Source organism: Hemicordylus capensis, chromosome 3, assembly GCF_027244095.1.
Source record: "Hemicordylus capensis ecotype Gifberg chromosome 3, rHemCap1.1.pri, whole genome shotgun sequence".
Lineage (NCBI taxonomy): Eukaryota > Metazoa > Chordata > Lepidosauria > Squamata > Cordylidae > Hemicordylus > Hemicordylus capensis.
The window spans coordinates 5,617,506-5,755,418 of NC_069659.1; the positions used below are offsets into that span (position 1 = coordinate 5,617,506).

General features: G+C 48.4%; 3 protein-coding genes and 1 long non-coding RNA gene across 8 annotated transcripts; 2 read left to right on the forward strand and 2 right to left on the reverse strand.

The window, feature by feature from the left end:
- Positions 1 to 11,042: 11,042 nt before the first annotated feature.
- PLEKHB1 (pleckstrin homology domain containing B1) lies at positions 11,043 to 59,961 on the reverse strand. Of its 3 annotated transcripts, none has more exons than XM_053310004.1 (7): positions 59,628 to 59,961; positions 59,095 to 59,198; positions 52,047 to 52,199; positions 38,016 to 38,118; positions 29,871 to 29,910; positions 19,369 to 19,471; positions 11,043 to 16,043 (listed from the first exon to the last, which is right to left on the reverse strand). In XM_053310004.1, exons 2-7 carry the CDS (start codon positions 59,129 to 59,131, stop codon positions 15,907 to 15,909), a joined length of 573 nt encoding a protein of 190 aa, XP_053165979.1. In that variant the 5' UTR covers positions 59,132 to 59,198; positions 59,628 to 59,961; the 3' UTR covers positions 11,043 to 15,906. The 3 variants fall into 3 exon arrangements, with proteins under 3 accessions (XP_053165979.1, XP_053165980.1, XP_053165978.1); XM_053310005.1 differs by having other exon boundaries at positions 59,095 to 59,286; XM_053310003.1 differs by lacking the exon at positions 59,628 to 59,961 and having other exon boundaries at positions 59,095 to 59,599.
- Positions 59,962 to 67,377: 7,416 nt separating this feature from the next.
- On the reverse strand, positions 67,378 to 82,035 carry LOC128348828 (cystatin-A5-like). 3 transcript variants are annotated; one of them, XM_053304510.1, is made up of 3 exons: positions 81,868 to 82,035; positions 72,052 to 72,159; positions 67,378 to 67,532 (listed from the first exon to the last, which is right to left on the reverse strand). In XM_053304510.1, exons 1-3 carry the CDS (start codon positions 81,943 to 81,945, stop codon positions 67,398 to 67,400), a joined length of 321 nt encoding a protein of 106 aa, XP_053160485.1. In that variant the 5' UTR covers positions 81,946 to 82,035; the 3' UTR covers positions 67,378 to 67,397. The 3 variants fall into 3 exon arrangements, with proteins under 3 accessions (XP_053160485.1, XP_053160486.1, XP_053160487.1); XM_053304511.1 differs by lacking the exon at positions 81,868 to 82,035 and adding an exon at positions 78,053 to 78,165; XM_053304512.1 differs by lacking the exon at positions 81,868 to 82,035 and adding an exon at positions 72,485 to 72,678.
- LOC128348829 (uncharacterized) lies at positions 77,760 to 80,480 on the forward strand. Its single transcript, XR_008318361.1, has 2 exons — positions 77,760 to 77,892; positions 78,502 to 80,480. It is a non-coding gene; the product is annotated as an uncharacterized LOC128348829 (long non-coding RNA).
- A 29,743-nt stretch (positions 82,036 to 111,778) lies between the features above and the next one.
- Positions 111,779 to 137,072, forward strand: LOC128349570 (zinc finger and SCAN domain-containing protein 32-like). The gene is made up of 8 exons (XM_053306095.1): positions 111,779 to 111,941; positions 112,917 to 113,272; positions 113,646 to 113,751; positions 116,260 to 116,342; positions 124,758 to 124,878; positions 134,546 to 134,692; positions 134,923 to 135,138; positions 137,056 to 137,072. The coding sequence occupies exons 2-8, from the start codon at positions 112,958 to 112,960 to the stop codon at positions 137,070 to 137,072; spliced, it is 1,005 nt and encodes a 334-aa protein (XP_053162070.1). The 5' UTR covers positions 111,779 to 111,941; positions 112,917 to 112,957.
- The last annotated feature ends 841 nt before the right edge of the window (positions 137,073 to 137,913 follow it).

Here is a 137,913-nt window from a genome sequence, read left to right on the forward strand (position 1 = left end):
TGAATATACAGACAGTGTTTAGCAGTGATTCAATTTCTGACTGGGACTTTCCATACAACTTCAGATCGTCCATTTACAGCAGATAGTTTATTTTACTTGATGTTTTAGATGTTTGGTATCCGAGGCCTGTTTTGTTTAGTATTTGTGAAAGTGGGGTCATGGCGATTACAAACAACAGAGGAGATAGTGAGTCCCCTTGGAAAATGCCTCTTCTAATGCTAACCTATCCAAGTGTCTCGCCATTGATTGTTAACTGTGTATTCCACATGCTCATTGCTTTTTAAAATAAATATCTGAATGTTTTTGCTGACACCAGTTGTTTCTAAACATTTTAGTATCCATGTGTGAGGCAATGAATCGAAGGCTTTCTTGTAGTCAATCCATTCAACACTTAGATTTGTTTTTCTTCTCTTGCAATTTTCTAAAATCATTTTGTCAATCAGCAGCTGGTCTTTTGTGCCTCTGGTGTTTGGGCAATTTCCTTTCTGTTCAACTGGAAGCTGTTTGTTAGTTAATAAGTGTTGCATGACTTCATCTGCTATTATTCCAGTTAATAATTTCAACGTGGTTGGCAGGCAGGTTATCGGTCTATAATTACTTGGAAGTGCACCTTTTGCCGGGTCTTTCATTATGAGATGAGTTTTCCCAGTTGTTAGCCATTGTTCAATATCACCTCCTTGCAAAATGTGATTGAACTGTTTTGATAGTTGTTTATGGAGGCTTGTTAGGTGTGTTTAAGCCAAAAGCCATGCAGTTCATCGTCTCCTGGAGCAGTCCAAATTTTTATTTTAATTATTTATTATTATTATTATTATTAATAATAATAATCATACTAGCCCTTTGGGGACAGGGATCCATCTTATTTATTTATTATTTCTCTGTGTAAACAGCCCTGAGCCATTTTTGGAAGGGAGGTATAGAAATCGAATAAAATAATAAATAAAATAAATAGTAGTTGCTTGCAGTTAGCATGCATTCCTCCTGCACTACAAAAGGATCATGCACTCTCCTTTCACTCGTTGGTAGGTGATGTGCAGAATTATTTATGTGTTTAGAACAATGTGTTTATATCTTCAGCACTTAAGCTTTCTTGTGTTTTTTGATTTCTTAAGTGGTTTTCATGCAAATCCAACATGGATTGAAATGCAATAGTCAAAATATTGACTCCTGGTGACCACAGAACCATGTGTTTTTCTTGGTAGAATACAGGAGAGGTTTACCATTGTCTTCTCCCACACAGTATGAGATGATGCCTTTCAGCATCTTCCAATATCGCTACTGCCCAATATAGGAGTTTCCCATATTCTGGGAAACACACCAGCGGGGATTCGAACCAACAGCCTCCTGCTCTCTAGGCAAGTTGTTTCCCTGCTGCACCATTAGGTGGCCAAGTGACACCCAAGTCACTTTGTGTATATCGATATATGTTGCAGCTAGGCGGCTGAAGCAGATTGGTAGTAGCTGGCTGGGTGGCCACCTCATCATAGGTTCTCAGCTGAGTGAGGATTTGAAGTGGGTCTTGTAGCTCATGCTACAACCGCCTTGGGGCTATCTTTTAACGAAAGGCGGTATAAAAATGCAAAAAAATAAAAAAAATAAAAAATAAATAAATGCTCTTCATTAGGTTGTACAAGCTATCCTGAGCATTTTGAGTTATAATCCTGTTCTTCAAAACCTGCAGTGCCTCCCACATTAGGGTCCTCTGCAAACCACATTACTCTTTGAATATAGCTTCAACATGTTGTGCATCTCTCTTGCAGAAGCAGCATCCCAAACCCCTTCCCCCCCCCAGGAGTTAGTTGTGTGACCATGTCAAACACCTTAGCATCTAGGCCACTGGTTCCCAACCTGGGTTCCTCCAGATGTTGATTGTCTACAACTTCCATCATCCTACAATTTATTGTGGCTGGGGGTGATGGGAATTATAGTTCAGCAACATCTGGAGGAACCCAGGTTGGGAACCACTGGTCTCGGCATATCCCGCCATACCCAACAGGTCTTAATTTGCATGAAGACTCTGTTCTAGAGCCAATTCTCCACGCCTGAGCATGACCCCTGTCAAACAATAACGCCTAAGCAATGCCTTGAGCACGTGCAGAGTGCTTTGCCTTAATTTCCATGGTATCTCTCCACAAAACTGGGTTCAAATGAGTGGCTTTCATATAGACTGAGCCCTGACACCAAAGAAAAGCATTCACGACTGCAGAGGTGAATACAAGCTGTAACTTGGGGGTAGGCATCTGCTTTGCATGCAGAAGATCCCAGCTGCAGCCCCTTGTATCTCCAGGTAGGGCTGGGAAAGGCCCCTGCCCCTGCCAGTCAGGGTAGACCATGCTGAGTGAGCTGGACCAATGGTCTGACTTGGCAGGAGAAGGCACCTTCCTATGTTCTAAGCTCCCGCTGCGACAATGCTGGTTTTTCAGAGTAGCTGGCTTTGCCTTGCTGCACAGACCAGTTCATCATATCAGTTCTTCATCTGAGCACACCTCATTTGCTCTCTGTGGACAAAGGCGAGTTCTTCATTTGCGTCAGAGATGGCCTGCATGTGTGTTGCTGCTGAGTCAAGGACGGCTCCATTCTGCTGCAGCCCTTTCTCACAAATCAATCAGAACGCCTGAGTAGTTTTTCCAGCAGGCTTCTCCTGCTGATATTGGAACAACCCAGACCCAAGGTGGGTTGGTGGCAGGGTTCACAGTACATACAGCTAAAAACCGTTGAGGACTCTGGTGGAGAACTGCTTTGCAAGAAGAGTAAAGGGAGAGCCTGTATCCTCCAGGGCATGGCAGGAATCTGCATCCCTGGAGTTCTTTTGCCTGGCGCATCTTAAGAGCTTGTAACAATTTTTCTGTAAGGCTGTTTGCTCAAGTGAAAGGAGCTGTGGGTAGGCAAAGTGTATTTCATGTATCTGTGTCTGGAATAATAAAATTTCAGGAACCCTATTCACACATTACGTTTCATGCATGTGCAATCTGTGTACAATGTACAGATGTGCAGATCTGAATGCATGTACAGTTATTCATGCGTTACGTTCAACACATTTATAGCAGTATACTCCTTAAACCATACATTGCATTTAAGGGGGCCTGTACCCAGATTCATTTTTTAAATGAATGCATGTGCAGTTATTCACACAGAAACGTGTGTGTAGAGGCACCTGAATGCATGTATAGAGTAATGTCTGAATGGTGGCTGGGTGGGGGGGAGAACACTCATAAACACACACACACACACACAGAGGGAACTTTCACCACAACCCCTGTAAGTCTTCCACTGTCAATCTGCTCAGATAAATGCACCCCCATGGGGTGGAATTGCAACCCCACTAGATAGAGTTACAGTACAAAACAAGGGGGTTGCAAGATTGGAAGTGAGCCCTGGGAGAAAAAGTAAAGATGGGTCCCTGGGCCTCTTGCCTTCTCCTCCTCACCCCACCCCACCCCACCCACCCCACCCCTCTGTCTTTGCTGCAGAAGAATGGTAAGGAAATGGTGAAAAAACAAACATTCTTGGTGCACCCTTTATCACATTTATCCAAATAATATCACAGGTTCCCCATGCATGCAGACACATTTTAACACAAACTTGTACCTTCCCCATCTGAGAAATATTTTAAACAGATATACCTACTACATCACCTCATATATTCATTGATCGACAATACTATCTTTCTTATTCACCCATTCATTCTCTACACACACACACACACACACACACACACACACACACGCAAGGGCGTAGCTAGGGGAGAGGGGGCCCATGTTAGCTCTTCTCTTCCCTGATACTCCTCACCGCTTGAGTCTTCTTATCAGAAGTCAACAGTGTGCCCGGTAGCTCAAAAACAGTTACCACCTCAACCTGCCCTGGTCCCTGAAGCAGCCTAGCTGCTGTGCCCAGCCCTGCTGGGGTCCACAGAGCACGCTTACACACCTACCTCACCCTTTCTGTCCTCCTCCCCCCCCCCACCTATGATGAGGTAATATGGAGCAGCATTTACCTCATGCAGCAGATTTTGAGTGCCAGCAAAGCTATTTAAAAAAAAGAAAGGGAAGGGAAGGAAAAAAGACACCTCTGATCCAGGGGATGACCTCCATCTGGAAGGTCTCGTGCACTAACTTTAGATTGTTGGATATAAGCTGCATTCATTGGAGTGAAAGCCACTGCGGGATGCATCTGGGACATCAGAGTTCAAACCCCTGTTCAATCACAAAGTTGGCTGGATTATCTTGACCCAGGCACCATGTCTCAGTCCTACGTCACAGAGTGATTGTGAAGATACGAACATAAGAACAGTCTTGCTGGATCAGGCACAAGGGCCATCTAGTCCAGCATCCTGTTTCACACAGTGGCCCGCCAGATGCCTCTGGGGAGCCCACAGGCAAGAGGTATGTGCCTGCCCTCTCTCCTGCTGCTGCTCCCCTGCAACTGGTATTGAGAGGCATCGTGTCTCTGAGGCTGGAGGTGGCCCACAGCCACCAAACTAGTAGCCATTGATAGACCTGTCCTCCATGAAGCCCCTTTGAAAGCCATCCAAGCTGGTGGCCATCACCACAGATCCCATGGCAAGGAATTCCATTGATTCATTATGTGCTGTGTGAAAAGGTACTTCCTCTTTTTGGTCCTAAATTTTTCAACCTTCAGTTTCATGGGATGACCCCTGGTTCTAGTGTTGTGAGAGCAGGAGAAAAATTTCTCTCTGTCCGCCCTCTCCACTACATTCATAATTTTATACACCTTGATCATGTCTCCCCGCAGTCACCTCTTTTCCAAGGTAAAGAGCCCCAAATGCTGTAGCCTAGCCTCATAAGGAAGGTGCTCCAGGCCCCTGATCATCTTGGCTGCCCTTTTTTTGCACCTTTTCCAGTTCTAACATATCCTTCTTAAGATACGGTGACCAAAGCTGTACACAGTACTCCAGATGTGGCTGCACCATAGATTTGTATAAGGGCTTTATAATATTAGCATTTTTATTTTCAGTCCCCCTCCTAATGATTCCTAGCATGGAATCATTTTTTTCCACAGCTGCCGCATACTGAGACGACACTTTCAATGAGCTGTTCAGTACAACCCCAACATCTCTCTCAGATGATCAGTCACTGACAGCTCAGATCCCAAGAGCGCATATGTGAAGTTGGTGGTTTTTGCCCCCATGTGCATCACTTTACACTTGCTTACATTGAACCACATTTGCCATTTGGTTGCCCACTCCACCAGTTTGGAGAGATCTTTTTGGAGTTCCTCACAATCCATTGTGGATTTCACTATCCTAAATAGTTTAGTGTCATCTGAAAATTTGGCCACTTCGCTGGTCACCTCAACTTCTAGATCGTTTATGAACAAGTTAAAGAGCACCAGTCCCAGTATAGATCCTTGGGGGACCCCACTTCCTACCTACCTCCATTGTGAAAACTGTCCATTTATTCCTACTCTCTGTTTTCTGTCCTTCAACCAGTTACTGATCCACACATGAACCTGCCCCCTTATTCCATGACTTCTAAGTTTACTCAAGAGCCTTTGGTGGGGAAGATAAAAAGGGAAGGACCATGTACACCCTGGACATGGATGGTCCTTTTGCACAGGGGGAATTTCCTGGTGCAAATGTGCCAGGAAAGTCCAGTGTGCCCCTTGCAGGGGCGGCCCTTTCATGAGGCAAGGTGAGGCAGTCACCTCAGGCAACAGATTAAGCAGCAATGCCCCTGCCGCCACCACAGGGACAACTATTTGGGAGCAATTCTGACCCTTGAAAGCTTTGCAAGGAGTGCTTCTCCTCACATGCCTTGCAAGAATCATGTGGAGAGGAGGGGAGTGGCTGGCAACCTCTTTTCCTCCCTACCCTCCACACACCATTTTTAAAGCTTGCAAGGGTGGATTTGGGAAGGGGGCTCGCCCTCACCAGGGCACTTTCCAGATTAAACCTGATTGATTGATTGAGTGCCATCAAGTCCATGTTGACTCTTAGCAACCACATAGATAGATTCTCTCCAGGATGATCTGTCTTCAACTTGGCCTTTAAGGTCTCTCAGTGGTGCATTCATTGCTGTCGTCATTGAGTCCATCCACCTTGCTGCTGGTCGTCCTCCTCTTTTCTTTCCTTCAACTTTCCCCAGCATTATGGAACTTCTCAGGGTAGCTGGGCCTTCGCATAATGTGTCCAGAGTAGGATAGTTTGAGCCTGGTCATTTGTGCCTAGAGTGAAAATACTGGATTGATTTGTTCTATGATCCATGTGTTTGTTTTCCTGGCTGTCCCTGGTCTCCTCAAAAGTCTTCTCCATCACCCAAGTTCAAAAGCACCAATGCTTTTTCTATCTTGCTTCTTCAAAGTCCAGCTTTTGCATCCATAGAGTGTCATGGGGAAAAACCATTGTCTGAATGATTCTAATCTTTGTAGGTGTAGACACATCACAGCATCTAAATCTCCTTTCCAAGGCCTTCATTGCAACCCTACCAAGTGCTAGTCTGTGGCATATTTCTTGACTGCCGGATCCTTTACTGTTGGCAGTTAATCCTAAAAGGCAGAAGCTATCCACCACTTCAGTGTCTTCATTGTCAATTCTGAGGCTGGTTGCTGTATCCCTTGTCATTAGTTTAGTCTTCTTTACATTTACCTTATAACAGGGGTGAAATGCTTCGGATCATATTGAAAACAATCCCCAGAATCTCTAACTCCTAGAATGGGAAAATACAGCTACTTTTTTTTTGCGACGCACATGCAATGTTGTAGCACTATATCGCAAAGATAAAATCTGAAAGAAGGCATCGGAAATGTGAACGGCACCTTGCTGCCAGGTGGTGTCACAACACAGGAAGTATGGAAGCACACTTCACAGATCTGTAGTTTAATCTGAAAAGTGTCGAGGGCCATGGGGCAAGAAGGCAGCATTTGGTGTCCTGCCTCAGGCGCCATAATATTTGGCATGTGCTTGTGGATGCCATCTGGATTCTCCAACTCTAGCCACCCTCGAATGGCTGTGTGCTAGCTCTGGAGCCACCCCACAGGATACCTTTGCCATCACCCCACTTCTGCTCAAGCACAATTGTTTTCCTGAGACACCGTTCACGCATTTTGTGGACAATCATCCAGTGCTGAGTGGTCATGATATGAATCAGACACTCAGCATCCACCAATCATGTCTGCCTGGTCCTTTAAATATTTGATGTGTCTGTGTTTTATAGCTGCTTCCCTCATAAGCACAGAGTAATCTTAGGTAACCAAGATTTAACGAAGGATTTGTTCAGACACAACTCCATTTCCTCCTCCTCCTTTCCCTCCCAGACTCCACTCCTCACATTCTCTACAGCAGGGCTGCACAACTTTGGACCTCCAGCTGTTTCTGGACTACAACTCCCATCGTCCCCAGCCACCGTGGCCAATAGTTGGGGATGATGGAAGCTGTAATCCAACATCTGCAGGAGGGCCAAGGTTGTGCAGCCTTGTCTGCAGGATCCCCACTGGAACAAACGTCTCAACAACAAAACATAAAAGATTATGAGATAGACTACAACAGTCTGCTAGCCCTGACGAAGAAGAGGAGTGAAGGAAAGAAGTGATATGCTGCAATTCTGCAGTCCTCTGGGACGTGAGCATCTTTAATGAATAGAGAATCGCTGGCTGTGAAACAGAGACTCCTTGGCAATTGGCGCTCTGTAAACAGAGGAACAGACAGAGGCAGGGAACAGTAATGATTTGGGTTCTCTTTTGAACTTGTTAATTCTAATACTGCCGTTCAGTATTCTGACCCCTGAATCAGGAAATGACAACGTCCAATTCTGTGCACTAGTTTAGAAAGCAAATTTATCTCATAAGTCGTAAGATGTTCAGACTTATGTATTTAACGTATTTCTATACTGCCCCAAACTTGCGTCTCTAGGCGGTTTACAATTAAAATCATTTAAATATTAAAATGAATTAAACAATCAAAATTACTTAAACAAACATTAAAATCAGTTAAAACCCAATTAAAAATATTAAAATTATAAATCTAATTAAAAGCCTGGGTGAATAAATATGTCTTCAGTGCCTTGTTAAAAGATGCCAGAGATGGGGAGCTCTTAATTCAACAGGGAGCACATTCCAAAGCCCAGGGGCAGCAGTGGAGAAGGCCTGTCCCCGAGTAGCCACCAGGTAAGCTGGTGGCAACTGCAGACAAACCTCTCCAGACAGGTTCACAGTGAAGAAGGCATTCTCTTAAATACCCAGAGACCAACCTGGCTGCTGCATCCTGGACGAACTGCAGTTTCCAGACTACATACAAAGGCAGCCCCACATAGAGCACATTGCAGTAGTCCAGCCTGGAGGTTACCAGCATACGTACCACTGTTCTGAGGTCATTTATTTCAATAAATAGACGCAGCTGGCATATCAGCTAAAGCTGATAAAAAGCACCTCTGGCCACCGCCTTAACCTGCAGCACCAGGGAGAGGGTCAGATCCAGAAGTGCACCCAGACTGCGTAGCTGTTCTTTCCAGCAGAGTGTGACCCCATCCAGAACTGGCAGATCCAAGTCATCTCCTGAGTTCTGACCCCGCACAATTAAGTACCTCCGTCTTATCTGGATTCAGCCTCAGTTTGTTATCCCTCATCCAGCCCATCACTGACTCCAGGCAGGCATTTAGGGAGGTTGTGCCTTCTCCCAGATAAATGGGGTGTTCCACCCTCCCTGCACATTAGTTCAGTACTGCCTGTGCTGGAGTCTTTGTTGGAATCTGACTGCACTTCCTTCTCCTCACACACCCACTATTTAATAGAGCCAGTGTGGTGCAGTGGTTAGAGTGCTGGACTAGGACCGGGGAGACCCGAGTTCAAATCCCCATTCAGCCATGAAACTAGCTGGGTGACTCTGGGCCAGTCACTTCTCTCTCAGCCTAACCTACTTTACAGGGTTGTTGTGAAAGAGAAACTCAAGTATGTAGTACACCGCTCTGGGCTCCTTGGAGGAAGAGTGGGATATAAATGTGATGATGATGATGATGATGATGTAGTAGTAGTAGTAGTAGTAGTAGTAGACCGCTCTGGGCTCCTTGGAGGAAGAGCGGGATATAAAATGTGAATAAATAAATAAATAATAATAAAGTGGCGGTGCTGGTAGTTGGGATCAGTGTTCCCTGTAACAGGGATTCCCAGTTGATGCTGACTACAACTCCCATCATCCCCAGCCAGCTGGGGATGATGGGAGTTGTTGTCAGCATTATCTGGGAATCCCTGTTACAGGAAACACTCTCTATGGTCACGGGCTAGATCATCTAGAAAGCACTACCACCACCTCTGGTGGGCTTGGATCAGGCCCCTGGACCTCGGCATGCTTATCCCTGTTTTATTAGGGGAAAGGACAGTTAGAACCCCTCGATCCTTTTGATACTATAGGAGATACAACTTGGCATTAAGCAGACTAGGTTAACAAGGTGTGGAGGGGTTTATGGGAAACTTGAGCAGGGTGACTGAAAATAGAGGGATTTTGTTTTGTTCACAGAGGGAGTTTGTTTGCAGCTGCTGCTCGAGCGGCAGCAGGTTCACGGCTCACTTTCTGACCAGGCCGGGTGTGTATGTGTGTGTGTCTGCTGTTCTGCTCCAGAGGTCCTCAGCAAGTGCTTCCAGCCATAACTAACACTGTGCAGTGGGTGGCTGCATTGGACCGAAAACAATTTCCACCAGATTGGCTGGCAACAGAAGCACGGAGATTGCTGGACTGGATTTGACTTAATTACCTGAGGGGGAAGCAGAGGAGAGGAGCAGGAAGCCGGGCTGATTTGACAGGTTGATTTGACAGAAGCAGCTGTGCGGGAGGGCAAAGGCACCTCGTGGCATCAAGTAAAGTGTGTCTTGATTACTGTGGCATTACTAATCCGGAATTAATATCACCTTCTATTCCCATAATTACTAGTACAAATGAGAACTTGTGAGTTCTTCTCAGAGTTCAAGAGAAAGCAAGTATGACCGGTCCCCTTAGCTAAGCAGGGTCTGCCCTGGTTGCATATGAATGGGGGACTAGAAGTGTGAGCACTGGAAGAGATTCCTCTATGGGAAGAGCAGAAGGTTCCAAGTTCCCTCCCTGGCAGCATCTCCAAGATAGGACTGAGAGACATGCCTGCCTGCAACCTTGGAGAAGCCGCTGCCAGTCTGTGAAGACAATCCTGAGCTAGATGGACCAAGGGTCTGACTCAGTATATGGCAGCTTCCTATGTTCACTGAGTGCTGGTTATACTTAATGCAAAGTTTCTCAAGCCTGAGTCCACATGTGCTGTTGGATTACACAACTACTTTAATCCTCAGCCACAATGGCCTCTGGTGATGATGGGAGTTGTAGTCCATCAAGTCCCAAGTTTGAGAACTCCTGCCTTAATGCATTTTAAGTCACCTTGGGGCCAAGCAGAGATAATTAGACTGATTTAAATAGTACAGCCATCCCTTGCTAACCGCAGTTTTGAGTATCCACGAATGGGAAATTGTGTCCATGACCCGAGTACCCACAGTTGGTGAGGGGTTTTTTTTAGTGATTTGGGGAGGTTCAATCCGCTCATTTCTCTTGCTGACCCTTGCCCACTCCTCATGATTTAAAGTGCCTTTGAGTGATTTGGGGGTGCGGGGAGTTCAAAAGATTTCCACAGGTTCAATCTGTTCATTCCTCTGGATGACTCTTGGCAATATTAAGGGATCTGGGGGATTTTTGCTGATTTTGGGGGGTGTTTCCTTTATGTTTTGGTCTTTTCGCACTCTCTGCTCCCCCAACCCCATTTCCCATTCATTTCAATGGCTCGCCAAACAAATCTGGCAACCATGGGGTTTTGCTGGTGCTGTTTTGTGGTTTCCCCTGGCAGGGCTCCTGTACCTTTTACTAACTACAGGCAGAAATTCAACAAGTGCTGCTTTCCCTATCCCTGGGATGTTGTTGTTATGGTGAAAGCTCATCTATCTAACCTCTGCCTCCCATGTAGCTGTCCAAGGTTCAGGAGCCTGGCCAGATAAAGATGAGACAACTGCCCAATCTAGTCCCCTCAGCTGAAGATTGCTCACCGGCCTGACCCAATTCAGCCATCACTTCCACACAATGCAGTGAAGAGCAACTTTTATTATTCTTAAATAGCATTTTTTTCTTCCAAAATATACATAGTTATTAGTGCTTTAAATAACAACATCGACAGAACTAAACTCTGCAAATCGACACACAAAACCCTGAAACGGAAATGCAGTGAAAGCAGCGAACCAAAGCAAGACCCTCGTTTGTGCTGCAGGTACCAAAGGAGGGAGCAACTCCCGTGCTCCGTTCAGCTTGAACCTACAGCGGCCAAGTGACATCCTGCAGGTCTGAAGCGATTCTTCTCCAGTTCATCAGCTGATCAGCTAGCACAGGCAGCCATCCGCTCAGTGACAGAGATATCTGGATGCCCAGTTGCAGTGCACAGTACATACACGACGTGGCCGCATCTAAACATGTAATGTGGGCAGTTTCCCCTTTTAGAAAATGCATAGCCTGCATGTCCTCTGCTGTCCCGCCAGAATACAAAAATACCTTAAACCCATTTAGCTAACAGGGCAGAGCCCAAGCTGACACTGCTAAGCCACGTTTTTAGAGGATTTTATTTTTTGCCTTTTAAAAAATACAGTACAGCCACTGGGTGCACACTTTGAAGCACGGTGACAGGAGAATCTACATCCTCACACCTCCCAAGGGCTAAAAGCAGTTGCAGAGAGGAGGAAGAGGTTGATTTTCAGCCAAAAAACTGCACGAGGGGAAAGCCCCTGCCCAACCCATTGGCCTTCCACGTCAAACTGCTGCTTCAGCAGCTACACTTTGTCTGTGTTTAAGAAGCCTGGAGAAAGAATCCCAGAACACATACCGTAGTTCTGCCCCAGAGTGTGGAAACATCCTCAAGCTAACTGGAAACAACTTCAGCACTTGGCTGGTCAGAATCCATATGGTTGGTCGTGATGGGAGGGAGTGTGCACGCACACACACACACACACACACACACACACACACACACACACACACACACTCCCTCCTCCCAGAGGGGAGGGTAAAGCAGAAGCACAAGTGAGACTTGCAAATGTCCTTTTTCTCTGTCTTCTGGCATTGATCAGCCTTGGTACTGGCGAGGTGATTTAAGGGCTCTTCTGGCCTGTAGTTTATTCGAACACCAGTGCAAATTCCAACATGAAACCCAACAAACCACGTGACGGTCATGTGAGTCGCAAAGGTTCTTAGAGCCACCCGCTGCCTATCTGTGAAACAGCCCTGTCTTTTTCCAGTTAGAATAATAGTAGTATTGAAAAGACAACTTTTTTCATGGATTAGCAGCAGATGGTGCTAATGCAACGTATTTGAATGTCATATGGATGGTGTGTTGCATCTCCCATCAGAATTTGTGCTGAAGTTAGAATAAATCATGGTCTGGAAGAGCACTCTAGCTTCTGCTGAATCTGCAAGTGGGCAGAGGTTGTGGGACAGTGAACTGCCCTCTCCCTCCTGTTTGTGCTGTTATAACCACAGTGCTACAACCAACCTTAGGGTTATAGTTCTCAATTTTGTACATTGCTCTGGGGAGTCTTGAGGGTAACTGGTCCATGCATTTAAAAATCTAATAAATAAGAAAACTGCCCCCGAAAGAGAGGGATGTGTGTGCTAGTAGGCATGGAGAGGGTTTGGTCACATAATTCCCCACCTTACGTCCTGCTTCGGCCTTTTGTCCGCACTGTTTTATTTTCTCACCTGCCAGCTATGCTGCTAGCTTGCCTATAACTAAGCTCCATGTCTGAGTAGATAACTGATATTTCTACCTATAATGCAGTTGCTGAATGTAAGGGAACCTTATCAAGAAGAAAAGGTGGTTATGTCTCAGCATCCATTAGTTGCCTGAGTACTCTGGTGCTATCTGCCTGACAAGGCTGGGAAATTATTTGCAATTCTTGGATGCCAGAATCCAAGTTGCAGGATTTCCCCCCGCTTTTCGAGCTTGATGCCCAATTTAAAGTGTGGCTTGGATTTTGCTAGCTAATTGAGAGGGGACTGACAGCACAGAGAATTCTGCCCCAGAGCAGGGTGGAGGCTCCATCTGATGCATATACAGTTCTAGATTTTAGAATGTATATACCATTATACATTTTAAACTTTTTAATTGGTGTTTAATAGTTGGTTTTATTCTACTGTATTTATTTTTGTGGACTGCCCAGAGCCTTTGGAGCCAGGCGGTTATAAATAACCATCATAAATAAATAAATAATAAATGAAGAGGCAAGGGGCAGATTGCGAAGTGAGTGACCAGACTGGTTGACCAATTTGGTTGAGTTTTCTAGCAATCTAGCCTCCAAGTTTAGAGCCACACAGGTGCTCCTTGCAAACCAGATGGGCAATAGTTCACAGTAGTGCAGGCTCCAATCATAATGACAGAACTGTATTACAAGAACAAGGCAGGCGCTTACTCACCTCCGAGAGCAGAGAAACATCCCTCTCTTGGCCCAGGGATCCCTTTTAAAATACTCTCCCTGCTGCTGTTGCTCACTCCTCCTGCCCTGCGAATTTCTGCCTCCAAAAGGAACAGTGTTTGTAGGTGAGCCATTCCTCTGCAGACCCAGAAGAGATGAAAGGACAGTGCGTGCTGGGGACTAGCTACTATTCACTTGAGAGTTTAGCAAGCTCTAGCACCCTCTACAGGTGCTTCATTAGCTTCAAGGGTCTGCAGCAAAACAATCAAACAGATTGTGTTACATGCCCACCAGATACAGCTATGCATGTCACCAAATCAGCATCATTTTTGCTATGAAACAGACAGTGCAGAGAAGCCACACTCTCAGGATAAGGGTCCGACGCTTTGGTTTGTCACTGATTAAAATGGTACTTGGCAACCCATAATTCACCATTCAGTCTTTAAAGACGGATTCCCTAATGTGGTGACAATGGCCACCTGTAGGCCCTCAAAGCAATTTAGCTCTGGCTGCCCTATCGAATTGGAGTCAAGATGTAACAAAAGGTTTGTCCACTATTTCACTTGTAAGGAAAAGGTAAATGTTTTCAAGTTGCATGGGACAGAAATCCTCCACCCTTCAATGGTACCCCTCTCTTTATGAATTGTAAATAGAATGCCTTGCCCCAGAATGGTGAAACCTTAACTGCTAGGAGGCAGCAGCTTTATTATGGAGCCTGACATCAAGAGGGGACTGTTTGCATTGCGAAATATATAAATCTAGACCAGAGAAAGGAGCCATTGATGAATAGCTTTGCAGGTTGCAGGTTCAGCCCCTAGCAGCTCCAAAAAGAGTGTCAGCTAGCAAGTGATGGAAATATCCACGAGTGAGACCCTGGAGAACCACTATCAGTCAAAGCAAAAAATTATGGGATAACCTGACTAATGGCCTTCCTCAGTACAAGGAAGCTTAATGTGCTCAACCCAGGTGTGTCTGTCTGCTGGAAAGGAGTGCTTCCCCATCAGAGTTCTACATTAATTCAATTTCTGTTGATGGGCATACAGTAATAGAATAGCCAGACCAGTCCACAGTCAAAGCAGGTAATAGATTATGTGGAAAAGATGTGAACCTCAGCCTACTAGGTATGGCCTGAATCCAGTCCAATTTCTATAGAACGTCTGCATGTCTAGAATCCCACAGTGTTGTTAAATCGGCAAAATTAATGCTGTTTGCTACAGGTTAGTTCTTAAATGTAATACTATATAATGAAGTAAACCACGCATACAAGCTCACCTGTTGGCCCCATAAAATGGTGCACAGGATGGGGCTGTCAGTGGTATAAAGACTTCAGAGAGTCAGGGCAGTAATCTGTAATTACAATTCACAGACATCAAGAACAATTTCTAGAGAGACCCTTGGTTTAAAATGTCCGTATGTCTGGAGGGCAGAATGGTTCCTGAGAGTTCAGAAGCTCTGGTCTAAGCAGGGGCTTCCAATTTTGGGTCCCCAGATCAGATGTTGTTGGACTACAACATCTGAGGATCCTTCAGCCATTGTGCCTGGGGATGATAAGAACTGCACTCCAACAACATTTGGGACTGAGAACCACTGCTTAGAACAACCATTCTAGAAAAGCCCATCACTTTGAGCAGCACATCCTTGGGCAGTGAATCTGCTAAGGCTGGTCCTATTGGTCAGATAGTGCAAGTTTCCAGACTTCACAGAACTCCCACCCAACCCATCCAAAGGAAGAATTCTGAACAAGTTGAACAGTCTTCCACAATTTCAGCCAGAAAATTAAGCCCAATGGAAGGAACCACTTTCTATGCCTGGTAGTTTTCCATGTGCTGCAAGATGGAATATTTATACTCTACATCACAGATGTGGATAAACTCCGATATAGAAAAAAGATACGTGGCTTAAGTTGTTCAGAGAATGCCAAAGCTAAAGCTAAAGCCAGCCTAATGGGTAGACTGCAGATTACCACTACCAGAACCACACACAGACAGAACAGGAGATCCTGTGAGCAAATTAGGTAGACAAAGCCAGAGCACAGGGGCCAGCGATCACGAGGCCTAAGTCAACCTAACGCGGCCGAGTCCTGCAGTTCCTTGGAACAGGTTCCAGGGGTGGGAGGGAAGGTTTCGATGTAGGAGTGGGAGCGGAAGAGGCTGGATGGAATAAAGCTTTCCCAGCCCCTGTCGTCTCTCAGTCCATTTGCAGAACAGGGCTGGGGGGAAAGGGGTGCCCGGCTCTGTTCTGTGTGGCTGGAGACTGAAACTGACCACTCTCCTCAAGAGCCCACAAAGACCAGTTTTATGCTGTAAATACATCTAGTCAGGAGAGGCCAAGGGAAGGGCAAGAATGGCCAGGGAGGGGCTCTGGGAGTGTGCAGAAGGGAACAGTACAAGAGTCTACGATACAGAGCAGGTCCCCTTCAGCTCTCCCGGGAAAGGACGGAGGCTCTAGTTGAGCAGCTGGGCTTGGGTGCAGGTTGCCGCAGGGCGAGTCTCAGAACCAGCAGGGCATCCACATGAAGGACCCCAGTGCAGCTCCAGAGGCGGCTCCTGCCAACAGGCCCAAGGCCATTTGGTCTCCAGACACACGGTACGGGTCTTCACGGAAAATGACGTGGGTCATCCCAGGTGCTGTGGAGGGAACAACAAACAGAGCAAATGCTGAGGGGGGAGGAAACGCCATCAGAGCCTGTGCCCACCTCCTACACGGTCACTTCCCCCCCACCTAGGTTTTTGCTGACAGATGGCCAAAACATTGGGAGGGCACACAGCTCTCAAAGCTGGGTAGGACACTCTTCCTACCCAGTTTAACACCACGAGAACCAGTCAAATATAAATAGGAACATAGGAAGCTGCCATATACTGAGTCAGACAATGGTCTGTTAGCTCACAGACTGGCAGAGGCTTCTCCAAGGTTGCAGGCAGGAACCTCTCTCAGCCCTATTTTGGAGATGTTGCCAGGAAGGGAACTTGGAACCTCCTGCTCTTCCCAGAGAGGGGCTCCATCCCCTGAGGGGGAATATCTTACAGTGCTCACATGTGGTCTCCCATTCAAATGCAACCAGGGTGGACCTTGCTTAGCTAAAGGGACAAGTCATGCTTGCTACCACCAGACCAGCTCTCCTCGACAAGACCAGTTGCCTTGAGCTCTTTCAAGGACAGGTGGGACGTAGACTTAATACCATGAACAAACATGGCTGGCAGTCAAATTGATTCTTCCTTCTTCATCCCAAGCTCTTCGCAGCTGTAGACCAAATTCTAGGAATTGTTTGGCTGGTGCAAAAAATGTGGAAGTGCCTTAATGGGGCATGGAAGGCTGGATGTGTGAGAAAGAGGGAGGATGGAGGAGTTAGAAAGAGCCGGAGGCAGGTAGGCTCTTGGAACCCATGTTGCCAGACATTTCCTAAAGAAAGAGACTACTATTTCCAGCCACTGAAATCTAGGGTTGGTGCCACCAGATGGCACCCTATCCTGGAGGATGCTACCTAAGTCAATAATGGTGGCAGGAATGGAGGCCTTGGAATTCTGTCTGTCTGTCTGTCCCAGCTGCTCAAGCTTGCAGAAAGGCAGCCTTTGAATGCTGGACCGTCTGTGCCTCATCCTGATTATGGGGACTGATCAAGAACAGCCTCTTAATTTGAGCATTCAAACAGCAAGAGATGCAGGGAGTCCTTTTCAGTGGCCACACCACAAACCATGGGGTTTCCTTGTCTCTGGAGGTTTGCAAAGTCAAAAAGAAGAAGCAGAAGCAGCCGCCTAAGCTTTTGCCGATGAAAGGAAGCATAACCTTGCTGAGTGTCCCTGCTCCTGTTGTTTTCCCTTATGGCTGTTCCTCCAGAGACAGAAATTCCCAACACAGGAACTGGCATCCTTCTCCTTCCATATTTGTAAAAAAGTACTTCTACTGAAATCAAATGAAATTAGTTTTTCAGCATATAGTGATTTTTGTATAAAACCCACTGCCACCCCATTATTGGATAACCCCCGCTAACTGGGCAAAGAGGCACCTTTTAACATGGCGATTCTCTTTATTGAGCAGGGAAAGAGTAACTGGCCCTATCTATCCCCAGCACAGTACCTCCAGTGACTGTTGCTGGTGTCTATCTTATGTTTCTTTTTAGATTGTGAGCCCTTTGGGGACAGGCAGCCATCTTATTTATTTATTTATTATTTCTCTGTGTAAACCACCCTGAACCATTTTTGGAAGGGCGGTATAGAAATCAAATCAAATCAAATCAAAGTGTTGCATCTTGCCATTTATTTACCTTGGTATTTTGTTTCTATTATGTATGACACTTAACACTTTGAGCGAAATGCCCATGGGGCCAGTGATGGGGCCAGGTGAGCCTCCCTCAGAGGGTGTCCTGTCACCACAAAAGGCCCTGTCCCCCAAGCCCACCCTGGATATACAACAGGTACAGCTCTTCCAAGTGTGGCAATACAGCAACGCTGTCACACTTGGTGTATTTCTGCCTGGCAAGCAGCTGTTAGACACAAAAGGTTAGAACATTCTTGGAGCCACAGGCCTGATGGCAGCAGGAGTAAGCTTGGGCAATAATCATCCCCAACTCAAATGAAGACCTGCCTAAGATCCCCCATTTCTCAGCCCCAGCCAGACAGTAGCCCCAAGCCAAGCAATGGCCCTTCTCTGCAGTTTCTTCCCGACCATCCAGTAGACAACCTCAGCTCATAGAGGTTCCATTTAGCGAGCCTAGCTACTGGCCTGTCCTCCTCGAGCATCTGGGATCAACCATGGAATACATGAAGTTATGCTACAGGCAACAGAGAACATGGAGTCCCTTCTGCCCGCCACTAAAGAACTCACTCTTGCCCTCTTCAAAAGTCTGACACGGGGAGAAAAGCATTACGGTCAAAAGGTGCAGGGGTGTGGCTAGGGGGAAAGGGGGCCCGTTTCTGCCCCTCTCCCCAGCGGCCCCCAGGAGTGAGGAAGATAATGAAGAAAATAGGGAGGGGTGGAGGTGGGCCGGGGGGCTCAGGAGCTCAGGGGGCCCAAGTTCTTTGAACCCATCCACTCAATTATAGCTACACCCCTGGAAAGCCAGTGTGGTGTAGTGGTTAGAGTGCTGGACTAGGACCGGAGAGACCCGAGTTCAAATCCCCATTCAGCCATGAGACTTGCTGGGTGACTCTGGGCCAGTCACTTCTCTGTCTAGCCCACTTCACAGGGTTGTTGTGAAAGAGGAACTCCAGTATGTAGTACACTGCTCTGGGCTCCTTGGAGGAAGAGCGGGATATAAAATGTAAAATAAATAAACAAAATAAATAAAAGATGGGCTGTCCAGGCTCCCTTGAGCCCCAACCGTTATTTGCTCCTGACTGTCTAGAGTCAGCCGTTATTTGCTCCTGACTGTCTAGAGGTGGGGCCCAGCCCCTGCTATTGCCCCAGCATGACAAGCAGGGGCAGAGCTGAAACAGGGCGCATGGGCCCCCCAAGAACCTGTGCCTCTGAGGCGCCACCTCACCCATTTCTGGGGCAGTAATTTGTTGGCCCCTTCTCCCCACAGCACCAAGGGGCGGACTCCCTGACTCAGCAGTCCATGGGGAGGCTGCCTTGCCCACCCTGCACCACAGGCCTCTGCGCATGCGCAGTGGCCATTCCAGAGGTCGACATGCTGCTTGGATGCCATGCCAACCACTCAAATGGCCTCTGTGCATGCACAGAGGCCTGCTGAGCAGCAGGGGCAAGGCAGCATCCTCGCGGGCTGCTGGGTCAGGGAACCCGCTGCCCCTGCCCGAGTGAGGAGGGTGACTGTGGGAATGTGGGCTGCCTATGACCTCCCCACACCACTGATGACAAGAGATCTCTCTTGCTTCTGGCCTGGCCTGCCCTGCAGCCAATGTTTGGGGAGTTCTTTGCCAACACAGCCGAACCAAGTTGTAGCGCCCCAGGAAGGGGCTCGAGGACAGAGGGTGGCTCACACGGACACCCACATACCTCCATACTGGTTGCCGTAGTAGTCGGAACTGATGTACATGGCCTGGTGGGAGTCCAGGGGCACCGTCTGATAGTAGTCGTCGTAAGGGTCATACATGTGAACCTGGAAGAAGGGCAAGAGAGCAAAGACACTAAACAGTAACCATGGAAACCGCTTTGAGGACTTGGGGTTGAAAAGCAGGATGTAAATCTAAATATTCCAAAAATAAATAAATAAATAAATAAATAAAAAGATAATCCAGATTAGAGCCACCCAAGCGTGTACTGAAAGAAAGGGAGGGAAATCCCTTCTGTTCCAAATGGGTGTAGGCCAGCATCTGCAGGAGGGCCGAAGTTGCCTGGTGGTGGTTTAGTCCCCTGCTAACTGAGCAAAGAGACACCTTTTAAAAGCAGTGATTCTCTTGTATTGAGCAGGGGGAGAGCAACTGGCCCTCTCCAACCCCAGCACAGCATCCCTCCAGTGGCTGTTGCTGCTGTCTCTTATGTTTTTTTTTTAGATTATGAGCTCCTTGGAGACAGGCCACCATCTTATTTATGCATTTCCCTAGGTAAACCACTTTGAGAACTTTATTTGAAGAGCAGAATATACATATTCATAGTAGTAGTAGTGAAACGGGACAATGAAAAGATATTCAGCATAACTAATCCAGAGGAAGGGATTGTGTGTGTGTGTGTGTGTGTGTGTGTGTGTGTGTGTGAGAGCGCGCACGCATGCCCTGAGGGAGGAGTCTCACTGCAGCATCCCCTGAGCGTTTCTCATGTGGCGCATAGGTGTGGTTTCCCTGAGATTGAAATCTCAAGGCCTTTCAAGGAGGCTGGGTCAGGCTCCATCTATGCAAGAGGCTGATGGAGCGAGCCAGCCAGCCAGCTCCCTCCCTCCCTCGCTCAAGATGCTAAGGCAGTTTACGGGGCAAAATTTGACATCTGGAGGCTCAACAAGAACAGGCATTTCTGCTGACCCTTCTCCCTGCTGCCTCTCACACACCCTTCTGCTCTAGTAGTGATCCAGAGCTAAGTCACCCTCGGACAGGGCTATCTGTCGACTGGCTCCATCTTCTGTGTTATTCAAGGAACAAAATTATTGTCCTGCAGAAAGAAAATAGCATTCTGCTTTCTATAAACATGATGTGATCTGCATGTATTTGCATAAATCATGTGTATATATTTTATGTAATGTATCCTGCTAGTTTTGGCAAGAGGGGTGGTGTAACAGAGGGCATTATAGTCTCTCATTCTGACCAGTGGAAATCTTGCTTAGAAGCAGACCATACCTCTGGCTTCTGAGATTCTATAGACATCATCATCATCTATTTATTTATTCGATTTCTATGCACATTCGATTATGCACGCACATTATTTATTTATTTTACTTATTCATCATATTTATATACTGCCTGATATGTATACCTCTAGGCAGTGTACACAATTTAAAACACAACAAACATAAAACAGAGTAAAAGCAGTTAAAAAAATTCACAGTATAAAAAGGTTAAAACAATCTCATGAGAGAAAAACAAATTAAACAGTTTAAAAGGCTGAGAAAACAGGTGTCTCTTGAGGGTCTTCCTAAAAGCAAACAGAGAAGGAGATGCTCTTATTTTAACAGGGAACATATTCCAAAGCTCTGGGGAAGCCACAAAGAAGGCCTGGTCCTGAGTTGCCAAACGAACCAGCGGCAACCGTAACCAGACCTCTCCAGATGATCTTAGTGGGCAACAGGGTTCATGACGGAGAAGGTGCTCTCTTAAGTACCCTGAACCCAAGCCATTGGAGGCTTTATAGGTAATAACCAGCACTTTGTATTTTGCTCAGAAACATATCGGCAGCCAGTGCAGTTCTTTTAAAATCAGTGTTATATGGTCCCTTTGGGTTGTCCAAGAGGCCAGTGTGGCTGCTGCATTCTGTACCAATTGTAGTTTCCGGACTACTTACAAAGGCAGCCCCACATAGAGTGCATTACAGTAGACAAGCCTAGAGATTACCAGCATATGCACCACTGTTACGGGTAATTTACCTCCATTAATGGAAGTAGCTGACGTATCAGCCGAAGCTGATAAAAAGCACTCCTGGCCACTGCCTCAACATGTGAAACCAGAGAGAGTTTTGGATTCAGGAGCACTCCCAAGCTACATACCTGATCTTTCAGGGGGAGTGTAACCCCATCCAGAACAGGCAGATCTAAACCATCTCTCGGGTCCTGACACCCCCCTCCCCCAGTCAGTACCTCCGTCTTATTTGGATTCAACTTCAGTTTGTTATCCCTCATCCAGCCCATTACTACCTCCAGGCAGGCATTCAGGGAAGTTATGCCATTTCCTAAAGAGGTCGATACGGAGAAATAATCTGGGTGCCATCAGCATATTGATAACACGCTTTACCAAACCTCCTGATGATCTCTTCCAGTGGTTTCATGCAGATGTTAAAGAGCATTAGAGACAGTATGGAGTCTTGTGGAACTCCATAATTTAGTCCTTGCTTTGCAGAGCAGCAGACTCCATGCAACACCATCTGGAATCTACCAGAGAGTTAGGAACGGAACCACTGTAAAACAGTGCCACCCAATCCCACCTGCTTCGGGCAACTCAGGAAGATACCATGGCCAATTGAAAGCTGCCGAGAGATCCAAAAGGATCAACAGGATCACACTCACTCTGTCAATAGCTAATTGCAGATTATCCATCAGGCCGGCCAAGGCAGTCTCAACCCCACAGTCTGCTTGAAAGCTGGTATGAAATGGGTCTAGATAATCTATCATCCAAAACTGCCTGGAGCTGAGAGGCCACCACCTGCTCAACCACCTTGCCCAATCAGAGAAGATTGGAAATAGGTCAGTAATTAGCTAACTCCGAGGGATCTTATGCTGGTTTCTCCAAACATGGTCTAATAATAGCCTCCTCAAGCCAAGGAGGCATCCTGCCCTCCCTCAGAGAAGCATTGCCTGCCCTCCCACAGGCAAGAGCTGAGGGCATGCCTTCTCTCCTGCTGTCGCTCCCCTGCAACTAGTATTCAGAGGCATCGTGCCTCTAGGGCTGGCCTATAGCCACCAGACTAGCAGCCATTGATAGACGTGTCCTCCATGAATTTATCTAAACCCTGTCAGGCTGTTGGCTGTGACCACATCTTATGACGGAGAATTCCATAGGTTAATTATGCATTGTGTGGAAAAGTATGGCCCTTTATTTCTTGGCAATCAGTTTCATGAGCCTCTGAGCATGCATGTGTGTGCACAAATGTACACACACAGCCTAGAAGAGGCAATGCTCCTGTCATGTGTATAATAAGAATAAACCCCTGCTAACTTGGCAAAGAGGCACCTTTTAACGTGGCAATTCTCTTTTGTTTAGCAGGGGGAGAGTAACTGGCCCTCTCCACCCCCAGCTCAATATCTCCAGTGACTGCTGCTGGGGTGTCTATCTTATTTTTCTTTTTAGACTGTGAGCCCTTTGGGGACAGGGATCCATCTTATTTATTTATTATTTCTCTGTGTAAACAGCCCTGAGCCATTTTTGGAAGGGTGGTATAGAAATCAATCAAATACATAAATAAATAAATGTACATGCACACTGGATTTCTCCAGCAGATGCAAAGTATTACCATTGGAACTAACGCCAATGCAACTTTTTCAAAATCCAATAACTGCCAAGTGGAGGAAGATACATTCCGCTTGTCAGCGATCACAAAAATCTGAGGACATCAGCAGGGCAGGAAGCAGGAATCGGATCCAATCAATGCTTCTCCACACACCGCATGGGGAGATGAGTTGAGCAGACTTCAAGGGGAGCAGGAAATAATCAGAGGAGAACCACGGTCGAGGAGCAGACCTAAGAGATGCCTGCTGCTGCTGCCTCCAGCTCCCACCCGAGTCAGGCACAGAGATTTTAAAACGAAACCTTGGTGAATAATTCAACAAAGGGAAATTTTAATTGAAGCCTTCATGGTTTCAGACCAGAGGCAAATATTTGTACTATTTGGCAAAAGCTCATCTTGCCAAACCCCTAGGATTCCTCCCCCCATCTCTGTGCCTCCTGCAAGATGGTTGTTTAGATCAGTGTTTCTCAACCACCGGTCCCTGGACCGCTGCCGGTCCCCGAAGGGTTGAGTGCCGGTCCCTGACTGGGAGTCAACCCCCCCCCCCAACTGAAATCAAGGCACTCACTTCCTCAATTTTGCACATGGCATGGAAGAGGAAGAGTATCACGGAGGCATGGGACCCTTCTTGTGCCTTGCCTCCACGTGCTGCTGAGATCTTCCTACAGCTATCATATTCCCTATCTTTACAGCTTCAAACTGTATGCGATGCGGGGGCATGGAGGAAAAAGTATGGCAGTGGGCGCCACTTCAAGGGCTACTGGTTCTTGCATGCTCATTGTTTGCAGCCAAAGGTTGGTTGATTGAAACCCAGCTGCCTGTTGTGATCGAGGCGCCTTGAGCGGGAACGCTGTTTCCCTCTTGCATCAGTGGGGCTTGCTTGTATGTTGTTTTCATTGGCCCCATGTAGCTTTTGAATTTTTCTAATGGCCCAACATCCCCTCTCCACTGAGTAATCACAAGCACCTCCACTCCAGACATACTGGAGACAAATTTGTTCACCCAGGCTTTTAGATTCAGGGGTTCTCAACCTTGGGTACCCAGACGTTGGTGGACTTCTACTCCCATAATCCCCAGCCATAATGGCCAAATGCCATTGTTGCTGGGGGTTATGGGAGTTTAACTGAGGGACCCAAGGTTAAGAACCCCTAATATTCCATGTTTGCAAAAGATTCCAAATTTAATTATTTTAATGCTTATATTATTTTCATTCTAAACTGCCCAGAGATGCAAGTTTTGGGCAGTATAGAAGTCTGATAGATAGACAGACAGACAGACAGACAGATAGATAGATAGATAGATAGATAGATAGATAGACAGACAGACTTGAAACCCCTTTACTAACTGCTGGTCCGGGAAACTGGACATGAAGAATGTAGCGGTCCTTGAAACTCTGCACGAAGAATTTAGCGGTCCTTGACTCCAAAAAGTTTGAGAAACACTGGTTTAGATGAAGGCAAGGAAGGAAGGAGGTGCGGGAAAGAGGAAATGCAACAGATAACTATGAAATGTATCTCTGAACCCCAGCTGCTGAGGGTCAGGCAGCAAGAGAGGGCTGTGGGCATTTGGCTCAGTCCTCGCCTCTTGGTGAGCTACAAAAACCTATTTGCTTTCACGCAGGAGTTCCCAACCTCCTGGGCGCCCTTAAGCGATCCCTAGTAGTACCAGTACCCCATGCTGGGAATCCCTGCTTTCGCTGATGTTTGGCTCCAGAATGAACATGTTTCTGGTCTAGCCCTGCTCAGACATTACACCTTATGTGCATACCGATGTCTGGACACACAGACACATTTTTGTGTGCATAACTATACAAGCCTTATTTAAAAAAGGAATCTGGGTACAGGCTTCTTCAAATGCAGGGTAGAGATAAGAAGTATTCTACTGTACGTGAATTGAGCCAGCATGGTGTAGTGCTGGACTAGGACCAGGGAGACCCAGGTTCAACTCCCCATTCAGCCATGAGACTTGCTGGGTGACTCTGGGCCAGTCACCTCTCTCTCAGCCTAACCTACTTCACAGGGTTGTTGTGAACAGAAACTAAGTACTATTATTATTATTATTATTATTACATTTATATCCCGTTCTTCCTCCAAGGAGCCCAGAGCGGTGTACTACATACTTGAGTTTCTCTTTCACAACAACCCTGTGAAGTAGGTTAGGCTGAGAGAGAAATGACTGGCCCAGAGTCACCCAGCTAGTTTTCATGGCTGAATGGGGATTTGAACTCGGGTCTCCCCGGTCCTGGTCCAGCACTCTAACCACTACACCACGCTGGCTCAAGTATGTAGTACACAGCTCCGGGCTCCTTAGAGGAAGAACGGGATATAAAAAATGTTAATTTTTTAAAAAAAGGAATTTAATCTGTGAAGTTGTTTCTTCTTTATTTTAACTGCTCCTTTAGAGTTTCTTCCTCCAGCACAGTACTAGAACCTGGCCTCATCCCATGAAACCATGTGGCAGGAGATTCAGGAAAAACTACAGGAACCCTTTCTCCAGATCATGCAAAATTAATTAATGGAATCGATTGCCCCAAGACATGCTGAAGGCCATTAACTTAGATGGCTTTACAAGATTTGGCAGATTCATAGAGGAGGTCTAACTGGCTTATTAGTTATCGCTGCCTAGAGATAAACATATCAGGTGGTATAAATGTATGATAGATAAATAAATAACCACTCAATGGAACCTCTCTGTCCAGAAACACTCTACCACTGAGGAACAATAGCTCAGAAGAGCCCAAGGGAAGTGAGCCCCCCCCACCCCCAATAATGGCTTTTGGCTGGAGAGAGGCTGACCCTGCTAGCCCCTATTTTAGCCCAAGAGCGATCACAAGGTGTTGTGACTGTCTTCAGCACACAGGATGAGTGGAGCCAGCTGCAATCTTTTCCGGAACCCAAGACACTACAGGCTTTCTGATGGGTTGAGGGAAGGACAGAGGAGGTCCTGAACCCACCGCAGTGGTTTGTGTTGGATTGAAGGGAAGCAAGCATTCCATTCAGTGGCCTCAACAGCCAGCTCTGCTCAGCTGAGCCGTGTGCAACTTTTATTCACACCAGGGTGGGGACAGCAGGACCAGCATTGCCTCTAACAGGAAATTCCAGATGTTGTATGTTTACAACTCCCAGCATACCCAGCTGTGATGGCCTTTGGCTGGGAATTATGGGAGTTGTAGTCAACAACATCTAGGATTCCATGTTAGAAGGAACACTCTGCAAGACATGGAGGATTCATTATAACCTCCTCTTACTTTTCTGTGAAAGTGGAGTTCTCTACCAACTGTAGAGACACCTACCTACCCTACAAAATCTCCCAGTGGGCTCTGAGCATATGATACAGCCAAGTACCATAGGTCACTCATGTGTGAGCACAACCTTCCCAACCACCCTGAGAGCCATTGGCTGAGCTGCTCTTGTGTCACAGAATGTTCAAACACACTCTTGGGAGAGGAGGGGTTCAGTCCCAGAAAGTGGACAAATCAGGGCAACTGCTGAGAGGGAAGAATAACATCAGTTTGGGGGAAAGTTCAATGTTGTAAGCACAGCTGCATGATGCTGAGAAGGCAGGAGAGATTCGGGATAAAGATCACACAGTGCCCAATGATATGAAGAGCTGTGTGCTGTTGATGATGGGATGGCGTGCAGAAAACTGGGGAGGGTTGCATTTCCTGCACCCATTCAAAAGACCCAGTCAAGTATTTGACTTCAGGTCTTTGGTTTTTTTGTATCACCACCAATACTCGAGGCACTTTGGCTACATCTGAGTGATCAATCTGCAGCCAGATTGCATTTATTGATCTGTAACTGCCAGGCCCGGAAATTGGAAAGAGGCTTCGTTAAAAATAGAACAGCATCTAGAGGGAAACGAGTTGGCCGATTCTCGACTAAAGCCTCACAGACATGATGTTGGGGGCTTGGCCCTCTAGTCTGACACACACAGAACCGCCCACCTCGCCCCTTCAGGCCGCATTAAAAGGCACCCCAAGAATCTTCTTAGGGCACAGCTAGGCACGGGAATTCCATGACAAGACCTCAGAGTAGCTTTTTCAAAAAGCAATACCACAAGGAAAAGATCTGGATCCGGGCCTGAGGGAGGGGAGCTAATTCTCTGCCCCCTCACCAATTCCCTGACTTAAACCCACCCAACCCCCACCAATCTACTAGTTGCTGAGAAGGAAACGGAGAAAATCTTGAGGCACAAGGGCATTGAAAGGTTGGAGTGGGCCCTGGGAGAAAAGGTTAAGATGGACCTCCTTCCTCTGCTTCTTCAGAGGGGTGCAAGGGGGGAAGCAAAGAGCCAGTTGTCACCCAGCTGGCAGCCCACCCCCCACCGTCTCAGGAGGCCAGGGGCATTTATCCCCCTTTGTTCAATGGTAGCTACACCCCAGGGTTTCCTATGGAATGATGGGAGCTGTAGTCCAATAACATCTGGCAACACAGGTTAGAGAACCCCGTGACCTTGGCAATTTGCTCTCTGTGGCAAATAGCAGCTTGGGATGCCTATTTTTGATAAGGGGTGGAAATACTGGAGGGAAACAAAGGACTTAAAGGATACTAGCTGAACCGGGTGCACCGCTAGTTCGCCAATGCCACCCCCCCACCGCCATCTTCTCCCCCCCCGCCAGCCAGGCAGCCTCTGCTGCCATTCCCCCCCCGCCAGTGCTTCCCTCGCCTGCCCATTGCTGCCACCCACCCAGCCCTCTTCCTCCACCCACTGGCCAGCCAGATGCCACCGTTCGCCACCATTTTGTTTCCTTGCCGGCCGGCCTGCCACTACCACCACCATTTCCCATCCATCCCCGTTGCTCTCCATCATGAGCAACTGCTCGTGAACTCTCGCGAGAGATGCCACATATGGGATTAACAGCGGGGATGCCTAAGAGCCAGTGTGGTATAGTGGTTAGAGTGCTGGACTAGGACCGGGGAGACCCGAGTTCAAATCCCCATTCAGCCATGATACTAGCTGGGTGACTCTGGGCCAGTCACTTCTCTCTCAGCCTAACCTACTTCACAAGGTTGTTGTGAAAGAGAAACTTAAGTATGTAGTACACAGCTCTGGGCTCCTTGGAGGAAGAGCAAGATATAAATGTAATAATAATAATAATAATAATAATAATAATAATAATAATGGCAACTTGAAGAAAGAAATAGAGGGTTTAATACTGGCTGCACAAGAACAGGCACTAAGAACAAATGCAATAAGAGCAAATGTCGAAAAATCCACAACAAACAGCAAGTGCCGCCTTTGTAAAGAAGCAGATGAAACAGTGGACCACCTAATCAGCTGTTGTAAGAAGATCGCACAGACTGACTACAAACAAAGGCATGACAAGGTAACAGGGATGATACACTGGAACATCTGCAAAAAATACAAGCTACCTGTAGCCAAAAATTGGTGGGACCATAAAATTGAAAAAGTTGAAGAAAATGTAGATGTAAAAATATTATGGGACTTCCGACTACAAACAGACAAACATCTGCCACACAATACACCAGTTATAACTGTAGTCGAGAAGAAAGAAAAACAAGTGAAAATAATCAACATAGCAATACCAGGGGATAGCAGAATAGAAGAAAAAGAAACAGAAAAAAATCACCAGATACAAAGATCTACAAATTGAAATTGAAAGGCTGTGGCAGAAAAAGACCCAAATAATCCCAGTGGTCATTGGCGCCCTGGGTACAGTTCCAAAAGACCTTGAAGAGCACCTCAGCACCATAGGGGCCACAGAAATCACCACCAGCCAATTACAAAAAGCAGCTTTACTGGGAACAGCCTATATTCTGCGACAATATCTATAACAGCAACAACATTGACAATAAAATTCTGGCATCCCAGGTCCTTGGGAAGGACTCGCTGTCTGGATAAAACAAACCAGTCAATAACACCTGTCTGACTGTGTAAAATAATAATAATAATAATAGAAATATATCTATAAAGAAGATTGGTGGCACAGAGGTGTGGAAGAAGAAGAACAGGAGGAAGGGAGACGCTCAGAGGGAGACCCACCAGGCTCATCGCTGGTTTCTGAATTTTCCATTTAAAAGATTATTTGATTTATTATGCCTTCTAAAGATTATCCATCCCACCACCACCACCTCGGTTATTTTGCAAAACTGGACTTTAATGTTTCTGCCCGTTTTTTGCACCCCCGATATTGCGTCTCCAAGACAACAAGCACAAATTATTATCTTCCCCGACCTCCTTTTTATTTATGGTCATGCTGAAAATGCACACCTTTTTTTTTTTTTTAAATGATGCTATTAAATAAGATGCTTTCACTAAGAGCCATCTGCAGCAACAAACTTGCAGTCAAGAGAAAAGGGGTAGGGACAGGGTGGGAGCGAAGAGGAAACGAAGCAGTCATATGTCTTTTGGGGAGACACCATTCTTTCAAAGTCTGCCACCCCATCTAGCTGGGGAGGGGCACGGAGCCAAAGGGCCTTCCCTTTTCATCCTCATTTCCATGCAGCAAGAAGGGGACACTGTGTTATTTCTGCCTGCAGAACTGAGCCAAAGTTCATGTTTTCCAACCTAGTTAGTGAGACCTCACCAGTAAACCCTGGCACCCAATCAAGGATTTCCTCTCCACCCAAGGCTCCTTCACTTAAAATCCAGAAAGCCATGCACAGAATCATGCTCAAGACAACCCTCATTTTGCATCCTAACCCAGGATTATGATGCAGCTGAACTTTTCTCAAGTTCCAAGGCGCTCTGTATCACCCTCTATTATTCTTGATAGCAATGAGGACTAGAAACTAGCAAAATTGCAGGTGTGCAGAATTCTAGCCTGTATGGAGCATCTGAAAGGGAAGGAATGGTTTACTATCAAACCATCCAATAGGAAGCCCTTCCTGCCCTTTGAACAGCCCCCCTGATCAGATCTATCCCACAAAAGCGATGTATAGAAGGCTCACCTGGGTCGCCTTTGCCTCCAGAATTGCCATCTTCCAAGCTCTGTGAACAAAACCAGAACAGCAGCATGTAAGCAAAACGATGCCAAGATAATTAGATTATTTTGTCTAGTGCCCACCTACTGCCTCAAGTTCCTCTCCCACCAGCTACTGAAAGTGGGAGGAACTTTTGATTTGTGTATTTAATTAGGATTATCTTGTTTTTTAAATACTCCTTACAACATTTGAACTGAAAAACAGTAGACTTGTTTGGGGAGAAGCTTGCCCTTACCCCTTGAAGACAACCATCGTGAGATTATTCAAGGAACCACCTTTGGACTCTCTGGATCTTGATCATCACTGATCAGTCTCAATGTCACCATTCTTGGGCAAGGCAATAGAGGGAATAGTTGGTCATACAACCCCAGGGATTTCTGGATGAAACCAATTACCTATGTCAGGGGTTCTCAAACTTGTAGTCACTGGAGGAGAGCTGGTCTTGTGGCATTAAGCATGAATTGTCCCCTTTGCTAAGCAGGGTCTGTCCTGCTTTGCATTTGAATGGGAGACAACATGTTTGAGCACCATAAGATATTCCCCTTAGGGGATGGGGCTGCTCTGGGAAGAGCACCTGCTTGCTTGCATGCAGAAGTTCCCAAGTTCCCTTCCCTTCCTTAGATCTTTGTCAAGTTTCAGGCCTAGTTTGGGAATGGAAATGGCCGGTTACCCTGGGGGATGAACTACACTAGGAGACAGACAAGGGGAACTTGGACCCAGTTAATTCTCTTGGAACTCTCAGTGGTGTTCTAATCTACACCACTGATAGTATTTGATCCATTATAGCTTGCATGATGCATGATACATACAAGTCACCATTTGATATGTGCACACGTGAACCAACCCTATCTCGGATCATTCACAGTTCCCTATATTTTTTCCAAGAATCTCTGTCCCTTCTCTGCATACCAAAGATATGAGCCCTCTGCCCTTATTCCATCTCTAAGCTCACTTTCTTAATCTTTCTGAATCTGCTTCAGCCTCCAATTTGACAGATGCAACATACATACAAAATCAGTTGAAAGTAGGTTCACAGGATTTAAGGGTGTTCTTCCAGGGAACTGGTTTCCAAGAGTGGTCAGAAAGATGCATCCAACAAAGACAGCAGCATTCTCTGGCTGTTGCTGCTCCCCAGCAACTGTTTTGAGGGGTACACTGCATCTCAACATGGAGGTTCCATTTCAGTTTAGTGACGAGCCATCAGTAGACCTCCCCTCCTTAAGAAAAGCCCTGCTGGATCAGACCAAAGGCCTCTCTAGTCCAACATCTTGCTTCCATCAGTGGCCTAGCAGATGTACGCCCAGGCAGGAAGGAAAGAGCTCTTTCCATGTTTGTGTATGAAAACACACAGATGTGCACGTATGTGTGCCACCATTGCCCTTTATGTATTGGGCTACTCTGCACCAAGAAAGCAGAATCCGTTTTGTACAGCCAAGTGCTACCATCTAAGCAAGGTACACGCTATCCATATCACTGAGCCCATGAAGCAGTCTCACACAGAGTCAGACCATTGGTCCATCTAGCTAAGTGTTTGCTGTGACTAGCAGCAACTCTCTAGGAATTCAGATACCTAGGGATTGAATTGGGGACCTTCTCCACACACTTTCAAATCTATCTTTATGGCCCTACGGACTCTTACTTCTGAAAAATGCAAGCAGGGGTTCTCAGGATGCGGCAATCTGGCCTCAGTCCTGAATGCCGAGCTTGCATGAATATACTCAAGCCGCTAGGTGCAAATAGCATAGCATGTACACTAACTTCTGTAATTCTAATCACAATGGGCTTTACTTGGCAAGGCCAGTTACGTTTCCTCCCACTCTCACAAACCCTTCTGGAATCTACCCGTTTCAGCAGGCTCTTTTAGGCACCAGAGCCCAACATAACTGGTCCTCCGGATACTGGAGCCGTTTCCCCTGCTGCTTGGAGAGAGGGACCAAGCAGAAAGCCAGCCCACTCCTGCATAACTGTGTTGCTGCATAACTGTGCAGACTTGGGAGCTTGTTTACTTCTCTCAACTCAGTTGAACCACCAGGCTGAAAGAAAGGCAGCTATTCTGCCCAGTAACAAGGTACCCAATTCGATCAGCAAGACCCTGTCTCTGTACGTCTTCCTAGGCTGTGTGATCCAGCTCAGAGTGAATATTAGGAGCCACAGCAAGATCCATCTGCATCGACAGCCCAGCTTTACCATTTGAAAGACAGGCACAGGAACTGCCTCATAACAAGTCAGACCCTTGATCCAGCTAGCTCAGTATTGTCTACACTGACTGGCGGTGGTTCTCCACAGTTGCAGGCAGGAGTCTCTCCTAGCCCTTCCCGGAGATGCTGTCAGGAACCTTCTACGTGCAAAGCAGATGCTCCATCACTGAAGGTTGGCCCCACCCTGTGGCCTCATAGGGGCTGCTGTGCTGGTCTTTTTTACTTTTTGAAGTGCCCCATGTTCATTTACCCATTTATGCATTCGTCCTTCGTTCTTACCGGGAAATGATGAAACATTTAAAAAACCTGCTCTGGGGACAGGAGGAGTGTTGTGTACGAAGGATGTTATAGGTGCCTAACGATCAGCGCTGTGCTGAACCTGGGACCTTATGCACAAACAACTTGTATGATCTACCAGATCCTCCCACATGGTTCTTTCCTGGACTTTCAGTTCAGTGGGGTGGGTGGGATTATCCAATAAGAATTTTAAAAAACAGGCACATTTTTTCATGAGCTGCAGGCATGACTTTTGAACTGCAGACTCCAGGACCCACCATGGTCTAAGATGTAACCCCTGTCTGAGGTACAGATTGCCAGGGACTGCAATCAAGGCCCCCGAGTGGACTGGGGAAGGGTAAACACCTCTTCCAGCGCAGCAATCATTACATGATCAGCATTTGCTGGAGCAACACAGTCCATACTTTTAAGGCAGCAAAGAAAAATGTTAGGGGAGCACATGAGGAGGAAGATGAGTAAACATGGGAAGTGACCTGAACTGTATACCCCATTGTACACTTCTGCAAAATGGCCCCCCAAATCACACACCAAGCCAGGAGAGAAAAGATTTTCTTTCCGTGTGGGCACTGCCTGTAAACATGCATCACCCTTCAATGTTCCCACTTCCTGACTAATGACGCACCTGGCAGGACTCTGTAAGAGTCATCAAGAGAGTAGCACCCGGCAAGGGATTTTCCTAATAGGATTCCACACTGGAGCACCACCTCCCTGCCATCAGCCACCACAGAAAATGACCCCAGCTTAGCTGGGTGCAGAGGCCCTGCTGCGACCTCCATGTCACTTGATGCATGCAAATCATCTTTAATTATCCATCTGAGCAGCTCTGCTAGGGCAGCTAAGAGATAACCCATAGCCTTTGGTCACACCCCAGAGGGAGAGCATGCAAATGTCCCACAAACCAAAGACACGCAACTCAGTGGCAGCACCAGAACAGAAAAATACTTGGGGTGCAGGGGGGAGCACAGAAGGGGCAAAATGCATTTCAGAAAGGCAAACTCTGTTCCACATCTTTGGATTCTGAAATGGTTCATTTCTCATTAACACTCCCATCCGAAATATAAATGGAGGTCAGCTTATGGGGAACTGCTCTTTGTGTATAATAAAAGGCTTGGGTGTGCGTTCATGCTGCCCGTGTCTTTTTCGGTGGTTCTGAGCATGCACGGAACGCATGCTCAGAACCGCCGAAAAAGATACGGCCGCCCAGACACAGGCGGCCATGTTGGCAAGGCCAAGGAGAAGCCGGCCGAGGAGAAGCGAGCCAGCTGAGGAGAAGCAGCCGCCGCCGGGCGGGCGGGACGGCCGAGGAGAAGCCCCTCCGGCCCAAAACCAACTTGCAGCCACCTATCTGGCTGCTGCTCCTGTGGCTGCTGTTGAGGGTCTCAGGCGACGGGACTCCGTCCTAGCAACTGGGAGGAAGGAAGTAGCAACTGGGAGGAGAAGGAGCAAACTAGCATTCCCCCCCCCCACTAGAGCCCGTTATTATAACGGGCTTAAAAACACTAGTTATTATAATAAAAAGAAAAGCATTCTGAGTTTGTGAAAAGTGCTTTTCTTTCAAGTTATTATATATTTTACATTTATATTCCACTCTTCCTCCAAGGAGCCCATAGTAGTGTACATGATCTTTCTCTTCACAGCAACCCTGTGAGGTAGGTTAGGCTAAGAGATAACTAACTGGCCCTGAGTCACCAGTGCGTTTCATAGCTGGACAGGGATTTGAACTCGAGTCTCCCTGGACCTAGTTCAATATCCTAACCACAGCAGGGGAGGCATGACACTTGTCTTGAGTTCAGGAGGCTCTCTCTCTCTCTCCCACCTCCACCTCACAGATTACATTCAGCTCCAAGCTAGAGTATTTTACCAGGCTGTTGCGAGGGGCGTGGAAAAGCCCTTGAACTCCTGCGTACACACAAACCTGACAGAAGCAGGTGGAAATTTTTCTAAAGTTGCCACATCCCTGAAGGAAACCAGTTAGTGCACAAAAGGGGCTCCCCGAGGCATTCAAGCAGCAGCAGTAAGTGTAAACAACATAACAAGAAACGATTAAACCTTTAGCCATTTGGACTAAGGGCGGATAAAAAAGCAGTTGTGGAGGGACTCTAGAAGTATTCTGTAATGCAGGACTGCCCAACCTGAGGCTTTCCAGCTGTTGTTGGACTACAACCCTCATCATCCCCAACTGCAATAGACTGCAGCTGGGGGTGATGGGAATTGTAGTCCAACAACAGCTGGAAAGCCTCAGCTTCAGTGGCATAACTACTATTAGGCAAGGGGAGGCGGCTGCCTGGGGGCCCCCACGCCTCGAGGCCCCCCCGAGGCAAGGCACATGACAATATATTGTGAAGAGTGTGTGTGTGTGTGTGTGTGTGTGTGTGTGTGTGTGTGTGTGAGCGAGCAAGGGGCCCATTTTAAAATTTTGTCTCTGGGCCCATTCCAGCCTTGTTACGCCCCTGCTCAGGTTGGCTCGTAAAAACATAATTGTGGGTTTCATGTCTTTTAAAAAAGTTGTTGTACACTGCCCAGAGCCTCTGGACGGGGTGGTTTATAAATGTTGTTGTTGTTATTATTATTATTATTATTATTATTATTATTATTATTATTATTAACAACAACAACAACAGGAGGAGGAGGAGGAGGAAGAGGAGGAGCCCTGCAGGATCAGGCCCAAGGAGGCCCATCTAGTCCAGCATCCTGTTTCGCACAGTGGCCCACCAGATGCTGCTGGAAGCCCACAGGCAGGAGCTGAGGCCTCCTTTCTCCTGCTGTTACTCCCCCGCAACTGGTACTCAGGCATCCTGCCTCTGAGGCTGGAGGTGGCCTATAGCCCTCCAACTAGTAGCCGTTGGTAGACCTCTCCTCCATGAAGTTATCCAAACCCCTCTTGAAGCCATCCAGTTTTTTAGTTGTCACTGCATCTTGTGGCAGAGAATTCCACAAGTTGATGATGCCTTGTGTGAAAAAGTACTTCCGTTTCCTGGTCCTAAATTTCCTGGCAATCCATTTCATGGGATGACCCCTGGTTCTAGTGTGATGTGAGAGGGAGAAAAACTTCACTTTCCCCCGTAATTGCCTCTTTTCCAAACTAAAAAGCTCCAGATGCTGTGGCTTTGTCTCACAAGGAAGGTGTTCCAGGCCCCTGATCCTCTGGGTTGCCCTCTTCTGCACCTTCCCCAGTTCTACAAGCTCCTTCTGCTAGAATGTCATCCTCCCACCCTGCCCTACTTCTAAGAACATAACAGGAGCCCTGCTGGATCAGGCCCAAGGCAGCCCATCGAGTCCAGCACCCTGTTTCCCCACCGTGGCCCACCAGATGCCTCTGGGGAGCCCACAACCAGGAGATGAAGATGTGCCCCCTTGCAACTGCTGGTTTACTGATTGTTATACATCTGGCAGCCACTGACTGACCTGTTATCCATGAATCTGTCTAATCCTCTTTGAAAGCCAACTGAGTGGTCCTCTCACCTGGCTTACACACAAGGTTGATCCTCTGGGCACTTTGGGGGGCTTCAGCAATCTGAGAATGATCCTTTGGAGATAGAGAATGGATCCTAATTGACAGAGGGTGGAACTAAAGAGGCAGGCAGAGTGCTTTGCCTAAGGATGCCTTCAGGCCAGGCTCAACATTACAAAGGAAGCACAAGGTTCCAACTTTGCCCCCCCCCTTTTAGAATGCAGAAGCGGGGGGGGGGTGTTTGCAGAGGAGAATTCGTGGGGGGGGAGAATATAAAATCCCTACTTTATCTACTCCTCCACTGCTTAAAAAAACCAACTCTATAACTTCAGTTGCAATAATCTTGAAACCCTCATTCTACATCTGTTAAACTTGCATTTTAAAATCCAAGCGACTGATCACCCCAGTTGTTTCAAAACTGGAAGTGAGTAGGGATGTGCTCGGAACACAATTCGGCATCCGAATCACAGCACAACCCCTTTAAAACCAAGGGCTTGCACAGCTCCTTTAACACTGAGGAAAGTGGGTCTATACCTGCTCGTCCTTCCCCTCCCCCTGCCACTTCTGTCATCGCAGGATGCCCCCCAGCTATGATTATGTGCCAGCGGGGTGTCTCCCAGCTGCCCCTGCATGACGCCAGCACGCACATGGTCTCTGCGCATGCGTGGCTGCCATCTGCGTGGTCAGCCTGATTGCTTTGATAAAGTCAAATGCGGCACCACATCGTCCTCAGTGGGGAAACCGGACTGAAGGTGGCCCCTCCCACCACCTGCATGTGCAGTCCCACGGCTGCGTGCACACATCTGCGGCTGGTCTGCCTTTTCTGGGCAGCGCCCTCCTGGGGGCTGCACACGGCACTCGACCAACTCCATGCCTGCCACACCATCCAATGTGGCCCCAGGCCAGAGCAAGAACAGGGGCCCCACAGATAAGGGGCCCACACCTGAAAGGGGCCAACTGTTCTCACTGGGATGGAGCAGTGGGCTGGCACGGGGACGGAGCAGGCAGCCAGGGCTCAGCGCAGGGGAAGGGGGTGGGAAGTCCCCGCTGGAGACCCAGGGCCCCGGGCTGCTGTCCCCAGCGACTAGATCACTGGTGGTCCCAAAAACCTGCACTCCAAAGAAGACTGGGCCAGGTGGAGGGAACTGCAATTATTAGGTCTCTGTGGGGCACAAATCTCAAGAAGCATCAGAGGCAACACCCGTCTCCACAAGGCCTGGCCTCCACATGCAGCCCAATGAGGTGGTAGGATGCTGAATTGAGGCGGCAGAGGAGACAGTGTGCTAGTTTGTCTGCCTGCAGCGAGTTTTTGACACAGGGAGGGGGGCAGCAATGCAAACCGCCAAGAGACTTCAGTAGTGGGCGGTATACAAATTCAATACATACATACATACATACATACATATCTCCCACCTATCGTATGAAGCAGTGCATTCTACCACCTCAGTATCCACCACTTTATTTGGCTGTATTCAGAGAGTCAGCCTGAAAGCCAGTGTGATCCAGAGGAAGACAATCAAGAGAAGTAAAAAAAGTACAAGGTAATGAGGGGTTGGCCCGCCTCAACTCCTTGCCATGCCATTTTTGAATGGCTTTGAGAAAGTGTTGGTCTCAATTATCCATCTGGAAATGGGAACATAGGAACACAGGAAGCTGCCATATACTGAGTCAGACCAATGGTCCATCTTGCTCAGTATTGTCTACACAGACTGGCAGCAGCTTCTCCAAGGTTGCAGGCAAGAATCTCTCTCAGCCCTATCTTGGAGATGCCAGGGAAGGAACTTGGAGCCTAGATGCTCTTCCCAGAGCAGCTCCATCCCCTGAGGGAAATCTCTTACAGCGCTCAGACTTCTAGTCTCCCCTTCGTATGCAACCAGGGCAGACCCTGCTTAGCTAAGGGGACAAGTCATGCTTGCTACCACAAAACCAGCTCTCTTCCCCACAAGACCAGCTCTCTTCCCCTGTTGTTTCTGCAAAACAACAGAATATGTACCAATCTGCACAATTTGTATAGAGCATGGGGTTGTTATTACTTCTGTATTTTTAGATAGATAGACATAACTGTAGGAAACCATTTTTATTCAGAGCATATGCACAACCATGGAGTTTGGGGATGTGCTCTGTGGAAGCTCCACCTTCCCGACCCACCACGGCCCCGTGACTCACACAGCATCATCCTCGCTCTCGGCACAGAGCATGGTTTTGGAGCCGTCTCTCTGGACGATGCACATCAAGCACTCACGGGTTTTCCCTTCAGGAGGCTGAATGTCTGCAAGGCAAAAAGGAGACACACCAAGCAGGTGAGACTGTGTGCAAGGCGAGGCCCCTTAACTAAGGGGCAGAGCACCTCTTTTGCATGCAGAAGGTCTCCATGGCAACTTCTGGCACCTGTGATTCAAGGCTGCCACAAGGTCATCTCAAAGCTTTGCAAGAGTCCAAATGGGGCCCGGGCAGGTAGGAACACTAAACACAGCTGAGCCACACCAACTGTACTACCTCCCCCAACACCACAAACAGGAACTTGCAGCCACAAAAGACAACTGTAACTTGGAGATGTGAAAGCTGAGGGAAAGGATCACAGCCCAAGCAGAACAAATGTACCCTCTACCAGGTACCAGCGCAGCCCATCCTTTCAAGACTTGTCCCCAAGATCAGGCTGGAAGCTCTCTGTCCAACATCACACCCTTCTGATTTGAGCCTTGGCAAATGTCTGTCCCCGATGTTTTCAAACACTCCCGAGGGATAGAAACTTTGAAATAACAAATGGAAGCAAGAATTCTCCTTAACTAGGAACTGCACAATAGGGGTTCCAAGAATCTCAGCGGGCAAAGGCTCAAGACCTGAGTGCCTAGAAAGCTGCGGCCATTCTGGGGAGAGGAAACTGAGCTTATGTGTCCAGTGATTTACATGGCTCCACACAGATCTATGTACTTCCATGGGCATGCAGAAAAGGAGCAGGATGTGGCATTAGTTTCAGCATTGTTTTTTAACAAGTGTCTAGTCTTTCTGACTGTTGAGATATGCTTGAAAGTACCAAGTCAAAGCCTGCTGATAATATCTCAGAATGATGTCTGAAAGAGATGGGGGTGGTGGTGTTGGAGGGCCCTGCATAGTTCTGTGTTCCTGCCCCATGAGTAGCAACACCACCAGAATGGCATGACACAGGAAACATGTCAGGATTATGCAAAACAACAGAATATGTACCAATCTGCTCAATTTGTATAAAGTATACAGACCTCCAGAATTTAGAGACTGCTTTGCTAGGGATTCCAGACAATCCTGGATGGCCCCTACCACTAAGAGAGACGGCAGCAGAACATCTTTCTCTCCTTCTGGCAGAGATTCAGGGAAAGGAGCAGGGCTGGGCTACCTCTCCCTCCTTCCCCTGCAGGTCTGTGTATGTTAAGGAAGAGGGAAAGGACAGGCAAGCTAGACGGAGGAGAAAGACACAAGCTGTGTGCTTGCAACTGCAAACCCGGGAGGAGGCAGCTCCGGCCAGGATTCGGGAGCCATGCACACTCCGGAGAAGCCGTCATGTGGGCAGGTTAATGTCAGGAGGTGGAACGGAAGTTGATGGTGTGTTTCAAGCAATTCTGGAAGCTCAGAGTGAGCGGCAAACATTGGTGAACTGGGATTTGATGTTGGCTGCTTGTACCAACCTACCAGGATTACTTGAAGCACACATTCACTTTCCGGTCCCCCTTCTGACATCCCACCCACCCACCCCATCCACAAGACTGCTTCTTGGGAGCACATGCAGCTCCCGAATCTCAGTTGAGAGCTGCCGCTTCCTCCCCCCAGGACTGTGGATGTGAGAACAGAGCCACGCAGATTTCTAGGGGGCCTGGAATGGAACAGCCAAGGCAGGCAGCAGCAGCATCTCAGGATGCAGAGCTTGATCTTTCTGACGTCACCTGTTGCTGACTTCTAAGAATGGCCTGTTATCTTCTCTCTCCGCCCAGTGCTCAACCTGCATACCTGTGCAAATAAGCAAAACTAAACAATGACACTGTCAGTCTGCAGTGACCCTTCTTCCAAAGGAAACTAGAACCCCAAGACACGCTGTGGGCAACCCCTGGAACTTCTCACCGCTCGGGGAAGCCAGTGGCAGAAGAGCACTATAAAGCAGCTGCTTATATCCCTCTAAAAGGATTTGTGTGTGTCGGCCACCTCAGCCTCGCTGAGCAGTCCGATTAGCTGAAACCAGCAGTCTGGCCAACACCAAATTAAATACTGTGGGATCTGAGGCACTTCCGAAGGCTACCTTAGTCAGGGAAAGGCCACTTTAAGAAAGAGAGAGAGAGAGAAGATGCTGAAACGGTTGAGGGGTGTGAGGAGAGACATTAAAGTCCTCACACAGCAGAGTATGCTCTGGTGGTAAAGTTCAGCCCAAGAGATTATCTGGAGACAGTAGGTTGAGTTCAAAAAACAAATACAGATTTCTCACTTCTAACAAAAACCACTTTGAGAACCTCTGTGGTTAAAAGGCAGGAGACAAACAGATTAGATCGATTACATTTACACCCTGCTTTTCAAGATAAGGGACACGGGGTTCCCAGGTGCTGTCCCATCCAGGCACTGACCAGTCCTAGACCTCCTTAGCTTCATCAAGCTGGCTGCATCTGAAGCCTGCGTCCTTCCTCTTTCCCTAAGGACACAGATTCTCTAACTACCCTTGAGTTGGGAAGGGGAGGCAAGAAACTAGCAGTCAGCCAAATGCTGATCTGATTAAATAAAATAATAGAAGCTGCTTTTGCTTAATCACGTCAACTGTTCGTTAAATGGTGTTGAGAGTGTTGATTAAAAATTCTAGTCGTAACATCTTTATTAATTGAGCTTTTCTATTACTTTGCCTAGGATCAATGTCAGACTAAAACAATCTTGTAATTAATCAAGGGGTTATTATCCCACTTGCTCATTAACACTCTCTCTCTCACACACAAACACACACACACACACACACAGTTAGCTTTCCACAAAGCCCTTGTTATTGCAAGGCTTCTGATGTGTTAGTACCAGTGGTGGGCCTTGTCAGAGTGGGTCTGACCCACAGAGATGGAGAGAACAGGGGGCAGAGGCATGCTGTTGCCACCCATAAGAACATCCTTGCTGGATCAGCCGCAGGGCCCATCTAGCCAGCCAACTAGAGCCAATTCCGTGCTAGGGATCATTAGGAGGGGGGTTGAAAATAAAACTGCTAATATTATAAGGCCCTTATACAAAACTATGGTGTGGCCACACCTGGAGTACTGCGTACAATTCTGGTCACCACATCTAAAGGAGGACATTGTAGAACTGGAAAAGGTGCAGAAGAGGGCAACCGAGATGATCAGGGGCCTGGAGCACCTTTCTTATGAGGCAAGGCTACAAGTTGCAACACTTGGGGCTTTTTAGTTTAGAAAAAAGACAACTGCGGGGAGACATGATAGAGGCCTATAAACTCATGCATGGTGTGGAGAAAGTGGATAGAGAGAAATTCTTCTCCCTCTCGCGTAACACTAGAACCAGGGGTCATCCCATGAAATTGATTGCTGGGAAATTTAGGACCAACAAACGGAAGTACTTTTTCACACAATGCATAATCAATTTGTGGAATTCTCTGCCATGAGATGTGGTGACAGCCAACAACCTGGATGGATGGAAGAGGGGCTTGGATAACTTCATGGAGGAGAAGTCTATCAACGGCTACTAGTCAGAGAGCTATAGGCCACCCACCTCCAGCCTCAAAGGCAGGATGCGCCTGAGTATCAGTTGCAGGGGAGTAACAGCAGGAGAGAGGGCAGGCCCCCTTCACCTCTTGCCTGTGGGCTCCTCTCAGCAGCATCTGGGGGGCCACTGTGCGAAACAGGATGCTGGACTAGATGGGCTTCCTTGGGCCTGATCCAGCAGGGCTCTTCTTATGTTCTTAAGAGCTCACCCCTCCCCTTGGTCCCAAGCAACTACAATTCGGCACAAGGATACCGAAGCTGCAGGTTCTGTTTAACTGTCATGCCTCGCAGCTGCTGATAATTTGCAGAATATTGCACCAGGGCTATTTGCTCTAACTGCCAGCAGCTGTGTCAGACAGGCACCTTTCCCAGCCCACTAGCCAATTCCGCCCCACCCCCACCCAAGAAAGGGCCTCTGGCCAGGATGTCTGTCAGCTGAGAGTCATTCATTCATGTTCATAGCAGGTCCCAGGATGCCTTTCTCTGCTAACTGAGCAAAGAGACACCTTTTTAAAGTGGGCATTCTCCCCTATGTAGCAGGGGGAGAGCAACTGGCCCTATCCAACCCCTGCACAGCATCCCTCCAGTGGTGGCTGCTGGTGCCTACCTTCTGTTTCTTTTTAGAATGTGAACCCTTTGGGGACAGGGAACCATCTTATTTATATAGTATAATATAAACCTCTTTGAGAACTTGGTTGAAGAGTATATAAATATCCGACGTCGACGTCGTCGTATTTAAGTGGCTTTGCAAAACCAGGCAACTAACTCTCTTCCAACCATCCCGTCATAGGGGGCAAACCCATGACAGAATCACGTTCCAAGCTGAAGTCCAAAGCCTGAACCTTTCCCACATGCAAGATGATGTGAGGAACCCCAGGGCCACACCACTCAGAGTGGGGTCTGCTTGCATTAAGTGATATGGGATGCAGTAAAGGGGCTCCAATGGGTGAAACTGTCAGGGAGAAAGGCAGGTCTTGGCCCCCCAAAAAACACTGGTATCCCTGAGGAAGTGGAACAGCTGGAGCTCCCCACCCCACCCCCAGTGATGTCCTCATGTATACACCTTCACTTTACCCCCATATAAGTGAATGGCTGCCATTTGCATGGGGGAAAGGAAGGCTGCTCTGAACCTGGGAATATGGCTACGAGGGGACGCCCCCCCCCAACACTGAGTGGCCTCTGTGGGGTTACCAAGATGCCCTTCCTGGGGTCTTTGTAGTTGCCAAGCCCATTCCTTACTCCACTTACCATAAATGAAGGTTTTGCTGGGGGAAACGGATCTGGAATGTAAGCCCAGGATTGTAGGAATGGATGCTCATTCTTACAATCCGAAGGGCAAAGCAAGACAACAGCCCAGGCTGCATGTGGTGATGCAGGGCATTGTGGCAACTGAGTACACTGCAGCTGCACCTTCTAAAGCTTTCTATGGAGTCAGAAGAGCACATGAAGCCCAATCGGTCCACATCTACTGAACCAGCTTCCCTTCACCACCAATTAAATGTGCAGCCACAATTATTTTTATTTATCACATTTATATACAGCCCCATATAAAATCTCTGGGCAGTTTACAAATTAAATTACAATCAGAGGGCATGACCTCAGCTCCTGCCTGTGGCTTCCAGCGGCATCTGGTGGGCCACTGTGTGAAACAGGATGCTGGACTAGATGGGCCTGATCCAGCAGGGCTGTTCTTCCGTTCTTAAATTAAAATAACCAGCCATAAAACTTTACAAACTAAAAGCCTGATAAAATAGGTGCATTTTCAAGAGTTGCTTAAAAACAGCCAGAGATGGGAAGGTTCTGATTTCATATGGGAGCGTGTTCCAGAGCCCTGGGGAAACCCTAGAGAAAGCCCAGTTTTGGGTTGCCAAATGAGTCAGTGGCAACTGCAACCAGACCTCCCCCACTGATCTTAATAGGCGGCAGAGGCGGGGAATTCATGAAGAAGGTGGCACCTTATTAATCCCCTGGGCCCAAGCTGTTCAGGGCTTTATCGGTAATAACCAGCACTTTGTATTTCACCCTGAAACTAACTGGCAGCCAGTGCAGTTCTTTTAAAATAGGATTAATATGGTCTCTTTGGGTAGCCCCAGAGACCAGCCTGCCTGGCTGCCACATTCTGCACCTGTTCCAGTTGCCAGACTATGTACCAAGGCAGCCCAATGTAGAGCGCATTGCAGTAGTCAAGCCTTGATGCTACTAGCATATGCACCACCGTTTTAAGGTTGTTTTTCCTTGAGAAATGGACATAGCTGGCATATCAGACAAAGCTGATAAAAAGCACTCCTAGCCACTACCTCAACCTGAGATATCAGGGAGACAGTGCATCTGCATCTCCATTATTAAGTGCCTCTTAAAAACACTGCATCTGCATCTCCATCTCACCACCCAGAGCCTTTGGAAAGGGCGGCATAGAAATGTAGATAGACAGATAGATAGAGAGATAGACAGTCTCCAAGGACCATTAACTTGGAGATCCAAGTAAGGAAAGGTCCAGACCACACATGCCATCTAGTACAGACTGGTGCGTGACTGGGGAACCATTGATATTTTGAAGACCAGCCCCCTGGTCAGACTGCAAGCAATTTAGTCACACAGTTCTTATTTGTCTTCTGAGCCTTAGCAAACCTATCTTTGATATTTTCAAGAACTCTTGAGAGCCAGAAACTTTTCTAAATAAACGGAAGCAGATGTTCTCTATGGACTGCAGAAGAGTGCTTTAAAGTCACCTCCCAAGTCCCAACAGATAGCCCACGCTGCTTGACGGCTGAGGCAGAAAGGCCATAGGGCACTCACCCCACACAAACCAATGAACAATGAGAAGTCTGTGGCCAAGCAAAAAAACTGATCGCAAACAGCAGAGTTAGCCAAATGCCTCAGCTCTTCTGGGGAGCTGCTGCACCACAAGCAAACAATGGAATAATTGGGACCCCGGGGAGAAAGTGCCAACTCCATGGCTCCTGCTGCAGCCACACTCTGGCAACAATCCCAGAGACACCCAAGAGACGGGACAAAATTCAAACAAGACAAACCCTACAGAGGAGCAGAGAGACTCACAGGCAGGCACCACATCCAACATCCGCTTTGAGTTGATGCTGCAAGCAGAACAGACCTCACCATGAAACTTCCGAGGCAACAGCAGCATCAAGACTTAATCAAAGCCAGAGTTAAGCCCCTAAACATATTTTTAGTGTTAGGATACAGCCCTAGAACATGTGAAGAATTACCTTTTCTTCAATAGTTCAATGTACAATACAATTGCAGAATTCAAGGTGAACTTGCTGAATGCTGAGTAATTCAGAATAGCTTTTATTGATTTATTTTATTTAACATATTTCTATACCACCCAAAACATTTGTCTCTGGGGAGTTTACAATTAAAATCATTTAAACAGTAAAATCATTTAAAACTCAACATTAAAAGTATCAACACTATAAATCTAATTAAAAGCCTGGGTGAATAAGTGTGACTTCAGCACCTTTTAAAGAGTTGCTAGAGATGGGGAGGCTCTTATTTCAACAGGGAATGCATTCCAAAGTCCAGGGGCAGCCACAGAGAAGGCCCATCCCCGAGTAGCCACCAGATGGGTTGGCGGCAACCGCAAACGAACCTCTCCAGATGATCTTAACAGGTGGTGGGGCTCATGGTGAAGACGACATTCTCTTAAATACCCAGGGCCTAAGCTGTTTAGGGCTTTATAGGTAATCACCAGCACCTTGTATTTTGCCCAGAAACGTTTGCAATTCAAATCATAAGGGATTCTTACAGACAGTGTGAATCTTAATTCTTGTTTGTGGTTTTTAAAACAGCACCTTTGGTATTAATTTGCTAATTAAATTTACATCTCATTTTTTTGTTGAAACCCTAACTCCAAACAGCAGCCATAACTGGGAATGTTGAAAGCAATCACAAATACCCTCAGATTAGGAGAATGCAAATTTGGTTTTTCCATACAAACCCAAGCTAGTAGAATTATTTCCCCCAAATTCACTTCAATTCAAGTTGCAGCCAGGGAGCAAAGGAAGATGAACCAATCACTGCAAATTTGTATTCTCCAAATAAGACAGAGGTACTTATTGTGGGGGTTGGAACTCGAGAGATGATTTTGATCTGCTGGTTCTGGGTGGGGTCACGCTCCCCCAGAAGGAACAGGTACGCAGTCTGGGGGTGCTTCTGGATCCAAACCTTTCCCTGGTGTCCCAGATTGAGGCGGTGGCCAGAGGTACTTTTTATCAGCTTTGACTCCAGCTGTGTCCATTTCTTGAGATGGATGACCTCAAAACGGTGGTATATCTGCTGGTAACCTCCAGACTGGATTATTGCAATGTGCTCTATGTTCGGCTGCATTTGTACATAGTCTGGAAACTACAGTTAGTTCAGAATGTGGTGGCCAGGTTGGTCTCTGGGTCATCTAGGAGACATCATATTACTCCTGTGTTGAAAGAACTATACTGGCTGCCGATAGGTTTCTGGGCAAGATACAAGGTGCTGTTTATTACCCGTGAAGCCCTAAACTGCTTAGTCCCTGGGTATTTAAGATAATGTCTTCTCCACCATGAGCCCCACCGCCTGTTAAGATCATCTACAGAGGTTCGTCGGCAGTTGCCACCAACTCATTTGGGGGCTACTCGGGAACAGGCCTTCGCCGTTGCTGTCCCTTCACTTTGGAATGTGCTCCCTGTTGCAATAAGAGCCTCCCCATCTCTGGCAACTTTTTAAAAGGTGCTGAAGACATATTGATTCACCCAGGCTTTTAATTAGATTTATAGTTTTAATATTTTAATGTTGGGTTTTTAAATAATTTTAATGTTTAAATCATTTTGACTGTTTAATTGATGTTTAAATGTTTTTTTACTGTAAACCACCCAGACGTGCAGGCTGTGGGCAGTATAAAAATATGATAGCCAGCCAGCCAAATAAATAAATAAAATAAAGTATTATTGAACATTATGCATCAATATCCTGGAACCCAGACCGGCAGCTGTAGAACTGCAGAGAATTGCATTAGTGCTACTGGAGGGCTCTGAAAGGAGATTCATGCTACCACATGAACCAGTCCTCTGTTGGGACTATTTATTTTCCACCAATTGTCCGCAAGATTCTGCTCTTAGTGACTCAGCAGTGGTGGTACCATGCAGTACAAGGACATCAAAAAATACAAACAAAAGGTTGGAGAGTGAAGCAATGTTGCTTCTGCCAAAAGGGTTGGGGGAAGATCTGCCAGACCTCACACTGAGGAAGTTCAGTGACTCCCACAGTCCTAGGAAGCAGTTATATAAGGTTATGCAATATAACATTAGGGTGACCTGGGCTGCAGAAAACTCTCTCTCTCTCTCTCCATTTGCAAAGTTTTGAGAGAATCTGAATATCCTTGTCCATGACATTCTGGGAAATCTGGAAGCAGAAGCTCCTTTCAACCCCGTGTTGTTTTTCTGCAAGGGAAAGAAGTCTCTGCCATCTGGTAACACATTGTCCTACCTGGTCCTCCTCCCTTCAACCCCCACCCCATTTTGCCATCTTCAGAGACCATGGGCTCCTCCAGCCAGCAATAAAGAGCATTTTGAGAAGAGCTTGCAAATAAGTTGAAGGTGAGAGCTTATTCAGCATCTACACACCCTCACAGGCAAGTGTCAGCTTTTCTAGAGTGATCACCTGTGCAGGTCACATGACCAGCTGGGCCCTTATGTGTGCTGGTCACCACCTGCTGACCAGCTCTGGCTTTCTCTGACTAACCCACCATTTTTCAATACTACCTTTTTTTCCTGGCAAATAGTCACAGAAAGCAAGAGCTGGCCAGCAGGGGGCGATGTGGAAATTCTGCAAGGTCTCCGATGCATGTGAGATTGCATGTGTCTCCGAAGCATGTGTCTCCGATGCATGTAAGCCAACACTCGTCTACAAGAGTGTGTAGATGCTCTTGCCTTCAACTTATTAACGAACTCTTTTCAAAACACTCTACTGCTGCCTGGAAGAGCCCCATAAGCAGACACTTATTTTTCAGGTGAACAGGTAGCTAAAGAACAGCTATTGTGGACCTGTCTAAAAAGACAGGGTGAGTCCAGGAGGATGTGGCGCCCCTCCCCACATAAAGTAAAGTCAGAAGGCTGAACTCCCACCTTTGGACTAGGAGGTGGTGCTATCCCACACATAAAACTTCCCTCTGGACATTGGGGAGGAAAGAGACATTTATTCTCTAGTCCTCATGGTGGCCGAATAAAACCCAAAGGGTTTGGGATAAGATTCTCAGTCATCAGAGGGATTTTTCTAGACATCATGCATTCCCATAGCAGTGGGCATGTTGGCTCTCAAGCCTTTCCTCCAGCATGGCAGATACCACCTGTTGCCAGAGGAAACTGACAAGGCTAAAAAAAATGAACAAAATATAAAGTGCATATCAGCCCAAACCAGGAAAAAAAAACACTAAAGCTTACAAGGCAAGATAGTTCTGCTTGCTTCCCTTTGCCAGCAGCTCGCCTCCCCACCTCTCTACTCTCATGTGCTGCACCTACGTTCACCCCACGGACACAGGTCCAGAACCCTGCATGTGTGGGAAGGAGATGCGAGGAAGGAAGTTCCAGGGGAAAGCGGCTGGTAGGGGAAGGGCTGAGCATCCCTCCCCCTACTTCTTTCCCACAAAGTGCCTCTCCAAGGGTACTTTGCAATAGAGAACAGCCCATCAGGCTGTTGTCGGACAGAACGTAAGAACAGCCCTGCTGGATCAGACTCAAGAAGGCCCATCTAATCCAGCATCCTGTTCCACACAGTGGCCCACCAGATGCCTCTGAGAAGCCCACAGGCAGGGGTTGAGGCCATGCCCACCCTCCTGCTGTTGCTCCCCTACAACTGGGATTCAGAGGCATCCCGCCTTTGAGGCTGGAGGTGGCCTACAGCCCTCCGACCAGTAGCCGTTGATAGACCTCTCCTCCATGAAGTTATCCAAACCCCTCAGAGTTGTTCCACGATGTGTGGTTTGGCCCTGCGAAGCAGAGGCAGGGTTCAGTTTTAAGTGTTCTCCACCTAATGGCACAGCGGGGAAATGACTTGACTCGCAAGCCAGAGGTTGCCAGTTCGAATTCCTGCTGGTATGTTCCCCAGACTATGGGAAAGACCTATATTGGGCAGCAGCGATACAGGAAGATGCTGAAAGGCATCATCTCATACTGCGCGGGAGGAGGCAATGATCAACCGCTCCTGTATTCTACCAACGACAACCACAGGGCTCTGTGGGTGCCACGAGTTGACACTGACTCGACGGCACAACTTTACCTTTAGGAACGGCTGATAGAATTTTGTGACAACATACATTTACAGACTGGCTTACTATATAACAGGGGCGTCATTAGGAGGGGGCCCATGGGCCCCCAGTGAAGAGCCCCCAATTCCATCAGCCACCTCCTTCTCCATGACCTCTTCCAGGAAGGAAGGGCAGCCATGGAGGCATCCAGGGGTGTGGGGGACAATGGAGGAGCAAGGAGGGGGAATGAGTGTCCCTCTCCTTCCCAGCCAGTGTCTCACTGAAATGCTGGCTGGCTCAGGGCTTCTTTCTCCACCTCGCTCCTAGCCAAGCGGGGGGGGGGGGAGCCGGACCCTCTCCCAGCCACACACCCCTGCATCAATGTCAGACACAGAGTCCAAGGTTAGTACCGGAGATGGGGCTCCTCAGACCCATTGCAGAGCTCTCCGTCAGCAGTTTGCTGAACTGCTGGTAGGGAGCTCCTTTCTCTGCCTCCCTGTGAGGAAGCAAAGCAAGGAGCTCTCATCCCCAACTCCCCATCTCTGGCACAGACCCCGGACCCCGGGTCTGACATTGAAGCAGGGGGTGTGGCTTGGGCACACATGTGCTAGCATGCACACAGTCAACAACTAAATTAAAAAAAAAACATCTTAAAACGCACCTTTTAAAGGAAGCTTTTTAATGCTCTGGGGTCCCCCCCCCTATATCTGGTAGGTTCTTTAGCTTCTTATAATTTTCAGTTTTAATTTGAACCTAATGATTGTGGTTTTTAATCTGACAACTTTTTTTCTTCTTCTTTCTTTTCTTTTCTTGTCTAGTTTAGTTAATTTTATTGCTTTTATTGTATCTTTTATTGTAGGTCTTATTGTTGTGAGCTGCCTTGAGCAGTCGTGCACTGGAGGGGCAGGGTATACATATTCTAAATACATACATACATCCCTGCGCCCGTGGAGGCAGCTGCACAGAACATAGGAGAGAACTCCTCACCGCTCCTCACTCTCTGCTGCTTCCACCTTCATGGGTGCTGCATTATAACATTAGAGACTTTAATTATTCTTGTGGGAGTATAATTGAGTTTAATTATCAAGGGGGGGGGTTGCTGTGGGCCTGTGGATCCTTTAAGCCCCTGGCAACACCCCTGCTATATACCAATACAAGAAGGGAGGAGACCTTTCTTGGAGAGTCTGGGGGCCTGTTTGAAGTATCTTAAAATGAGATGGTGCTGTTCAAGATTGCACTTTTTAATCATAAACAGACAGTCCTAGTCACCCTGAGCCTACAGGATACAGATTAAGATAAACCGATAACTGCCATTATAGAAAACAAGCTTCCAGGGAAACTAGGACATATCCCCAGGACGAGAAAAGGGTCGTGAGAGCCCCCCTGGTGCAGTGGAGATCAGTCCAGCTTTCAACACGCCTGGTTTCCAGCCCCTGGTTGCCAGCCATGAGCACTCCTCAGCCTAAGCTCCTCCATCTCTGAAATAGGACTCTTAATCTACTTTAGAGAGGACGTGAGAGAATGGCACACAAACACACCAGGAAGTGGTCTTGTGGCAGTGAGCATGAATTGTCCCCTTTGCTAAGCAAGATCTACTTTGGGTTGTATTTGGAAGGGTGACTACACGCGAGCATTGTAAGAGATCACCCATAGGGGATGGGGGGGCCACAGCTCAGGGGAAGAGAAGGTCCCAGGTTCACTCCTTGACAGCATCTCCAGGCAGGGTGAGAGAGAGAGAGACTTCTGCCTGAAACCATGGATGGACCTAGTCCGACTCAGCAGAAGGAGGATGCTTCCTCTGTTCCACCAATACATACATAGTTAGGACTTGTACTCCCAGCACCGAGGAAAACCAAAATGAAAACTGAATGCTGATGAAGCCCAAACGATGTGTCAAGCAAAGCAAAACGAAAGAAAAAAATCTGCAGCCGGTATGCATTATGCAGATGAAGCAAATGTGCCATGTGTTCTGCATAATTTATTCCGCTTCCTGCAGAGGGCTATGCAGGCCACAGACGCTGCCTCTGGACCACTGGAAGTGCTTCTCAATCCCACTTGTGGTGACTGAGATTTCAGCAGTTATTGCCTACACAAACCTTCCAAGTAAGGCTGTGCCAAATGCTCACCCTGGCAGGTGAACTGAGAGGACCAAAAATAATTCCTGAAAATATAGGTTGGTTTTGATCATTCTTCTGCACAGCTGTTTGCATGGGTGCTACTGATGCTGCTGCTGCTGCTTCAGGGCCATTGCTTTCCATTCCTGTAGTGATCCCAGCCAATCATGGACTAGGCAGCAAGTGTGAGGCCATCACTGAGCACAAATGTAGAGCAGGTGCAATGCTTCCTGGACTGATCACAGTCCACTGCCTCCCCAAGAGAGAGACTGCACCACCCAGCGCACGGAGGATCTCTTCCTGTAGAGTGGCAAAGAGTTCACAAGCTACCACTTTACAGGAGGCAATCCACAATACAGCCTGCTGCACAACCGCTCTCCCTTCTCTTGGCAAAATGCTTAACTTGCTTACAGGGGGAGGATACAAATACAAACATTTTTGTTCCCATTTGCCTGCCTCCATGAAAGATCACCAGTCAGAGGGCCCTTTTTCACAGGGGACCAAAGACTGCATGAGGAGAAAATGCTCATATCAGCTCAGTCCCACTTTACATAACATAAGAACAGCCCTGCTGGATCAGGCCCAAGAAGGCCCATCTAGTCTAGCCTCCTGTTTCACACAGTGGCCCACCAGATGCCCCTGAGAAGCCGACAGGCAAGAGGTGAGGGCATGCCCTCTCTCCTGATGTTGCTCCCCTGCAACTGGTATTCACAGACATCTTGCCTCTGAAGCCAGAGGTGGCCTATAGCCACCAGACTAGTAGCCATTGATACACCTGTCCTCCATGAATTTGTATAAGCCCCTTTTAAAGCCATCCAAGTTAGTAGCCATCACTACATCCCGTGGCAGAGAATTCCACTTTCTGGCTGTCAAGACTAGTTACCAGCTTTTAAGAGACAGCAACTGTTTTTCAGAAGGCTGCATTTTGCACCCAAGGTCAGAACACCATGCTTGCACAGTACTGTTTTTAAAAAAAATCACAGAAAATATTTGTGCGCACACACACACGCACACCCACCCACCCACCCGCCAACTAGGGGGGACACCAGCCGGGTGACAACTTGCTCATGGTGGAGAAGGGGCCCATCTTCACTTTTTCTCCCAAGGCCCACTCCAACCTTGCTGCACGCCAGACACACACCTCGGCATTCACGCCCTGTCCTGACGTCCCTGCAGTTGAACTTGATGTTGATCCGACCATCCATGTCACGCCCTGTGTCATCGTGGTAGTAGACGAGACTGCCGTCCACCCACAGCACAAACCAGTTCCGTTTCCAGCGTCGGAGGATGGAGCCTGCGCAGGCCAGGAAAAAAGGGATGGGGTTCAGGTGAACAGAGAGGAGATAATCTGAGATGAGAACACAATATGCTAATACAAGGGGGTTTCTTTGCCAGCCCTTTCCTGGAACTGAAAGGTCATTGCGCCTACAGATTTACATTTCCAGCCCAAGTCAATAATCCCCGCCCAAGACTGCAGCAGGGACGTTCTTCTCACGTCCAAACGGAGGGCACAATCTGGCGAAAACATTGCCTGTGTGAGCCCGTTGGAATGAATGGAGATGGAGCAAGGGCACATCTGTGTCCTTGCTCCATCCCCATTCATCCCAACGGGGCTCATGCAGGCAACGTGCTCGCCAGACAGCACTCTCGGTTTGCTGACTCTACTTCCCACCCGTCTCATCTCTTATTCTGCCTTGTCTGCTGGATTCTTAAGAGACAGCTATCAAATATCCCCACCCAGCAGCCAAAGCTTCATTTAAGATGACAGGCAGGCCTGATGCGCAATTGAGTCAGTGAGGAGTAGGAAGGCAACCCTAATGCTGCCCGTAAGGGTCAAAGATGCTGAGCTAGATGGACCAGTGGTCCAGCTCAGTAAGAGGCAGCTTCATATATTATCTGCGTCAGGCCTTGACAAGCTTCCTTTTCCTCTAGGAGCCAGCCCCAAGACTTAGGAGTCAGGCTGCCCTCTGCCTCCATCCTCAAAATTATGAGGACTGGAAACACATTTTTAAGAAGAAGAAGAAGAAAAAATGCAACTCTCAGGATCAAGTGCAGATGCTACCAGGCGTTTTTCCAGACTCTTTGACCAAGAGGCATGGTAGGAAACCATCTCTCACTTAAAAGCTTAGGCACAATGGAGCATAGGATCTTGTTCATTTGAGATATCAACTCTCCCCAGCTCCAGCCCAGAAGAATCCCAGAATTAAGAGTGTACAACAGGACATGGGATTGCCCTAGCGATGTGTGAAATGTGCAGGCTTCCAGAAGAATGAAATTGAAAAAATACTGCAGATAGAAGAACTTGGAAACAGATTAGTCCTACTCTAAATATGAATGCACCATAATAGAAATCACTGCAAATTGTGTTTTGTATTGCCCATAATGTTCCTAGGTAAAGAGTCTTAAGAAGTCTGAATGGTAGCAAGGTTTAGCTGCCTGATTCTGATCAGATCTGCTGATTTAGACAAGTATGAGTTTTATGTGACAGGAAGGTTTGCAGCAGCTACTGAAAAAAGTCTACAAGGAAAATGTACTTTCTATTGCTGTATCATGAAAGGGGGCGGGTAGGATTCACCCGATATGCTGTTCTGTCCCCTTTGCTGATATGTGTAAGTGGACCTTTTATTATTTTGTGCTGACATTTGGGTTTAAGCAAATACAGGACTGACTGACAAAAAGCACCATGTCAGGGAGCAGATATAACTTGGTGGCAGAACAGCAGAACTTTGCTGCTGCTGTTGGACTACAACTCCCATCATCCCCAGTTGCAATACATTGTGTCTGGGGATGGTGGGAGCTGTAATCCAACAGCAGCGTCTCAGACTGGACACCCCTGGACTAGATGGACCATTGGCCTGACTCAAGATAAGGCCATCTCATATGTTCACACAACCCCATAAATGCATCCAAGAGAGTTTTTCACATTCTAGTCCTTTCCCCGCCACTTCCTGTGGTCTGAGGGGCAGCAGTCCTACATTTTCTAACCCCACTTACAGAGTTTCTAAAATCCATGGGCCTGTGTGTGCCACAAAATTTCTGAGGTGTGTGCTTGGTGGCTATGCACGAGAAGGCTTTTTCTGTGGTGGCCCCCTCTGTGAAACTCCCTTCCATTCAAAATGAGACAGGCACCATCCCACCAGAGATTTCGGTGCCTCATTAATGCCCAAATGTTTTGCTTGGCTTTCTCACCCTCCAACTGAGCCTACATGATATTTTTATCAAGTTTTTCATTTCTGCATGAACAAGAGTGTCTTTGGCCACTTTTATTCTCATCTTTATTGTACTCTGTTTTGAAAGTGGTTGTGAGCCACCTTTAATTTATTTTAAAGAAAAGCAGGATATACTAATGACTACAACCACTTTATTTGTTAGCCACCCCTTAACAAATTGTTCTGTGGGCAGCTCACATTACAACAAAAACATCCCATTTAAAAAAACACATAAAGCAAGACAAATTACAATATAAAAATACAGTACACAATACAAAACATTTTTAGAGCAATTTTAGAAAGCCCGAGTGAACAGAAAGGTCTTCACATTTTAAATAACAATTACACCGAATGACAGCCAGAGTCCATGGTTTTTGAACTTTCTACTTTCAGGGACGCCTTTCCACCATGACGTCTGCCATGTGCATATTCTAAAGGGTTTGGGGACATGGCCTAGGGCACACAATCTATTCATAATAGCAAGGCCTGTTGGGTGTCACCATTGCCCCACTGAAAGTGAGAGGGCAGCAGCCACGATCCTGCACTCCACTGCCTTTGGGCAATGCAGGAAGAGAGCAGTAGTGGTTGACCAGCTGCCTTGCAGGTGAGGCTTGTCTGCCATTAAGAACATAAGAACAGTCCAGCTGGATCAGGCCCAAGAAGGCCCATCTAGTCCAGCATCCTGTTTCACACAGTGGCCCACCAGATGCCTCTGCAAAGCCCACAGGCAAGAGGTCTGTGCCTGCCCTCCCTCCTGCTGCTGTGGCTCCCCTGCAACTGGTATTGAGAGGCATCCTGCCTCTGAGGCTGGAGGTGGCCCACAGCCACCAGACTAGTAGCCATTGATAGACCTGCCCTCCATGAATCTGTCTAAGCCCCTTTTAAAGCCACCCAAGCTAGTGGCCATCACCACATCCCATGGCAAGGAATTCCATAGATTCATTATGCGATGTGTGAAAAAGTACTTCGTCTTGTTGGTCCTAAATTTCCCAACCTTCAGTTTCATGGGGTGACCCCTGGCTCTAGTGTTGTGAGAGAAGGAGAAAAATTCCACCCTCTCCACTCCATGCATAATTTTATACACCTCTTTTCCAAGGTAAAGAGCCCCAGATGGTGTAGCCTAGCCTCATAAGGAAGGTGTTCCAGGCTCTTGATCATTTTGGTTGCCCTCTTCTGCACCTTTTCCAGTTCTACAATATCCTTCTTAAGATACGGTGACCATCATTGGTCATCTCACTAAAGGACCCATGGGAGGAGAGCTGGTCTTGTAGCAGAAAGCATGAATTGTCCCCTTTGCTAAGCAGGGTCCACCCTGGTTTACATTTGAACAGGAGACTACATGTGTGAGCACTGAAAGATATTCCCCTTAGGGGATGGAGCTGCTCTGGGAAGAGCATCGTTGGTCCCAAATTCCCTCCCTGGCCTCTCCAAGATAGGACAGAGAGCCTCCTGATATAACCTTAGAGAAGCTGTTGCCAGTCTGTGTCCCAGGGATTCTCGATGTTGGGTCCCCAGATGTTATTGGACTTCAACTCCCATAATCCCCAGCCCCAGTGGCCTTTAGTTGGGAATTATGGGAGCTGAAGTCCAATAACCTCTGGGGACCCAACGTTGAGAATCCATGGACTGTAGACAATTGGTTGAGTCTTATATTCCTATGATAAGTTTACACAGGGTTCACCAGAAGACATTTTGAAAACTGCTGCCATGGGAAAATATGAACGGTTGTGCATCTGCTAGATTTTTTAAAATGCAGGAGGGGACCCATTGCTTTGCTTGTTGTCCATTTCTGCACTATGCTCGCATAGGCATAAAAAAACCACCTCAGGGCAGAGAGAATTCTGGCCATTTTACATCTGCCTGGTACAAGATGGGAAGTGGCATGCAGGTGTGTGTGTGTGGGGGGGGGGTTGCCTGCTGTTCCAAGGTGCTGCTGCTGTTCAGGCTTTGTTTTACAGCTCTCAGCAGAGAACTAGGAACAGATGGCCAAGCTTTGAGGGCAGGGGAGTGGGGAGAAGAGGTTTCTGCCTCAATAGGTCCAGCAGTTATTCAGATGAATAATCCCAGAGTGATCTGGGCAGCCCAAGCTGCAGTCCTGAGCTGACATCCTTGCAGGTCCTACTGACATGGATGGGGCTTGCTTCCATGTAAATAAATCGGCTTCATGTCGGGACTCTTATCATAGAAGTAATATCGCCAAAGCCACTAATTTAATAACCATGGCACCAACTGTGGCCTCAAAGACAAGAACTGTTAATTGCTATGGAATCTATTAGGAACTGATGGTTCCTAATAGATTCCATAGAGTCTATTTTCCCCTAGAATCTATTTTTCAAAAGTGAAAACCAAGAACAAGTTTCTAGTCCTTATGACTAGGGGGAAGAAGTTCATAAAACTGGCAATTTCAGCTTAAAGCCTGCAAAAGAGAAAAGTCCTTATGGGACTTCTTCATTCCATACATCCACCAGCCCTCTTCCACGTCTCTCCCCAGCCCCAGAAGCACACCCATCGCCTTCACACGTCTACTGCCCGTCATCCACCCAGTATTTGGTGCCTCAATCCTTGTTTCAAAGACTGCAAGAAGAAAAACGTTCTGCCACATTCCACTCCATAAGCCCCCAAACTGTGCAATCAAGAAAAAACATCTAACCTAAGTATTTCTGAACTCTCCTAATTTTCAGTTCCTTAGAATTCCCCGCCTCAGACTTTGCATTGTCTTTTCTTGATACTATAATTTCCAACTAATCCCAGCTGTTTTGTAAGTGTCATAAGAACCATTGCAGAGACTTAATTCAAAGACTGGAAGCAATTCCTTTAGAAACCACCCAGCACTTGTTCTACCTTCCCATATTTCTTGTAACCTTCATTAACTGTTAAAAACATGTTGATCCCTCCCCACCCCCATTCTTTTTTGGTGATCATCTTTATCGCCAACAGTAAGTTACTGACTGTCCAGGTCTTACCTTCATAACTTTTCAAATCCCTTCCTAGCAAAATTACTACAGCATTTAAGAATATTATTATTATTATTATTATTACTACTACATTTATATCCCGCTCTTCCTCCAAGGAGCCCAGAGCAGTGTACTACATACTTGAGTTTCTCTTTCACAACAACCCTGTGAAGTAGGCTAGGCTGAGAGAGAAGTGACTGGCCCAGAGTCACCCAGCTAGTTTCATGGCTGAATGGGGATTTGAACTCGGGTCTCCCCAGTCCTAGTCCAGCACTCTAACCACTACACCACGCTGGCTCTCAATATCCTTCTATCAGTTCTCTAATTTTTTTTATTTATTCGATTTATATACCGCCCTTTAAAAAATGGCTATATTCATAACCAAACTATTTTTATATACATGTCACTCATTTCCATCTCATCTGTAGGACACATGCATTTTCAGAACGGACCACCTGAATGTGTAACAGCATGGCCAGAGTAGGTACTGCAGATTAGCTGGAACTCTGAAGAGTAGATATTGAAGGAGGGAACAGGGTGGGGCGATACAGCTTGTGCATCCACATTTGGAGAAGATTGTATGAGCAGGGAAGGCGTGGAGGGTGGGCAGCCACTCTGCATCTTTGAGGCACCCAATTTTCATGTAATAGTCCTCAGCAAAGCAAAAGCCTAGCTCCAGTTTGGACTTCCTCCATAATATTTAGAAGCCGTTTCCCTGGCAGTGTCAGAGCAAATCAGTTTTTGAAAAACCTTGGCTGTATGGATTTAGAAACAAGAAGAGTTGAAAATATTCTGAATTGGGTTCTCATAGTACTCATCATGGACAAGACAAAAATGCAACCCTAGCTGGGGTGAGGGGTATCTTCATCTTACATCCACCTTCACTCAAAACTGTCTTTTAATATACAAGATCATTTTTTTATTTAGAAAGGAGTTGTTTAAAAAACAACAGGCTACTGTACAATTTCCATTATCAGGTAAGTCTGCTCATCAAAAACCTGTGCCAGCCAACCAAATACAGATGGGTATTTTGATATCTGGATTTTTTTTTTTAAATAGGAGGTGGGTCTAAGAAACAGCTAGGATTAATAACAGGTATATAGATTATTTATTCATCTACATCACATTCACACCACTTTTCCATGGAAACCATGCCCAAAGCAGTTTACAAACTTTTAAACTGGCTTCCGAAAACAGTCAGTTTGACCTGCAACATTTTATCCTAATTCTTTGTTCTCTCTATCTCCTCTTTTTAAAGTAAAGTTTCTAGAACTCTAAATAAAACGTTGAACATTCCTGTTAGGTGTTTAGAAATCACAGGGAACATTTTTTTAACGGCTACTGCATAATTAAACCCACCAAATGCTGCTTTCCTGGACTGACCTACCATTAGCAGGGCAAAGTGGCCCATCCAAGGTAACAGCCTGAAGCACTACTCAGTTGCCAACTATTAAAACTGTTGTGTGTTTATCAGCATGGTGCAGGTGCCATTTGGACTTTCTGCCTCAAAAGGAATATGTCCTGGGCCTTCTGTAGCCCTTACAGATAATTTGCCTGCAAACGGCTACAGAGTTAACATCCGTTTCAGCCCTCAGGCTTTGTCCATCACTTTACCAGCTACCCAAAGTACACAGAAGACCTAATTTGTCTCCTAAACACCCCATTGTGAACAGAACAAACAGGAAAATCAAAATAGCGTCTCTCTCTCTCTCTCTCAAAGAGAGAAAGAGAGAAAGGTACAGTGCTGTTGAGTCGGTTCCGACTCCTGGCGCCCACAGAGCCCTGTGGTTTTCTTTGGCAGAATACAGGAAGGGTTGACCATTGCCTCCTCCTGTGCAGTGTGAGATGATGCCTTTCAGCATCTTCCTATGTCACTGCTGCCTGGTCTGGGAAACATACCAGCGGGGATTCGACCGGCAACCTCCGGCTCGCTAGTCAAGCATTTCCCGCTGCGCCACTTAAAAAGAGGGGAGACCCTTACCCCACCGCACCGCACCGCACCCCAGGAATCCCCGGCCCCACTTACTCTGCCTCCAGAGCCAGCCACTCTTCAGCAGGGCCATCTCTGCAGAGGTCTCCTCCCCAGCGGGCTACCTGGGCGGCAGGCAGGCAGGCAGGCAGGCAGCAGAACTTCAGGGAGAAAAGCCAGAGTCAGGCAGAGCAGCAAACCATCATCCTCCCAGCGCAAGCAGCCGCAATCCGGGTCACGGCCGGAGTGCTAAAGATAGAGACGGGCACTTGCCGAGGAGAAGCAGCAGCAGCAGCAATACGCTTCTCGAATTATCTCGGTTATGTAAATTACGGGGGTGGGGGCAGGAGGGCGGGAGGGCGAGCAAGACACGGCAGCTGGGTCCCCTCGCCCTGCCTCGCCCCCGGAGCCGGCCAGCGGCCACCTGGATCTCCTCCTCGCCCCAGACAGGCTGCTGCTGCTGCTACTGCAGAGGAGCAGCGAGCCCGGCCGCCGCCCGAGCAGTTGGCCACCCAGCAGCAGCAGCAGGCACCAGCACCCCGCTCCTCTCCAGCCCTCCTCCCCCCGGGCAGTGGGCGCGCCCAGCCTACCTCTCCAGGGAGCCCCAAAGGCAGGCAAGCGCCGCCAGCCACCCTTCCCACCCAGCAAGCGAGCGGAGCGCGTTGCTGCTGCTGCTGCCGCCGGCAGGGCTGGAGCCGCGTTCCTAAGGGGAGAGCATCGTCACTCACTGCACGCCCCCCCCCCCCGCCCCGGCTCGGAAAAGGCCGGGCGAGCGTGGCCATAGAGACGGGACTCGATAGAGCAGTCTGTGCGGGGGGGTGGAAGCAGCGGCAGCCGCCCCAGGAAGGCCAGCGAGGCAGGGACGACGACGGGCTAGAGCGGCGGCGCCACCTCTCCGGACTCCTGCGGGGGGCCAGTCCGGCTGGCTCGCTTGACCAGCAGGGCGGCGCGCCTTTCCCCGCAATCATCGACGCGGCGGCGGCTGCTGCGTGCATGTGCGGGACTCCTGCGCCTTGGAAGGATTCAGCCGGACTTGGGGAGGTGTCGGGCTCGGAAGGATGTGCGGGGTTTGGGAAGGGCAGGCAGGGTGAGGGGAGATCCCACCTTGCTGTTAGTTAGAGGGACGAGCGAGCGTGGTGGGGGCGCCCTAATGGAAGGAGAGGAGGGGGCTAGGGATGTCGCCCTCCTGGGCAGCAAGCCCGGGGGCCGCTGCCTTCCACCCCACTCCCTCTCCACCACCCTCTGGCGCACGCACGGTGTTGTTGGCTCCCCCGAGGACGAAAAGTAACATAAACTCTCGCCTTTATTGTATTGGATTGGGTGGTTTTATCTTCTTAGGACCAAGGGCGGTGCAGAAGTATCAATGCACGCGCGCGCAGGCAGGAAAACAAAAGCTAGAAATCCCCCATGTCTAGATAGTTTGGGGTTTTTTTGCACGCTGAAAAGCGCTCCTGTACGGTAACAATATCCTTCAGTTTTCTCAGGCTTTTAATTAAAATTCATTTTAAACTGTTTCCCCACCCCAAGTCCTGCTATGTGAAGATTAGAATCGTTTGGATCATGGTTTTTCCCGTGACAGTGACACTCTATGGAGTGTCAAAGCTGGACTTTGAAGAAGCAAGATAGAAAAAGTATTGACGCTTTTGAACTTGGGTGCTGGAGAAGACTTTTGAGGAGACCATGGACAGCCAGGGAAACAAACCAATGGATCCTAGAACAAATTAATCCAGAATTTTCACTCGAGGCACAAATCAAACTATCCTGCTTCGGACACATTATGTGGTTCAGCTCCCAGCTCCTTTGAGAAGTCCATAATGCTGGGAGAAGTTGAAGGCAAGAGAAGAAGAGGACGACCAGCAACAAGGTAGATGGGGCCTGTGTTCATCTCTCTCTCTGGCAGCCGCCCAGAGTGAGGGAGACAATGAAGAAAATAGGGAGGGATGGAGCTGGAGGGCCCTCAGGAGCTGGGGGCCCGTGTTCTTTGAACCCTTTCGCTCAATTATAGCTACGCCCCTGGACTTGATTACAACAGCCATGAATACATGAATACACCACTGAGAGACCTGAAAGGCCACGTTGAAGACAGAGCACCCTGGAGAGAATCTATCTATGTGGTCACTAAGAGTTGACACTGACTTGATGGCACTTAATCAAATTAACCTTTTAATCTTGTAAGATTATTTTGTTTCACTTTGTGAATTGGTTTTTATTGGTTTTTATTCTGTGAAAGTGTTTTATTTTTATTTTTAGATTGTAATTTGTATTATGTACATATATATTTGCAGCAAAAATGGCAAAGAACCCGGTAGCACCTACTGCCATAAACTTTACTTGGGAGTTGGCCCTATTGAACACAACTGGTCCTACTTTGAAGTAGACAGGTGTGCTGTTACAGCCCAATCCTACACATGTTTACCCAGAAGCAAGTCTGTCATATTTGGTGGGACTCCCTCTCAAGCAAGTGCACAGGATCATAGCCTTTGATTCCAGGTTTGGGAAGAGCTGACAGCTATGATCCCATGGACACTTGTTTGGAAGGAAACCCCACTGAACAAACTGGATCTTACGTCTGAGAAATCACACTTGGCATTCTGAGAAATCACACTTGACTCATGGCATTCAAGGGGAACAGCAAGCCACCACTTTGGTTAAAGATGTCTCAGGGATTGTGAAACAATTTCAAGTTGACTTCCAACTCAGTCGTAACTTCTAATAGGCGTTAAACCATAATTTACAAGGTTGAACCTCCCAGTTCAGTTTGTCCTGCTAGTGCTCCAGAGAAGGTGGTTCAGCTAGCTTCTAGCTTCTCTCTCCTCCCTTTTGCCACCTCCATCACAGTGGACTTAGTCCTGTGAGGGCAGGACTAGGATCAGTGGGCTGACATTATAGGAGGAATTCACCAGTGGACCAGCCTGCCAGTGCTGGGCTCTCCTTCGCTGGAGGTTTTCAAACAGAGGCTGGATGGCCATCTCTTATAGCTGCTCTAGCAGTTCCCCACATTGAGCAGGAGGTTGGTGTAGAAGACCTCCAAGGTCCCTTCCAGTTCTAACGTTCTCTGGTTCTATGATTCTAGAAATCCCACTATGGTCAGTGGGGCTTACTCCCAGGTAAGTGCTCATAAGACTGCATGATTCAGGTTTGTCATTGCGTGTAGCCCAATTTATATCCGGGGTTTAAAAAATCCACTTTTTGCATCAGTTTCTTAGGGCAACTTTGAGTTTGCAGTAAAGTCTCACAGTAAACTTGCGGTTAAGCCTGCTGTGTGAAGAATGCCCTGGAGATGCTGTCAGGGATTGAACCTGAGACCTTCTCCATGCAAAGCAAATGCTCTACCCACAGAGCTACGACCCTATTCCCATAGGAACATAACATCATGTATTTCAATGACACACAGAGAGGTGCAAGATGGGAATTGGGAAACAGCACCCAGATATGGGCACACAGGTGGCTCCGGTGAATAGAAACGTAGGAAACTGCCTTCTACTGAGTCAGACTACTGGCCCATCTAGCTCAGTATTGTCTACACAGACTGGCAGCAGCTTCTCCAAAGTGGCAGGCAGGAGTCTCAGCAGCTCAGCCTTATCTGGAGATGCCAGGGAGGGAACTTGGGACTTTCTGCATCATGCAAGCATGTGTTACACCACAATGAGTGGCCCTTCTTTTGGTCAATTGGCAACCTTCCAAATATGTGTGGGCTGTTTGCGTCTACCCAGTTATGAGATGAATTCTCACTGCAAAAACTTGGAGTACGTTCTTTCCTACTATTATCAGTAGCAAAACTCCAGCTGAATGTAATGGGCTGGATCTCACCCCTGGTTCCTGTACTGCACGATACAACTGCATTTGTACAGATGTCTACACCCCAATTCCTCCCCCTCCTAATTTCAATCTATTCCAGATTCAGCATGAAAACCAACACGCTCCATTTTCTCCAAGACATGAGAGCAGTTTGAATACAGACTGAGGCTCCTGGGAAAGGCCAACTCCCCTAGAGTCTCATTCACACACGTTGTAAACAAGCAGATGGTTTCACCGGCTGTTGGTGGTAAGGCAAAGGCATGGCCCACATGGTAGTAAATTCTTCCTTTCACATCTTTGCTCCTAAAGAAAGAGGATCTGCTTTCTGGAGGGAGAAACCGCCTAGTCAAAAGGGTAAGGAAGAAGCAGATTCTCGCCACAATGCAGGGGACCCTGGATACGGGTTGGAGTACAATGATCAACAGTGGCCAAAGGCCATTGTGCCTGGGGATGATGGGAGTTGTATTTCCAACATCGTCTGAGGTCCCAAGGTTGAAACACCCTGTCAGGGTGTGCTTTGCTGGATCTGCCGGCCCTGCCCAGCTCTTTCTAGTCTCTGATATGGTTGTGGAGATTTCTGCTATTGTTCACATTTCTAGAAGAGGATTTGTGCCATTTTTCACATTTCAAGTAGCTGAGAGCAGTGGGCAGGATATAAATATGTCCACTAAAACTAACTAATTAATAAAATCCACAACAGCTCTGTGCCGAGCGAGAGTGATTGAATTGTGAGCCCTTTGGGGACAGGGATCCATCTTATTTATTTATTGTTTCTCTGTGTACACAGCTTTGGAAACTTTTGCTGAAAAAGTGGTATATAAATATTGTTGTTGATTAAGCACAGGACCACCTTGTAAGCTTCCTGGCTGAGTGAGGATTTGAACCTGGCTCTCCCGATTTCTAGATTACTAGCCAGTATGACTTAGTGGCTCAATACTGGATCAGGGACACCCAGGTTCAGATCCCGACCCTCCTCAGCCATGAAGCTCAGTGTGTGACCTTGGGCCTGGCTGGCACTCCCAGGGGTGTGTTGAGGTTCAAATGACAAGCGGGTTGGAGGAAGAACCATGGACGTTGCCAGAGCTTCTTGGAGAAAGCCGGATAGGAATGTAACCAATAATCACACCACCAGTAGCAGGTCGTCCTCGGGAGACAGCTTGGAGGGGGGGCCTCTCTCTTGCCTTTCCTGACAGCCAGTTAACTATGCAGCTCTACCTGATGAATGACCAGCCTGCAGGAGGTGCAACTCTCAGGCCAGGCTGGGGAGACAGAGGAGCCACTGAGGTGCTGCTGCTGCTGCCTGGAATCAGGCAGCTGCACCCCGCTGGCTTGTTAGGACAGAGCTGCTACTACACACCACCACACTGGTTCTCAACCTATGAAGCTGCATGACATTGAATCAGATCATTGGTCCATCCAGGGCTGGCATAAGCATCTCTGAGCAGCTGCTGAGGGCCCTCTACTATTCAGGGGAGTATAGTATTCTACTATACTATACAGGAGAGCTGGCCTTGTGACAGCAAGCATGAATTGTCCCCCTTTGCTAAGCAGGGACTGCTCTGGTTTGGTTTTGAATGAGAGATTACATGCGTGAGCACTGTAAGACATTCCCCTCGGGATGGAGCTGCTCTGGGAAGAGCATCTAGGTTGCAAGTTCCCTCCCTGGCAGCATCTCCAAGATAGGGCTGGGAGAGAACCCCGCCTGCAGCCCTGAAGAAGCTGCTGCCAGTTTGTGTAGATAATACTGAGCTAAATAGACCAAGGGTCTGACTCGGTAGAAGGCAGCTTCCTTTGTTCCTGTTCCCCAGAGCCACCTCTGTGCCCAGATCTGGGTGCTGTTTCCTGACTCCCATCTTGTGCCTCTGTGTGTCATTGGAATACATGAGTAGAAGTGGCAAAATTATGCCACAGTGGCATCATTTTGACATTTCTTTACTCCAGGGTAAAATGTGTACGGCTGGCATTCATTCTGGGCCCCTCTGAGACAGATGCCTCTGCTTGCTAGAAGACCCATCCTGTGTGGGATGCATTTGAAGCAACACCTGCTTCCATAAGAACCTCCCCTCACTCCTCTGTCGGAGGCCACCATCAGGGGTTGCAAGGTCTTTTGGGTGGTGGCCCCACATTGGTGGAGGTCCCTCCCTTGAGCCTCCTGTTGGCTCAATTTCCAAGAATTTCCAGGAGGCTGGCACAAAGGTGTCTCTTTCAGAAGGCCCCTGGAGTGACGTGGAAAAAAAAAATTAAGCATTTTTTGTTTGGGGGAAGGAGTACTTAATCGCTCTTTCTTATTATTCCTGAAGTTATGGTTTTGTAAGCCACCTTGAGCTATTTCACACTGGGAAAAGGTGAGAGATAAATGCGAATGAAACAAATCCAGGAGAAACAGCATGACAGAGCAACTGAACCAGAATGAATAGTGATGAGGACACGTTGGGATCTCATTCCAGAGCACGAGTTTTGCTAATGTCCTCTGGGTTGTCATTACAGCAGCAGGGAAGGGACGCATTTGTCTGGTTCAGCAGTCAGTGCCTGGGGCCTCTTGTTCCCCAAAGCCTGACGGAAGAGGGGCACAAAGGGGGCCCGTCTCTGTCGCTCCCGTTCTCCTCTGAAGCAAGGCGAAGCTCAGCGAGTCCCCCGGATCAGTGGGCATCATTTCCGCCCCTGATGTGCTGAAGCATCACTACAAATAGCACAGCAACACGACACATTCTGTGGCGGGAAGGAGTCTCTGCAGATATCCAGTCGCTCCACGTGGGAGGTGATAAAGGGGGGGGCACTCCCAGGGGTCCGACATCACAACTGGGCTAACCCCACACAAGCGGGAGCAGCAGGGGACAGGCCAGGTCCTGCCAGAGTGGGGCTGGGTTTCCGTTCCCTGCAAGGGTCCCTTTGGGGCGCAGCTGCTGCGAAGGAGGCAGGAAGGCCCGGGCAGGAGGGGGGGTGCCCCAGGGTGCCGCTCCCCCAAGTCCCAGCCTCAGCAGCTGCTGGGAAAAGGGTCTCAAAGGCAAGCCGAGCCGGGGCCCAAATAATGCTTGTGCTGTTCCTTCAATAAGCACGGAGCCGAAACCCACAAGCAGACCCATGGACGACGTGCCCACGTTAACAGCAGCCCCAGGGCAAGATCAGTCAGTGGCGAAAGGGGGGGAAAGGGCCATGGAGGGCATGCAGACTGACCCCTAACTGGTCCCAGGTGGGAGGCCCAGTTCCCGCCAGAGCCAGAGCTGTGCGAGCCCATCCAGGCAGGAGCTGAGCGCTAACCAAGGGCTGACGCCTTCCTCGAGAGCAGGCACTGGGGGGGGGGGGTCTGGGAGGAGGAGGGAGGGGGGCCAGTGGCTGAGAAGCAGGACTTGGCCACCCTTTAGGGGCCCCAATGGCCACTGACTGAGCTCCTGCCTCAGTGGCGGGGGGGGGGGCAGAATGAGCTCTGGATCCTCCCCAGGTCTGGGCATTCCTGCCACCCACTGACACACAGCCTAGGTTGCGCCCAGACTCCCCCTTCCAGGGGTCCTGCAAGTAGGATTGCCATGTCCCCCCGGAATTTAGGGTAGCTCCCCAAATTTTGGCTCCTCCACCCGGCTGCTAAATTCCACCCAGATTTACACGGATTTCAAATGTGCTGCCCGGATTTTACTCTGGATCCGATCACATGGGAGGGCAGAGAAGGAGGAGAAAGTATCCAAATCCGACACATACATACATACATAAAATGTGAATTAGTTTCCACATAATTTGCATAATATGCAAATTAGGCCACACCCATGGCTGGCGGGGCACAGATTAGCCTGGGCTACCCCCCCCCCATCTCCCTCCTGGTGATGTGTCCATTGTGCACCCCGCTCCTTTCCTCCTCCCCTGCCTTGGGTGGGGTCTGCACTGCGTCCATCCCCTCTCCAGGGCTTGGCAGGTTTGCACACGGGGGGGGGGGCGGTCCTCTGTGTCCTGGGAGGGAAATATCCCAGGGCCGTGGTGCCTCCTGTTCTTCTTGGCACACAAAGACAGGCAAAGGCTGGAAGAGAGGCTGTGTGGTGTAGTGGTTAGAGTGCTGGACTAGGACTTGGGAGGCCTGATTCAACTCCCCATTGAGCCATGAAACTCACTGGGTGACTTGGCCAGTCGCGTCTCTCTGAGCTGAACCCACCTTGCAGGGTTGTTGTGATGATAAGCATCAACCATGCACTCGGAGGATGAGCGGGGTAGAAATGTAAAAATGAATAAGGAAATAAGAGCCGGCCTCTCTGTCCCCTCCGTGGCACAGGCAGCCTGCCCAGAGGCGTTCAGTGGCTGCCGAACACCAGGAAGAGAAGGGGAGCAGGGGAGGGGGAGCAGAGAGAGCTCCCTCTGGCCACGGCCCGGGGGGGTGGGCTGCCTCCCCCCCCTCCTCCTCGGCTACCCCCACCCACCCGGGGTTGTCCAAGAAGGGGGCCGCCCTCCTCCTGCCTGCCCCTCTTCCTCGGCAGGTTCTGCTCCCTCCCTCACCTGGTCGGGCAAGCTGTCTTTGGTCACCAGGACAGAGACTCTTTCAGAGACGTTTCCTTTATTGGCACTCCTCGAGCCCTGTGCGGCTACCAGGGGGTGAGGGGGTCACTCCTGGTGCGGCCCAGCTGGTAACCCTGCAGCACGGCCTGTCCTCCGGAGACGGGCAGGGCCTCAAAGACCAGCAGGTGAGCGTAGTCCTTTGCTCCGTAGCCACAACGGACCTGTGTGGAGGGAAGGAGGACAGCGACAGGGGGCTGAAGGGCAGGGCCAGGCTGCTGCCTGCTGCTCTCCTAGGGGCTGACAGGCAGGCGGGGTGGGGGGGGAGTGTTGATCTTTTGAGGTTGACTGCCGCGCTCTGTGATGGAGGGGAGGAGGGAACCCTGGGGCAGAGCCACCGCTGGGCCAACGGGTTCAAAGAACCCAGGTCGCTGACCAATCAGGGGCCAAGTCTCGCGGCCCCGATATGCCCCCCGCATCTGAAGTCAGACGCGGGGAGGCTAGTTTAGCTCTCGGGAGGCTAGTTTAGCTCTCAAGTGAGCGGGGGCCGTGCGGCCCCTTCGGGAGTTAAACAAAGGCTGGTGCTGCCTTTGCAACACAGCCCAGGAGCAGCTCTTCCCTGCAAAGGCGGTGTGTGTGTGTGTGTGTGTGTGTGTGTGTGTGTGTGTGTGTGTGTGTGCGTGCTAAGTACTGTGCTGACTTGGCACCCTGTTCTGTGTTTTTTTCCTTCTTTCTTTGCTTGGTTGTTTAGAATATATTTATTTATATTCTATATTTATTTATATTTATTTATATTTATAGATTGCTTTTTTCGGCAACAACACAAAAGTTACATAGCAGCAAAAGATGTAAGAAGATGGTTCACTGCCCCGGAATAGCTCACAATCCGGTGAGGGTGGGGGAGTAGAATCCTGGATGAAGGTTTTTGATAGTGGCTAGTTTACAGTGTTGATAAAAGCAGGGTTTTGTTTTTTGTTTTGTTTTTAATGGCCGTGACGAATTCGTGACGAATCTGACCGAACACGGGCTAGAGCCCATTTTAGGGACTATGCCGTGGCGGTGGGGGCGGCGAAGAAATGTTTTTTCTCCGCCTCCATTGCATCTGCTCAGTGCAGACAAACAGAGCTGTTTCGTGTGGTAAAAACATTGCTCCACATATCCCCCCAGGTAATGGGGGAGGAATCATCTACAGCTCACTGTGATCAGTTTGCCTGTCACTTTGCAGATAAAGCTGCTCGCATCTGTGCTGACCTGGACCCCAGAGTTTTGGCGATTCCGGCAAACGTGCCCCTGGTACCATCTGGTCCTATTGTGTTGGATTATTTTCGGTTGGTGCAGCCTGAGGATGTGGACAAGATCCTGGGCAGTGTGCGGGCGACTTCATGCACTCTTGACCCTTGCCCTTCATGGCTAATAAAAGCTGCCAGGGAGGGGACAGGCAGATGGTTGGAGATGATTATCAATGCCTCATTAAGGGAGGGCAAGATGCCATCGTGCCTCAAGGAGGCGGTGGTAAGACCACTATTAAAAAAGCCCTCCCTTGATCCCTCCAACCTGGACAACTATAGACCTGTGTCTAACCTTCCCTTTTTGGGCAAGGTGATAGAGTGTGTGGTGGCGTCCCAGCTGCAGAGGGTCTTGGATGATGCGGATTATCTGGACCCTTTTCAATCTGGCTTCTGCCCCGGGTATGGGACTGAGACTGCCTTGGTCGTTCTAGTGGATGACCTACGCCGGGAACTAGACAGGGGGAGTGCGTCCCTGTTGGTTCTGATGGACCTCTCGGCGGCGTTCGGTACCATCGACCATGGTATCCTTCTGGGCCGCCTCTCGAGTATGGGAATCGGAGGCACTGCGTTGCAGTGGTTCCGGTCCTTTCTTGGGGGGAGGGTCCAGAAGGTGGTGCTGGGGGACTACTGCTCGGCCCCGTGGCCGTTGGCCTGTGGGGTCCCGCAGGGATTGGTCTTGTCCCCCATGCTGTTTAACATCTACATGAAGCTGCTGGGAGAGGTCATCTGGGGACTTGGACTGAGATGTCAGCAATATGTGGATGCCACTCAGCTCTATCTCTCCTTGTCATCTGATCCTAGGGAGGCGGTGGATGTCCTGAATCGGGGGCTGGAGGCCGTGATGGGTTGGATGTGGGCTAACAAGCTGAAATTGAATCCGGATAAGACGGAGGTACTGTTGGTCAGTAGGAGAGCCAATCGGGATGAGGAGATTTTACCGGTTCTGAATGGGGTTTCACTCCCCTTGAAGGAGCAAGTATGCAGCTTGGGGGTACTACTGGAACCGGCTCTGCTTTTGGAAGCTCAGGTGGAGGTGGTGGCCAGGGGTGCCTTTGCATGGCTTCGGCTAGTACGCCAGCTGCGTCCCTTTCTCGAGAAGGCAGATCTAGCCACGGCTACCCAAGAGCTGCACTGGCTACCAGTTCGTTTCCGGGTCCAATTCAAGGTGCTGGTTTAGACCTTTAAAGCCCTTAACGGTTTAGGCCTGGGGTACTTGAGGGACCGCCTGCTCCCAAGGTTGCTGCCCGCTTGACAAGGTCATCTGAGGGGGCCCTGCTCTGGGTGCCGACAATGAAGGAGGCCTGGCTGTCATGCACTCAGAACAGGGCCTTCTCTGTTGCTGCCCCCAGACTCTGGAATGCTCTCCAGGTGGCCATTCGCTCCTCGGACTCCATCACAGCTTTTAGGAAGCTTGTAAAGACTTGGCTTTTTACCCAGGCTTTTACATGACTGTTTCTATTGCTGCTTCTATGTGTTTTTATCCATTTATAGTTTTTATGCATGTATTTTATAGTTTTAAAATTAGATTTGTTTTATATTTTTAGCTTAATGTTTTACTGTTATTTTATTGTATGTTTTTAAACTTTTGTAAACCGCCTTGGGGTTGTTTTTAATGAAAGGCAGTATATAAATCCAACTATAAATAAATAAATAAATAAATAAATAAATAAATAAATAAATAAATAAGCAAGCCACGGTGATGTGTATAACTTGTACCAAATATGCTAGGTGCTGGAGTCCAAGAGACTAATAAAGGGGTGGATCCACCATTGCCGGGGCTGGGGGAGGGGAGAAGCTGGATTGTAGGACCTCTCAGGACCCTCCATTCTGTGATTAAAACAAGACCTGAGCTGGTAAAACCGGCTGCCCAAGTTTAACCTAGCAGATCCCCACTGCGTGAGGCCATTTGCTGTTAAGGGCAATAGGCACATCAGAAGCTGCCTCCTGCGGAGTCAGACCATTGGTCCCTCTTGCTCAGGGTCGCCCACTCTGGCTGGCAGCAGTTCCTCCTCCAAGGTTTCAGGCAGGAACCTTTCCCAGTCCGACCTGGAGGAGGCGCTGCTGGGGATTCAAGCCGGGACCTCCTGCATTCAAAGGAGGGCCTCTGGCACCACGGAGCTCCAGTCCCGTTCCCAAAGGTGGCCTCTATGGGTCTCCCGTCTAGGCACCGAGCACACCAAGACCTGCTTGGCTTCAGCCGGGTGGCTGGCTCTCTCGTGTGCCCTCAAGGACCAGGGAGGCGGGATGCCCTCCCCCCGCCCCATGTGCCCCCCCCCCCCGAATGTGGGACTTGAGCCTTCTGTGTGGGAACGGCAGAGCAGACTGAGAGAGGGTCAAGGGAGGGGGGTCTTAGAGTTTGGACTGCAGGGCTGCCCCCCAAAAAACATCTCATGGGGAGCAGGTGGTGGACTTGGAGGCATGCACTGGGGCGCTGAGTGGCTGTGGGGTGATGCACAGACACCTGCTTGGCACAGGCCTCTCGGCTCAGCGGGCAGCAGAGCCCCCGCAGCTGGGCTCAGCCGGCAGGAGAGGCCCCCCTCCCTGGCAGCCTTCAGCCTTCCTCCCCACTGGGCCTCTTCCTTCCCCCAAGGGGGTCCCCACAACCCTGGAGCAGTAGAGATCCCTGATGGGGGGGAGGAACCGGCTTTGGTCCGAGATCCCCCCCCCAGAAGAAGCCGCAGGGTTCTCTCGCCTCCTCCACCCCCCCGCCTCAATCTAGGCTTCATCTTCTTCGCATGCCTGGTTCCAGCAGGAAAGGCAGGGGGTGCCCCGAAGTGTGGAGACCGCACTGCCTCAAGGGACGGAAGGAGCAAGGGGATGCCCAATGAGCCCACCCCCCGCCTGCTAGGTCTGAGTGAGGGGTGTGTGTGGGGAATCCTTGCCCCGTCCAGTGGCTGTCTCTCTCACACCTGCAGCACCTGGCAGCGTCTCCGAGGAGGGCTGGGAAAGACTCCCTGCCTGAAACCCTGGTGAGCTGCTGCCCGCCAGAGCCAAGCATATGGAGGTGGAGCTGGATGGACGTACCAGAAGGCAGCATCCATGGACCACCATTCTCTCCCCCCCCCACCGCCTCATTGAGGCAGCCCTGCCTCTCCTCACCCACTACCCTGCCAGACAGGACATAGGGAAAGGGGCCGGGGGGGGCAGCCGAGGGGAGGAGGGAGGGAGGGCCACAGAAGGCCCTTGGTTAAACCCCACAAGCCCCCCCCCATTTCCCACATTTCAGCCATTAAGGGGTTCTGCACAAAAGGGAAGGGGCTGGGCTTCCTTGGCAGACACCCCCCCCCACATTCAGGCACTGGACTTTCAAAGCACAAAACGACCTTCTGCAAATCAGCTGATAGAAAGGGGGGGCAGCGAGGGGGCAGGGCAGGGAGCCCTGGGGCTTCCCCCCCCATGTAGAAGGGCCCTGCTGGGTTTGCCCTCCCCTCTGCCCCCCCACCCGGCTGCTGACCTTGATGAGGTAGTTGGTGCCAGAAACCACCTGACTCCTGTACAAGACAGCGATGAAGAGGATGAAGGGGGAGGCCCGGCCATCTTGGCTTTCCAGCTGAGGCTTCACCTGGAGGGAAGGAAGAAGAAGCAGAGGAGGCTATTGCTCTGGGGGGGCAGGGGGGGCAAGGAAGGAGAAGAGTGGCTTGGCGCCCTCCTTGGGGGCTGGAGGGACCCTGGGGTGACTTTCTGCGCACCTCCAGGGGGCTTGATGGAGGCCCCTTGCCAAGCCAGCCCCGGAGAAGCCAGCAGGTGGCCCATTTCCTAGATGGAGCAAGAAGGGGCCGGGATGGGTTCAGTAGCCCTGAGCAAAGCGCCTGGCAGGGGTGTGTGTGTGTGTGTGTGTATGGGGGGGGGCAGTTGTTTTCTCTCTTCAGTGCTGGAGGGTTTCTCACCTGCTGAGTGATCACCTGAACCTTTGGAGTGGCTGGCTGTGGGGGGGACCACCCTCCAACCACCAGATCTGCCATGGAGACGGACGCTTGGAAGCAGCAGAGAGGAAGCAGCAACAGGCTCCTCCAAGGATCGGCCGGTGCTGCTGCAGCACAGGGGAAGAGTCCGATGCCAAGCTAAGCAGAAACCTGCCCCATGTTAGGCGTGGGAGGAAGAACGCCCCATGGTTGGGAAAGGAGGAGGAGGAGGAGGAGGCAGCTGAGTCAGGTGGGGAGGAAACACATTCCTCTTCGAAATGGTTTGTTGCATGTTTGTTTAAATGGCTTTAATTGTTCAGTTGATCTTAATGCTTAAAGGATGTTGAATGTAAGCCGCCCAGAGACGGAAAGGTTTGGGCAGTACAGAAATATGCTCAATAATAAATCAATACATTCCAGATCATCCCGAGTTGCGACAGGACAAGGTGCCCGTTGCCAGCTCCTGACTCAGCACGAGTGGAGCACCTTCGAAGGGGAGAACAAGTGCTTGGACTGACTTGGGAGAGCCCAGCCGCCCTGTCTCCCTTTCTGCCTTTCGGCAGCTCCCCCAGTTATGACAGGCTTTGGGTGGCGGAAGAAAGACACCCCCCCACGCCGGCTGCTGTGCCTGTGATGTGGGGCGGGAGGAGCAAGCGGCAACTGCAGCGAGGCCAAGGCCCAGAGCTGCTGGTGCCCTGCCTGTGCCTGCCCAACAAGCCCTCGCCAAGTCAAGGGGAAACGCCCACTCTGTCTGTGGTTGGCAGGGGGTGGGGAGGGAGAGAGGCCAGGTCCCAGCTCTGATGGGTCGCTCTGGCTTTTTGGTATTGTGACCAGAATTTGCTGGAAATATATCTGGAAGACACATCTGGGGCTCAATTCCACACTGCAGCTGCACCTCCGGATCTGTTGTCAAAGAGCAGAGGAAAAGACAAAAGAACATAAGAACAGCCCTGCTGGATCAGGCCCAAGGAAGCCCATCTAGTCCAGTATCCTGTTTCATACAGTGGCCCACCAGATGCCACTGGAAGCCACAGGCAGGAGTTGAGGGCATGCCCTCTCTCCTGCCATTACTCCCCTGCAACTGGTACTCAGAGGCATCCTGCCTTTGAGGCTGGAGATGGCCCACAGCCCTCCGACTAGTAGCCCTTGATAGACCTCTCCTCCATGAAGTCATCCAAACCCCTCTTAAAGCCATCCAGGCGGTTGGCTGTCACCACATCCTGTGGCAGAGAATTCCACAAGTTGATGATGTGTTGTGTGAAAAAGTACTTCCGTTTGCTGGTCCTAGATTTCCCAGCAATCAATTTCATGGATGACCCCTGGTTCTAGTGTTATGGGAGAGGGAGAAGAATTTCTCTCTACCCACTTTCTCCACACCATGCATGATTTTATAGACCTCCATCATGTCTCCCTGCAGTCGTCTTTTTTCTAAACTAAAAAGGTAAAATGCAACGCAAGGGAGAAACTCCCCAAAGACGAAGGAGACATCAGTGTCCACGCTGGTGTGCATGCTCAGGACAGCAGTCTGTCAGTGGACAGCGCCCCACTCAATCCAGTTTCCAAGGGCAAACAAGGACACACAAAGGGTAATGCAATTGCTGCAAGAAGGTTCTATCTGGAGTGGACAGTTTGGTGGGGAATAATCTTCCACTAGCACACCTTGGAAGCCACAGAGGCATCTTTGCATGGAGGCATCTGTGGGCCTCCTCTTCAGCAAAGGAATGCAGGAGGCAACCCATAATCCACCCTGTGCCAAAGGCTTGGATTGGGCCACAATGAGAGGGAACAAAGGAATGATGGGAGAGAAGAGAAGACAGTCAGAATAAAATGCAAAAGAAGTTGTTCTGGTAAGAACTCATCTGCCTACTTTCCTTTCATTATAATCCTCATTGATAATGACCATCTGTACAAGTTAGCCCACTTCAGTTTTAAATGTCCACCATCTTGAAGTGGGGTGGATGACATCACCACAAACTACACCATTCAGGCGTCCCCATGTGTCACTTATCTCAACAGTACCAAATTTGGTTCAAATTGGTTCGGCTGTCCACAAGTTAGACCACATGTGCCCGCAACCATTCACAAGTCCACCATCTTGAATCAGGGTGAATGACATCATTACAAACTATGCCGTTGAGGTGTTCCTGAGTGTCCCTACCACTGCAGCAAATTTGGTTCAAACTGGTTAGGTGGTTCACACGTTGGCCCACTTGAGCCTCCAAAGTTTATGCATCCGCCATCTTGAACTGGGGTGGATGACATCATCTCAAACGGTGCCGTTGAGGTGTCCCTACCACTGTACCCTCAATTTGGTTCATATTGGTCCAGGCATTGCAAAGTTGGTAGTGGGACACACACACATACACACAAAATGCAGGGTGATCTTGTAAGCTTCCTTTCCTTAAGGAAAGTAGGCTAAAGATGGCCACAGTAAGAGGAGACACCCAGGAGTCCAGTGTGGGTCCCAGGAAGAGGGAAAACAGCTGCCAACGGGCAGCAGTACACAGCAAAGCAGAAAACAGGCGACTCCACAGGTTCCTTTTTGGCCCTTCAAGCCAGGGGGTCTTTGTGTGTATGTGGGGGTGAGGACTCAGGAGGCATCTCAGGTTCCTCCTCTCACTCCCATCTCCTCCTCGCCTGAGAGCCTCATGGCCTGCAGGCAGCGCAGGAGAGAAAGGAGCAACAAGGCTTGTGGTAGCAAGCATGACTTGTCCCCTTAGCTAAGCAGGGTCCACCCTGGTTGCATATGAATGGGAGACTAGAAGTGTGAGCACTGGGAGATATTCCCCTCAGGGGATGGAGCTGCTCTGGGAAGAGCAGAAGGGTCCAAGTTCCCTCCCTGGCAGCATCTCTAAGAGAGGGCTGAGAGAGATTCCTGCCTGCAACCTTGGAGAAGCCGCTGCCAGTCTGTGAAGACAATACTTACTGAGCTAGATGGACCAATGGTCTGACTCAGTATATGGCAGCTTCCTATGTTTCCTAACCTGAGCAGCTTCCCTTGGCGCGCGCGCGCGCGCACACACACACACACACACACACACAGAGGCTCCTTAGGACAAACTGCTAAGGTTTATAGCTCAGCTCCAATAGAGTCCACTGCCGACCATGACGCACTGTGTTACGGACTTGCAAAGCTGTGCAGAAGCAGTAGTCCTGCCCTTCCCTTGTTGATGACCATCCCGGGCGGAAGCACTGCTGCTCCCACGACCGCAGCTTCTGAAGAGCGCCATCCGGGCTGCCTTAGAAGTCTACAGTAGCCTTCTGGGGTGCAGCGTTAGGGACCCACCTCACTGTGCATCACGGATCTATAAACCGTAGCAGTTTGTCCCAACAGGCCGGGGGGTGCCAAGGAAGGCAGCTCAGGGGCTGCTCTCTCTCCTGCGCTGCCTGCAGGCCATGAGGCTCCCAGGCGAGGAGGAGGTGGTAGAAATGGTGCCCTCCACCTGACTGTTTTGGCCAAGCCCACCTCCAATAGTGCCCCTAGTTCCTGTCAAGTTTAAGGACCAGGGAAAGGGAGACGTAGAGATGCCCAGGAACTCCAAATGCAGGGATGATTCTGGACCTTCCCAGCCGGGGACTCCGACAGTAGCTGGGATCTTTCACCTGAACTGGAGGAGTAAAGCCCCAGGCAATGTCCTGGATCAGGCTCTGCTTATTTGCTCAGAGCAGCTCAAGAGTTTGTGAGCTCAAACCTGAAAGGGCAATGTAAACGTAACAGGGCTTCCCCTTCCCCCTTGATGTCCATAAATCAACCCACAAGTAGGAATCCAAAGACATCACACCCATTTCCACATTACACAAGCTCCTCTTCTTCCTTACATTGCCATAAATAACCCATGAACATTTCCAATTAACTAGGAAGAAGCGTACCCACCCCTTGACTCACTGACTCCCACACAATAGTGCTGGCCAGGCCCCGAGTCTTCTCCTGAGGCTCAGGCAGGAGTCTTTCCTAGCCCTTCTTGGAGATGCTGTCAGGAATGGAACCTTGGACCTTCTGCATGGGAGGCGGGGGCTCTTCCACTGAGTTGTGGCCCCATCTATCCCCCAGCGTCAGGGTCTTCTTATCTGTTGGATGCGTACCTGGCTCAAAGTCACTGGTCTCTCCTTCTCCTTCCCCTCTCCCCATTAGAGGGCTCACAGACTGCCAAAAATATCCTCTAACTTAAATCAATTCAGTCATTCCGTCCGCTGCAGGTTCTTCCGACATCAGGCCCACCCAAACTCTCTTGTTCCTTATCTTCCCTTGGCATACACAACTCATAAAATGTATTAATTTCAGCCGGACTGGGGGCACTGAGAGGGCGATGCGATGTATGTGGGGAGGGCGCTGGGTTTTGAGCAGAATGGGTGCTTAAGGGTGGGAGTATTCACTGCTGCCGAGTGCGGCGGGGTGCAGGGGTGCCCTGCGGGTGGGGCACACCGGGAATATGCCCTGTTGCCCCGTGGGCCAGTCTGAGCCTGGGATTGGCCACGGCTCCTCTCCCTTCCCAGGCTTCTGTGGGACAGTGAAACCAGACCTCCAGGCTCTGACCAGCCCAGGTCAGCTTCTCAGGGGCATCTCCTCCTCGCCCCACTGAAAAGGGAGAGGGAGAGCGACTGCTGCTCAGTCTGAAATGCAGAGGGCCCAGCAGGGATCAGGACAAGTTGGCGCGCGGGCGGGGTGGGGGGCGCCAAAGGAGGCAGCTCGGGTCAGGTGGCTCCTCTGTCTCCTTCCCCGCTCAAGAGCCGCGCTGCTGGGTGCTGGCCAGCAGCCATCCCTCAGGTAGTGCTGTGCGGTTAACCACGCAGCTCGACCAGACGAATGGCCAGCCTGCAGGCATCTTGGCTTCCAGGTGGGGAGGGAGAACGGGTCGTGCCCAGACGATGGCTCTTGTTCTAGCACGCCACCCGCGCGCACACAAAAGGCCCTTCTCCGTCCTTCCCGACCAACGACGGAGTTTGCAAAGAAAATGAAACCGAGCAGCCCAAGCAGGCCAATGCGCTCAAGCCGGTTTTCTCCTGCCTTCCTTAACCTGTCCTAGTAGAGACATCTCTCCCCAGTTGCAATGGATGCATGAAGGGGCGGGGGCGGGATTAAAGAGCCAAGCCCTGGTGCTCCTTTGGGGCTGAACTCGAGCATCAACTCCGGCATTCTGGGGGCTGGAGACCGAGTCCAACCCAGCCGGGTTCCAGCGGCCAGAGTGACTGGCAGATGGCAAACTACAGCTCCCAGAATGCTGCGTGCGCACGCAGAGCGAGGAGGCTGGAGGGGAGAGGAGGCTGCCTGCGTGTGTGAGCATGCTCAGATGCACCCTGGGAAGGGTTCGTTAAATTCGTTGGGATCGTTGACAAGCAGGGGAAACTGTCGCTACACTTGTAGCGGCTGCTGGTGCTGCTGGTGGGACTCCTAGGTGAGGCAAGCCTGGCTGGCGGTGCGCGCGTGGAGGCTCTGCTGCTGCGCAACTTTGCGCCGAGGGGGCTGGCGAGGGGGGAGCCGCTGCCCGGGAGGGAGGAGCTGCTGCTACCCAAGGAGCAGCCGGCGGGCGAGCAGGCCCCGGAGTCCCTACCAACCTGCCCATGAGAGGTTCGCGAGCGAGAGCGAGAAAGCCGCGCTCTTGGGAGGGCTCCGTGTTGGAAGGAGCGGACCATCGCGAGGAGCAGCTCGGCGGAGTGAGCTGCTTGCTGCTGCTGGGCAAGCAAGTGACCCCGCCTGCTCCGCGCAGCAGCAGAGGCGTCTCCTCCGGGCTGACTCCTGGCTGATGCAGGGCCGCAGGGGGTCCCTAGTCTACAATAGTCCAACTGGACTAACTCAGGAGTAATCTCCAGATTTCCTCCTCTGGTTGAGTTTTAAAACACGTTCTTGTTTCACGCCAGCATATAAACGAAGCCTGCCCCCCACATAGCTGTATGGACCAGAAGTACAGATGCGATTTTGTTGGATTGTTTTGCTCTGTCTGCACTTTAGTTGAGCATTTCCAGACCTTCCCTATACAGTCTCCTGTTTCTCCCTCCCTTTGCAGGTATGGACCACCAGGCAGCTGAACCTGTGCCTGCTTCCACTGGGAAGTAAGGCCCATGGAGTTAAATGAGGCTCACTATCAAAGTGGAAAGGATATTTAGATGCCCTGACGTGTCGACACCTACAAAGATTAGCATCACTTGGACCATGGTTTCCCTGTGACACTCTATGGATGTGAAAGCTGGACTTGGAAGAAGCAGGACAGAAAAAGTATTGATGCTTTTGAACTTTGGTGCTGGAGAAGACATTTGAGGAGACCATGGACAGCCAATGGTCAATATCAGTGCGCGCGCGCACACACACACACACACACACACACAGGAAAACAAAATCTAAAAATTTCCATGTTCAGAAAGGTTTTTTGCACGCTGAAAAGCGTTACTGTACGGTAACAATATCCTTCAGTTTTCTCAGGCTTCAGGCTTTTAATTACAATTCATTTTAAACTGTCTTAACTGTTTCCTCACCCACCCACCCCAAGTCCTGCAATGCGATGATTTTAATCGTTCGGACCATGGTTTCCCCCATGATGCTCTGTGGAGGCGAAAGCTGGACTTTGAAGAAGCAGGACAGAAAAAGTATTGACACTTTTGAAATTGGGTGCTGGAGAAGACTTGGACAGCCAGGAAGACCATGGACAGCCAGGAAGACAAACAAATGGATGATAGAACAAGTCAATCAAGAATTTTCAGTCGAGGCACAAATGACCAGGCTCAAACTATCATACTCTGGACACATTATGCGAAGACCCAACTCCCTCGAGAAGTCTATAATGCTGGAAAAGTTGAAAGAAAGAGAAGAAGAGGATGACCAGCAACAAGGTGGATGGACTCGATTATGACAGCAATGAATGCACCACTGAGAGACCTTCAAGGCCAAGGTGAAGGCAGATCATCCTGGAGAGAATCTCTCTATGTGGTTGCTAAGAGTTGACACTGACTTGACGGCACTTAATCAATCAATCAAATTGTGCCTAGGAGGTTTGCAACCAGGGGTGCATCCAGGATGAAATTACAGGGGGTGCAACAGGAAAACACCCCCATGTATATATTTGGATTTTCTCTCTCTTGCAAATGCACTATGCCAGGGGTTTCAAGCTCCAATCTGGTGGTGAGTCTTATGCCACCTTCTGTCACCTCACACCACTTTCTGTCTTCCCCTTCCCCCACTTCTCTCATACCCTTTCTCCCCTGCCCTTTGCCCTGCCATTTAAATTAGCTGCATGTGCATGCAGTACGTTTTACACCAAAAAAAACACTCAGGGGAAGATCAGATTTCTTAAACATTATTTTTAGGAGAAATTCTGAACAACGTATCTGCAGATACCAGAGTTTGCATGGACAATCCTGCCACTCTCCCCAATTCCTCTCTCCCTTGCAGAGGTGTTGCTAGGTTTGTTTATTTATTTATTTATTTATTTATTTATTTATTTAACGTATTTTTATACCACCCAAAACTTACGTCTCTTATTTAAAAGATCCAGGGCTTGGGCCCAAAGGGCCTGTCTGAGGCCAAAAACCTCCCCACATTTTGATAATTAAACCCTTTCATGCTCTCGAAAGGTATCCAATACTCTCTTCCCCACTAGTTTACTTTATCACTAATTATGAATCTCCTTTTTCTCCTGCACCAGGTTTCTCCTGCAATCAGTACCCTCACAGTTTCAAACCAGTGTGGTGTAGTGATAGTGTTATGCCTAGGCTTGGGGGACTGCATTCCCCAATCAGTCATGAAGCCTGCTGCAGGACTTTAGGTGAGACACTCTCTCTCTCTTCCAAACCAGGCTCACAGGATTGTTGTGAGGATAAAAGTGGGGAGGAACAACATGTACACTACCCTGAACTCTTTGGAGGAAGAACAGGATATGTGTCATCATAAAATAGATGTGTCTATAGCATATACGTATTGATGTTCTTCTTTGGCCCACATGCACTGCAATCCTCAACACATGAACTCAGAAGTAAATTCAAATAGTCTGTGTATGTTGTTTTTTTTACACTTATCACAGCAGCAAGCAGCCCAGTTTGATCTGGAGTTACCCGTTTTTTAGGATTTAAAAACAACCAAGCATTTCATGGGCACGGGAGTATTGAAAATAAGTTTCTTGTGATCTGATTTGCGAAGAAGAAGAAGAAGTGCATAAAAATATACTTTCGGTGGGGGAGGGGCGGGGTCAAGAGAGATAACCCCCACACACACACACACACAGAGACCAGTTTAGAGCTATAAGCAGTTTAGTATCTTTAGGAACAAAAACGGATCCATTTTGTTAGAGCATTTTTTCTTCTCTCTCACTCTCTTAAAAAGAGTAAGAGAGAAGACTACTTTCCTCACAAGGAAGTATACTGTTGAGATGAAGACTGGGGAGGGTTTTGCTTACAAGTTTGTATTAGAACGGTTTTGGCTTAGACTTTGAAAACGCCTTTTTAAAGTGTCAAACTCCCCCCCCCACACACACACAGTCAGATCACTCCTCTAACATGTGTGTACACGGGCACATACACAGTTCATGGGGGCAGGCGCGGAGCCAGCCAAGCGGCAACCTGGGTCCAGCCCCATCCGGCAGCCCCTCTGACAATGTCCCGTACATATGATGTCACACGCACGGGGTGCACCTGAGCCCCGAGAGAAATCCCCTCCCCGCCCACGAGCGAGCTCATGCCCATCCTTTTCAGGCAGTATTTGCTGCCTGAAAGCAACTATTTCCCTTTCTCTCCCTCCAGAAGAGGCTTATGAGATCACCTGGCATTCTGTGTGTGTCTGTCTGTCTGTCTGTGTGTGTGCCCCCCCCGCCATCAACTTCGCAATGCCTGGACCAGTATGAACCAAATTGGGAACAGTTGTAGGGACACATAGGGGCACTTCAACGGCATATTTTGTGATGATGTCACCTACCCCAATCCAAGATGGCAGACACGTAGCTTCCACCCATTGGACACTACCACCACCACCCACTCTTTTTGCCCTGGGACCCTTTCTAAAAATCCAAATCGATTCTGATTTGGAAAATTTGGCTACAAAACAAAACAGGGCTGATTCAGATTCAGAAAATTTGGGTACAAAACAAAACGGGGATGTTTTGATTCGGATACAAATTGAAACAATAAAATTCCAAAATGCACACCCCTACCGCCCAGGTAGGGCTGGGGAAGACCCCTGCCTGAAACCTTGGAGAGCCTCTGCCCGTCAGTGCAGACAATGCTGAGCTGGAAGGGCCTGTAATCTGACTTGGTATGAGGCAGCTTCCTATGAAAATAATATATTTCTTCAGAGGGAGATATTTTTGTGTGAACAAAAATATATTTCTTCAAATTGTTCCCCTCCCTTCTGTTTCTCTTGACAAAACCATCAGTCAAATCACATATACCTTTGCCAATGGAGTCTTTGAAGAGGAAATCAGCCAGGAGGAGTGGATGATGATAAGACGCCACGCTTCAGCACACATAGACAGCACACACACACACACACACACAATGTGCAAAGGGGTTCTTCTTGCCTTTGTTTTTCAAATTGTGCTTGGCTTCAACTTTAGCAGTGGCAGCAGGAACTTTGGCTGCTCTTGAGGAACTTTACCCATCCGGATCCCCCTCCAAGGTCTCGGGCAGACATCTTTCCCAGCACGTGATCCTTTATCTGAGATTTGGACCTGGGTCCTTTTGGAGGCAAAGCACGTCCTTCTGACCACTGAAGGAACACAGGTCTGCTATCAAAAACTTGCATGCTCACAGGACACAGAATCAAAGTTATGCTTATAAAAGCAAAAATTAAAATTCCAAACGATTCAAAGAAAACGACATCCCAACCAACACAGATCTTTGGATGACTTTGGCTTCGTGGTGTGCAGCAACCATCATCGACTTCTCTGTTAGTGTCATGGCCGCAGACACTGGCTGACATCCAGACTAACATTGCACTAGTGCAACGAGCAAAGGTGCACCCACACAAGACGGTTGCATTGCTGAGCGGATGCTCAAAGTTGTTCAGTCTCTGGTGCTCTTGGTCTGATTTTGCAAGTGCTTCATTCTGCAACAGAAACAGTGGAGACAGTGACGTAGCCAGCGGAGTGGGAGCCCATGTTCGCCCTGTCCCTGGTGGCCCTGTTGGATTTTTTGTGTGTGCGTGCGCAGCAGTGACACTCCTTGTATGTGATGTCACACGCAAAGGGCATGGCCACAGCCCCGGAGGGCTCGTGTGAACTTGAGGGAGAGAAAGGGAAATACACATACCCAGAAAAACAAACGCCAGCTGGGAATGAGCTCCAGGAGGCTCATGTGATGGCCCTTCTGGGGCTCTGACCATGCCCCCTTGTGCATGACATCACACACAAGGTGGCGTGGCCGCACCCTGGAAGAGTTGTGTGAGTCCTCCAGTGTTTTGTTTGTTTGCTCCCTCACTCGGCTGGGAAATGAGCTTCAGGGGGTGAACCAAGTCAAGCTGGGTGGCTGGGTTCTTTGAACCCGTCTGTCCTATCATAGCTCCGCCCCTTAGTGGAGAGCTTTGCATCATTCCCTGTAACGTGTATATGGACCGAGAAAGAGGTCTTGCAGCTGGGGGCATGCCACGGATGGTGTCAGTGCACCTGGTTGCAGTGGCACCACACTGGTCTGAAATGCAAACTCCTGATATAGCGGAACCAACTAGCACAACATCCTTGCACTAATGCAACACATTTGCACGACTGCAGCATTAACCTGGATGCCAGCCACTGTCTGACACAGGGGAGGGCACTGCTGCATGCCGGCCCTGGGCAGAGACTCCGGGCCAGGAATGATGTAGAAGGCAGGATAGTTAGCAAAACTCTCCCAAGGACAACTTGGAATGACTGGATGCATCAGCATTTGGGGACAGTTGCAACTACTACTAATATGTATATACCACTTTTCAACAAAAGTTCTCAAAGTGGTTAACACAGAGAAATAATAAAAAATAAGGAGGGCTGCCCAGCCCAAAAGGACTCACAGTCTAAGAAGAAGCACAAGTTAGACACCGTTGGGGGGATGCTGTGCTGGTGTTGGATAGTGACTGTTGCTCTCCCCCCTACTACATAGAAGAGAGCCCCCGTTTTGAAAGGCACCTCTGTGCTCAGTTAGCAGCAGGGGTCTCCATCTTTGGGCAAAATTAGATATGATGGCAAGAGACCCATATATCTAATCTGGGTATGCACAGTCAAGCATAAAGCAGCAGTGGGTGTGGGTGTGTCCAATTTAGAGAGGAAAGAGCTGAACCCTTCCTGCTGCTGACAAGCTCTCCCTAACAAGCCTTGCCATGTCCCCCGGAATTTAGAATAGCCCCGGATTTTGGCTCCTCCACCTGGCTGTTAAATTCCACCTGGATTTCCCTGGATTTCAAATGCACCGCCTGGTTTGCCTGGATTTTACTCTGGATCTGATCACATGGGAAGGAGGGGAAAGAAAGGAAGGCTCTGCGGCTTGGCCTCCTGCCATTGGCTCCAGTTTTTCCGCAGTCATTGGCTTGTTTTATTGTTCTAAAACACTTAGAGACTTGGGTAGTGGCAGGCAGTATACAAATCTGTCAAATAAATAAATAAATAAATAAATAAATAAATAAAAATGCAAATTATTTGCATAATATGCAAAATAGGCCACCTGGATTTGGGAAGCTTGTATATGGCAACCCTATCCCTAACCCAAGAATTTTCCTCCTAGCGAGCTGAGCTCCTTTCTGGGACTGGAACTCAGCCAGGGGGGAAAGTGCCCAGAGAACAGCCTGTAGGGGAGGCAAGCCAGGGCTATGGGGAAGGTTGGGCACCCTCCACTTGCATGCAGAGGAGCTCTTACCCATGGACTTCCGGGCCAAAGTCCAGGGCCTCCACACCCACTGGAGGCTCCCGAATCTTCTTTAGTCTGCCCCGGGTGGTGTGGTTGCCATGCTGCTGGCCCACCCTGCACCAGCAGGCCAAGCGTGACTGTGACCTGCGCCAGGTGTGATCTCTGCTTTAGAGATACAGAGGAAATACAGAGGGAGGGGTGGGGAAAGAAACATGTGGCATGGGATTATGTTAATTTGTGGGTGGAAATGTTTCTGCTCATGCACATTTGCATAAATAGACCTGTTTTATATTCTTACATTCTTGTGAGTTCAGTGGCTGTTTGAGCCCTTATGGCATGTGTCAGTGTGTGTGTGTGGAGGGAGATGATGCTTAACTTGCAGCGGTGGGGGCGGGGGGGGGGGCAGGGAGCGCTCCAAAGGCCTTTAGGTCCAGGCTCCAAAATTTCCTGCTTGCAGGCCCGTTGCTCTGGGAATCCCAGCTTTGGTGATAGGGGCAGACCCAGGTTTACTACTACAGCTGCTGCTGCTGCTACTATTACTACTGTGGTTTATATACCGCTTTTGAACAAAAAATATTCTCAGAGCACTTTACAGAGAACAAAGGAAGAAGAGAAGGAGAAGGTTCAAATAAAAGAGCTCCCACATCATCCCCCCAGAGACGAAAGTTTGGGGTGGTGTACAAATTTGATTAAATAAATAAATAAATCTGTTGCACCACCTCTGCCCTTTGAGCTCTGCTAAGCCAATCAATGTCCTTAAAGTCATTGCTCAATGCAGGGGTTCCCTGGCACTGGGTCCCCAGATATTTGTTGGACTACAACTCCCATCACCCCCAGCCACAATGGCCAAAGGCTGAGGATGATGGGGGTTGTAGTCCAACAACATCTGGGGACCCACGGTTGGGAACCCCGGCGCTAATACGAGGAGAAGAAAATACAAATGGTTGCATATTGCTCTGTTTGCATCTGAGAGGCAGATTTACCACAGAGGGATTTGTAACCCCCACCCTCTGTATTTATGAGTCTTAAAAATGAATTATCTGTTTGGGATTATTTGTAGTCAATCAAAACCTGGTTTGTAATGAAGTTGCTTAACAACCACTTGGCCACCCTCTAAATACATAAGCCCTCAATTCCAGGCAATAATCTTGCTCTCCAAAGCTCTCCCCCACCCACCTCCCTTTCATGTGGTTCTGGATGTGCCAAGCCAAATCATCAGAAGGAATTAGATTAACCCAGCAACCTGCCAGATGATTACAAAGCTGAGGGAGGCCATGATTGCCTGGGTGTGTGTGTGTGATACTTTGCTAAGGCCGGGGCAGAGGCTGTGCACAATTCTCCCTTGTGCTCTCTTTCTACCTATTTATGCATTTTTTTAAATGCACAGTTTAGAATTAAGCTGCCACACTGGGCTAGATGCTCCCTCTCCCTGTCCTTGAACCAAATTTATAATGGGAGTTGCTCCCCTGGAAATAATTGCTGAAGTTTCGGCAGGAATATTGATCTGCTCCAGGCAATCTGCTATGTATGAGCTCAAACCTCAGCAGGGAGGTGTATTCTGCAGTGGAGTCTAATTATTCTCAGCCCTTTCCTCTCTTTCAGCATTGAAAGCTTCAGCAGCTGCCCAGAATTGGTCTTTGCCTTAGCAGCAAAAAGGACATGTTTTAGAATCTGAAATAAACATATGCTGCTCTGCGGGGAAATGCTTGACTAACAAGCAGAAGGTTGCCGGTTCGAATCCCTGCTGGTACTATATTGGGCAGCAGCGATATAGGAAGCTGCTGAAAGGCATCATCTCAGACTGCGCAAGAGGAGGCAATGGTCAACCCCTCCTGTATTCTGCCAAAGAAAACCACAGGGCTCTGTGGGTGCCAGGAGTTGAAATCGACTTGATGGCACACTTTACTTTACTTTACGTTTAAGATGGTACCAGATTTTACCAGGTCTCAAAGCTCATGATGGAACAAGTATGGGTTCCCTGAAAGAGAAGGCACTGGACCCATTCCTAGATGTCCCAGAAATAGATAAAGTCCAGAAATAGATATATTGTTTATTCTCTTATGATGAGTTTGCCCTGTCTTGATTACTATCACAATCATTTTGCCTAAAGTGGCACTTGATGGGAGTCCAGGATTTAAGCAAAATAACCTGACCATTCCTTTCATCGCCTTGGTCAGTGGCATAGTGCTGCATGCAGGGATGGACAGGGATGTAGTCCTGGTACTTCCCCCCCTCCAGGTCTCAGCAGGGATGCAAAGCCTTGGAAATGGCAATTCAGTCATCCCTTGCCAACTGTGAGGGTTCCGTTCGAGGAAAACCTCGCGGTGGGTGAATTCATGGGTGGAGCTATTGGAATCAATAGCAAACAGAGGGTTAGAGGAATCACAGTTAAGAATGGACTGCAAAATATAGATAAAAATAGGAAAAAAATCCCTTCAAATCCCCCTGAATCGCCATTAGTCAGTAGGAGGAGTGAAGGGAAATCCCGGAAATCACCCCCTGATCCCCCCAAATATCCCCAACCCCCCCCCAAATCACCCTGACCCCCCAAAATCACCCCGACCCCTCCAAATTACAAAAAAACTCACCAAACCGTGGATACCCGGGTTGCGGTTGGTGAGACCTGCCACAATTTCCCAGTCGCGGATACTTAAAACCACGACTGGGAAACCCGCGGTTGGCGAGGGCTGACTGTAATATGCTGCTCTTGCTATTCCAATAGTTTGTCACATAACTGGAAAATTGGACTACAATGGACTTTATTGCCATTCTCCCCCCCCCCCCCGTTTTCTGTTGCAAGGAGTACACCCTTTGCGGCTGGCAATCTAGACGTCTCTTCTGGGTGGAGAACCACATGAGCTTCAAGCTCTGTAAGCTTAGGAAAACACCCTGGACTCCTTGGAACAGACTGCTCCCCTCCAAATCATTCCATCGATTTACTTGTGGGGGGTGTAGCTGTTGAGGCGGGTGTAGCTATGTGGCGGGGCTGTCAGGGTGGGTGTGGCTATGGGGCCTGACATGGAGGCTGCCTGCACTTCTGAATTTGCGGCTACAGCACTGGCATCCCCTGAGGAGGCAAGGGCTGATTTTGTGTGAGAAACAGCAGTTTTTGCATTTGTGCATTTTGCACAAAGAAGAAGTATCAGGATCAGGCCTGGTGCCAAACTGAGCACTTGCCCAGGATCACCAGCAGGTGGCCCATGCCTGATCCCTGGGGTCCCAGTGCCCACTTTTGTGGGGCAGCAGCCGTGGCAAAAATCTTTCTGTCCCTTCTAGGCAGCCTGCAAGGAATGCCACCCTCTCTGCCTTCTCCCGCCCCCTCCCCATCTACAAATGGGCTTCTTCCTAGAGGCCCCTTCCCCTTCCTCTGGGAGGATGCCCATTCACAGATGGAGAGAGCAGGAGCTGCAGCCTGGACTATGTAAACTGCTTTGGGGACTTGTACTGCTTATACTTCAACCAAAGCAGTATATCGATATTCATCATATCGTATGTATCTGATTGTCAATTCCTCCCTGTCTGTGCCTGGAGGGAGGACTCAGTGGAGGCAGCTGCTCCTGCCCTTGCCCCCATAAAAGGGGCAACCACCACCATGTCCCTCCCATCCCCCCCCTTTCTGGATGGGGAGTGGAGAGGAGAGGGGATCACTGCAGCCACTACCAAGTCCCCCCCCTCCCGCCACCACTCCAGCCAAGCCGGCAAGTACCTCCCACTGTCAAGGGGCACATCAGAACTCACATGCAAAGAGCCCCTCCGCCAGACCTTCAGCTAGCCCTAGTTAGGGTCCAGCAGCGTTTTGGGCTAATGCGGCAGTGAAATGGGGCTGGAGTTCAGGTTCCAGAACAGGAAGACAAGGCTCCAAAGGGCCAGAGGCGGATGACACAGTCCAGGGCCTCTTTCAGGAACTTGGGCATCTCATTCTCAGCACCGCCGCTGACACAGCTCACAGGGAGTAGGGCTGGTTGACCTGAGCCGGGCAACAACCTGTGACAGGGGCTGTAAGGGAGGCTCCAGCCACCCGGTTAGCCCACCCAGGAAGGTCATTGCTCAGTGGCAGCAGAACATCTGCTTTATGTGCAGAAAGTCAAACTCTGGCATCTCCAGGTAGGGCTGAGAGAGAGAGAGCCCTGCCTGAAACCTTGGGGAGCCACACTGCCAATCAGCAAGCGTACACAGTACTGAGCTAGATGGGCAAAGGGTCTGACTCACGAGAAGGAAGCTTCATCTGTTCCTATACTCCTAAGAATAAGGGGTCTCGAGGGTCCAAGCTGGCCGTATGTAATAACTCTCCTGTGCTTTGTTTCCCAGTCCAAATTTCTTAACTATGAGAGAAAGCATAATGTGGTCCACCTTAGATTCTTCCAGACAATGACATATTCCAACTTCAGTGCAAATTAGGATGGTAAATAAAATGAGAAATCCACATGATGGACAATGATGTCATGTAATTTTCTTAGCACCATTTGCTGAGAATCTCTGCATTTAATCTCTGTTCTTTATAAAATAAACTGTTTCAAGCTCCTTTTATTCAAACTTGAATAAAACAGTTTATTCCCAGATTGCTGCAGATAGCAAGCAGGAACTACTTTACTAGCTGAAAACTTTATCCTAAGTTCTTCCCAACATGCATGTACCAGCCAGCATGCAGTGGGGGGTGGGGGTGGGGGGCGCGGGGGAACTGCATGCAAGACTATCAGAGGTGACTCCAGGGCACTTTCCAGATTAGACCCTACAACGGGGTCACAACGTATCTGCTAAATATGCTTCCAGACCTCCTGTGTTGTGACACTGCAGTCCCAACGCTGTCAGCAGGGTGCCATTCAAATTTTGGATGCCTAGTTTCAGATTTTATTGCTGCGATTTAGTGCTATAACGTTCTAAGTCTGTTGCAAAAAAGTAGCTGTATTTTCCCGTTGTAGATTCTGGGGATCATTTTGCAATTTTATCCTGCTAAGCCAAAGCATTTTACCACCGTTTTAGCAGGTAATCTGGAAAGCGCTCAGGTGGGTTGTCATCTCTGTGTAAAAACTTCTTCTTTCTAGAGGTTCTGATTTCAGGCTGAGAAATGTCTTGGTGGAAACTTACCACCAAGTTGTTCACCACCATACATTATGTCCAAAATTGCCAACACCCTGGATGTGTGAGATCCACCAACCCTTTGTAGAGCTCTATTGATGGTAGTGCATGATGAGTCAGTTGGGGCGATGGGGAGGGGGGTTGATGCTCATGGTGATTTTTTGGACAAGTTCTGCACAACTAGAGTTGGAAAATAGGCAATAGCATTGCAATAATTTCAGTTACTGCAGTGTATCATCATGTTTTTATTGCCCTGATCATCAGGCCTGCAGCAGCCAAATTTGCAATGGCGTTTTAAAAGCTTTAAAAAGTTACAAAAACAAAAACACTACTATAAATTGTATCGATGTTGTCAGAGGAATGGAAATGAAAATTAGCAGGAATTGTTGCGGGGAAAAACCTCTAGAATCTAGCCTTCCTGTTTGATTCAGCCACTGGCTTTCATCCTCCTATCGTGGATAGGGAATGGGGCGTCTTGCCAGAACCAAAGAGGATTAGGCTCAATTCTTGCAGATATACTTGCTGTCTAACTGAATGGAGTCAAACAACAAGGGTGCGTTGCTCAAAAAAGCTTTTATTTCATGACATGAAAGGCACAAGTATCGTCAGAGAGCATCTGGCTGATACTGTACGCGCGAGCCATACAGTTGGTTAGTTTTTATAGGTCTCAAACATACAAGCATATCAACAAAGCGATTAATACACGTTATTAGTTATTAAACTTACATATTTCAGAGGTGTCATCTAGAGCCTGAGAAGATGAGTTACTGCCTGGCTTTTATGACAACTTTAATCCCTATGGTATCTCTTCGTCCCAGCAAGACCCTCTTTCTGCTGACTGAGGAATTCAGCTAATGGCCTGTGTTTGACCACTCCTGGTACCTGTTATCTCTGGTGGGCTTCTCAACCCACATTCTTGAGAGGGAGCCTCCCGCTCTTGACTTTGGCCTCTGTTACCGAGAGGCTTCTCAACTCTGAATAACCTGCTGGCTCTATACTCCATTAGGGATATGAAGCAAACTTCCCTGAATTATACTTTGATACATACTTTTATATACTTATTTGTAGGCCTGGATTAAACAATTCGTTATCAGAATGTCCTCCAAAGATTACTCCACAGAGAAAGTACAAGAATCCAGGGGCGTAGCAAGGTTGGAGTGGGCCCAGAGACAATATTTTCACCAGGCTTTTACCCTGTTATCCCCCCTCCCCCATTAGTTACCTTAGTTTTATTTAGAATGTAATTTTAATGCTGTCTTGTTTTGCATGTTTTTGTACACCGCCCAGAGTCCTCGGAGTGGGCAGTATATCAAATGTTTCAAATAAATAAATAAATAAATTTTAAAATGCCCCCCCCCCAAAGTCCAGGGCCTCCGCACACCCCAGGCCCCCAAGGATTTAAGTCTGATATTTCAAAATAAGTATGCTGCCTGGAAATATATTTCACTGAATACACACATGCACACTTCACAATATATAGTGATGTACATTGGATACTATATATTAGTGCTACTTTTAATGCCCAGAACACACTAGAAACACTAATTATTAAAATGGGCCCCTCACTGCCGATTAGCAAAGGAGAATTTCAGCCATGGAGTGTGAGCCTATGTATGTTTTCTTAGAATTCTGAACAAATTCAGTCAAGTTTGATTCCAGGAGGTTTTTCACATGGGGCTTTTAAAGCCCTTTAACACACTCTGGAATGGAGGTGCTGCATTCACATGTAGGCCAGATTTACCCTGAAGTCCCTGTGAGTTATTGAGAAGCAGTTCACATGCAATTCAGGTTCGTTTTTCACTGCTCGTTAGAGTGCAGCCTGATTTATATCCGGAGTAAAAAACAACAACACTATTTTGTGTTGGTTCTTTGGGACAACTTCAATTTTGCAGCAAAGCCTCCCAGTAAACTTGCAGTGAAGCCTGCTGTGTGTAAAAGTCCCAGGGAAGTGTGTGGAGAATTGCAGCCTCAGGCGGCAAATCTAACCACATTTTGCTGGAAGTATATTTCATGGAAACCTAAAGGACTTACTAGCAAGGAAAGCATGTCTACTTAAAAATAAACTCCATTGCATTCAACTGTCTGAGATCCTTCCCTGATAAGTGCATATAGGATTGCACATGCTCAGGGATGTAAACCAAACCAAACTAATTTGTGCTCCCAGCATATTTTGCTCCCTACAGGAGACCAGGAAGTCCCACTGAGGCAAGGAAGATAGGTGGGGAGAAATAGAGAAAAGAGCAAGAATTAGCACCATTCCTCAGGAGAAAAAGAGGGAGGGGGGAGAATGAGGAATCTGCCTCTTCTTGGTAAAATTTTAAGATAGATGAGTAGGGCTGGTTGTGGTTTCTCACTGGCAAGGTCATCCCTAGTGGGGTGTGGGGCTGGGGGGGGAGCAAATCAGCATGTGCAAGGCCTCCTTAACATTTCATATCATTACAGAATCATACTGACTGATGACATACAGTGTAAATAGTGTGAGGTTTTTGGACATGTCCAACCAGCTTGGCATTTCTAAAGAAAAACAAACTTTTAGAAAAGCACAACACATGCTTCACAGTTCCCACTCAGACCTTCTGGGTTGCAAAACAACTTGAAGATAAGTGCATTTATGAATGAATGAATGAATAAAATATTGTTTGTTCCAGAAGTTTTTGTAATTCTCTGCCATGAAACAAGCCACTTAACAGGACTTTTAATAGTTGTGTTTTTTTTAAGCCAGCAGATTTTCCAATCTGTTTCAAATTAAATATTCAGAGACTTCTCAGTCTCCCCCCCCCATATCAAAGCCCTACAGCAAGCAAGCAGATCCCTATATGGGGTGGAGGGAACCACAAAAAGGAATGCATCTTCTACCTCCGTTACTGGCAAAGGCTGGGCTGGCTGGCCTGGGCAGAGGGTCTGCAGAGAACTGTGGTGGGTAAGGGCAGCCAGCGCTGCCCACTCTGCCTGCCTCCTGCCTTCCTTGCTGCCTGCCAGCCTGCACTGGAGTTCAGGGAGGCCTGCAGGGAGGCCTCTCTGGAAGCCCCGCCCACCTGCCGATCAGCTGAGAGGCGGGGAGAGAAGGAGCGCTAGCAGCTTGCAGGCTTCTTAGATTGCCTGCCCGGAGGGCAAGCAGGAGGGCAAGGGGGACTGGCTGAGTGAGGGGCCTTTGGGTTGGGCAGGTGGGCAATGGGGAGTCATGTGACATGTCTCTGGGGGGGGGGACCTCCAGGCAGTGCGGTCCCAAGACAACTGTCTCCCCTTGCCTGATCATAATTACGCCCATGCAAGAATCTGTTCATTGTTACCCTAACCCTATTCTAACCCTGACCCTCACACTTTCCTCTATACAAAAATGACCAGGGCTGTCCTTAGGGCATGGCAAGCAGGGTGACCACCCCATGCCCCGCTCTTTTAACCCCCATTAGAATTAACTGGAAGGGGGCCCCGCACTGGCTGATTTGCCCCGGGCCCCACGCCCCGCCAAGGATCTCTAAGGACAGCCCTGAAAATGACTGCAGTTTTATCCTAATTGTCTGGGGGTATAGATAAAGAATGAGTGCTAACTCAGAGAAAGTTGTACGTGTAACAATGCTATCACCTATTTTCCATCTCAAGGGGGAAAGAGGTTGCCAAAAACCACTATGAGCATTTGCCCCCTGGGATGGTACTGATGGCCAAGATTTATGGGTCTGGATCACTGCGGGTCTAAAATTGAGGTCACAATGTTAGCATATTCCTAATGGAATAATTAGGAATTTATTATGATAATATTATTATGCTATTTATGATGATAATATTATAATGCCCTTATACAAATCTATGGTGCGGCCACATTTGGAGTACTGTGTACCGTTCTGGTCACCACATCTAAAAAAGGACATTGTAGAACTGGAAAAGGTGCAGAAGAGGGCAACCAAGATGACCAGGGGCCTGGAGCACCCTCCTTATGAGGCAAGGCTACAGCATCTGGGGCTTTTTAGTTTGGAAAAGAGGTGACTACAGGGAGACATGATAGGGGTGTACATTAAAAGTATGCATGGAGTAGAGAGAGTGGACAGAGAGAATTTTGTCTCCTTCTCTCACAACACTAGAACCAGGGCCATCCCATGAAACTGAAGGCCAGGAATTTTAGGACCAACAAAAGGCAGTACTTTCCCACACAACACATAATTAATCTATGGAATTCTTTACCATGGGATGTGGTGCTGGCCACTAGCTTGGATGGCTTTAAAATCCATGGAGGACAGGTCTAACAATGGCTACTAATCTGACGGCTATAGGCCACTTCCAGCCTCAGAGGCAAGATGCCTCAATCCCAGTTCCAGGGGAATAACACAGTAGGACAGAGGGCAGGCCCTCGCCTCTTGCCTGTGGGCTTCCCAGAGGCATTTGGTGGGGCACTGTGTGAAACAGGAAGCTGGACTAGATGGGCCCTTGGGCCTGATCTGGCAGGGCTGTTCTGATGGTATTCTATTTCTCCCTAGCTCGGTTTGTGAGCAAATCACATTTCTGGCCCTGGAACCATAATGGTTTGAAAAAAATAACATTGCCCTTTCTGGTGCGTATAAATGCTCATTTGTGTTTGGTTGTAAATAAACGTGCATGCATACTTATGAGATGTTTCAGCAGGCAATCCTTTCCAAGACTGTTATTAGCATTTCTTATTAGGTGCATTAGAGTGCATAGGCAGCAAAACAGTCAAAATATATTCTGGAGACGAGGAAAGAAGGTAAGAAGATGAAAACACTTCAGCTGCCTTTGTAAGCTATCAGATAATACAACCGGAGCCTGCACATAATACAATGTGCCTGCAGGAACAGAAAAGGGGAAAGAGCAGAAAACATTAATGTCATGTACTTTTAAGAGGGCGGATGTATTTGTTTGCTGCATTTACTCCTCAGCGGTTCCACCAAGGAGCTTGGAAGAACTCTGTTCCCATACCATCTTGAGGGACACTATCAGGGGACCAGAACACTGGCAGAGTTCTTTCAAGAGATCATTTATTATTTATTATTGTTTCTTTATTATATTTATAGACTGCCCCATCCAAAGGCTCTGGGCGGTGCACAACAAAGAATCATCTATGCAAAGCATTTAAAAATTAATATAGCAAAGTTATCGAAACATCCCCTTTCCCCTATTTATTTATTTATCAAATTTATACACCGCCCCAAACTTGCGTCTCTGTGCAGTTAACAATAACATAAAACAAGTTAAAACATACACAAAACGTAAAAAAATTGTATTTATTTATTTATTTGATTTATATACCGCCCTTCCAAAAATGGCTCAGGGCAGTTTACAACAAAACAAAAACAATTGAAATTAATTAAACAATTGAAATAATTTAAACATTAAAATCATTAACATTAAAATCATTTAAAACCAACATTAAATAAAACAACAACAACACATAGATCTAATTGCAAGCCTGGGTGAATAAATGTGTCTTCAGTGCCTTTTTAAAAGTTGCCAGAGATGGGGAGACTCTTATTTCAACAGGGAGCACATTCCAAAGTCCAGGGACAGCAATGCAGAAGGCTCCTTCCCGACTAGCCGCCAAGCGAGTTGGCGACAATCGCAGGCAGACCTCTCCAGACGATCTTAACAGGTGGTGGGGCTCATGGCAAAGAAGACATTCTCTTAAATACCTAGGGTCTAAGCTGTTTAGGGCTTAAATCTAAACAATTTAAAAGTAAAAACAAAAAGATTAAAACCTACAAATGTAAAAAGCTGAAAAGGCTTGGGTGACGAGGTGGGTTTTCAAATGCTCTTTAAGAATTGCCAGAGATTGGGAGGATCGTATTTCAGAAGGGAGCACATCCCACAATCTCGGGGCAGCAACTGAGAAGGCCCTTCCCTGCACATCTCATCTAACATGAGATACTCCATCGTCTGTGAAGAATGCTCTTCCCCCAAGGAGGCCAAACAAGTCAGACTCCACGCAAGAGGATAATGGAAATCAACTGAATGTTGAAAATGGTGACATGTAGAAGCCAGCGGAGAAGCATTTCAATCTCCCAGGATATTCTACAGCAGTTCGCCACTCTTTCAATAAGGAACAGTTTCAAAGAGAAAATACAACATGAAGCTGCCAGGTTTGGACATCTGCAAAATGTGGTTTCAACCTTTGGACTGCCCCTCCTGAATGCATGTAGGGTGGAGGAGGGGGTGCCAGAGGTGCACCTAAGTAATTCTGGAGCCTGGGCCTAAAGGCCTTTGGAGGCCGCACCCACCCCTGCTGCAAGTTAAGCACCCCCCCTACACACACACACACACACACACCGTGACACATGCAGTATTTTTAACACGTGGATTCTTGAGGGCACAAACAGCAACTGCACTCGCAAGAATGTAAGAACAGTGGTCCCTCTACTTACGAAATTAATCCGTTCCGAATGCACATTTGTAAGTCGAAAAATTCGTAAGTCGAAAAGCGGTTTCCCATAGGAATGCATTGGGAACGGATTAATGCGTTCCGGAGCCTAGAAAAAAGACCCAGACCCCCAGTAAGGCTTGCAAACTGCACAGGAACATTTCTTTTCAAGAATAAACAGGCAGTAAACAGGCAGGCAAGTCAAGGAAACTGCATGTAAAATTTGTAAGTCGAGGAAACCCCATCTAAAAATTTGTAAGTCGAAAAAACCGCATCTAAAACCGGATCTAAAACTGCCGTTTGTAACTCGAAAAATACTTATGTTGAGTAGTTTGTAAGTCGAGGGACCACTGAATATAAAAGAGGTACATTTATGCAAATAGGCATGAGCAGAAACATTTCAACAGGCAACTTAACATATTCCCTATCCACATATTTCTTTTCCTACTCCCCCCTCTGTCTCTAAAGCAGAGGTCATGCTCGGCCACGCAGCGCAGTGCAGGCTGGCGGCACAGCAACCACACCGCCCAGGGCAGACTAAAGAGGATTTGAGGTGTAGAAGCCCTGGATGTCTGCCCAGAAGTCCAGGGGTGAGAGTGCCTCTGCAGGGAGCAGGTTCTGCCCCCTCTGTAACAGAAATCCCCCGGGTTCTCATAGACAGAGACTGGCACCAACAGTTTGAGAGAAAGCAGATTTTATTGCTAGCAATTAGACTCAGTGGAATAATTTCTCAAAGGCTGAGCCCCGTTTACACTGTGGCTTCGCCTTTTGTCTACATAGCAATTTACATATTGTAGATACAATTCTCATTAATAAGCACCGTCATCTTACAATCATACCAATCAGACACTAAGCTATAATTAAGCATTTCCCCCCTCCTCCTCCCTCCATACAGCCAAACTATTTTTCACTCCCTTCCAGATGTGGCCTTGAAGGTACTGCTGGCCAGCGCCTTGTTATCTAGAGATATCAGAGGGCCCCCTTTGCCTGCATTCCAGCAGGTCAGCAAGAATTATTGTGCTTTTAGCAAGTTGCAATTAGAGCAGTTTGCAGACCCTTTTAACCATTTCTTGACCACCACAAACCTGAGTCTGCCTCACCAATGCCTGGCATGCAGAGCCCTGCATGCTGCCTGGCTGCCCAGAGGATTTATGGGGCTTGGGGCAGATGTGATGTTGGGGTCCCTCTTAAAGGACTCACGCCTGTGTGTACCAAGTCAGGGGACCACATGTGAGAATTCTCGTGCAGGTGATCCACAGGTGAGCACTCTCTCATTTCGCTGTTCCTTGACTATTTGGCCTGGGAACAAACGGGCTTTCCCGGCCCATTCCCATGCCAAGGATGACCAAGCAGAAAGTGTTTACCTCTGAGTCAGATTACGGAAGCAAAATGACATTGACACTTTGTAAGAAAGGTTTTAGCTTGCTGTGATTGCTTTAGACTGCCTTACCACTGGGGTGCAGACTGTATGCACACAGGAAGGGGCCACTTACCCATTGCCAAGTTGCCAAAAAGAGAACATTAATCATCCACAAATAGCACACCAATTTACCATAAAATTTGCACATGCTAATATGTGTGTGTGTGTGTGTGTGTGTGTGTATATATATATATATGCAAATTTAGAAATAATTACTACAATTTAAAAAGAAATAGAGGCAGTGCCTGGCCTGGTAGTTGTTGGGCCGGTGTCCAGGATGTGTGTGGTGGATGTTATTTGCTGTTCTGTCTTTGGGCTTGCCTCGGATACCCCTTAAAACAGAGGACAGTCTGAGGTTGCACAGAGGGCCATCTTCCTAACAGAGGTCTGTCCTCTATAAAGTAGGGCCCATGGCTACCTGAATGCACATTAATGCTTTAAGCAATCGCTTAAGCCTCAAAACAGAATCCAGTTCTGCTTCACCAGGGCTGCTCCATGCACTATGTAGACCTAGGCAGTTACCTAGATGCCAAATCTTGCAGGCAGGGTCCCACCTGATCAGTTTGACCCTTGGCTTAGCTTGGCAACCCACCCACCCCCGCTTACCTGCTTGACCCTCTGGCTCCTGCCGGCTTACTTGGCTTGACCCTTGTCTCGTCTCTGGCTTTGGACTGGCACCTCTTAGTGACTGCTGCCCAAGGCTCAGCTTCCTGACACAAGATGGAACTCTAGCCAGCACCTCCACTGTGAACCAAAGACACACCCTTGACCTCATCTTCTGACTCACAGGACTTCCCTGAGGACCTGCCAGCCTGAATGAAGGTTCCCCAGTGCTGCCTAAATCAGAAAAGTAGGCAAGGCCCTTCTAAGTAACAGAGCATTCCCCAGGGAAGGGGTGAGGCCAGTTCCCTCTACCTGGGCAGCAGCCATGGAAGCAAACAGTCTGCTCCAAACGGCTGCTGGAGCAACATCTCTCCCATGTTGTTAGACCCAGGTCTTCTGGATGCCTGTTTAGAACCAGCCGAGGTCCTGACCTCTTTCCCCTTGGGACTGCCTAAGGTCTGTGCCCTTCCAGATCTCCCAGGCTCTGCCTGGAACAGGATAAAGCCCCACATGGAATCCTGTATCCACATTTTAAAGACATTGATCAACTGGAGCAGGTTTAGAGATAGCGACCAAGGGGTCTAGAAACCAAGTCTTATGTGGAAAGGTGAAAGGAGCTGGGTATGTTTCGTCTGAAGAAGAGGGGATGAAGGGGAGATGTGATCACTGTCTTCAAATATCTGAAGGGCTGGCACAAAGAAGGAGGAGCGGAGTTGTTCTCGGATGCTCCTGAGGGCAGGGCTAGAAGCAGGATCTGAAACCACAAGGAAACCGATTCACATTAGGAGGAATTTGCTATACTCAACTCTCATGTAGTCACAACACAATGCTGGCAAAAATCTTGACCCTTTCCCTAACTGCAGGAGTTTTTGAGCTTCCAAGCATAAAGCTCATTGACCCTGTGGCGGGCCAGAGCGGGAGCACATAGACCTTTCTTTGGCTGTGGGACTGGGCCAAGGATGCTGACTGCAGAGGTCAGCACATGCACAGTGACAGGAGAGTGGCCTCACACTGCTAGGGGGCAGTCTTTAGCCCGGTGGGCCAGACGGCAGTGGTAGCAACTACAAATGCAGAAATATATATGGTGAAGAACTGAGTTATGCTGGTTGCATTAAGGGCATTAAATGCTTTGCAAGATCTTTGCAGTGTATATAACAGAGGCTTATCAATCTTGCAAGGTGGAGTGTGTAGTGTGTGTAATTTTTACAATGTGTTCCTTATTTTCGAGCTCTTCAGGTGGCAGGAAGCCCAGGGCAGATGCATGTTCCCTTTTGCACATATGCTTATATAGCTTCTGGCATACCAGACGGTGCTCACAGGCTTGAAGGGTAGGCAAGATTTTCCTCTTCATCTTTAGATATTAGAAACATGCTTTCACAAACCGCGCACACACAAATACAAATCCTGTGATGTCAGTTCTTGTGGTGTCAGTTCTGTGCCAGATGTTAAATTTCACACTCACTGAATTTGCACTGAACATTCATGCATCTTCCTATTGTTTTAAGCATTGCAGAGTCAAACACATGTCTTGCTTATATCCCTTTGTTGTCTCCCCTATGGCTGAAAGTTAGCATTTAAGATTAATGGAAACAGCAACATAGAAAGCTGCCTTTCTACATGAATCAGTCTATTGGTCTATCTATATATTAAATATTTATTTGTCACATTTCTATACCACCCTATATAAAATCGCAGGGCACTTTAAACAGGAAACAGCAAGGAAAACCTAAAAATCATATTAAACAGATTAAAATAACCCCAAATAAAACTTTAAAACATTATCCACTAAAAACCTAATAAAAACAGGTGTGTTTTTAAAAGTCATTTAAAAACAATCAGAGATGGGGAGATTCTGATGTCATTTGGGACTGTGTTCCTGAGCTCTGGGGCAGCCCTAGAGAAGGCCTGGTTTTTGGTTGCTACAAAGTCGGCCAGTGGCAACTGCAACCGGACCTCCCCCCCACCCCCCAATGGTTGCTCGGTATTGTCATCTCGCTCAGTATTGTCTACACTGACTGGCAGCGGCTTCTCCAAGGTTTCAGGCAGGAGTCTCTCCCAGCCCTACCCGGAGATGCTGCCAAGGATTGAACCCGGGACCTCCTGCATGAAAAGCGGATGCTCTCCCCCTGAGCTATGGCCTTTTTTGTTTTGTTTATCTTATTTATTTAACTTATTTATTTACTATTATTTATTTATTCTATGTAAACCACTTTGAACACTTTGTTGAAAAGCGGTATATAAATATTTGTAGGGTTGGGTTTTTTTACATTTATATCCCGCTCTTCCTCCAAGGAGCCCACCAGAGCAGTGTACTACATACTGAGTTTCTCCTCACAACAACCCTGTGAAGTAGGTTAGGCTGAGAGAGAAGCGACTGGCCCAGAGTCACCCAGCAAGTATCATGGCTGAATGGGGATTGGAACTCGGGTCTTCCCAGTATAGTCCAGCACTCTAGCCACTACACCACGCTGGCTCTCAGAGTACCTCACCACGCTACTCTTCAGAGTAGTTAATGCTACTCTGAAAAGCACCATGTACAGTGACAGTATTATACAGTAAACTCAGGAGGTCCGCATATTTGCTCGTCCCAGCCAATTCTGCCTGCTCTGATTGGCAGGTGGTCCCCCATGACAGCACCTGTTACCGCAGGGGTTCTCACACTTGGACTTCAACTCCCATATTCCCATGTTGGGAGAGGAAGTCCAACAACATCTGGGGACCCACGTTTGAGAAGCCCTGTGTTACCTGCTGCTCCTTTTTAGCCGGCGATGCTGCTGGGCACTGAACTGGAAGTGCTGTGCATCATTTATTTGTTTGTTTGTTTGTTTGTTTGTTTATTAGAAACATTTAATATACTGCCCACTCCAAAGACTCTGGGCAGTGTACAAAAACATGCAAACCAAGACAACATTAAAAATTACATTCTAAATTAAAAACTAAAGTAACTAACAAAAAAAGAAAAAAAAACCAAATAGGTAAACTACAGGGCAAAAGCCTGGCGAAAAGAAAAATCTTCAATAGAGATTTAATAGTAAAGAAGGGGCTAGACTAATCTGAAGGGGAAGGGAGTTCCAGAAAAGTGGGGCAGCAACCGAAAAGGCCCTTTCACGGGTCCTAGTGCCCCAATCCTCTTGGAAATCAGGGACCGACAAAAGGACCATCTGAAATGATCTGACTGGACAGGATGTAATTGGATGGGAGAGGCGGGTCTGTAGGTATCATGCAAAGCACTAGCAGGTGCTGGATCCGTGATCCTGCTCCTGCCCCCTCAACATTTTGGCAGAAGTGATAGTTTCCACAAAGCCAGTTTTTACTGTTTGAAAAACGGCACATAATTGGTAAGACAAGTTGCCTGTCGGTGCCATGGAAGGTACTGCAATGCCAGCAGCAGCAGGCGGCCTGATTTTGCAGATGCCTCTCTCTCCCTTCTGTTCTCCCCACTGGCAAATAATCTCCCTGCTTGTCTCCATCTGAGGAGTCGATGTGAGTAACAGATCAGATGTTTGTACCCAACTGGAACTCGGTTTGCACTTGTTTTGTTCAGTGAGGGACGACTTCTTAAGGGGTTGCTGTAAATATTTTATGCCTGTTGCTGTATTAAGAAATCACAGGAAAGGAGCTCAGCAGCACGTTCTCGGAGGCTACAAGCCACAGCATGGCGCACTTAAACGACTGCGGTTCTTCTTAGCCGATGTCAACGCTGAGGAAACCATCCCTGGGGGAGAGACTCTCATCTGGGAGCTGATTAATTAGCAGTAAATAACTAAATATGTGTTTGAGGAAGAAGGCCTCCAATCTAAATGGTCTCCTTTCCTTCCCAGTTGCGTAGAATGCAACGCGGTCATGTGAGCGAGAGACTCACTCATGTCCAGGAGCAGCAGGAGCTCATCCTAACGAGCCAGGGGAGTGCCAAAGGAGGCAGTTCATGTTGCTCCTCTCTCTCCCGCCATGCCGGAGAGCCGCGCTGCCTGCAGGCTGCCCATTCGTCAGGTAGAGCTGCGTGGTACCTGACGAATTGGCAGTCTGCTGGCAGCACGGCTCTCAGGCAGGGTGGGAAGAGAGAGTGGAGCAACCTGAGCTGCCTCCTTTGGTGCTCCCCTGACTTCTTAGGACAAGCAGCTACTGTTCAGCAGTGCTTTGAGAAGAGCATAAAACGCACACCTGGACTGATCCCTTGAATGGCCACAGAAGCCTGTGGAGCTGCCTGCGAAAGGTTCCTGGAGCTCCTGACCTGCACCACATCCCCGTGCAGATGTGTGAAGGCTCCACAAGTGCGATGAAGAAAAGAATTGTAGATATGGAGCTGCAGGAAGAAGCTGCAAACTTACTGAAAAACCAGGGGTGGAGCCACCTTGGCCCAACGGGTTCAAAGAACCAGGGCCGCGCCCAATCAGGGGCTGTGCTTCACAGCCCTGACACGCTCCCTGTGTCTGACGTCAGATGTGGGGTGCTGGTTTAGCTCCCAAGAGGGGGAGGCTGCGTGGCCCCCATTCGGGAGTTAAAGGCCCCTGTAGGGAAGAGCCACTCCTGGCTGCGCCGCAAACGCAGCACCAGCAGAAGTTTAACTCCCGAAGAGCCGCTCTGGGCTGTGCCGTGAATGCACCAGCCCAAGTCTTGCTCCTAAAGGGGCCACCCCAAAGACCAAGCTAAAACCACATTTAAACTTACAATCTAGTAATTACAATATATCAAAATTAGAATATAGAAGGGACAGTCATATAGTCAGTTTGCGTTAGCTTATTCTCTCCTGCCCCACCACCAGTGTTGCCTGGGTGTCTTAATAAGGCTATTTTTCTATCTCCCCCACATCTGCTCCAAATTATGTCCTATTTTTATAATGACACTTTAAAAATTGTTACTACCAGGGGCATAACTACAATAGGGCAAGGGGAGACAGGTGTCTGGGGGAGCCACTGCCTTGGGGACCCCCCCACAGGCAAGTCACATGACTGACTCCCCCAGCCGTGCACCCGCCCGGGCTTCCTTCAGTTGTACTCATCCTCCGAAATTGATGTGAGTGTTAAGACCTGGAGCTACCAGAGCAGCAGGTCTTTCTCTAGTACCATTAAGTGACTTGCATCGTCCACAATTTACAAAACCTTTAAAAAAATAATTTAGGATGATGTTCTATTGCGGCACATAGGTTATATATATAAATTTTACTATGCTTTTTGTTACCACTATTCAGCCTCATTTAGGATTTCTTTACTTCATGAGCTGAGCTTCAGTGAGTGGGGGGCATTTTAAAATCTTCTCTCTGGGCCCACTCCAACCTTGCTACGCCCCTGGTTAATACTGTTTCATGAGTGCCTCCAGTCACATGCTTGCCTAGCCCTAGACCGCAGGAGCCACAGTTTTCTAATATTTTCCCCCATGTGAGCTCTTTACAGTTCCAGGTCTTTGGTGAAACTTGGGGGGTGGTGATGTCAGGGGTCAGGTTCTGCAGGGTCTGAACACCCCCGACACCCACTACACCTTGATGTATTTGTTTGTTTGTTTGTTTATTGATTTATTACATTTATATCCCACTCTTCTTCCAAGGAACTCAGAGCAGTGTACATAGTTATTTTTATCCTCACAACAACCCTGTGAGGTAGGTTTGACTGCTGTCAGCCATAAGCAATGCTAAAAATGTTTAAAACAACTCACTTACGTGACGGTCAGCAAAAGCTTTTGATGATGATGATGACTGATGATGTAATCCACAGAAAAGGAAAGGGTGGGCACCGCTGCAGGAGAGAAAGTCTTGGATGTAAATTCTGTTCAGCAGATCCGCACAAGTCCCTGAGGCAGCCTGGGGAGGTGCTGTGTACCACTTTCTCCACCCGCTGTACCTGATTTCTCCCCACACCTCCATTGAGCACACTGAATGACGACCCTTTTGACACTGCTGCCTGCCCTGGGAATCTCACCTGGGCGCCTCTATGCACTCAAGATGAGAGGCCACCCTCCTTGGATCCCCATCTTATGGGGCCAGGGGCTCCTATCCCCAGCATCGGCTCCCTCTCAATGCAGGGACCTAGACGTCTCTATTCCATGGTGGCGGGTGGGGGGTGGGAATAGGCTCAGCCTGGGAAAGGTGCAGGCTTCTTGCACTATATTACCATGGCATACAGTCTATACTGCCCCCATCCATAATCCTATCCTATAGACCCTGTAGATTGAAATCAGTGTTCTCTCTAATTTCTTTCATCTGTGTGCAGAATTAGATTTGTTCTGGGCGGCAGTATCAAGGCAGTATGTGTGCACCTGCATCCAGGGTGGGGCCTTCCTGATTCAACCTGAGCGGGATCTAAAACTAACTGAGCAGACATCAAAAAATGTGTGAGCGTGCGCACCTGTGCATGCCTTAGAGGGAACACTGATTGAATCTCAAGATTTAGAAAGAGACAAACAACCTAGAAAAATGAAGACACTCTTATTACATGAATGAAAATGTATTTTTAAACAGGTGACCAGAGAGAACCCCATTCAATGTATGCATCGCTAGAATTCTTCTACACTGAAGTCCTATTCCTCTGTTACATACAATCTGTATACACAGGTGCAGATGTCTATGTAGGTACAGATATTCACACATTATGCTGAATGCAGGTACCATAGTACACTTCCTATCTGTACCATGCATTGGAGGAGCCTGAAACCCAGGTGCACTTTTTAAATGGACCCAGTTTACAGGTATCCTGGTTTTTATACAAAACCAGGTCAAATGTCCCCTTCCTGCCTTGTGCATATGTAGTGATGGCTTCGTGGGAGGACTAGGACCAATCAAGAGGACTGGGGTGGGAACTACATACACAGTAACCTTTTGAAGAAGAGAAAGCTTTGTTCTCTTAGTTAGTTCTGACCTGAGGATGCTGGGGAATTGGGAAGGCCGCAGCCTGTGAGTAACAAGTTAGGACCAGTTCAGTTAGATGCATGTGTGGTGTTTTGGGTTAACCCATTCCTTTAACCAGGCCAGCTTTTGAAGGATGCTTTAGTTAACTTTTATTCCAGTCCTGGAGCAGAGTCAGGGCTAACAAACAGCCAGCAGCAAGAGCATTGAAAGCAGGCTGCACTTGCCTCTCTGTAAATAAAATCTATTTCAATAAACTATCAATATTCCTGATTCCAGGGGCATAACAAGGGTGGGGCAGGCAGGGCATGTGCCCTGGGCACCATTGCAGGGGGCACAAAGTGCCTGCCATGCCCCGCCCCCCACCCCAACTGCGGAGAGGAACCCCGCTGCCCCCTCCCAGCGAACACGTCACTTATTTCAGGCAGTGTTTGCTGCCTAAAAATGTCAATTCCCCTTTCTCTCCCTCCAGAGAGGGAGAGAAAGTAAGCACTGCCTGAAATGACCCTGAAGAGCTTGCTCCGGCTCTTCGGAGCTTGAGTCCATGCCCCCTTTGACATCACATGCAAAGGGGGTGTGGCCTCAAGCTCTGAAGAGCCTGAGCAAGCTCTTTGGAGTCATTTCAGGCAGGGCTTCCTGCCTGAAAGCATCTATTCCTCCTTTCTCTCCCTCTCTGGTGGGAGAGAAAGGGGAATAGATGCTTTCAGGCAGCAAAGCTGGTTGAAATAGCATGTATTTGCAACTTATAGCATTCATCAGACTCCATGACAAGAAGACCATAAGGCTGTTTATAATAATAAACAAGAGATTGTTGATTACTGCTATGCAACAGGCAAATGATAATTCCATTAGTTCCTTCAGGGTCTAGGGAAATGGGACTTAGCTTTGTATACAAAAGATATTCTGTACATAAATGCTGCAAACCACAATTTCCAACAGAGGAACCCTTTCAGTTGACACACTTAAATGCTTAAATACCACAGAATGCAAAGTCCTTTTGCATTGGAAACTGTCATTGTCATTCATTGTGTTTTAATCAGGCTTGAGAAAAATGGATTTTTTAAAAATTAAACATCTGATTATTTAAAATTTAAATCTTGATTTTTTAAAAATTGAATTGATTTTTTGATTTAAATTTGATTTCATTTTTTAAATTTGTTAAAAAAAGAACCTAGGTCAAAGATATCATCATTATATTATATGAACATGTTAAGAGATATGGATAAGAGATAATAGTCCTGATCAATCCTATTCTGCAGGTGGTGTACATGCAGCACACATACACAGTCAAGCCCTTCCTTGCCGCTCCCAAAGTGCCGTGACAAAGATGGTCAACAAATTAATTGAGAATTTTGGGAAGATGGAGTAGACCTGAGTGAGGACAAGTTATAAATTATTATAAATGCAAGAGATGGGGGTGGGGAATAGAAAGGGAAAACAAAAGTGAACAAACTAGCCATGCAATCCCAAGGAAATGGTTTTGGAGTGTATCCTGCACTGCAGGAGGGAAGCACCTAACATGGCAGCAGGCTGTGAAAGAGACCCCATTTGGGAACCTTTTAATGACATTTCTGTGGGTAAGACAGGCATGCACGTGAAATGCAAACAGTGCAACAAAGAAATGCAAGGCCCAGTTGCCCAAATGAAACAGCATTATGAGAAGTGTGTACCTATTACAGTGTGTACCTATTTTCTAAAAAGAAACCCACATTCATCTTTGAATATGCATTAAGATTACTAATTTGTTAATTAAAAGATTAACGAGCTTGACTTGTATTTTTGAGCTGATATTATGGTAAAGTTATCTGAAAGATGGGCGTCAGATGTTTGGACAGGGGGTGCAATTTCAGTGCTTGCCCTAGGCGCTATTTTCCCTAGATACGCCTCTACCTGATTCTACTCTATTGCTTTGTCCTTGCTGACCACAACTCTTTCCTCTGGATTCTATAGCATGAGGGAACTTGTTTTTCTTTACTGTATTGCTTAAAATCGGAGTTGCCAGGTTAATTAAAACTCTTTCTCTCATTATGTGAAAAAGGTGCTCCAGGCTCCTGATCATCTTGGTTGCCCTCTTCTGTACCTTCTCCAGTTCAACAATGTCCTTTTAAAGATGTGTTGATCAGAATTGTACGCAGTACTCCATGTGTGGTCGCACCATAGTTTTGTATAAGGGCATTATAATGTTAGCCGTTTTATTTTCAATCCCCTTCCTAATGATCCCTAGCATGGAATTGGCCTTTTTAACAGCTGCCGCACATTGAGTCGACACTTTCAAAGAGCTGTCCACCATGACCCCAAGATCCCTCTCCTGGTCCGTCACCGACAGCTTGGATCCCATCAGCATATACTTGGTTGGGGTTTTTCGTCCCAATGTGCATCACTTTACACTTGCTACTGTAACATTGAACCACATTTGCCATTTTGTCGCCCACTCCCCCAGTTTGGAGAGATCCTTTTGGAGCTCCCCACAACCCGTTTTGGATTTCACTACCCGGAAGAGTTTGGTATCATCTGCAAATTTGGCCACATCGCTGCTTACCCCTGCTTCTAGATCATTGATCAATAAATTAAAAAGCACCGGTCCCAGTACCGATCCCTGGGGGACCCCACTTCTTACTTCCCTCCATTGTGAAAACTCTCCATTTATACCTACCCTCTGTTTCCTGTCTTTCAACCAGTTAGCAATCCACACATGTACTCGTCCCCTTATCCCATAACTGCTAAGTTTCCTCAAGAGTCTTTGATGAGAAACTTTGTCAAAAGCTTTTTGGAAGTCCAGGCAGACTATGTCAACTGGATCACCTTGATCCACACACTCGTTGACACTCTTAAAGAAGTCCAAAAGGTTGGTGAGGCAGGATTTACCTTTGTGGAAGCCATGCTGGCTCACTCCCAGCAGGGCCTGTTCTTCTAGGTGTTTTACAATTTTATCCTTGAGGATGCTTACCATCAATTTGCCTGGAACGGACGTTAGGCTAACCGGCATGTAATTTCCCGGATCGCTCCTGGATCCCTTTTTGAAAATTGGTGTTACATTTGTTACTCTCCAGTCCTCTGGTACAGAGCCCGATTTCAGGGATAAGTTAAATATTTTAGCAAGGAGGTCAGCAATTTCACATTTGAATTCTTTGAGGACTCTTGGATGGATGCCATCCGGCCCTGGTGATTTGTTAGGTTTCAGTTTTTCCAGACAGTTTAGAACATCATCCCTTGTCACTTCTATCTGACTCAGCTCTCTAGCCTCCATCCCTAAAAAGCCTGGTTCAGGAACAGGTATATGCTCAGTATCCTCTGCCTGTCTTCACGGTACAGAAGTACTTTTTCACAAAACGCACAATCAACTTGTGGAATTCTCTGCCACAAGATGTGGTGACAGCCAACGACCCGGATGGCTTTAAGAGGGGTTTGGATAACTTCATGGAGGAGAGGTCTATCAACAGCTACTAGTCGGAGAGCTATAGGCCACCTCCAGCCTCAAAGGCAGGATGCCTCTGACTGAGTACCAGCTGCAGGGGAGTAAAAGCAGGAGAGAGAGGGCATGCCCTCAACTCCTGCCTGGGGCTTACAGCAGCATCAGGTGGGCCACTGAGTGAAACAAGATGCTGGACTAGATGGGCTTCCTTGGGCCTGATCCAGCAGGGCTGTTCTTATGTTCTTAGGGGAGAAATTCAGCAAGCACAGCTCTTCCTGTCAATGTACAGTGGTGGAAACCCCAAGGAAGAGCTTGGGATCTGGGGAAGGACTGCCACACAGTAGAAGAGAATCTGCTTTGCATGCAGAAGGTGCCAGGTTCATTTTCTGGCAGAATCTCCAGATAGGGCTGGGATTTGGGAAAAACCCTTCTAAAATTCTGGAGAGCTGCTGCCTGTCAGTATAGCTAGCTGGACAAATGGTCTGACTCAGTATACAGTAGTGTAGTGATCTTGGATCTGTGGCTTGTCTGGATAGGGGGCAGGAATTGTTTGGAGCATGGACTGTTGGAGTAGCAAGGGGGGAGAATGCTTGGGAGGTGGAATGTTTGGGGAAGTGACCATTGGGATTTGGGGGCAATTATTGATTGGGCTTGGGATGAGGGTGGCTTAGATTCTTAGGTTAGGTAGGATTAGGCACCTGTTTGAGGCTATGTTGTGAGATAGAAATATTAACATACTAGTAGGTGAGTACTGTTGACCGGATAAAATCATTTTGCGTTTTAAAAAACAGCAACACAGATTTCCCCCAGCATATTCTGGTGTACTAAGTAGTGCTTTCAGCTACTTTGAGCGGCAGGATTGTTTTTCCAAAATTTGGTAGCTGTAAGTAATCAGGAAGTGTGACTTAATTTTGCACAAACAAATCCACAACCAAACTCTTCAATATGATACTATTTTTATATATGAAAAAGAAATTTTTATTAATATGCTTTCAAATGGGAAATAAAAACACACTTTGGATAGCAACTCCAAACATTAGTAATTTCATTGAATAATTACCATGTATGGTAAATTTGAATCTGAGAAAGATCTTCTGCTTCTCTTGGGCATGATGTCATTTTTGAATAATTCCCCACTGCAGCCCACCCGATTTATTTATTCTTCTTAACATATTTTATACCACCCCAAACCCACGTCTCTGGGCGGTTTACAACAGAAAGTAAAACATTAGTTAAAACAAAAACGAAAAATTTAAAACATTACAACAAATTAAAACTTTTAAAAGAATATTTTAAAACAGCATTAAAACCATTAAAACAATATTAATTAAAAGCCTGGGTGAATACAAGATGCCTTGTATTCTATCTAGCAAGCTTTGATGTTTTGTTGATGAGAAATTTGTCCCTGTAAGGATCCTGTAGAGCAGTGGTTCTCAATGTGTGGGTCCCCAGATGTTGCTGAACTACAACTCCCAGCATCCCTAGCCCCATTGGCCTTTGGTTGGGAATTATGGGAGTTGTAGTTCAGCAACATCTGGGGACCCACACGTTGAGAACCACTGCTGTAGAGGGTGTTGGGGGTGGAGTCAGAAAGGGAGAGGGGTTGTTTCTGAATAAAGGTTAATTAAGCAAACATGGGGTTGTTTCTGAATAAAGGTTAATTAAGCAAACAGAAGTTTACTTTGTGTCCAGGAGGGAAGCAGCTATAGAACAGCATGCTTTCATCTCCTGCTGGTGGGCAGGAGAAACAGGGTGCTGGACTAGATCGGTCTTGGTCTGATCCAGCAGGCCTCTTCTGGTGTCTATTGACTTTTAGAGTTGGACTATGTTAAAACATAATCCAGGAAGTTTTGAATTTGTTTAAGTTTATATCTTTTCCTTGATTTCCTTCTACTGTTGCTCTTTATGTTTCACATGTGTATTGAAATGGATATTATATTAATACACGGTTAAAAAAGGAGTCTCGTGGCACCATAAAGGTTATCAGATTTATTATAACAAACTTTTGAATGGCATCTTAAAAACACATGCTCTCATGCTGGTTACAGGGAAAACTGAAAATAATGGACAATCCTTGTAGACCAAGGAGGGCCTCTAGACTGGCTTGGTCTTGTGGTAAGAAGCATGAATTGTCCCCATTGCTAAGTAGGGTCCACCCCTTGTTTGCATTTGAATGGGAGACTATATGTGTGAGTACTGCAAGATATGGAGGCCATAGCTCAGTGGAAGAGCACTTATTATTATTATTTATTTATTTTTACATTTATATCCTGCTCTTCCTCCAAGGTGCCCAGAGCGGTGTACTACATACTTGAGTTTCTCTTTCACAACAACCCTGTGAAGTAGGCTAGATTGAGAGAGAAGTGACTGGCCCAGAGTCACCCAGCTAGTTTTATGGCTGAATGGGGATTTGAACCTGGGTCTCCCTGGTCCTAGTCCAGCACTCTAACCACTACACCATGCTGGCCCTTGCATGCAGAGGGTTCCAAGTCCCCTCCCTGGCAGCATCTCCAAGACAGGACTGGGAGAGACTCCTTCCTCCAACCTTGGAGAAGCCATTGGCAGTCTGTACTGAGCTAGATGGTCCAAAGGTCTGACTCAGTATGTGGCAGCTCCCTCTGTTCCTGAATAATTTGTTTCATGGTTAAGTACCCCTGAAATAAATGACTATTTATTTATTTATTTGATTTCTAAACCGCCCTTCCAAAATGGCTCAGGGTGGTTTACACAGAGAAATAACAAACAAATAAGATGGATTCCTGTCCCCAAAGGGCTCACATTCTAAAAGAAACATAAGACACACACCAGCAACAGTCACTGGAGGTCCTGTGCTGGGGGTGGATGGGGCCAGTTACTCTCCCCCTGCTCAATAAAAGATAATCACCATGTTAAAAGGTGCCTCTTTGCCAAATTAGCAGGGTGTTAGCAAAGTTACTTAGTCTGGGCATTGCCCAAACACTGTAGAAACACCCACCCCTCCTTTGCAAGGGCCACTGTGAAAATGGATGTGGGACTAGATGTCCTCATACCTGCCAACATTTAATTAGTTAAAATATTTATACCCCGCCCCTCCAGTGCACTACTGCTCGGGGTGGCTCACAACAATAAGATAGACACAGATACAATAAAAGTAACTAAAAAATTGTTAAAAGTCAGATTAAAAACCACAATTATTAGGTTAAAATTAAAGCTGAAAATTATAAAAAGCTAAAGCAGTGAAAGAACCTACCAGAGCTAACAAAACAATAATGGAGCATTAAAAAGCCTCCTTAGCAAGGTGCAACACGTGCCTGCTAAGAAGAAGACACGCTCTGTGTCGGCGGCTGGCCTGGCCGTGACGGAGGTGCTCCTAGGTCAGGGAGGGGCAGGGGACTGGGACCCATAGCCCGGGGAGGGGCCTGTTGGAGGGTCTGCTCCTCCTCAGTCTTAATCCATCATTGCAGTCATGTAATTTAAACTTTAATTCACAGCACTGTCCATGTTTCCTGGGGACTGTCTGCTCTTGTGTCTCAGTTTTACTCTCTACCAAACAGGGACAGGCACAAACTCTGTTTAGGTGCTGCCCCCTAAACTGCCAGTTTAGGGGCCCCCCAGCCCCTAAATCAGAGTCTGCCTTCCTAGTTCTTTTTGCCTCTGGGTGGCATCGGCTAGGAATGCTTCAGCCAATCAGAAAGGAGAGGAGAGAGGAGCCCAGCCAATCAGGACTGCTTGAGAGGCTGGACCGGAGCAAGGGGTGGGACTCTGGGTGTGGCAGTTGCCGGCAGCCATTTTGTGCAGGCTCCTCCTGCTGGTGTGGCCTCCATTTTGTCTGTGGGTGCGAGGAGAGCCAGAGCTCTGAGGGACCTGATTCCCTTCTGAGGGCCTGACTGGCAATCTCTGCATTCTGAGAAGAAGGAGAAGAGTGTTAGGAAGAGGCTGCCTCAGCCTCACTGTGATGGGCGCATGGTTTGTTAAAAACAGCTTCAAACTATATGGACTGTGGGGGGCCAGAGAAGCTCCCACCTGCTAAACCTTTAGGCTGGCTTCGGGCCTGGCAGCATGGCTGACCCTTGCCTGCTCCTTGACTCACAGCCCTGTCAAGCAGGCCAGGCAGGAAAGAGCAGCAGGGCAGGGCAGCCGGGTGGCCTGAGAGAGGCCGCAGCAGAGAGCAGGCAGGCCAAGTTGGCCAGCAGCAGGAAGGCAGCCTGCTTAGGGTGGCTTAGTTAGCCAGAAATGCAGCCTGCACCTGTTCAAGGGAGGCACCTTGTTCTTTGTGATTTCTGTATTTCACAGTTGAGGCTGGGCTCAGTGGGTATCTTCAAGAATAGGCCAAAATCTACAGACTCTTATCTGCCAAAGGGGTGAACATGACACAGAGATGGGATCAGATCTTCTGATTCGTGCTTTGGGGGTGATGTTTCAAAGAGCTGTTTTTCTGATGTGATGGCCTTTGGGATTGGGAATGGACTCAGGCAACCAGTTTCTCCCTCCAGTTGAATGCTGAACCAGACGTTATCATGGTGGGCAGAACCGTGTGATTAGAGCAGGCCTGCTCAACTTAGGCCCCCCAGCTGTTTTTGGACTACAACTCCCATAATCCCCAGCCACAGTAGCCAATAGCCAGGAATTATGGGAGTTGTAGGCCAACATCTGCAGGAGGGCCGAAGTTGAGCAGGCCTGGGTTAGAGTGTCAGATAAAGACCGCCCCGTCCCACTGCCCTTCAAATCCTCACCTAGTCATGAGGCTCACTAGCTGACTTTGGGCTGACCACTCTGTTTCAGCCAGGCCTAGCCTGCCTGACGGGGTTCTTTAAGATAAAATGGGCCATGGAAAACCAATTATGCTGTCCTGAGGAGAGGATAGCCATAATGCTGGCTAAAAATGCCATTACGTAATTCTCTTGTATTAATAATAATTATTTTATTTCTTTATTATGCTAGATTTCTCCGAGCTGTTTGGGGGGCAAAGAACTGAGGAGAAGATGCTGAGTGAGGACCCATCAGGCTCAGATGCGCCATGCCAAGGCTTCAGGCAGCGCTGCTACCAGGAGGCCGAGGGGCCTCGAGAGGTTGCCAGCCGACTCCACAGCCTTTGCCATCAGTGGCTGAAGCCAGAAAGGCACACCAAGCAGCAGATCATCGACCTGGTGGTCCTTGAGCAGTTCCTGACCATCCTGCCTGTGGAGATGGAGAGTTGGATCAGAGAGTGCGGAGTGGAGACCAATTCCCAGGCGGTGGCTCTGGCAGAAGGTTTCCTCCTGAGCCAGGCAGAGGAGGAGAAGCAGAAAGAGCAGCAGGTGAGGAAGCGGCTTATCCTGCCAGTCCCAAAGGGCTTCCAACATGAGCCAGGAGCACCAGGAACAAGCCAGAAGTTGCCAGGAACTTGGAAATCGCTCATGCAGATGATCTACCCACCTCTATATGGGTTAGGGGCCTTCTTGGGAATCAGCCTGTAGAAGGTCCCAAGTTCAATCCCTGGCAGCATCTCTAGGTAGGGCTGGGAAAGCCACTCACTTGAATCTCTGGAGAGCTGCTCCCAGTCAGTGTAGACGGTCCTGAGCGAAATGGACCAAGACAGGGTCTGACTTGGTAGAGTACAGCTTCCTTTAGGTCTCTCCTGCACCCTTTCTAATCCTTCTCTCTGGGGAATCTTTTTGCTGTCCATTTCAGATGCGAGGCCTGGTGCCAGAAGCAGCCCTTGATTTCCCTGAGGCTGAGAAGGCTCCATCAGACACCAGGCAGAGGTTGTTGAGTGATGGAAGTTCCGCCTTGCTAGGTAAGGCAAGATGGGATGGATGCCGCCCACCTTCTACCTCCCTCCCTCTCAAATATCCCTGTTGTCTGTGCTCTGCTTTGATGTTCCTCTGAGCCTGTTTGAGGAAGATGCTCCTTTCCAGCCTCCTGTGAGCATTTGAAAATCTTTTGTTTGGGCAGGAATTATCTACCCCAGGCTGTACATGATTCACAGACAACACATTTTCTTTCATGGAGCTTAAGTCTAACATTGCACAAATCGCCAGGCTGTCTTTCCTGTGAAACACTCCTTCTGCATGGCAGACCCCAGAGGGTGGGTACATGTTCCCACCTGCTCTCCCATTGCAGGACCCCTGGGGTAACTTGAAGGGAAGGCATTTTTCACATGTTCCCCCCCACAATAAGCATTTCTGTGCCCCCTCAGTAATTTTCCTGATGTCTGTGAGGGTTTCCTCCAGTGCTCCATGGGAGGCAGAGAGCAGAAGATGTTAGTGGAGAGTAGGAGGAGTAATGTGCAATGAGGGGTGCCAACGGCTGGAGTGTCTGCAACACCTCCCGTGGCCGGAAGGCCTTTCCCTGCCCCATTCCTCTTTTAAACTCTTGCCCCTTTCCCTTGCTTACAGACTTGAAAGGAGTGAGAGCCTCTGAAATCCTAGCCCTGTTAACATGCTTCCCTGAGTCTTTTTTGGGGGGTAGACCCTCTTCTCCAACCTGTCCCATGGTGTAGTGATCAGCCTCCCCTCCCTCTAAAGAGTTAAAAGGGAGTGAACCCTTGTCTCGACTGACAGGCTGGTGAACACCAGGGCAGCCAATCAGTATACCAGGTGGGTGGGACCTAGAGAGTGGATGCTGGGAATTCTGGGAACAAGAATGGCGGTTTTGTTGGAGAGAAGCGCGGGCAGAAAGGCTTAGTGAGGGGCAATGGAGTTTTGCTGCCTCATGGTTGAAGCCAGCATGGAGGTTTCTCTCATGGAATAACTCTGTAGATCCTTAAAATAAAGGATTGCAGGAAGCTTGATTCTCATCAGGAATTGGGTGAGTCCAAGGAAAAGGGAATTCAGCATAGGGAACAGTTTGTTTAGTCAGACTGTGATTAGGAACTTATATTTCTTTGTATGTATGTGCTTTTGCATATTCCTGATACTGTTCTATTATTGTTTACCTGCAACATAATTGAAATAAGAAAAACTAGCCTACTCTCAACACACCCAGGGTGTTGAAAAAGACTCTGTAACCATTTAAGTGTTCTTAAATGCAACCTATTACTGAAGCTTGAGACAACCTATTTTTGTAGCTGTCATGGCTCAGACTTCTGACTCAGAAGATTCAGAGCAGGAGGACTTACCAACTAGGGAGGGCTTAGAGGCACAGCCACAGGATTTGGCAGAGAAACCAGACTCTGGAGCTGAGGATTCGCAACAGCTGCCAGACATGATCTCTGATGGGGAAGAGCCTGGGATTTCACCTGTTTTGAGACGATGTCTCAAGAGGCAGGCTCAGTGGGAGTCATGCAGGTATAGGAGATCCCAAGAAAGAAAGCCAAAGTGCTGACTCAGGGAAGCCTGATTGGCTGCTGGTTCTCTTGAGCCATATATATTCAACAGTCTCTCGTTGCTCTGATGCTGTTTGCAAATTCGTTGGCTGCCGATAGTGTGCTCTTGAATTTCAACCATTTCTATGTCCTAGTTTGCCTTGTCTGTACTTTCCTGCATTGTTCCCTTAATTCCTTGTTCTGTGTTCTTTGCTTGTTTCATTCCTTGTTTTGTCTTTTCCTTCCACTTATTACTCAGTTAGTGTTAGAGGGAGGTACCTAGTTTCAGTTCAGGGGACTTAATCCATTGACTAATCGCTTTGTGAGCCTTTTATTTTTCCTTCATTTGGTTTCACTGCTGCTTTCTGTTTGCTCTCCGGGGGAGTCCTGAAGGGGGTTGTAAAATCCTGTTGGGTTAGCCGAGCTAACAGATTCACGACAGTACCCTTTTGAATAAAAGTCAAAAGTCAAAACTCTTTTCTTACTTTTTACAAGCTTCTCAGAGTGGGTTTTTAACTCAGTAGAAGAAGGGGGGTTTTCTGGAGCTCAGCAGCTATCAGTTTTTCTCATCCCGTGTGTGCTTACACATGGAAGGGTTTTTTTTAATATGCCCAATACCTAGTTACAGAGGGACCTTGGATTATGGCACCCAATCCACTGGTCCGATTCTTTGCATGTTTTAGGGTGCTTGGTGGCAGCATTTTGAATCTGCTGATAATACAGAACTGTTCTATGAGAAGCCCACTCAGGCAGCTCAGCATGGATGACTCGGCATTTTCTTTCCCTCACATGAGCTAGCTCTAAGACAAAGGCCTTAATCTGCTACACACGGTTAAAAAATATATTGTTATGGCAGTTGTCAACATTCTCTGCCCAAATCTGCATCTTGAATTCTGCACAAAGCCCACGTGAAGAGAGTTTAAAAAAAAAACCTCTATACTTTATGATCTCTCTGTTTAATTCTTCTCCATCTTCCCATCACATTTGCATCCTTTGCAGGTGCTGGAAGGACACTGCCCATGCATTCCCAGCCACCTCTTCTTTCTGGTGGAACGGAAGAAGCTTCAAGGCAATTGGATCAGGTAGGGGAGGGCTTGTTAATGGGGAAAGAGGATGCAGGGCAGAGAAGTCCTCTCTGTTGCTTGGACATCCATCCCTCCAGGCCTGGAAGGAGCTCTCTTTCCTTGGGCTTCTGTCAAAGGGCTAGGCAGGCTTTGAAGGCCGCTTGTGAAGGCTTGAATCTGGCTAGATTATGTTGGGGATTCTCCCTCAGAAGATGATGGCATCCGAGAGCATCATGGGTTGTCACGACCTCCTGCTCCGAGACAGGGCCAATCAGAGAGCTTTTTCCTCCTGCAGCAGGAGGGAGGGGCAATCCCCTCAGGCTTCAGGCTTCGCCTTGTCTCGCTCTGGCAGGTACTTCGTTCGTTTGCTCTGGCTGTTTTACTCCTTTTGTCTGCTTCTAAATCTGTCCTCCTCTAAATTTTATCCTGAGCTGGTCTAGTCAGGGTGTTAGCTACCTCTTCCTGCCCTGGGCTGTTCCAGTCAGGGCAGTACTATTCCTGAGGTGGTGAGGACTGGTTTGCTCACGCCAGTCGCCTGCGGCCCTTCTCCCGCGGCGATTAATTTTCGGGCCTCTATGGCTGCTGATTCAGCTCGTCCCGAAGGGGGGGGTCTCCCCCTCCCTGTCGGAAGATTCAGTGGCGCCAGCAATCTGCCGAGATGAGTGGGCTGCGGCAACCGCTCCCGCGCCCATCACTCATCGCTCCAAGCGCAAGAAGCTCAAGAAGACCTCAAAGGGGAAGGAGGCATCGAAGCGCGCTGGGCCTAAGGGAAGCTCTGCTGTCGCTCCCACAGTGGCAGAGAACCGGGGAAGTGGTTCCTTCGTTCCCCCAGAGGACGCGGCCAGGCCGTCAACCTCGGGCACGCAAGTCTTTACTGCCCCATTATCCCCGTCCCGATCTCCCCGCCGGGCCCGGTCTCCGGCCGCGGAACCCCCAGCCAAGCGCGTGCACCCTCCCCAGGAGTCGGGAGGCGCGGATGAGGAGATTCCTCCCAGCTTCGCAGCGCTCCTAAGGCGGGTGGTTGCAGAGAGTTTGGGCGGTTGCTTCCCACCCTAGCGGGAAACCTTCCCGCCCGATCTGAGGCGCCCGCCATTTTGGGCACGACGAGCGGCGATTCTGCCGCGGCCGCCATTTTGGGACCAGGGGAGGCTGCCTCTGCCAACTCGGCCGTTCAGGCGGTCTCTGCTGCCGCTCGTCCTGATCTTGGGCCTCCTGTTCTGAGCCCATGTAATGTGAGTTTTCCACCCCTGCAGTTTTCCACCGCCTAGTTCCCCGTCGGGAGGGGGAATCCCTTCAGGGGAATCTGACTCTGACATGGAAGAGGGCGAGCTCTCAGGGAATGAGGGGGATGTTGCCTCTACTCCTCATGCCCCGTATTGCCTATTTTCACCACCAGACTTTCCGGTCCTGTTACACAAGGCCCGCAAGGCTCTGAGATTGGGGGTGGTGGTGCCCCTCCCGCAGGATCCCCCCGAGGGCGACCCCGCAGTTTTGCCTTCCTTAAAGGCTCCTGAGGTAGTGGTGCCCTGCCCCCAACTTTTTCTGGATGTCATCCACTCCGAGTGGGAGCGACCTATTGAGGCCAAGGGCCCCTCCCCCGGGATTAAGCGTTTTTATACTACCACCAAGGCTGTCATGGATACACTTCAGGTGCCTCCCGTAGACGCGGAAGTGGCTGCTCTGGTGACTGGCGCTGTCTTGCCCAGAGATGGGGATGAGGTTTTACGCAGCTATGAAGATAAGAAATGTGACGCTGCTTTGCGCAGGTCTCATGAGGCCTCCTCCCTCGCTATGCGGGCCTCTATGGCTAACTCGATCTTTGCCCGGGCATCGGTGCTCTGGATTAAGGACCTCCTGCCCTTAGTGCCCCCTGAGTTGTTGGGACTTCAGCAGGGTCTCAATAAATTACATAAGGCTTCCGCCTTCATGGCTGATAGCTCTCTGGATGCGGTACAGTTCTCGGCTAGGGCTATGGCCTCTGATGTCACGGTCCGGCGCCAGCTGTGGCTGAAGCATTGGAGGGTGGACCAGAAATCTAGGTCCAACTTGGCTAACTCGGCCTTTAAGGGAAACAAGCTCTTCGGGGACATTCTGGACCCTGTGCTGGTCGAAGGGAAGGATAAGAAGAAGGCGATGCCTTCTTCTTTTTCACAGCGTCAGGAACACAAACATTTCACCACTAACTCCTCCTCTTCTTTCAGGGGTTTCCGATCGTCCTTTCGTCCCCGCCAGGACAGACAGGACAAGTTCTCCTCCTGGAGAAGACCGCAGCAGTACTTTTGGGATAACTCCCAGTTCCGGTCTCGACAGTCCGGACAGCAGCAGAAGCCCGGATTCAAACGTCCCGCATCACAATGACGGTCCCCCGGATTCTCAGGTGGGGGGCAGACTGCAGTTGTTCGCTCAGGCTTGGGCGGACACCTGCTCGGACGCCTGGGTTCTCCAGACCATGGGCCAGGGTTACAGGCTGGATTTTCTGCTCTAACCTCCCGACCGCTTCCTGGTCTCCCCCCGATCCAGGAGGAGGGGCAAACATGCCCTGATGTTGTCTGCCATCCGCCACCTGGCCGACATTCAGGCAGTCGAGCCGGTCCCTCCGGAAGAGATCAGGTGTGGCGTCTACTCTATTCTCTTCTTGGTGCCAAAGAGGGGTGGAGAGTGGAGAGCCATACTCGATCTGAAGTTCGTGAACCGATTCCTCCGAACCAAACACTTCCGGATGGAGACCCTTCGTTCCATCTTGCTGGCCCTCCAGGAGGGCGACTTCCTGTCCTCAGTGGACTTGAAGGAGGCCTACCTCCATGTCCCTATCCATCCACAGGACAGGAGGTTCCTTCGGTTCTCTTATGCGGGGACCCACTATCAATATCGGGCTCTCCCCTTCGGTCTGTCGACTGCGCCACAGGTGTTCACCAAGATCATGGTGGCACTCGTGGCGCACTTGAGGACGAAGGGTATCCATTTGTACCCGTATCTGGACGATCTTTTAATAAGATCGCCGTCCCTTCGAAGGGCCCAGGGGGATGTGGAGGAGACCCTTTCGGTTCTCCAGGCTCACGGGTTCCTTGTGAACCGCCAGAAGAGCTCTCTGATCCCCAAAAACCGGATTCAGCACCTCGGGGCTGTGATAGATTCAGTGAGGGGGACGGCATCCCTCTCCCAGGAGAGGCGGCGAAAGTTGTCCGAAGCGTGCCGAAGATTGGGACTCCGCACTCACTCCGAAGTCCTCTCTCTCAGCCGGATCCAGGGTATGATGGTATCCACCATAGGGATAGTGCCCTGGGCCCGCCTTCATTCACGCCCACTCCAGTGGCTTCTCCTGCCCCTCCAGGACTTGATAGTGGCCCAGTCCCGCTCAAAGGTCCGCTTAACCCCCCGGGTTCGGAGGTCCCTTGCCTGGTGGGGGTCACCGGCCCTGAGCAAGGGTGTTTCCTTCCTTCCTCTGAGGCGGATTCTGGTCACAACGGACGCCAGTCTTCAGGGGTAGGGTGGTCACTGCCAAGACCAAGTCACACAGGGTCTCTGGTCCCCCCAGGAACAGCTCCAGTCGATCAATTGGCTGGAGCTAAGGGCGATCTGCTACTCATTGGTCTGGTTTCTCCCCCTCATCAACGGCTGTCACGTTCTGGTGCGGACCGACAACGCGACGGCCAAGGTGCATGTCAACCGCCAAGGTGGAACCAGAGCGTGGTCTCTGATGCACGAAGCTTCTGTACTCCTGCACTGGGCAGAAAGGCACCTGAGCTCGCTGGAGGCAGCGCACGTCAGCGGCGAGTCCAACACGCTGGCCGATTGGCTCAGCAGGACTCAGCTGGACGAAGCAGAGTGGGCGCTAGACGAGCAGGTCTTCCACGACATCGTGAAGAGATTCGGCTCCCCCCTGGTGGACCTGTTTACAGCACCAGGGAACGCCAAGGTTCCCAGGTTTTTCTCCAGGTACCGGGCGCACGGAGCCGAGGGAGTGGACGCGCTGCTGACACCGTGGCCACAAGGCCTGTTGTACGCTTTTTCCCCCCACGCCCATCCTATCCCAAACGGTCAGATTGGTTCGTCAACAGCGGGCGGAGGTTATCCTGGTGGCCCCACACTGGCCGCGCCGCCCGTGGTTTTCGGACCTTGTCGACCTGTCTCTAGCCCCTCCAATGTCTCTGGGCTGTCATCCCCAGCTTCTTCATCAGGGGCCTCTGTTCCACCCGGACCCGCGGTGGTTGAATCTGTACGCTTGGAGGTTGAGCGGAGCGCTCTAGATGCTTGCGGTTACTCCTCTGCGGTCAGAAACACCATCCTAGCGTCCAGGCGCCCGTCCACACTTCGTATCTATCAATCCACCTGGACAGCATTTGTGGCATGGTGCGCTTCTGCAAAGGCTGACCCTCGCACAGCTTCAGTCAGCCAGGTTTTGGGGTTTCTGCAGTCCAGTTTAGATAAAGGGCTCAAACCGGCCACTCTCAAGCGGCAGATGTTTACTATCTCCTCAACACTGCAGGTCCCAGGTGCCCCTCCCTTGTCGTCCCACCCCCACATTCAGAGGTTCCTTAAGGGAGCGGCGACAATCAAGCCTCCACCGGTCCATCGCTTTCCTACTTGGGACCTGAACTTGGTTCTCCGAGCGCTCGTTAAATCTCCCTTCGAGCCCTTGCGGACTGTGCCACGGCGTTTACTTACCTTTAAGGTCCTATTTTTAGTGGCCATTACTTCGGCCCGGCGGGTTTCGGACCTGGCCGCGTTGTCTGCCAGGAAGGAGTTATGTTTAGTTTATTCTGATTACGTGGTGTTGCGTACTGACCCCACTTACCTTCCTAAGGTTAATTCCCTTTTTCACCGTTCCCAGGAGCTGATGCTCCCTTCCTTCTGTCCAAAGCCTTCTTCCCCCAAGGAGAAAGAATGGCACACTCTTGATGTCCGCAGGGCGCTCAGGATCTATCTGCGGCGCACCAAGGACTTTAGGGTTTCTGACTCCTTGTTTGTTTCCTTCCGGGACTGTTCGCTGGGGAGAAAGGTATCTTCTTCTACCTTGTTGCGTTGGATCTGTGAGTGTATTCGGCTGGCCTACACAGCGGCCAAGGTGACAATTCCGGAAGGTATAACGGCTCATTCCACCCGCAGTGCGGCAGCCTCTGCAGCCCTCGCCACCAGGGCACCCCTGGTGGATATCTGCAGGGCGGCCACATGGGCCTCTCTCTCCACATTTGTAAAATTTTACAAGATCCACAATTGGGCTTCCGCAGATGCCTCCTTTGGTAGACGAGTTCTGCAACGGGTGGTCTCTGCATAGGGCTATTCTCACGGTCTCCCACCCAACACAGGCAGCGGCTATGGCATGTCCCATGATGCTCTCGGATGCCATCCTCTTCTGAGGGAGAATGAATCATTGGCACTCACCTGAATGGTCATTCTCCTCAGAAGTATGGATGGCATCCAACCTGCCCGACCGTTCGTCTCTGGTTCTGTTTGCTTCCTACTTCTCCACCTCTCTGTTCCCTATATAGGTGTGGGGAGGCTCTATTCTTCCGCGTTGTCTGTCTCATTCCGTGGGTGGGGTTTTCCGCAAAGAGATCACTCAGCTCGTTTTCTCCTACAGTTTTTCTACTTTACCTGTTCTTCCATCCTGTTGGCTCTTTCCTTGGTACAGTTTTCTCTAGCCGGAGCATTGGAGAGCTGGCAATTGACTGAAGCCTGAGGGGATTGCCCCTCCCTCCTGCTGCAGGAGGAAAAAGCTCTCTGATTGGCCCTGTCTCAGAGCAGGAGGTCGTGACAACCCATGATGCTCTCGGATGCCATCCATACTTCTGAGGAGAATGACCATTCAGGTGAGTGCCAACGATTCATTCTCTCTGTTAAAAGATACCCTCCCTTCTATTACAGCAGAGTGCACTGAGGCACAACACAGCGGAGTCTGCCTAGGCATGTGTGTATGCTGAGAGCAAAAGAAACTTGGAGCCAGTTCATAGTTTCAAATCAATATAAGAAGTCTTTATTAGTGAACTCCATTCTAGATAGTAAAGTGGAGAGATAGGATCTCTAATCTAGCTAGCTAGCTGGTTGCAGAGGGATGGATTCTACATCTCTGCACACATGGTGCAGGGAGAGAGGAGCGTGTGTGTTGCAAGGGAATAGAAAGGGAAAGAGGAAGAGAGGCGGGCAGGCAGGCAGGCAGTCCCTAAGAGTAGCAATCTACATATCAAAGGGATAGTGTCAGAGCAGTAGAGAAGGGATGACCAGTGTCTTGATCCCTCTAGGCCTCTGACTCACTAGTCTGTCCCCCTCTGTCATTGAGACATGAGAAAGCGCAGAGTCCTTCATTTCCAACAGATTAGATCAGGGGCGTAGCAAGGTTGGAGTGGGCCCAGAGACAAGATTTTAAAATGGCCCCCCGCACTCAAAGTCCAGGGCCTCCGCCCACCCCAGGCCCCCAAGGATTTAAGTCTGATATTTCAAAATAAGTACGCTGCCTGGAAATACATTTCATTGAATACGCACACTTCACAATATATAGTGATATACATTGAGTACTATACATTTGTGCTACTTTTAATGCCTAGAACGCACTAGAAAGACGAATTATTAAAATGGGCCCCTCGCTGCAGATTAGCAAAGGAGACTTTCAATCATGCAGGGTGAGCCTGTGTTTGTTTTCTCAGAATTCTGAACAAATTCAGTCAAGTTTGATTCCAGGAGGTTTTTCACAGGAGGCTTTTAAAGCCCTTTAACACACATCTCCCCTGGAATGGAGGTGCTGCATTCACATGTTGGCCAGATTTACCCTGAAGTCCCTGCAAGTTATTGGGGAGCAGTTCACACGCAAGAAAAATAAAATAAAATAAAAGCACCACACAGACTTCACAGTTCTCACTCAGACCTTCTGGGTTGCAAAACAACTTGAACATAAGTGCATTTATGAATGAATGAATGAATAAAATAAATATAATACTGTTTCTTCCAGAAGTTTTTGTAATTTTCTGCCATGAAACAAGCCACTTACAGGACTTTTTAGATAGTTTTTTTTTAAGCCAGCAAATTTTCCAAGCTGTTTTAAAATGACTATTCAGAGACTTCTCAGTCCCTCCCCCCCAAATCAAAGCCCTATGGCAAGCAGATCCCTATATATCGGGGTGGGGAAGGCAACCACAAAAAGGAGTTCACATTCTACCTGGCAAATGCTGGGCTGGGTTGGGCAGGGCAGGGCAGGGCAGCAAGGGGTCTGCTGCAGAGAACAGTGGTGGCCACTCTGGCTGCCTTCTCCTTGGCTTGCTTGGGGCCTACTCAAGTTCAGGCTTCACAGAGGCCTACACAGAGGCCTCCCTGGAAGCCCCGCCCACCTGTCGATCAGCTGAGAAGAGGAGCTCTTTGCAGCTTGTCTGCTGCTTCCATTGCAGGCCAGGAGGACAAGCAGGAGAGAGGAGGGCGAACAGGGCAAGTGGCTGAGGGGCCTTGGGGCTGGGCAGGGGGCAATGGGGAGTCACGTGAGGTGCCTCTGGGGGACCCCTCCAGGCAGTGGGGCCCCCAGACAACTGTCTCCCCTTGCCCGATCGTAGTTACGCCCATGGATTAGCTAGACAAGGAGGTGCCTTTGAATCTGTTAGCTCTCAAGGATTTCATAGGGGGAGAGCAGTGGTGCTTCTGCATCTCAAGAGAGCATTTCCCCCCAGTGGCTGTGGCTGGGGTCTCCAGTGTGTATCTTGGGTTAGAATTGGTGCCCCTTTGAGGCAGGGCACCATCTTCTTCACCCACTCTGTGAGGCTTGAGGGAGGACTTGGCCTCAATTACAGTAACTGCTTGGAGGATAACCCCACAATAAGGAAGAAAGCCAGGGAGAATCAAATCCCTGTGGCCCATTCCAGAGTAAGGGGCAGGGTTTTCTGGACAACAGCCTTTAGATGAGTAGGGGAGGGCTGTGGAGAGTTCAGTTCTTCCCTGGAGGCCACTGGAGGAGGTCTGATCAGCAACTACTCTCGGACAAAGGGAGTCTATCAGTCTTGCACTGGGAATCAACTGGGATTTCCTTACCTGGAAGTAAGTAGGAAGGCTAGGGACCAGTTTAGCTAGACGTGTCAGGGAATTCATTTTTGTTTAAGCGCTTGGATCTGACTGCATGGTTGTTGTAGTTCCTAGGGAATGGAAGCACGGTTGTGATGCCTCACTAGTTTTCCTTATCATCCAATTATTAATAAATCCTTCTTGTTAAAGAGTATCACTTCTTATTGGGTCCTGCCCTAGTCAAATGCTCTTGAAGACCAAAGACTGCTCAAGCTTTTCTTGCAGGGAGGAGATTTCCACTTTACTCTCCCAGAATATTCCCTTGGAAGGGTGAATCTGCTCATATTAAAAAGTGGATGATGGCCGCCTACCCAGGACTCTTCACAACTAGAGGACAGATTTTGAACCCACCTCCTTCCCTGCTTCATCCATGTTTCCTTCTTCGTCCACGGCTAGGTGACCTTTGAGGAGGTGGCCGTACATTTTACAGAGGAGGAGTGGGCTCTACTGGATCCTAGCCAAAGAGCCCTGCACCAAGAAGTCATGGAGGAGAATGGTGGGAATCTGGCCTCTCTGGGTAAGACTCCCGCTTTTTCCCTGGAGGGGGAGAGAAAAAGTGAGAGAGAGATTGGTCTGGTTCGCTCTGTTGGTGAGGATGTGGTGCAGATAATTGCCCCGGGTTTTGAGTTTGGTCCACTTATGGGCCAGAGAGCCAGCACAATAAAGAAGGCTTCTTCACACGTCCAGACTAATCAGGAGCTGACTTTGCTTCTGCTTGCTCTCTCCTGCACACTCCTGGCCACGATGGAGGCAGAGCACCTGGGAGCCCAGGAGAGCAGCAGTAGGAGGCAAGCAGCATGGGCCCAGGCTCCCATGCCCTCCGCCTCTTTTGGGGCCAGGAACGTATTCGGAATGAAGATGTGCATGTACCCTGTAACTCCGTCAAGGGTATGTGCGTGCCCTCTTTTCCAGCAGCAGTAGAGGGGCCCAAGGGCCATGGAGGCAATTTGGGGCACTGAGTGGTACAGAGGAATAAGGAGCCGGGGGGAGGCAAGTGGCGGAGGGGGAATGGAAGAGCAATATATTCTATTGTATGTGATATAAATATAGATAGATAGATAGATAGATAGATATAGATATATACACACGCATAGCATAGCATTTATGTATTTTATTGGAATGAATTTTAATTCAGTTCAATTCAGTCTTGGCCAGCCAGAACTTCAAAAGTTTAACTTTTAATTAAATTCAGTTTAATTAATTTAAATTAATTTTAGTTCAAGTTAATTACATTATTTAATTAATAAGTCTGAGGGGCAGAGCTGGCTGTCAGTTTCCAAGAAACGGCTGAGGCAGATCCGGCTGATGATTCAGAGCTGGCACAACAACCTGAGACAGCAGAAACCGTGACGGACCAATCAGAAGAGAAGCTATGCAAGCAACCTCCACTGACTCCACAACAGAGGCGGATCACAAGGCAAAGAACTCAGCTTGAGTTCTGCCAGGAGGCCAGATACTGCCACCCCCAAACACAAGAAGAGTAAGAACAGCCCTGCTGGACCTAGTGCATCTAGTCCAGCATCCTGTTTTGCACTGTGGCCCACCAGATGCCTCTGGGGAGCCCGTCGGCAAGAGGTGAGGGCAGGCCCTCTCTCTTGCAGTTGCTCTCCTGCAACTGGTATTTAGAGGCATCTTGCTTCTGAGGCTGGAGGTGGCCTGTAGCCACCAGTCTAGTAGCCACTGATAGACCTTCCTCCACACAACAAGTCACGGTTGCTTTTCAGCCCACCAGGGCATTTGAGTTGTGCAGCCTGGTGAAGACATTATTGAGCTGGATGGACCAATGATTTGACTTGGTATAAGGCAGCTTCCTATGTTCCACATGCCTCCCAGTCCTACTTGGAGATGCTGCCAGAGATACATAACATAAGAACAGCCCTGCTGGATCAGGCCCAAGGCCCAACTAGTCCAGCTTCCTGTTTCGCATAGTGGCCCACCAGATGCCGCTGGAAGCCACAGGCAGGAGTTGAGGACATGCCCTCTCTCCTGCTGTTACTCCCTTGCAACTGGTACTCAGAGGCATCCTGCCTTTGAGGTTGGAGGTGGCCTATAGCCCTCCGACTAGTAGCCCTTGATAGACCACTTGGTATAACTGGCTACAGGAGTGGCATCTAGGTTTCAAAAGTTCTTTGCGGAGGCAAAGCAAGGCTGGCTGTGAGGAAAATTTTAAATTTAAGCCTTAGACCATTTTATAGTGGCTCTCAGTGTACATGGTAACACAAATATTACAAAGACATAAAAACCTCTAGTATTTACAACACATTGTATCAGCTTGTGTTTACAACTCTTTTTATCCATTCAGCTTAAAACCTTTTATTTATTTATTTATTTATTTATTTATTTATTTCCTCCCACAATTTACTGACATCCCTTCATAACATTAAAAAAAAAAAAAATCTTAAGCAAGGTTAACTGTAGGGGGGGTGGAATCTAAGACCCCCTGCTGTACAAAAGGTGGGTGTGGGACTGGGAAGGTGCTACAGTTCCCCTCTTTCTCATTACTTTATCAGTAACTGAACAGACTAATGACATCTGATAAGACAATACAAAAACCCAAAATAAACAAGAGATCAATTTAAAGGGGTTCTGCTGAATTACAACATTGGGACCTTAGAATCCTTTCCTAATTTTCTACTACTACTATGAATCAAGGGTTAATTTGCCCTATTTCAACTTTAAGAGAAGCACAATCATTTACAGAAGAATCATTCAGTATATGACCAAGGTGTTACCCATCTTCAGAGCATAAAAGCTCCCTTTTGCTTCCTCATGAAAGTGTATCCAAACAACAACTCCATCCACCAAATTCACCCCACCTTCCCATACGAAAATGTACAAAGATGTTACAAACATAACATACACAGCACAGTATTAAACTATTTCCTGCAGCTAGTTATCGTATATATAATCTTAATGGTGAAATATACTTTAAATCTCTTGATAAAAGTTCAATGAATTCCAATAGGTTGCAAACTGGAGTTCTCAACTAGCTATTCCTCTGACTGGTTGGCATCTAACTAAAAGTTTGGCTGGGTTGGGTTCCCAAGAGATTTTATTGAAGCAGGGGGAGAGGAAAAGACTCCAATTCTCCCCAAGACCCACATACTATGGTTAAAATGCAGGAATTACACTTTTTATATTTAGCTACAATAGGAAGAAACATGGTGATCCTTTTTCTTTCCAATTTTCCAGAAAGGTAGGCTACTGGTCGTGATGCTGGACCCAAATATTGGGTCACAACTGCAGCCATACATCCTTTGTCCTCTTTTACAAACAAGTAAAAGAGTTTCTCATAGTTTGGAAATGCTAGTGCAGGTGTAGAAACTAATAGGATTTCAAGTTTTCCCAAACATCTCAGTCCTCTTCTGTCCAAGACAGATTGTGGGGTTGCGTAGTTAGATCATACAAGCTGCTTGAGCTATTTGGCTAAAACCAGGAATCCATTGTCTACAAAAACCAACCATGCCAAGGAAAGAGCAAACTTCTTAACAGTAGTGGGTTGCCTAATTCCCACAATCGTATGTACTCTCTCTGGCAATAAAGTCTTAGCATGTTTTCACAACAGGAGTCCCATATATTTACTTCAGATTTGACCCACTGAGCCTTCGGTTTTGAGGCTTTTAAAACCTGTTTGTGCCAAATGGGTCAAAATAAAAACAGTTAAGTGCTCATTGGCCTTTTTATCCACTGTAGCCAAAAACAGATCATCTATAAAATGCAATAATAAAGCACCTTGGGCAGAATATGGTGTTGGGGGTATCCATGATATCTATACTAGTAAAGGGAACATGTACATAAGCCACATTTCCTCCTTCAAAAGTCACTTCTCTCACTGGAAATGCCTTGGCACTCACTTTCCTTTCTCCCAACTTTCTCTGTGCTTGCTTATCATCCTTTCTCTGTACTTTCTGAAGCACCACTCTGGTATCCTTCGTATCAAACTGAATTTTGGAGGGCGTCTGGAACTCCCAAAGTACTACTACTTCTTCAGTCTCTTCCCCTTTCTCTATCACCTTTTCCTTTTCCTCCTCTCATTTTCTCCCTTTCCCCTTTCTCTGCAAATCTTCCCCCTCCCCTCCATAAGGTGGAGGTGGAGCTGAGGGGGTTAACCCCTTTCTGGAAGCCAATTTAAATTGAGCCACCAGAGTGGATGCCTTCCCACTTGATATCAATCGGGCACCCATTTCATCAACAGACATCATTAATCCCGTAGGAGTTAAACCACAGTGTTTACACATTTCAGGTTTTGCCCACAAACTTCTAAAACCACCAGCATATTCATGTTCAGAAAAATTAAGTGTCCTCCTCTTTCTCTGAAGACTGGCGTCTGCCCTCTTCCTCATCTTTGCCCCATTCATCTTGTTCCCAATGTGAACAACCAGAACCTATGCCCACCCCCTCCCTGTGTCCCGTGTCCCCTAAGCCGCATGGCCCACAACCTATGCCTGCCCCCATCCCTCTTGTTACCCGCGGGACTGGGGGAGGTGAGGGTGTCGGGGAGGCCTGGGCGGCAGGTGGTACACTGGGGACGGGAAGGGGATCCGTTTGATTGCAAGGGTGTACATAAGATGGTGGGGGGTTGGCTTTCGGATTTGCTAGCCCTACGAAGACAGGAGGAGCAGCCTGTGTCTTCTTCAACCCACAACTTTTAAGGATTTCATCCCTAGACCAGAGCTCCATAAACGCTTGCGCATATCAATGTTCCTCAAATTTTCCTTCCCAGGTACAAAACAATAATAACTGCAGTATGGTTTGATAATCGATCAATCCGCAGGGGGCCTATATGGCCCCGCTTTCTAATTGGTAATAAAGCCAACAACTTTTGCAAAAATTAATCATCCTTTTTTCTCCTGAGGGGTCCCCCCCATCAGGGTCTGCCAATTCTTTAAAATGCATTCCAAGGGGGTACATCCCTCCCCTTTCTTACTCTGCGTTGTTCCCATGTTGGTGGGGACTCGAACCCGTACCCGGTGGGGACTCGAACCCCAATTTTTTAAAAGACATATTGCAAAGGTGCACACCGTTTACTTTCCCCATTTTTTTCTGGTAAGTAGTTTAGTTATGTGGGACTTTAACCCTAAAACCGCAATCTGCGACTTTAACCCACACCAGGGGACTTTAACCCCTCTTGTTTAAATCTACTTGCCCACTCCGGAGCATCCTTCCCCTCAACACTCTTCACACCGTTTTCCTGCCTTAGTTCTCCGATTTCTGGCCCCTTGTTGTGGAAGGTCCTGGCACGACGGTAGAGCCTTGCCCACTTCTCAACAAAGGTGAGTTGCCGGCTGGGCTGGTTAGTCTGTCCGTCGCCGGGGGCCTTTCCACCCAGTGGGAGGTTGCCTACGCTCATGTAAGGAATGTGGCCCCAATCCGAGTCACGGCACCAATTTGCTATACCATCCAAATGGTTCTTTTACTGGGTCAGCGAGCCAAAGAACATCACCAGCGGAGAAGTTTTAAAAGGCTTTATTTGCTCTGCAGAAGCAAAGGTTCTGGCCGGCTAGTGCCCAAATTCCAGAACCCCGATCATCATTTACAACAGACTTTTATACCTTACAGATCACGTAGGCAAGTAGTTACATGATGATAACAGTATCTCCTTATCTCATTTGTAGGCAAGTAATTTACATGATGGTAACAGTTTGAGCTGGGGAGGAAATTCCTTCTTAACCTTTATCATATTGTGTGTTAAACCTTTCAGCATGACTAGATTACTTTTATAAGTTAATCAATTATATCACTCTGTTTCTAGTGTTATGTGAGAGGGAAATGAATTTCTCTCTGTCCACTTTCTCCACTCCATGCATGATTTTATAGAACTCTATCATGTCTCCCTGCAGTCGTCTTTTTTCTAAACTTAAAAGCCCAAGGTGTTGTAGTCTTGCCTCATAAGAAAGGTGCTCCAGGCCCCTGATCATCTTGGTTGCCCTCTTCTGCACCTTTTCCAGTTCTACAATGTCCTTTTTCAGATGTGGTGACCAGAATTGTATGTACTCCAGGTGTGGCCTCACCATAGTTTTGTATAATGGCATTATAATATTAGCTGTTTTATTTTCAATCCCCTTCCTAATGATCCCTAGCATGGAACTGGCCTTTTTCACAGCAGCCGCACATTGAGTCGACTCTTTCAACAAGCTGTCCACCACAGCCCTAAGATCCCTCTCCTGGTCAGTCACCGACAGCACAGATCCCATCAGCGTATACTTGAAGAAGGGCTTTTTTGTCCCAATGTGCATACTTTACACTTGCTAACATTAAACTGCATCTGCCACTTTGTCACCCACTAACCCAGTTTGGAGAGGTCCTTTTGGAGCTCCCCACAATCCGTTTTGGATTTCACTACCCGAAAGAGTTTGGTATCATCTGCAAATTGGGCCACCTCTCTGCTTACCCCTACTTCTGGATCAATTATGAATAAATTGAAAAGCACTGGTCCAAGTACAGATCCCTGGGGGACCCCACTTCTTACTTCCCTCCATTGTGAAAACTCTCCATTTACTGTATACCTACCCTCTGTTTCCTGTCTTTCAGCCAGTTAGCAATCCACACATGTACTTGTCCCCTTATCCCATGACTGCTAAGTTTCCTCAGGAGTCTTTGATGATGAACTTTGTCGAAAGCTTTTTGGAAGTCCAGGTATACTATGTCAACTGGATCACCTTGATCTACATACTTGTTAACACTCTAAAGAACTCCAAAATGTTGGTGGGGCAAGATTTACCTTTGCAGAAGCTATGCTGGTTAACTCCCAGCAGGGCCTGTTCTTCTACATGCTTTACAATTTTATCCTTGAGGATGCTTTCCATCAATATGCCTGGAACGGATGTTAAGCTAACTGGCCTGTAATTTCCCAGATTGCCCCTGGATCCCTTTTTGAAAATCGGTGTTACATTTGCTACTTTCCAGTCCTCCAGTACAGAGCCCAATTGCAGGGATGTTATATATTTTAGCAAGGAGGCCGGCAATTTCACATTTGAGCTCTTTGAGGACTCTTGGATGGATGCCATCTGGCCCTGGTGATTTGTTAGTTTTTAGTTTTTCTAGATAGTTTAGAACATCATCTCTTGTCACTTCTATCTGACTCAGTTCTTTAGCCTCCCTCCCCGAACAGCCTGGTTCAGGAACAGGTATATGCTCAGTATCTTATGCCATGAAGACGGGAACTCATTTAGCTTCTCTGCAACCTCCATATCCTCCTTAATAATCTCTTTCACTCCCTCATTATCCAATAGTCCAACTGCCTCCCTGGCAGGTTTCCTGCTTCTGATGTATTTAAAGAAGTTTGTGTTATTCCCCTTGATACTTTTGGCTAAATGTTCCTCAAACTCTCTTTTTGCCTCCCTTATTGTCACCTTGCATTTATTTTGCCAGAGTTTGTATTCCTTTCTGTTCTCTTCACTTGGACAGGCCTTCCAATTTTGGAAGGAAGTCTTCTTTCCTTTTATGGCTTCCTTGACGGTACCTGTTAGCCACGCTGGCACCCTCCTGGACTTAGTGGTACCTTTCTTCCTTTTGGGTATACAATCTAACTGGGCTTCTAGTATTGTGGTTTTAAGTAAACTCCATGCATTCTGGTGCAAAGTGACTCTCCTGATTTTCCCTTTCAGCTTTCTTTTCACCATACTCTTCATTTTGGAGAAGTTTCCTCTTCTGAAGTTCAAAGTGCCTGTGCTAGACTTCTTAGGTGATTCTCTGCCTGCATGTATGCTGAATTTGATCGCACTATGGTCACTGTTCCCTAAAGGGTCGATGACACTGACATCACGCACCAGGCCCTGGGTGCCACTTAGGATTAAGTCCAAGGTCGCCTTCTCTCTGGTTGGTTCCAAGACCAACTGTTCTAGGTTGAACCTAGGACCTTCTGCCTGCAGAGCAGATACCATACTACTGAGCTGCAGCCCCTCAGGAATCTGACCAGTTGGAGGGTGGGAGATCTTAGCCTTCTGAAGATCCAGCAGCATTGGTGCAGAAATTAGTCCTGGAGAAGGTTTCCCCTCTCGATGTCCATGAGTAAAACATTGTTCTTCATCCCTGTCAGCAATCTGGCCACCCGGAAGGGAAGTCCAGGAAGATAGTCCACAATACAAACTGGGCTGCAGAAACGAAACACGGCTTGGAATATTTCTCTCTGTCTGGCTTGGGCTGAAAGCTGTTAACACGAGGGTTGACAAACATTATCTTCCAGCAGCTAACAGAAAGCTGTTGACGTGCTTTATAGTCCAAGCTGATAACTCTCAGCTGGCAGGGATTCAAGGCTTATCAGCCCTCTGCAAGAGGTGTTTACTCCTCCTGATAGTTTCCAGCTGTGCTCTTCGCCTTGTGACATGCCTCTGCTGTGGAGTCAGTCGGGGTTGCCTGCACAGATAATCTTCTAGTTTGTCCGTCACGTTCTCTGCTGCCTCAGACTGCTGTGCCTGCTCTGAAACATCAGCCGGACCTGCCTCATCCGTCTCTTGGGAACTGACAGCTGGGCTCTGCCCCTCAGGCACCCCTGCATCAGCTGAAAGGCTGTCAGCTTCCCCTTCCTCCTCGCTATCTGAGATTGAGGGCATGGCAATCACCCACACAGTTGTCTATACCCCAGCCAAAGGTCAGATCCAGAGTTTCCCCCACCAAATAGGTATAGCCAGACTATGAATGGAGGCCACGAAATCCAGAGCCACTCCAAACAATGAACAATCAAATCTATTAACAAGAGAATTTGAAATCACAGATTGTTTAGAGAACTAGCAAAATAAATTTTAGAGAAAGAGCAAAACAAAAGAGTACATTCAATTAGGACCATGAAAGTATTGAAAAACCATTAAGTTCTGGAGATGGAGCCTCCTAGATAGGGTGGTCTAGTGGCAAATGTGACTACTGGTTACTATGGCTGAAAATAATAGAGATTGCAGGAAGGGAAATTCCTAGGAGAGGTGGGTTCTCAAGGGATGAGAAAAACCGATGGAGAGATTGACAGAGAAAGCAGGGAAGTGTGGAAGGTTAGTCAGGCCAGAGTAGGCGAACAAGCAAATGTCTGAACTAGCAGCAGCTGTGTCTTCACTGGAACAGGTGTATATATTCCAGAGTGGTGGAGCAGACACTGCTCAGGTGGGATGGGGAGGAAGAATGCATGAGGGAGAGAATAGGTGCCAGGGAGCCTTCACCAGATGCCCAAGGGTGATCAGGAAAAGGAGAGGAAGAATGTTGAGCAGGATGCTATGTCAGCGTTTCCCGGCATTTGCTCCTGACTTCTCACAGAGGAAGGACACTTATTCATCATGCGTGAACTAAAGGGCTTTAAAAGTCCTGTGTGAAAAAACACCACTGTGGCAGTTAGTTTTGCCATTACTGCAAAGTGATATAATTTCTTTTCCCACTGTGATCAATGGTGGTCCTCCCCCTGGCCACCATTGGATTGTGGGGAAGGGGAGACACATGTCACGGGTCTGGGGGCCATCACGGTGACCCTTCATCTCTACCCCACGGCACTCCTCTTCCCCTTTCTGGAGCCAGCTGGCAAAAGGAGCGCTTGCTCGCCAGGAGCGTGAGGTGCGCCCTTGCCCACTCCTAGCCAGCCCCCTCGTTTGCCGGCAGGGGGCTCCGAGCGGAGGAGAGAAAGGAAGCACCCGGCTGTCCAAGGGGATGCACATCCCCTCTCCTTGGTGCTGCAGGGCACAACCCTCACAGCAGCCCACACAGGGGCGTAGCTATAATTGAGCTAAAGGGTTCAAAGAACACAGGCCCCCAACTCCTGAGGGCCTTCCAGCTCCACCCCTCCCTATTTTCTTCATTATCTCCCTCACTCTGGGGGGCCGCCAGAGAGAGGGATGATCACGGGCCCCCTCTCCCCTAGCTATGCCCGAGCCCGCACTTGACGCTGATGCAGGGAGCGTGGCCAGGGCATGGGTGGGCAGGTGGGCGGTGCCAGCAGCAGCTCGGCCCTGGCCGCCAACAAGCCCCCTACACTGCTGTCATTAACATTAGGAACAGCTTTTAACTTTCAGCATTTTGCAGAGCACATCCAGGCAGCAAGAAGCATATAGGTAACTGATTTAGTACACTGGTTTGGTACATTTTTCATGTAATAAAAAAACAAAAAGATGGCCTAAAGCCAGTTCTATTTGCAATATAGAGATAGAAGTTTGGGGCAGTTTACAAATTTGAAAAATAAATAAAATAAAACCAATATCTTTCCCATCCAGTAGCTTTTAGCACGATTACATCGCCCTCAACTATGGAAAAAGCTGCCAACCTCTTGCTTGCTTTCCCATCATTTCTGCGCCCAAGATCTCCTGGAAGCTCCTTTCCTATCCCAGGCTCTGACCAGTTTTCTCTCTTGGTTCCAGCAGGTGACGGGGGGAGAGGAGGAATGAGGGAAAACACAGTGGAGGATTGTTGGGAGATCCCAGGTCAGAAAAGAGGAATAACCAGAAACAAAAAAATAAAGCAAAACAGAGGAGCGGACCACTGACGAGACATTATAGAACCCACACTGGGGTGAAGCCATATAAATGCTTTGAGTGTGGAAAGAGCTTCAGCACAAGTGGACATCTTACTCTGCACCACAGTACCCACACAGGGGAGAAACCATATAAATGTCTGGAGTGCGGTAAGGGCTTCAAGCAGAGTGGAAATCTTATTATACACTATAGAACCCACACTGGAGAGAAACCATATAAATGCCTGGAGTGCGGAAAGGGCTTCAGCAACAGTGGAGATCTTATTATAAACCATAGAACCCACACTGGAGAGAAACCATATAAATGTCTAGAGTGCGGAAAGGGCTTCAACAAGAGTGGAGATCTTATTATACACCATAGAACCCACACTGGAGCGAAACCATATAAATGTCTGGAGTGCGGAAAGGGCTTCAAGCAGAGTGGAAATCTTATTCAGCACCATAGAACCCACACTGGGAAGAAGCCATATAAATGCTTCGAGTGTGGAAAGAGCTTCAGCACAAGTGGACATCTTACTCTGCACCATAGTAGCCACACAGGGGAGAAACCATATAAATGTCTGGAGTGCGGAAAGGCCTTCAAGCAGCGTGGATATCTTATTATACACCATAGAACCCACACTGGAGAGAAACCATATAAATGCCTGGAGTGCGGAAAGGGCTTCAAGCAGAGTGGAAATCTTATTATACACCATAGAACCCACACTGGAGAGAAACCATATAAATGCCTGGAGTGCGGAAAGGGCTTCAAGCAGAGTGGAAATCTTATTATACACCATAGAACCCACACTGGAGAGAAACCATATAAATGCCTGGAGTGCGGAAAGGGCTTCAAGCAGAGTGGAGCTCTTATTCGGCACCATAGAACCCACACTGGGTAGAAACCATATGAATGCCTGGAGTGTGGAAATCTTACTCTGCACTATAGAACCCATACTGGGGAGAAAACATAAATGCCTGGAGTGTGGAAAGAGCTTCATTAGGAGGGTGTTCCTTATTGCGCACCAAGAAACCCATGTAAGGTAGAAACCATATACATGTTTGGAGTGAGAAAAGCGCTTCAGTCACAGGGCAGCCTTTTGGCACTGTTTATAGATGCGTTTTTGTGTTCGTTATGAATAAATGTGTGTCATTGGCTCGAACAGATTGATGTTTTTAATGTTCCATGGTATCTGCTTTCTATTCATTGCCTCTGAATATATTTCTGAGTTGGTCTCTGGAATGTAGACTCTGGGTGAAACAGGAGGATGGTACACCATCATTTTCAAAGTATGACATTTCGCTGTCCAAGAGGACCACATGGTACAATTTCTCTCCTTGCCTTTGTAGAGAAGTGGGTGAGTAACCAACTGGCTAACACCCTAGAGACCCCTCCAACTTGTTCTTGAACTACAACTCTCATCATCCCCAGCCACCATGGCTCTAACCCACAGGCCCACAATCTTTCTTACTTATTTGATTTCTATACCACCCTTCCAAAAATGGCTCAGGGAGGTTTACACAGAGAAATTATAAATAAATAAGATGGATCCCTGTCCCCAAAGGGCTCACAATCTCTCCCCCATTTTGCTAATTAGGCATTAGTCCTCCAGTTTGGGCCAAGGGTGTTGCTAGCATCTTACTAGATTGGGTGCCAGGTCCACAATCCTTCTTTTCAAATTTCCCATGACCTCCTCCATGGAGCCTAGCAGCCAGGTTGCCGCTGGGCACAAGGCCTAGGGGGCCACACTTGCAGAAAGAGGCAGCCCCCAGACAGAGCAACGGCCCCCTCTTCACAGGCAAACTGAAAGGGAATGGAGGGAGAGTGGAAGAGATGGGTGCTTCAAACCTCCTGCCTGCCCCCTCCCTGCACAGCCCTCCACCAAACTTGCTGGGAGGAGGGGGCCAAGGGGTGTGCTTTGGGCTGGAATTCCAAAAGGCTGCCCAGCAGGGGCTCCCCAGTCCTTGGGAGGTAGTTCCTCTGATCCTGAAGCCCTCTAGAAAATCTAGAGCTCTAGAAAGTTCTAGACCGCTAGAAAATCAACAATTTCATCAGAAAGGGAAAAGGTTCTGGATGGAGTCACCTCATGCCATATTTAGGTGGCTATCTGCATGAATGTATTCATGGCATCAGTGGACATCTCAGAGGCCTATTCCCACATCTCCATTTGTTTGGATCACAGGAGATTCCTAAGATTCTCATATGACCATCTACATTATCAGTACACCGCGCCCCAGTTTGAACTGTTATCTGCCCCTTGCGTACTCTCACAGGTAATGGTGACACTTAACGCACCTCCACCTGTAGAGCAGACAGATACACCCTGATCCCCACGATCAGTCCTCCATCTTTCAGAAAACACAGAGAGATGTGAGTCCAACACCACTGGCCATGAACTTTCACGTAGTCGTCATCAACCGTAAAAAGGGCCATCTTTGCTCGTCTCAGTCTCTTCTACTCCCTTCTATGGGGGCTCTCTCTAACCTCAGCAGAGGCTCCCTTCTAACAGAACAGTCAAGACTCACTGTTCCCACGGATGCCAGCCTGAAAGGGTGGGGCACTCACTACGAAACCCAATATGCATGAAGTCTTTGGTCTTCTCTAACACCAAGAAGTAACATCAACTGGCTAGAACTAGGGGCATCCCGCCTGGCCTCATCCAATTCCAGTTTCTCCTCTAGGGCCGTCATGTATTAATACGTTCAGACAACATACCTATCAATTCATACACAAACAGACATGGCGGGTCCATATCACTAACCTGGATGGCAGAGCCCGATCCTTATAAGATCCTCAGAGAGGTGTTCTTAGGCAGAGTTGATCTTAGTGGCATCCCATGGGCTCTGGAGGCCCTGATTCTCACAAATGGTGTATTTTTGGTCCACCACCCCTGGTGTCTCCCCCTCCTCATGGATCCTCTCCCATAAGGGCCTCTTACCCAGAATGGCTCCAACTATACACCTGGAGGTTGAGTGCTTGAACCTCGCCACCAAGGGCTATTCACAAGCTGTGCAAGATTCCATCTTGGCTTCCCAGGATCTATCCACTGTCTGGCCCTTCAGACAACATGGACAGCTTTCTCTAGATACACAGAAAATGACTAATCCACTGGCCACGGGGATTTGGCCACT

Coding starts and splice junctions, on each gene's coding strand:
- LOC128349570 (XM_053306095.1), top strand. CDS start 112,958: ATGCTGAGTGAGGACCCATCAGGCTCAGATGCGCCATGCCAAGGCTTC. Junction 113,752..116,259: donor TGGAAGTTCCGCCTTGCTAG/GTAAGGCAAGAT, acceptor CATCCTTTGCAG/GTGCTGGAAGGACACTGCCC. Junction 134,693..134,922: donor TTCTCTCTTGGTTCCAGCAG/GTGACGGGGGGA, acceptor GTACCCACACAG/GGGAGAAACCATATAAATGT.
- LOC128348828 (XM_053304510.1), bottom strand. CDS start 81,945: ATGTGTGCTGAAGCGTGGCGTCTTATCATCATCCACTCCTCCTGGCTG. Junction 72,160..81,867: donor CAAAGACTCCATTGGCAAAG/GTATATGTGATT, acceptor CCTTCCCTCCAG/GTGAAGCCTCAGCTGGAAAG. Junction 67,533..72,051: donor GCACCAACTACCTCATCAAG/GTCAGCAGCCGG, acceptor CCCTCCACACAG/GTCCGTTGTGGCTACGGAGC.
- PLEKHB1 (XM_053310004.1), bottom strand. CDS start 59,131: ATGGCCCTGCTGAAGAGTGGCTGGCTCTGGAGGCAGA. Junction 38,119..52,046: donor GACAGGGCGTGAATGCCGAG/GTGTGTGTCTGG, acceptor TTTGCCTTGCAG/ACATTCAGCCTCCTGAAGGG. Junction 29,911..38,015: donor GAGAGCGAGGATGATGCTGT/GTGAGTCACGGG, acceptor TTTTGTTCACAG/AGCTTGGAAGATGGCAATTC.